The sequence below is a fragment of the Sturnus vulgaris genome, chromosome 2 (genome assembly GCF_052056855.1).
Source record: "Sturnus vulgaris isolate bStuVul1 chromosome 2, bStuVul1.hap1, whole genome shotgun sequence".
NCBI classification, from domain to species: domain Eukaryota; kingdom Metazoa; phylum Chordata; class Aves; order Passeriformes; family Sturnidae; genus Sturnus; species Sturnus vulgaris.
This window is the reverse complement of record NC_142244.1, coordinates 104,469,455-104,613,633: the sequence shown is the minus strand read 5'-3', so window position 1 is coordinate 104,613,633 and position 144,179 is coordinate 104,469,455. Positions and strand designations below refer to the sequence as shown.

Sequence of the window (144,179 nt, the reverse complement as noted above, 5' to 3'; positions counted from 1 at the left end):
TGAATATACACTCCATTTCATGTGACTGGAATTCCAGAAAAATGTGTCATACTAAGGGAATTAAAAGTTGATGATTATATTGACAGGGGCACAGGAAATAGACAAATAGATTATTTTAGTGGGCAGAAAGATTCATTATCTTGCAAATCTAGACAAAGTACATAAAGTAAGTTGACAAGTATTTTCATATAAACAGTGGTAAATAATGCTGTAATGTAGCAGTTGCACAAACTAGTGTGTCTCTGCCGACCTTGAATAGACCAATAGGATAAACTTGTTTGAACAAGCATGTGTTTCATCACAGTCATAAACACTGAGTGTGGATTCTGAGACATGTAGACTGAGATCTTGGAAAGCATGGATGCTGTAAATATTGTGGAGGTCCCAACATGTAGTCAGCTAAATGTGTGTTGCCTTGTATCAGCAAAAAGGAACTTCTTTTGCTATAGCTAAGGCAGTGAGTATTATTATTGTCTGAGATCAAGGGAATTTCAAATGCTTGTATCTGCACATCAAAGAGACATTGACAGATGGGATAGAGCTCAATGAAAGATTCAAGCTGCAGAAGACATATTTTCTTGTCTCTCAGTGTAAGTGATAAGTTCCAGTTTTGCTTGTTGTGAACCGATAGTGTAAGCGAGGAACTGGAGACTGAAGAAAATTGTCACTCCGTAGGATTCCCTGATTTCTTATCACAGGCATTAAAGTACTGTGCATCCTGTAGAAAACAATGATGAAGGACCATAGCCAAGAGAGCAAATCATTTGGAAAGGGTTTCGCTCCCTTTTTGTCAGCATCCAGGCAGTATTTTAGTCAGCTACCATGGAGCTGACACTGGGCTGCACAAGTTATTGCCTCCTTGAATGGAGAAGGCAACAAAAGTACCACAGCTGGGAAGCTCCCAGTAATAAACATCATTAGAGCAGTGGAGAAAAATGAAGATATGAAGTTGTATTTGAAACAGTGTACTTCTCCCATCCCTGCACACTTCCAACAGAGACAAAGGAGTAGGAGATAGAAACAGAGGGAAGACTATGGAGTCATACATCACAAAGGTACATCATAAGGATGCAAAAGGGCAGGAATAAGATGAAAGAAAATAAGAAACACGCTTAAGGATACCTCATATTCTAGAAGAGTTGCACTGTTACAGTGATATTAGCATAGAAAGAAGAGAAACTTAAGCAGTTAGAAATGTGTGACTTTGATGGAGTCCATCAAACTTTCCTGTCTCCCAGCTCTGCCCATTCTTATAGGGGTCAGAAGGGAATGAGGAGCTGAGGATTGGCTACCCTGACACTTCCTCTCCTCTTATGGTCTCAGTTTCTTCTTGCATTTCCTCTGCATGCCTCAGACTTCGACTTGGTGTCTCTTGCAGAGTTACATAAGTCACCCATCTGGAAGCAGTATGTTGTGCAGGCAAAGAAAGGATGCTGCTGCTTTGAAATTTAGAAACAGAAAAAGAAGAGTAACTCAGACACTGTGGCTGTGAAATATTGACTGGTTTAATTATTTTTGACACACGAATTCCCTCCATTTACTGAAGAACTATGGAAAATTTATCTACTCTTACACCTTTACCTTTACTCTGTAGGAGAAGTTTTAGCTCTGTTTTTCAGTATTATGTTTTTCACACTTATCTAATTTTTTCCCACCGTCTCCTTTCACAGTAATGAGGTTCTGTTTGCAATACATATCAACATGTTTACTGTAATTATATGCGTAGTAATACAAGTAAGACATGGATGAGAACACATATTCTGTTTTTGTTTACTGTGTTTTTTCTGTTTATTTCTTCTTGCCCTCAAATGTGATGCTGCAGAATCTTTTCCTATAAGTGAGAGATTATAGAGGCTGAAAGCCTCTTAGCAAAAGAATCTGTTTCTCTCCCCTGGAAGTAATACCCTTAGGCACTCCCTCGTGATAACAGTTACAAAAAGGTTGGTCCCAGCATGCCTCTGTCTTTCATGTAAATTACCTGTACCCCATTGGCCCTTCCCCCTTTGTACCTCCCCTGAGCCCTCAGATAATTTGTTTGCTGCTCTACCCCCACACCCTCGGCTCTCCTGTATCAACCCTGCTCCCTCAGTCCTTTGAGCCTGTTCATCCCTGGAGCCCTTCAAGGAAGAAGAATAAAGCTTTGCCAGGCCGGGCCCTGTTACCTGCACTGCTGCTGAAGAGAAAGAGCTTTTTTCTGGGTTACCACCTTCAAAATGTGTTTTCACGGAGTGAACTAACTTTCTCCAATTGGTTCCTCAGGCTCTCAATAACCAAACCAGTCTTCAATTGGTCCCATCAACTCACAGGGGAAGTTCTCATAGAGAAAAACCTCTTGACTCTGCCCTCCCCTAGGTGTCACCAGGACAGGCTGGGAGAGAGAATTTAATAGATCCTTGCTATCTACATGGAGAGGTTACCTGTGCTCTTCATCCAAGTTCTTTAGGTTCACTTTCTCAAATTATGTTTCCATACCCTAGGAAATATGCTGAGGACTCTGCTGTTATCTGAGTGTCTGCATATTGAGACTTGCATTTCTGGCTTTAAAATTAAATCACAGTATGGTATTTGGAACAGAGCTTGGAGAAACTTTTCCAGACAATAGCTACACAATGCAGCTGCCTGTCAGTGAGAGGATACAATTCCAGGAGAATTTCAAATGTCAACAAGCTGAAAATTCTATTGGCATTCTTCTGGCTTTTTAGTGTGTTCTAAAAGCTGATTTATAGTAAAAAAAAGGATCTGTCTCATTGGCATAAAACATTTGTGGTCTCAAGATAGTAGTCAAGGTAGAATATAGACACTATCATGGCTACAAAATATACAAACATTCATAGGAAAGCTTGGTTTGGGTAACAATGCATTAATGAATAACAGAAATAACTCTTGAGGGGTCACTTATCAACTCAAAGAAAAATCAAAATGTTTGGAATATAGCGTACTTCTTTCATACTTGTCATTAGTACAAATCCCATCAAGAATGCTGCATTTATCCTGAGCTCTGCTGATAACAGATCAGATGATCAGAGTAACAGAATTCTTTCTCATTGTATGGGCAGGCTCTTATAAACTAAATCTTAAGAGTCTGACAACTGATTTCAAGACAATTTCTCTGGAGATTTCCCTTCACTTCAGGAACTCAGTTCCCTGTTGCATGTAGTCAAGGCAAAGTAATGATCCTCCTCTATCCATTTTTCAAAAGCCTTGAGAAAGGTTTTTTGGTTGGACAGAATAGCTCCAGTGTATCCTAGGAGAAACATCTCTTTTTTTTTTGCATCTTTACTAGAGAAGAGAAACTATTCAATAGTCTACATTGTCACATGCAAGATACATGTAAAATTCTGAGCTAGGTTTATCAGAAAATACTGGTACTTTAGTCAGACACTTTGAGCAATGGCTTTTCTACATCAGTCAGAGGAAAATTTTCATTTACAACTTTCAAATATATTTCCAAGGTTAATGTGATTTCATAGACAGAGAAAATTTCTTTCCAGCTCTAATTCTCCATCATTCAAATATCAAAACCAGGCAATAAACTGAGCATGGGTAGTGATGTTCTTATCTGAAAATAATGGCTCACCAAGAGCATTTCCAGAGTGGGCAGTGGTACTTTGCTTCACTTTTTTAAAGGTTTTGCTTAATGAGAAACTGGGCCTTCCATCAGGATGTGATTTCTACCTACATTGCAGACTACAGATTGAGGAAAGCCTGTGCCTCAACTCACACCCATTCCATCCGAACTGCTTTCTTTTCCAGGTCAGTAGTCTTCCTTCTTATGACTCTTTGGTTGATACTTGTCTTCCTCCTTTGAAAAACACATGAAAGTTCCTGTGTTTGAAACCAAATATTAGCTGACAAATATTACCCTACTGCTGAATTGTTTAATATACTTTGGTATTGATTTCTTCTTTATTCCTACTCCAGCATACACAAAGCCAGTTATTATTTACCAAGTCTACATCATCATCATCAAGATTAGGAGGTAATTCTTAGTTTTCTGTATTGGCTGGCAGTTGCTTTCCATGGTCCTTACCAGCCTAATAGAGGCAGAACACCATGCAATCTGACACAGTCAGTGTAGGCAGTAGCAATAATTTTGATGCAGTTGCACTAAAAACTGACATGTGCTATTCTGTAGATGCAAAAATATTCATATATTCTTTATTAAAATTCTGACCTCAGTTTTTGCTTTAGATAACAGATGCAGCATGATCACACTGTGTTTTCGCCAAATACATTCTCTATATGATCTTCATTAATACTAGAGGTCCTTTCAAGTTTCTTCAAGTATGAAATTAAGAAGCACCAGTGAGAAGGAAAATATAAAATAAGCCCCAAAAATTCTCAGGCATGCCAGCAAACAATCTGTTTATCATTTTAAAGTACTTGCTGACCCTTCTTTCAGCCATCACTTTTTTCAAGATGTTCAAAATACAGAAGCAATGAAAGGAAATCACTTGAGACTGAAAATGTGCCATGAAAGAAAGAGTGTAGTAGAGGAAACAGTCCAGGAATACCTGCATATATGATGTGACTGCTGCTGTCTTAAGTGAGATGGGCAGAGGTGAAGTGAAATGGGAAGAAGAATTTAGAAGAATTTTAAAAAGAAGCAGTGTACCTGGAATACAAATGCTCCACTGGAATACCTGAACTGTACAATCACGAATCCATAGCCCAAAGAACTGGTCAGTTTTATAAGGGTACTATTTTGTAAATCATGCATGCCTCACATGCTCTCTCAAATGAAAAGATTACAACTGAAATCAGAGATACACTATGGCAGTTCTCTGATTTCCTGCTTCTGTTTATTTTCTTGTCAATCTACTACACTGAGAATTTAAGAGCTTTCAAGAACATGCTTACCCATAAATTAATTCCAAGGCTAATTAACTCTCTCTTCACTTGATTTATGGTTTTTTGGAAGTGGTAAGAATGCAACAAATAAAAGCAAAATTATAAGAAGCAAGCCACTGTGTCCTTGAGACATAGATGTCTGGTGACAAACATGTTTTGAGTTTTAGGAACCCACATAACAGGATAGTCAGAAAGCATCTTTCAAAACCTATTGCCAAATGTAGGCAATGATAGTGTGAGATGACTGCTTCCAGGAGATGAAATGTCATTTCCAAGTGGTTCATTTGAGCAGAAAAGCTGTAACGTACCTTATGCTCTGTCAGGAGTTTCTAAAGCAACATATATTTAAAATCATGACCTCAGTGAATGCTGAGCAAAGGGGCTTGGAAGCCATGCAAGCTTCTACTGTAATTTTGATTTTCAATCAAAATGTCATTCTGTTCTTTCCAAGTAACTATGTTTTTCTTTAATGACTGATAGTATCTAACTGCAAAGACTTGAGCTATGTTCAGGAATCTTCCCTAGTACTCCCCAGTGTGCTAAGGAATTTCAGTATTGCAACAAACGTTTTTGAGAAGAGTTCTACAGAATTTTTTTGTTTCAATGTACAATTTCTCCCACTGCCAGCCTTTCTTTATAAACTGACACAGATTCAAGTTAAGTTTTGTCTTAAATAAAGACAAGAAATTTCTGCTCATTTTCTTAGTTGTTGTTCATTGACTGAGATCACTTCTGAGTCTATAATCACTATCTTCCCAAATAGTGATGTAACAGTTTAACATGTTTATAGCAAACAGCATTACTTATGCCCTTTTAAAGCAGTGAATTTGTCAGTGAACTTCTCCACGTGAAGTTTCATCTTCAAGCCAGAAAGAATAAAGATATTTGAGCTGCAGTAAGAGGACACTGGGGTTTAAGTTTACAGCCTATGCAGTCACTGTAACTCAGTCATCATTGCTGAGCAAAGAGCAGTGATTGATTTGGAACTGGCTACGAGACTCCTGTGCAAAGTCCCTGGCACCACTTAAGTGTCTTCTGCACTCTATTTAGTGCTATCAAGCATTAAAGAAAATATTGAAACAGGAAGAAATTACCCATACCCTGGTAATGTTGGGAGACAGTTCACTTCCCACCACCAGAGTTCCAGCAGAGCTGCTGCCTGGAGGCAGGTTTCACTCCACGTGCAGCACTGAGCATTAGCTCACGCTTATTGTATGAAGATGTCTGTACCCCAGAGTCCCAAAGAAGATTGCAGGAGTGCAAACCCCACACTAAATGTTATATAAAGACCCCTCAGAGAGACTTCCAGCCTCTTGCACCTGTGTCCTGAAAGGGATGTGTGAGCAAGCAGCCCTGGTGGGATGGAAAACTTCATACCAGGCAGCAGAGATGGAAGATCCCCACAGCTGAGCACTGGCAACTCCCAGGAACAGCCCTGGGGCTCAGGAGGATGCACAGGGAGAGGCCATGGGCCAGTGACATGGATGGTGGCCAAAGACCAGTGTCACCAAGACTGTGGGTGGAAGAGCAGATGCCAATACTGTCAACACCAGAGGTCCCTGGGGTTTGCCAAGGAAAGGGTGTGAGGTGATGCACTGGCATCTCCCTCCAGTTAATTTTGTTCTGTGCACTCAAATACCAACTTTAATACATAGCAAAAAAATCACAATTCAGAGAATTTATTTAATCTGGTTCTCACAGTCGGTTTTGGGTGTTATTCAGTTTTGTTGGTGGTGGTTTGGTTTTGATTTTTTTTTCCAGCAAGATGATTTCACAACAAGAAATTAGAACTCCAGAGTAAGAAGCACAAAAAATGTTACTGAAACCAGATGAAGTATTTGACTTCAGTTCAATTACCCAGATATCTATTACCTCTACTCTTTTTACTGGAGTGTTTAGGAGGTCCACAGAGAATATACAAATTTCAATGAGTCAGAAGATAATTGGAGTATCCAAGTGCTTCATATGTCTTTAGTTACCAGCATAAGCAACTCATATCTTGTTGTCCTACAAAATGTAGTATCCTGCATGAAAAGCCAGCAAGTTTTAAACTTTGATCACCAAGCCATTCAGATAATCCAGAAAATTACTTGGAAGGGTGGTAGGTGCTTGCTATACTGAAATACGGATTGCATCTATGTTCACTGATGCCTGTTTTTTTAAACATTTCCTATAAAACCAAGCCTCTGTCAGTTATTAGTATATGGCCAGCTTAAAATAACAGCAGTCTGAAGACAAAAATTTCTGTATGTAAAGATTGTGCTGTTATTGTAAAGATAATAAGTTCAGCAAATGGCAAATTGGAAGGGGCTGAAGATGAAGAATTAGGGAAAATTGAAGATAAAAATTTTTTTAAAGTCTGATCAATTCTTGTTTAGCAATAATTTTGAGCAAGACAAAATACTCTACTGCAGTGGCTGTTAATTACTGTTAATAGTAACCATAGTGGCAAAGAAAAAAACCCAACATTAAACCCCGAACAAATAAAGCAAACTTCCAAAACTTCCAGAAAATAAGTATTTTGCAGTAAAACAAGGGAGGATGGAAATAAGCAAGCCAAAATCATGTTTTGCTATAATATTTGCTGTATGATATCACTTTTTCAATGTTACAGTGAAGAAATGAGGTTTCCCCCTGGCCCAATCAAGCTCTTTTTGGCCTCCCCTCCCCTCCCTCCCTCCACTGCTATACCCAAGAGTGACACCCAGTGATCCACCCACTTGGAGCTGTAAAACCAGAGCATCATACCTATTTACCAGATGTGTCATCTCCAACGTTTCCAAGTGGACTCAATCCTCCTATGAGCAAGGCTTTTGGAGTCTGTGCTCAGTATGATGCTGCAGTGACTACAGGGAAGCATCTTCAGGGCATATGATGTATTTGTCCCTGGCAACACAGTGCAGAGCAAAAACATTGAAATAATAAAACTTCTGCACTTATGACACCCAGCCCCAGATTTTCCTCTAATTTTGACTAACTGGATATTTAAAACTGCATTTTAAGATTTACTTTCCTGTCCATCAGAAGTTTCTGAGAGACAGACTATGCCATTTTCAAGGCAGGCTGAACATTAGATCTTCCATGCATGTCAGGATTTCTTTGTTACACCTGGTTGTTTTCACTGGTAAGAACCTGAGTTACTGCATGTAATGAAGTTACTTCATGTGTATCAACATTGTGGATTACACAGCACATATTACCAATATTCTTTAACCACCAAGCAATTGAACTAGAGCTGTTGCCACATTTCTGGATAGCCAGTAAGAGCTCCTGGAAGATTTAATTCTGCAGTTCTATAGCAATCATTGACCATAGAAGGTATCAAAGAGGTCAAAGTTGTCAATTAATAATCTATGTATAAAAGTAGAGTTAGTATTCTGGTAAATTGAAATCTCCAGGTTTTTTACATTTATATGTAATAATGTTCCAGTATTAAAGAAACCAAACCAAAACAAAAACCACACCTAACCAATTTGTTACCTTAATGTCATGTTTAAAGTAATAGATAATCCCATGATTATTTTGTAGATCTTTTCTCTTTCCTGGTTCCCTTTGCTCACAGATGTTAGTATAGAAAAGGATATTCCTTCTGCTAATAGTTTCTGTTTGTTTTATGAATTTTGGAGAGATGTCAAGAGTGTCACACAATTTGCTCAAAATTTCCCTGCAATTTTGTATCTTACATAGCACATAATAAGATAGGTCCATGAGGAGAACCTACCCAGAAGATTTTGCATGTACAGTAGGCTTTCCTCTAGAAAGCCCCAATATTTGAAGCAGTTGCAACACCTACAGGTCAGCTACTGATCTTAATTTAACGAGAGCATAGCAAGTCCATCAGAACTCCTAAACTTCTTTTTCCCTCTTTTTCTTGATAATTCTTTTAAAGTTGGCTGAAGATGTAATCCTGTTACGTTGAGGCAGTTCCCTTCTGACACAAGAACAAGAGGATTTATGCCCTGCACTGTAGAAGAAGTGATTGAATAAACGGGAGAAGGCAGGAAATGAAGCTGCTCTCGAGTCACTACACATGTACAAGGAGTGAGTGGCTGTTACTCACACAGGTATGAATAACGCAGTGCGACGCCTGTGCCATCCTGCATTAGCCCAGCATGTTTCACATGCACTCAGGGCTATGGAAATAGAAACAGATTGTGAGTCAGAGAAAAAGTTGAGTCAGAATGAATATGTGAAGTGAGTAGAAAGGAATGATCAGAGACATTAATTTTTCCTGTGAAAGGTAGTAAGGCAAGACCAGTCAAGGAACTGCAACAAATGGAGCACCCAAAGGGCAACTCAGTAAAATTGCCAAGATATGTTGACAGCTGAAATGACAGGTATTTCTATTATCCACAGCAGTTACATCTGCACGTTACAGAAGCTCAGGTGGCAGTTTATGTAAATATTTTGGGTACCTTTTGTTCACATCATTTCCCACTGCCCCTGTTTTCATTACCTAAGACCTGTTTGTACTGTGAATAAATATAAAGGTAAAAATATAAATGCTTCTCCTTGGCAAGGTAAGAAGTCTATAGAAGTACTCTCACAGACTGCATATATGAAGGAGATACAGATACTTGACTTCTTGATATGTGATTTATTTCACAGAGCTTGAAAGAGCTGGAATATTGCAATTTAAAATGCAACAGGGAAAATGTGCCAGAGAAGCTTTATGTGAGAAAATGGGACCAAAGAAAATCAGATTTCCTTCTTAAGATATCCATGATTTTCTGTTTTTTATAATTCACAGATAGCATGAACCTAGTGTATATAAAGTATTTTAGTGTTGCAGCTCTGATTTAATTAAGGTTTTGATCAGGGACAGAGAAATGTTTACAAGATGTTAGTTTTATCATATTGTGCTTCATTCAGTGTCTTGGATTTCAGTCAATAATTCTGTTAACAAAACAGTTGTCTTCTCAAGATGAACTTGAAAATAATTTCTTGAAATAGAAATCAAATTGACCAAAATAATTTACAAGCCCTAAAGTAAGATAAGCTGTACCATGCACACATGCTGCTGAGCTTCAATAAGCCATTATGACAGGGGGAAAAAAGATACCTTGTCATGATAATATAGAATTCACTCTAGATTTTTTTTGTGCTAAAAATATGTAAGTTTGGAAGACATTATAAAACTCAGATCAGTTCAGGTGAATTGGTTAAAGAGGCTCTCTTGTTGAAAACTCCCAGTTTGCAAAGACAGGCAATCTATTAGGCCAATTTACATCACTGAGAAAACAAACAAGCTTTCAGGCACACAAATACTTGTACAGGTCTGAAAAAATAGAAGCATTTTGCAAAGGTAAACAAATATAGAAGAATATAAGTTTAAAGCGAGTTTAAATATTGAGTTTAAATTGACTGCTGAGTAGCAAGACATGACAGAAAAAGTTGCAGGCAGCAAAGGTAGGAAGTGATCATTAAAACAGATTAACTCCTGTGGGTCAGAAAACAAAAAATAATCACAATTGGCTGAATATGTTTAGCTCATCCTGACAATGAGTACTTTACAAGGGAAAGCATTAGCATTCTTTTTTTTCAAATATACCTTTCATAAGGAGGAAAATGCTATCAAGTTTTTACACAAAGCCTGGGTTGATACTGGTTAACTGACCCAGGAAAGATGAGTGAATTTTTTATTAATTTCTGAACCTGACCACTCAAAGTAAAATATTTTCAGCTTACTAGTGAAATCAGCCCCAGTTCCACCTATGTGTTATTCCATAGTTATGACAATATAGAATAAGGTCTTGCAGACATGTACATTTCTAAGCATAAGAACAGTTCTATTGATATCACCGGATGAATTATATGTTTAGCATGTGTTGCAAATTTTGAAGACTATGCAAAAACCGAGAGCATTCTTTTACTTCAGCAAATTCAGAAATGTTTGAGAGTTAATTTTAAATCAAAGTAGCACATTAGAAGCTAAAAGGCCATGATTGTCATCAAAACTGTAATCCAAAATTTTCTGTTGCTATCACAGGCTCTCCCTATCTGAATTGACAATAATTGAAAAGCTTGTTGACAACACCAAAAGAAACCTCATGGTCCACATTGACAAGAATCCTCTGTCTGATCTTAAAACAGCTCTTTGGAGTGATTTATGGAAGGTGAGAATGGTGATGTGTGGACAAATCTGAACACCCTCCAGTCAAGACACAGCAATTTCAGACAGGAATCCTTCTGTGCTCTCTACCACAGGAAATCCAGCAGCCACTCCAAGCCAGGGAGTCTGGCAGGGCTCTGCTGCACAAGGGGTTTGGGTCTGGCTGCTCTGCACTGTTGAGTGTGTCCTGATCCATACAGTAATCAGTCCCAGCTGGCTCCCAGTAGAAGCTCTGCAACAGCTCCCTGGTCAAAAACAACAATAATCAAACCATATTAATTTTTTTCAAATGCCAGCATATTCTACAGTTTTTGGTGTTTGCCATAGCATATGAAGCTCCATATGTTGGTTTTTGTACCATCAACTTTGAATTTGTCACTTCTTTGTGCACCAAGTCCCTTTTCTTCTGTGTTTGGATTTTGTAGTATCAACCACATCTGAGATTTTCTGTCTGCTGCCCTACTTACAAACAATGCTGTGCAACATGAACCTTTGCCCAACACAGTCCAGGGCTCTAACCATCTTCTCTGAGATCCTTTGTTGAGGTACAGTGACTATCACCTGTAATCTTATTCTGAACCAGGTACATTTTCTTAAATGGTAATTTATAACATTTATACACCAAATTTATACACCAGTACCACCTGTAGTCAGAAACAATGCCACTGAAAGCACTTTTGGTCCATTTCTCCATTCAGATTGCTTTTTCTTTTCTGTTTTCTGATCCCAGGTATTCTTCAGACAGTCTAAGCATCCAGTTTTACTTCACCCTTTTTTTTTTCCTTTTTCTAATAGCACAGCTGCTTGTGGCATGCGAATTTAGCTAATACCATATAACTTCTCTGAAAGTATCTTTAAGATAACTCATCCAAAAAACTTACTCTAAAAAACATGCCTTCAGCCTTGTCATAAGTTTGGGGGGGTTTTTTACTCTCTTGGTCTTAAAAAAATCTAGTCATGAAACTGTATTTTCAGACTTACATGAGGTTTTTGTCATATTCTAAAATCCAAGAAAGAAGAAGCCATTAAACAGGAAAGTAAACTTTCCTTTTTCATCAAAAAAGAAAAGAATCTGAGTGTCTTTTGTGTATTATTGTCAGGCAAAATGCAAAGTCTAAAATGAAATTGAACTAAATAGCCTCAAAAAATTACTTAGAAGTGGGATGTTCCTTTGTCATCATCATCTCTAGAATCTTTGTGAGACTATCAGCTAATTCTGCATGTGGTATGCTGTAAATAAAGTATCACACAAATGCTTTTCTTCCTGTAGCAGAACCGAGTGATTAATGCCACTCTTCTGTGCTCTTCAGCCTTCACTTTAATGAGTCATGCAGTCTGGATAATGGTGGACCCTCATCCTTTTTAGTTAGGGATATTTGAATACTTGTTAAGTTTTCAGAGCCACTACAATCAGGATGTTATACATTAAAGGAGGGGTGCAAGATTACAGCTTTTGACACTCTCCCACCTCAAAAATAAATTCAGCAATCATGATAAGATGAAATCATCTCCTGTTTTTCTGAGAAACTGGAGAAGACTTCGTTGTTATTTTTTTTAAAGAACAAAAAAACACCAAACTGGTCTCAAAATTACTCCATTAGGAGTTTTGGGACAGAGTAACCAACAGAAGAATTCTACACGCTCCTTCTCAGCCCAGGAGCCAAATGCTTTGGATGTGGGACAAGGACATGCACTGGCAAGCAGGGAACCATTACTGTGCCCTGAGTGCCAAAGCAGCTCCCCCAGTCTCCCCCCATCCACAATGGAAGCTTTTATAGACAAGTGTCCCTTTCCCTGCATCTGCCTTAGCTGGGCATTTGCAAGGGCAACCTCCCCTCGGACTTGACTCACACAGGTACCTGACTGCACTCAGGACTAAGGGTGAGAGGCCTGATAAAGACATTTGACATTTCACAAGTCTAGAATGAAAAAGAGCCAGAAAACAAAAGCTAATCAGCTACACTGGACCTTTTGCACTGCTGCAAATCCCATCAACTGCTAAACTGAGGTGGCAGCCTGGGGCAAAGCATCTGTAGCCTCATCCCAAACCTTCATTGAAATTCAGACCCTGGAAGCATAAACATCATGCATTGTTTTCTTTTGTAATCTGTGTACTTAATTAATATCTGACACCTTCCAAGCACACACTCCACAGATCTAACCACTAACAACAAACAGATTACACCTTTTCCTATATAGGCTCTCCTTCTGCTTCATGTCTGTACTGAAAACAGAACCGAGCAAAGTCTTACTGTGACTGCTTGCCATGATTGCCAAGGTTGGTACTTATCAAATGCAGATGTCTCTATCTACACAACCTGAAGTGTTTCTAGACCACAATCTCATTTACTCTGATGAATGTGAATAACAAGAGTATCCACTGCTTCTCAAGGGTCTTCCTAAGATGCACTAGTCTGAAATGCAGATATCTAATCTTTGAATCTCACTCTGTCCTCTCCCTACCTCATGGTTTCCACACAGCTCCCTGTCCAAAAAATTAGGCTGCTTAGTCAGCCAGATCAGTGACAGTCAGACATAGCATAGCCATCAACAGGCAAACTTAACAAATTATCCAAATAAACTTAGAGCAGAGCTCCGGTGGGAATTTGATACCCTTTTTTGATACAAATATTTGAGAGGATCAAATGTAAGAGGTCTTACTTGCAAGGAAATTTTTTATAGAGTAAAACACTATTTTATTTCTTACAGAACTTTCCATTGAGAAAGAGAAGTTTTCTTTTCCATGTCTACTGAAATGGTAGTTTATACCACTGTAGAATATGTTTCTGAAATCCATTGCTATTAATTGTTCATTGAGAGCAACTTAGAACTGTTGTTTGTAAAAATACTGCATAGACTTGTAAAATTACCCTTCTCTTGTTTTCTGTTTCATATTCCAGTTTAGAAAGAAAATGGGGCCATGGACTATGTGTTTTGAAGAATTCTCAGAAGAGGCATTTTCCAGTACACAGGTGAGGAGATTTTAGCAAACATTCAATCTAGTTGCAAAGCTGGTCAGCACAGATACACTCTGAACAAATGAAACATCAGCCAGATACTTCAATTTAGTACATGGATTTTGAGAGCCAAGCATTCAAAAACCTGAAAATAAGCCTAGAAAAACTTAAGAGTCTACAGCAGTCCACAGACTGCATGGGATTCTTATCAGAAAATCCCTACCCTGGCTTCCTTTCATCCTCAATTCTGATTTTCATCTAAAATTGAAACTTCTCAATTTTACAAGGAGACAGAAATGGGTGGTTTTAATAAATGTTATCATATATATACACAAAAACTGAAAGCATATGTCTACATGCTGCAATAAGGCATAAGAGATAGATTTAGCTCAAATTAACATAAACAGAATAGCTCTGGTAGATGTAGGTTGCCCCTGTGTTGTGCTTGAGCTGCTCAACCTTGTGGAGAATAGATGTCTTTTCATATGGAGAGAGTAGATGTCTTTTCACATGGAGGCTGTATTTTGGCATGAGCTGGTGTGTCTATATAACACTGTCCTGCATGATTTGGATGTAGCTGCTCACTTCAGTGTTATCCATGTTTCTCAACATGACCCTCACCCATGCAGTGAGGACATGTCATGACCCACCTGCTCCTCTCTTTCCAGCAGTAGAGATATGCATTGAGCAGAGACCTCTCAAGCCACCATGGTGTCACTAGGATCCAGGTGGTCTGACATGTTTTTGCTTTAACTCTTGCTCCTGCCACCAGGAATCTTCAGGTTATTAAGTAACATGCTGGATCTCAGGCAAGAACCTGCAGAAAGGACTGGTCCATCAGAAAAATACAGATTGCAAGGATAAAACACCTCACCTTTTCCCATATAGAGACAAATTAGCCATGGTGCCTCTGAAACTAATGTACACAGCTTTGCATTTTCTAATAACTTCTTAAGGTTTTTTATAATTGGAAACAGAAATCCCAATTTTTAAAATAATCCTCTTGCAAAGCACATTCTGAAAAAGTGCTTCATTATACTACCAAAATCCCCTTCTTTGCTTTTGGATCATGATTTTGCTTTCCTGTCCAAGTGTAGTCATTTCTGCTTCCCAGAAATGGTGGACAAATGGCTACATCTGGTAGACTTAAAACAAATTCAACCTTGCAATTTACTGTCTTCACTGTTTTCAATGGAAAAGCAGCAATATAAATTTTAACAGATCACATTCAGCAGACTCATAGCAGTCCAGATTGTGCTTGCACAATTCCCTCTATCTACTACCATTTCAGAGGAGTGTTTCTTTGCCCCTTCTCTAATTCTTGAGATTTACCTGCATGGGAAGAAGGGACCAGATAAAGCACAGGACATACATTCCTTTAGTCTGCACAGAAGTCCACAGGAAGGTCATGAAGGTGATCTGAGAGCTGGAGCACCTCTCCCGTGAGGACAGGCTGAGAGAGCTGGGGCTGTTCATCCTGGGGAAGGGAAGGCTCCAGGATGACCTCATTGTGGCTTCCAATATAGAAAAGTGGACAAAGGAGAGCTGGACAGGAATGTTTTACCAGGCCTGTAGTGACAGGAGAAGGAGCAATTGTTTAAACTCAAAGAGGGCAGGTTTAGGTAAGATATTAGAAAGAGATTCTTCACTATGAGGGTGGAGAGACACTGACACAGGTTACCCAGAGAAGCTGTGGATGCCCCATCCCTGGAAGTGTTCAAGGCCAAGGTGAATGGGGCTCAGAGCAATCTGGTCCAGTGGAAGATGAGGAGCTGGATTAGGTGATCTGTCAATTCATTTCCAGCCCAAATGAGTTGGATGGCCCAAATATGGTGTTATGACTATGCTTTCACAAGTGACATCACAGTCTCCTTAAGATGTGTTTTTCACTTGAATTAAGGAATAAACAAAAAGTAAACGAACAAAGAAATTACTCTTTTGCCTTCCACCATGATAGAAATAACAATCTTGAGCTGATAAAAAGGGAATTTCTGTCATGGAAGAAATAAGCTTTTTTCTTTTTAAGTAAATTCAACTCTAAAGCCAGCAGTTATCACACATGCTTCCCAACTTCAAAAAAATCACTTTGTGTAACTCAAATTTTCTGTTCATCAAATATAATTTTGAACTGCACTTTATAGAAAAGTAATTGTATTTAGAAGTGAACATTTTTTCACTCTGAAATCTTTTTTTTTAAAGAAGAACTCCCAACAGCAAATCACCAAAATCTGTGTGCATTTAAGAAATACATTTCACTAGTGCACTTCTCCTTCTAAAGAGAGCTGTTCAACAAATGTTTTTTAATAGTTCTCATGAAATCTAGATGGGGAGTTATGAGGAAATAAGTATTGACTTTACAATCAGGACAGTTTAATTGTTAGAAAGCTTGAACTATAACATATACATCCTCTCCATCAAGAGACAGAAATTAAGGTATCCTACCCTCCCTATTTCATATGCTCACTAAAACAACACAAAAGGGGTAAAATTTTATTAGTGGTGGCAGATCTTGTGCAATGCAATAAAGCTTATGCACAGAGCTCTTCTTTCTTTCCCAAATACACTCAGAAACCATACCCTAATCCTTTAAGCACATAGATGTATAGCTATTAAATACAGTAGCAGCCACTTGCAAGGGTAAATCTGATTCTTTAGCCCTTATCTTCCTCTTTTGTGTTAATATGGGAGAGTAAGAGCAGTTTTTTAAGTAAATTTCACTGAGATGTTACAGGGCTAAATATTAGAAGATACTTTAAAATAATAATCATTTTGCAGCTTCTGGTCCTATAGTGCACTCTGAGATCAAAATGCAATGTAAGTAGAAGGATTTCCCACAGTCCTTTCCACCTCAATAAAAGATGCCTTCCTCTCTCTTTTATTTCCTAGCAGTTACCATTTCAGCAGAGTGCCTTTATGAGGTAATCAAAAGTAAACATCCCGGAAATTTCTGACATAACTTCACTTTTTTTTCCCCCCCCCATCTCAAACAAGGGCCAGATGCACACTCTGAGACTGACTCATAGTGAGGGGCTTTTTGGTTATTTAATTACAGTTTTTAATTAATGTGAGAAAGTTTAAGTGATCCTAAATGGTGGTAGTGGTTGACAAATTACAAGAGCACTCCATGCCTGCAGAAGAGCTAATGCTGCAAGGAAAGCACAGGGAATCAACACTAGTTTGTAATCAGTTACATTTCAAAGAAATCGGTTTTTTTCAAGTGCCTTTGTGCATGTGGGTTTGCTATAGTCTTTGAAGTTTAAATCATTTTTAAGATCTGGCTAGGGGCAAATTAGATAAGAAGGTGGCTGTGCAATTAAATTAATATTTTGGAAAGCTCATACACTTACAAGATCCAAATACTTATCCTGATAAAATGCTGCGAACACTTTAAAGAGATGTACTGACTTATTTTTTACCTATAAACTGTTTTGCTGACAGATTTGGTAGGTGCATGATTCAGCACTTAGCACTGTAACATGATTCAGACAGGTTTCTGAGCAGCTGTCCCAGATGAAGGCTGCAGCAAAGATTTAACTTTGCGAATCCATTTCCACAGCACTTGGCCACAGTCACAGCTTGGAGAGACTTTCTGAGCCAGAACTTGGTGCTGTTTCCCAGCTCAGCCTACTGGGGCAGTGGCCAAAAACATCTGCTCGAGGTGGTGCCATGTAGTAATTATGTTGAGACTGACACCATCACCAGTCCTTTATTAAACGCTTCTCATGCCTTCTCTCAGTGGACTTCCCTCAGGCAGTTCCACACAGCACTGACTCCTTCTCTCCTCTCTGCAATTTTCCTTCATCCTCCTGCATGACTGGCTAAACCCCAACCTGTCCCTTTCCTGTCTGTCCTTCACACAGCATCATCTTACCTTGTCTGTCCCTTACACAACCACATGTCCCTTCCTCCTCACAGCACAGCCAGCAGACTCCATCCCAAGCTGCAGCAGACTCCGGCTCTCAAGCTCCAACTCCAATTTACTCCTGACCAGCTGCCCCACTCTTTTATAACCCCCATCCTCAATGGGCAGGCCAGGCTGTCTCCACTGCTCAGCAATCAGTACAGCTGTAATTCATTGAGGAGAATTGCCTTCTGTCTTCCCACAGGGCCAGACTCACTGAGTCCCACACATGATCACAAGATCCATTCCTGTCCTTCCCCTCACACCAACCAGCAGGGCCTCCAAGCAGCTGTGCCTGGTGCCTGGCATCCCTGGGCAGGGGGACAGGCACCACAGCTGGGGCTGGCTCTGGGGACAGGCACTGCTCAGGGACAGATGCTCTGGCAGCAGATTCACGGCCTCTCCCCTGTGCCACCCTCAGCACATTGTCTGGCACGCTCATCACACACCTTCATCACCTGAACAAATGCCAGCCCCATCACTGAGCCCCTGCAGGATCCCTGCACAGGGCTTTGCTAACTCCCAGGTCTGTCATGATGGACTGTCAGATCCTGTCTCTGAATCTCCTTTTAGATTATGTGGCTTTTGGTTGTCAGTCACTCTCACTGACAAAGAAATCAAATCTCTCCACAGAGCCAAGTGGTTTTGTAAAATATGTTCTGAATCATATCAACCAGATGCTTTTGTAAAGCTGCATTTGTGACCAAGACTTGACAAAAGAAAGGGAGTTGCAAATTAATGTATATTTTAATCTTTAGACCCCTTGAAAAGTCAGCTAGTATTACAGAGCAACAGTAGGCAAGTGGGAAAAGGGTGTTATTTGAGCTTGTGCATGTAAGTCTTCATTTCAGTGAAAAACTTGAACAAAAGTCTCATTTTTTAAAAAAACAAAACAAAACAAAAAATCATATTCATGTTTGCAAGAAGAGTCAAAGCTTTGTGCAAACTCCTTTCATATAGCCTTTGGGAGCTGAGCCCCATATGAGTAACAAGTGTTTGAGGTGATTCACTCTGGGAGAAGTTAGATCCCTGTGGTATTTTGAAAACCTTATTGTGTGATAGTTTGCACCTTCAGATGCCTGAATATTTTTAGAAGCCTACCCTGATTTACCTGTCACATGCACAGAGTTAAGGCGAGGCATTATCCCATTTTCTATATCTGGTAGTGAAAGGTGCACAGAAGTTGAATCATTTACCCAAGGAAGCACACAGGAACAGTGTCACTGGGTTAGTGCAAAGAACCATTTACTGCAGGAGACTGTCCTGAATGGTGTCAGCAATGGAGGCTCAGGACAATGCTGTAAGTAATGGGCCTTGAGCTGTGTTTCCCTTCTTTTTCCTTCACAGCTCCTACTGACCATTAGTGTAGAGACTTTTTGAGACAGGGTTACCTCCAGCAGATTGTGTTCAACACCCATCAACAGTGAGCTGTTGGCTGACAGAGGATCAAATCCAAATTTAGCCTCCTGCCTCATGGGTTGTATCCCTGTAAGGTTTTCTGAAGCCTGGAATCAAGTTCACCTTATGACTGAAATCTCCTGAAAATGAAAACATAAAACGACTGTCCCCTGAGAATCTGGACACACAACTCAGCCTGGCTTCAGGCACACAAGTTTTCATGTGGGCTCTCTCATAGAATTTAAATTTCCCATCTGGAACTGGGCTCCACCAAGGTGAACAGAAGTGTTACAAAACCCCATAGAGCCAGTTGTGCATTGCAGTTTGATATCTGTGAGACTGAGCATCGTGAGTCACTTATCACAATCATTGCATTCAAAACGTCCCACAAGGGGAACTGCTGAGAGCTCTCAAGAGCACTTCAAGGTTTGCTGTGCTGCAGTGCCTGTTGAAAAGGACTGCATTTTCCATTGTAATGTGCTGCTTCAAAATGAATCCCAACAAGGAAAAGATGTCGTGCACTATTGTGGTATTATAATTTTAATAAATATTTTCCTTATTTCTCTAGCAAGCAACTGAGAGAATAAATGGATTTACCTGCCAGGCATCACTCACTCATCAGCTCGGCTTTCATTTACTTTAAACACCCACTAATGATTAGCAGCACTTTACATGCCCACTAAAAAGAAAATGTACACTTCTGAGAAATTTACCTCTATTGCATCTTACAGGATACTTGTGGCAGAGGGAGGGGTAGGTTTTGCAACTCCTTCCAAAAAAACCAATGCCTTCACTTAAAGAAAAGAGTCAGAAAAGCACAGGGTGAGAAACAGAGGACAAGTGGGAATGACACGGCAGCAGCACAGATCCTTGGAACCTGGATAAGGTGACAGGAGATAGCCAATCCTGCCAAGTGCTAAAAGTCTCCATTCTTGCTGGAGTTAATGGACACCCAAATTCCTGATGGAGAAGAAATATTTCTAAACTAAAAGCTCTTTTGCTCATCTCTTCTTTTCTGCCGAAGCAAAAAACTATTGAGTTAAAAATCAGTGAAAAGCTGATCAAACAGCTTATGCAAGTGAGTTTCTTGCCAAAGGAAGGAGTGCTGGAACAAATGAATAACTTAAAGAAAAATGTAAAATACTTCAATGATATGTTTGAGCCCATTAAAAATAGTGTATTTCTTACTAGAGTATGGAACTGAAAGAAGTATTTATATTTCAAAACAAAAAGCAAAAGCTAAATGTCATTTTGGCAATTATTAAGCAGTTAAACTTATTTTAATAAATTAAATTAAATTTAAAGGTTATATTTGTATAGTACAATGCAGTATCGTGTAAAAATGCCCTTACACTGAATGATGGAGAAGGGTATTGCCAAGGGAGCAAGGAGACATTTAATGCAAATAAAAAGGAAAATAGTGAACCAAGGCAGAGTCATGCTGTGAGGGCCAGGTCCCTTCTAGAATCAGAATTAGCTTGCAGACAACTGGTGCCAAAATTTCTGGATGACAATGCCCTTTGTAATTCTGAAGCAGGTTACATTCACTTAGACACTGCACATAAACCTCATTCTGGTTTGCAGAGGTTTTCAGTCTTTCCAGACATTGCTTGGTTTCCCCTCTGCCATTATATTCCTCTGTATACAGGATTCAACACTGAAGGAGGAACACGTTCATGAAATGCAACTGATGCTTGCTTAAGCTAAAAAATTTGAAGTACTTCAAAAACAAGCAAATAGAAGGATAAAAGGATCATATTTAGGGTTCTTGTGACAATCCCTGTCTGCAGTCCCTATGGTAGTACTGGCCAGTAAAGTCCATTTAAAGCCAAAGCTGTTTTGTCTGTGCAGACCTTCACATTGACAGATGTCCTTCCACCTCCATCTTCAATGTTAATTCTTTAGGGCTGCTAGCACAAAACTGAAAACAGAGACTGAATGAACTGGCTCCTTCATAAAAATATTAACATCTCGGGCAACACAGCAGACGGGGTTGTTGATTTGAGTGATGACTTTGCAGCCCCCCTTGGAAATGAAGCAACCTGGCCAAGGTCTCCATCCCTTGGGGGCACTGAGCAGGATGTCAGTGCGAGTCACAGTGTACTGAGTTATGCTAGAAATGCTTGGGACTGAAAGAAGAGTTTCACAGAGAAGACAGTTGAAATGAAGATGCTTTACACAAGGGAAAATACAAGAGGTGGGAACATGTGGATGAGCTAAGGGAGAAAAATTAAAAGGTAAAATTGACCTGCATGTACATACTTTTTAATACAATTTTTGTAATATTTCTGTGAAAGACAGCCATCATTTTTCAATGTACTTCGTAGATTGCCCTTGCAAAGAGATTTGCCCTTTCTGGTTCCACCTCCAGTTAGGTGTTGCCTCAGTTATCTTCCTCCTAAGAGCCTGACTTGAGCTAACAAGAAAAAATATTTTTTTCTATAATCTCACCTGTCTCTATTATGCCTCCACTTGCCTCAGCCTCACAAAGTGAAGTCCCAAAATACCCTGTTTGGAGGCTGGAGAAGAAGCAAAGATCATGGTATAGCTTAGGGCTGATTCTCTCAATGACACCATCATATTTCCCCACCTTCTGCCCCTAAGGTCTTCTAAAAGTCACCATGCAAATGTAGAAAACCTCACCAACAACTTCCCTGTGCAATACCTCCTTGTCCCAGGCATAACCACAGGCAAATAGCTAACATCTACCCACAAAGTTTTGCTAGCCTCCAACTTCAAGATATTTGGAAAACAGAGAAAAGCAATTTAGATACATTTACTTCCCACAATAAAGAAAAAAAACCATTTAACTAGAAGTACAGGACTTACCTTCTTTACTCTGACCACATTGTTCACTGTCTCCAAAGCATTAGCTTATATTACCTTTTGGAAGTGCTGTAGAAATACTGCTCAGGCACATCTTCAGCATCTTCCTTTTCTCATTTTACACAGTTAACCTCATTTATAACTGGAAAAACTGGTTTCCTCTTTGGAGATGGCAGCTAATGTAATTGTTGCAAAAAATAAAAACAACTGGAAATAATGGAACTCAGTCCCAACAACACTGGAAGTCACAGACACGACAAAATAAAAGGCAGGTCATGTTTTAGAAGTAGAGTTAAAAAAAAAAAAAAAGTGGGTTTTTATTATTTGTGGAAAACAGATACATATATACCACATGAAGAGACCATATGATACAAATCAATCCCTATCCTCCAACTCTTATTTCCTTTTGCGAACTTTCCTTCTGTTTGTAACATTGAGCAGGCTTTACAGGCTACTTGAACATTTTCTTCTTGCATCTTCCTATTTCCACAAGATCATTTTAGCAGAGGCATTTCCACTCTCAGCAAAAGCAGATTGTTCCTGTTTGTATCAGGCAAAGCAGATGGAGAAAACAAATCATTAATTTATGACTTAGAAGATACATTTGTATGACAGGACTTTGTAACACCCTACACTTCCTTTTTTATTTAATTTTTCATGACATTTATGAACAGATAGGAAAATAAAATTAGAAACAGGAGATTCCTCACAGTGGCAGTATTCTGTCCTCTATCCTCATGCTGCAATTACAGATTCTCTTCTGCCAGGAGCAGGTCCAGGTAAGGCTGTTCCTGCTTCCTGTTACTCCCAACACTCGTGCATAAGGAATCAGGGTTGTCTGGTGGGGTAGAGATGGGATTTTGGGGGCAACACCAGCTTTTCTCAGCTGAGCAGCAGCAGCAGAGCCACATGTCCAGCCATGGCCTTGGCCAGCAGGAATCAGTCTAGTCCAGAGGTACTATCTCCTCTTTGTCTCAGGATGGTGCCCAACAGCATTTGGATACACCTGCCATGTCCTGCACGTGAGTGTTTCACTCCCTTGCTGGCAGGGGCCTGGGAATGAGCATTTGGAATGAGTGCCAAGTTCTCTGGGCTATTGGAGAGATCCAGTTGCCTGTGACAGCTCTACATGAGTAGGGCTGCTCTCTAGCACACAGCCTGGGATCTCCCTCTCTAACAATTGCAAGGTTTCCCAGTGATCAGGGGAGGAGAGGAGTGGTCAGAAACATTGCTCTTCATGCTTAAACAAGGCAGAGTCTCTCCATGTCCACAGCTGAATTATTCCCAGAGCAAAAGAAAGCGTGTGCTTTCTCACTGCTCCCTTAACTCCTCTGATAGCTTCACAAAGCCAATGATCTGTGTGTCTCTGGGTGCTTTGGAGAGCCCTTTGGGCTTTTTCATGGACCTCTGTGCATCACAGCTATCAGTCAACGCTGACAGAGAGACAAGGTTGTGAAAGTATGTACTCTTTGGAGGCTGGATCTGGTTATTGGTTTTCTTTGTAAAACTGTTCCAGTTGTGGGAACTGTGGCAGGCTCTAAGAGGGCAATTTAATTTAAGTTGGATGAAGCAGCTGCTGTTTTTAGTTAATTGCTAACTCTATTTTTCAGTACCAAGCATAAAACAAACTCTATTCTATTTCCCATAATGAGCCAATTCCAATTAGGGTAATTACCACGAGATAATTGTAGACTACCTATGGTTAATTAGGGCTGCACTGTGTGTTTACAACACTCCAGAAGCATAAATATTTAATGATAACCACAGCTTCATACATCATTGCCACTTAATTTAATAGATTACATCATTATTATTGGGAGGAAAAAAGAGGCAAAACCTTGAAACACGATCAGAAAAGCTGCAATGGGCTCTTTCTCCAGTAGTAAATCATCTTGCCTGATAATGTCATCATGCTGAAAGATTATCCTGTTTTAGGCCATCTTGTGTTCACCCAGCAGGAGAAACAAGTGCACCATCACCAGCTCTTGAACTCTGAGCTTAATGACAAGCAGAAAAACAAAGCAAGATGAGATGTGGTGGACCCAGTCTCCCCCATACAGCCCTGTCCTGCTGGGGCACCGTGCTGGTGGGACAGTGGACACTCACTCTGCATTTCCCCACTGCTGAAGAACACTTCATGAAGCACAAGTATTCTTATTAAGATTAAAAAGAGAAGTAAATATATGCAAATTTTACTTGGTGTGAAATGCTGTCTTGTCTCCATGGAAATGTGGGTCTCCTTCATTTAGTCATTATTTCATTGAAAATGTGATGTCATAAGCAAGAAGACAAAGTGAAAGCAAGCATTTGACTTCAGGACATGGAGAAATGCACAGGAAATTCCATCTGCAATTAGAACTAGGATTAGGAATATAAAACTCACAGAAACCCTTCCATTTGCTAACCAGCTCCTTAAATTTGTCATACATGCAGAAATTACCATTTAAGAGAGCAAAGGAAGTTCCCCAAAGTATGTCCATGTGTGAGGTGAGAGCAAGTGCAGTGGGCCAGTTGTGCAGAATAACTCTTAATCTAACCTAAGTCTCCTTTAAACATACAGAAGTTCAAAATCCCCATCCCAGACAACAGGGGAAAAGTTTAAAAATCGGTTCCTTCCTCTTCCTTATAGAAGAAAATACTGATGTCTAATAATGGCTTTGGTGTAAGCATCCATTGTAGTTTCCAGCCTTATCAGCACTTCATGATAATATAGTCTCATTCATCTGTAAAGAAAAGATTTAGTCAAATTTTTAGTTTATAACCTTTTCCAAAACACAGCCCTAAGAGAGGAGCTGAGTTAGTAAGTCCTATTGCCAGTCTCCTTCAGGATAATCTCCCATTCAAGTGACAAACATGACAACTGGTGATGCTTTTTCTCACTTTAAATTCATTTTCTGAATAATACTACAACTGATACAGAAGCATCTTTCTTAAACAAACTTTGTTGCTCTTCAAAATGGGAAACTAGGTTTACAGCACAACAAGTGAAAGCTTCCTTGTATGAATGCCATGTCAATACTAATGGACATTTCTGATTGCCTTCCATTGTTTTCCAGCCAGGACAATAAAGCAGACACATATTGTTATTAAATCCCCGAGTGTAACTCAGCCGTTGTATGAAACTACAGGAGTTACAGACATCCATGGGAATGATACTGTTGTATTCACACTCTGCATCCAACCACTGGGCTGTACAAACTGTGCTTCATCTCCTTCATTTTCTGTGGAAGCAGGAAAAGGATGGGAGGGCTGTCAGCAGTTTGTGTCTCCTCTGGAGCTGGCTGCAATACTTTGTTGACCCATAAGTATGTCAGTGGTTTCAGGTCTGTAGTTTAGACATAGCCTCTGGGTCCATCTCAAACATGAATCACTGTTGGTGAAAAAAGTCCATTTGCATTCCCTGGTTTGTTACCACCCTCTTATCCCTCATGAAGAATTATTTCAGATTTATTTCACAATCACTAAATATAGTATAATCATGCTTACAGTTTTGGTGGCTATCAAGAAATCTTCAAACCCACAGAATATTTTAAAGTCATACTGCAAGAAGCCTGAAGTAGCCTTATTGCCACCTTTGTAGTGCCCAACTCATCTTTGAAACACCAAAATATGACAATTTATATGAAAACTTTTTGTTATATTCTGGTTACTGACGCTAATGAAGTTACAAGTGATTTGGGCTTTTGGTCATTTTCAAAAACTCTCTCACATCAAATATTTTAGATGCTCTCTAGCCAGCTGCCAAAAATTATCAGCCACCTTTGGCACATTTTTCAACTGAGTTATGATGGCCTTTGAGGGAATTTAAGACACACTAAAGATTCAAATTGTGGAGCAGCATTAAAAATCCTTACATTATAGACTATACTGTATTTTTTAACTACCATACATATTCAGAATTCACAGAATCCCAGAATCCCAGAATATGCTGAGTTGGAAGCACCCCACAAGGATCATCAGGTCCAACACTTGACCTGGCACAAGACCATCTCCAAGAGTCACACCATGTTCCTGAGAGCACTGTCTAAAAACTTCTAGAACTCTTCAACGTGACAGAACTATTCACCACAACAGAATATTCACTGTGCAAGTAGCAATATTCTTCTGCTTTGAACCTAAGAAAAAAATGCAGTTAATGTTGTTGCCAGATTTCTGTAGCTCTTGCTCCACAGATCGTGCAGGTAATTACAATCTCATTTGCTTCCAGAACCTGACAGAAGTCCAGCTGAGACACTGGCATTCTTGGGTACTTGGGAAGAGGCAAGGGCAGGAAAATAGCAGTTATTGAAGAAGCTTTGCCAAAGGTGGACAGAAGAGGAGTTTAAGAGTGTGTAAAGAGCTGTCCTTTGTGGAAAAAACCACACTGCAGAAGAAGTGTGTGCAGGAAGGCAGAGGTTGGACAGAGGCACCTCACAAACTGACTGGCAAGGGAGACAGAGCCCTGGAGAGCAGGATCCTGCAATGCCCCCTCTCCCCTGAACAGCCCCAAGCCTGATGCATTACCAGGAACGTGCTGATCTTCAGTGAAGTCCAGCACCTCAGGAACAACCCTGTCCACTTCTTTTCGTTTCTTTGTGGGTTCATGCCATGCACAAAATATGGATCTAAATTTCACATTCTAAAGGCATTTTATTAGCTCATGCAGACTGAGTGAACTCTGTGTTATTTTCAGCGTCAAAGACAATGACTAATTAAATATTTAACATTAAGCATTAAACACAGCTCCATCTTGAATAAAATTCAGCAAAGTTAGCTGACAGTCATGCTTTTAATTTCCACTCCTCCACATTAAAACTTCAACATTAATTGTTCACCAAAAGTAAAGTCTTACTTAAATATGCAAATGATGAGTGATTCATTTCAAAGCTAAAACCAACAATTCTTACAAGAAAGCCGGAAGCTGATAAAGATATAATGCACCTGATCTAATCATACTTCCTTTTCTTGAACTCTTCCTACATTTTAATGGCTTAAATCACCTCTAAAGGAGAAAAATAATCAATCCATACACATCTCTGGAGCAAAGTAGAATTATTTTTAGACTGCACTTTGTGGCTAAAGCTATAATGTATTGTTCTGCTCCAAGAAAGCACTCCATAAATGTGGCACCACACAGGCCTGCTTCAGCAAATTTACCAGCTGTTCATTTCTGAAAGAGCTGGAATAATCAGAAGGAATGAAACTCTTTAAGAGTATATTTCCTTTAAAAATTATGGCTATATCAAAGGTAAAGGTCAGTAAGCAATTGAGAAATTAGTTGAAATCTCAGGAGGATATATACTGTACACAGCCAGTCCTCTTAAAAAATGAGAAAGAGGCAGATAATAGATTTACTGCCATATGGATACACTTTTAATGGCCTTTAAAGAATACAGGAAAATAACTTCATGAAGGGAATCCTTATACATAGTAAATAAATGCTGCATAATAGGTTTGTAAAACAGCCAGCTGACTAAAAAGTTGGTTCATAAGTCTTGGGAAATTACTCTGTAAAAGGGGTTCACAGGGGAACTTATTTGGGAAATACAAAAAGCAAAGGAGATAAGAGAAAAATTATGAGCCTGATTCTGTTTTATTTCATCTCTGTGCTCAGAGCAATACTAGAATATAAATGCAGGGGGCAATATGGCTTTAAGGTAGCTTCTACTTCTATTTAATGTTGACTTTGAAAAGAACAGAAAATTACATATCCTGAGAAAATAGAAATGCAGCAAAATGCCAGCCTCATAATCTGTGCTCTCCTGGGCCATGAAAGCCAAGCAGGCAGTTGTACCAACCCATCAACTAATGATTCACTCATTCCCAAAACCAATCTGCTCAGCCTGCAGTTCCTTTGGATGTGTCCAGGAGCAGCTGGTTCTTATGAGGTGTTTCCATTTCATATCTGACTCTCTTAAGCACTATTTTCAGCCACCCTGACAGCCATTAAACATCTTCCAATCTTTTTCTTAAGGGAAGCCAAGTCTATAAAAAACAGTGGAAGCACAGTACCGAGCTTAGCAAGGCAAGGCAATTACAGATAAAATTGAAACTGTGGCCTGTAGAAGACTCTGTACAAGCTGTGCTGACCCATTTTAACGAGAATGGGAGATAGTTGAAGAATTACATAATCTCTGTACCTCCTACTGCCTGCATGGCTTAACTTGCCAAGCACTTGTAGCTGTTGAGCTATTGTTTTCAGAAGAAAGGGTGTGGGTGAGTTTTATATTCCTTATGCCCGGTGAAACATTCTCTTTACTCTCCCCTTCAAGTCATAATGCACTTTGGTGAAATCATCAGATGGACTTAATAATTTTTGTCTTCCAAGGATCCTCCTATTTCTGTCTTTCTAAACTTTGCAAATGTTCTATTGCACTTCAGAGCACATGCCAATATGGACCTCCACAAGCATCACTTCATTATTTCTCAATTACACAAACCATACTTCTGAAATGGCTTGGTTAGCTTTATTATATCCATGAATTTTTAAAAGGGTTTTTAATTACATCCCCTGCTGTCTTAAGCACCCAGCCTTTGAACAGGAAACAAATTTCTAAAATTAATTTCACAACAGGCTACAGCAGCAGTTATATTTCTCAAAAGCCCAAAAACAATGGGATGTTTTTGTATATACAGTAGGAGAGCTTCAAAAGAGAATTGCTAGACATCAACATTTTAAACAGTGACCATGCTAGTCCTTGCAACCATTCTTTTATTTTAAGAGAAAGAACACTTAAAATAACTTTTTTTTTTAAATCAGTTTATTTTCTTGGTAATTTGATGACTGTTCTATATTATCCAAATACAGAAGAAAAATTCGGCATGTGAACACTACTGTAACTCAAATCAAGAAGTATACTCATATAGTCTGAGAAATTAGTGGAGAAAAGACTTAGAAGATGTATTTTTCAGGAAAAGTGATTGCAGTAAAAAGCTGCAGCAGAGCCATGGTAAATCTTAGAATGAACAATCTCACTAAGACCTTAGAAAAAGAGAAAACAAAATATGTTAAATACCTCTTCTGTTATCAAGATAATTGTCAGTGCGGCAGTAAAAAATACACCTTAAAAGTAGAGGTGATTTCAAATCTATTTTGCATATATGAGCTTTGTTAATTATTTGCCACTGATATACTTTTCTTGGATGAAAGATCCCCTTTTGCTAGTCGTGGTGTAACTGGTAATAACAACAAGCCAGGTAATAAAGAGGGGCCATAATCCATTTGCACAGAGGAAAGTAGCCAGAGGAGTGATTTGTACTTGGGCTGTATTGAAGATCCCTGCCATGGAAAAGAATTACTATAATTTAACATAACCATAGGTCATATGGACTCGTTTATGAAGCCACTAAACTCAAAGTACAAAAGTGGGGAATGTTGTGCAGCTACAGATGCTGGACTGCGTCATGGCAAATGTGTGGACTATTGTCACCCAATTATGCAGCATGACGCAGTCAGGAACCAAAGCATCACACCCTGAGCTCTGCTCCAAGATGATGGAGTCATGCAAACCCATCTGAAAAATATGCAGCATTTGGCAATAAGCTGGAAATATTGCATCTTCAGAGAATCCTCCCAGAATCCATTAAGAATCATGAACATGACAATATGAATATGACAATTCAATTTTTTTACCATGCATATCACATGGATTTCCATTTGCATATCATGTCAGCCTCATAGTCTTGTGCCCTTTTCATTTATTTGAGAGATTTTTGTCCTGATGTTCCTTTCATACATCATCAAGATAATCTTTCTATTACAAAACCTGTACCTCACTTGAATATTATCATTACTTGCTATGAGCAATGCAGTGCCAGAAACCAAATTCTCCGCTCATAGTGATTCAGGAAATCTACTTCTGTTCAGGTGAAATTATACTATTGTTAACTTTAGAGCTGAAGTATCATAGAAAATTGCTGAGTGAATATATTTTTGTGGTCTGTAAGTGGTAGTGCTTCTTTTTTGAGAAGTGCAAATATACAATGACAAAAGTTTAAGTGAAGTCAGCAGAATTAATTTTCTCCTTCCAGAAATAAAGAGAATGTATTCTAGAACACAGGAAGTAAATCAGTACCCAAAGAAAAAAGCCAAGTATTGAAAAGGGAGGTCTGCGAAACTGCATTAGAATCTTGTAGACTTCATTTGTATGTATTCTACAGGGCCTGTCTAGTCTAAAGAATTTATTTGTGTATTAAGAACATTTCATTTACAGCTTCTAATGTAATGCAACAATATTTTCTTTGTGACAGTGATTACTTTTACTCTATGTGCACAGATATGTATGTCTATTTTTATAGACCATTCAATAGTGTATATGACCAACTCAATTCATATAATTTCAATAGTTTGTACATTAAAAAAAAAAAAAGAAACAAAAGATATAAGAGGGAAATCCTGTTCCCGTTAAAGTTACTCAGTACTTTGCTGTTGTTTCCAGCACGGGTGAGATTTCCCCATAAAAGAGAGCACGTACATAAACTCAGTTTGATTGCTTTGCAGAGTCACACAATAGAATCAGCCTAGATACATGATCATAAAAAACATTTCAATGCTAATAATTTGCTACAAATCCTCAGATGGAGTGATGATTCTATTGCCAATATACCCAGGTGATTGATCAACTGACAAACAGCTGACAAATTTGGGTTTCATCCAATGGGGGCATAGAAGGCAAATCATAGGATTAGGCTTAAACTGTTTTTCTGGTGTTCCTATATATGTCAGTATTTGTCCGGTGTATATTTGTGCTGCTGAGAACAGTCACTTAAATTCATCTTCCATAGGTTTATTTTTCTGTATTACAGCAATGACGAGTGCTCTGCTCTGATATAAGCTGTGTCAGTGTCAGTAGTGGGGCATGAGACGGGCAGAAAGCAGCCAGCTCAGCTGCCTGAGCCAGGGCTGGCAGGCAGAACGTGTGTCAGTAATGAGCTGGGCAATCTACCTGAAGGTAATCAGGTGTGGACTTCATATGTGCTGCTTCACCTTTTCTGTAGCTCCTAACTCCTCCCGTGCAAAGCAGCAAGCTAACCTGGAAGGCACAACTAAATTAGATGCATCTCAATCCTATCTGTAGCTGTAGAGAGAAATCGCTGTATCAACTGTGCAGCTTAGAGTGTCCCACCGAGCTCTGCCCTTAAAAACTAAAGTAACATCTGAAATTAAATCCCAACGCTAAAATATAACTGTAATAGAAGTGTCTGCTGTGTGTTAGAAGAAGGGATAAAATGGCTGAGAGTGCAAAACCAGGAAATAGTAAAACAGACAAATATACTCTGCATGTTGTTCTCCAGGTTGGCGATGTCTCCGTGTTGCTCCACAGGTCTCATCAAGTTGTCATGAAAACTGGCATTAAATTTTAGGTACCTTCTTGCACAGGTTATCACCACTAATATGATGAAAAACAGACATATAGACAGGCTGGCAGCGAAACAGGGGAAAAATAAGCATTAAAAATAAACTTGTGGAGACCATGGACAGGAAGACTCCAGACAGGGAATATAAATATGCTAAGTGTACACAGAAATATGCTTAACATGCTAATATGACATGGAAAATAACTTTTAGATTTAATCTAAGTCTAATTTCTAACAGTCAATTCTGTCATTCTTAAAAATCATTGTCCAAAAAGCATATGAAGTAAATTCTTAAAAACTTCTTAAATCCAACATTTTTTGGTAATCCTGAAAAAAGGTTTGGATCAGAGTTTCATTAACATGCAGGTAAAAATGATGACCCGACAGGATCAGTAATTTCTAATTCGTCCAGCTGAACTGTATATTACTGAAGTAGTATAAAACATCTCTTATATTTTCTAGAAGTCTGACATCATGTGATAAATACTACTGGGGAAAAAAAGACAGATCAATTAGCCATCCCTAGCTCCTTATTATCTGTGTGCTTTTTCAGCTTTTTAAAATAACATGAAAGCCATAAAAATGACAAGAGCCATCTTACAGATATTTATGGGTAGATGGTCCCTCAAGAGAAGAAGCTGTTCCCTGCCATTGGGATAATATGTCCTACATTTAGCAAAATCTATAGCTTACATTTTTAATATTCATATAAATGCTATGCACACAGATTGCATCATCAACAGTAGGGATATCTTTATAATTGCAATAAAGAAAGTGTATATCTTTATATATCTTATATACAAAAGAGTGTGACTGTATATGTATATATATGTGGACACCTGTACAGATTTTATTTAATTTCTTCCCAAGAAGGGAACAATTTACAATACCTGAGACAGAATTCAGCTGTCAGACTGTCTCTGTGCTTTCTATAAAATTTATTTCTCAATGTTTATATAAATAAAGTATCCTGTGATCTGGCTGTGTCATTATTTAAACAATACTTCACTGTGGACAGCTGATTTGTTCTCTACCGTTGTGAATTTGATTTATTTGGGATTGTGGGGCAGGGGAAGAGTTAGGGAGCAATAATCATGTGTTGATCCCAATCAAGCTTCGCTAATTTTGGATTCCTCACTCACACTAAGTTGCTGATGCAAGCAAAAGGTAAGTTGTTTCATGTGTATTCTGCAATTTGGGTGACTTTCATAAAAACTAATAGAAGACACAAGCAAGGAAAATCAGCTGTTAAAATACAGAGAGAAAGGGGCTGAGTAGACAAGTCTCCAGACAGATCTCAGTGCAATCCTCAGTGGTTACTGACTCAATCTACAGCAAGAAAATAGGTTTTGGACAGGAAGAACAGTTCTTTTGCCATTTTTCTGCATTTACAGAATAAAAGCACAACTCAAGCATCCAGCCAAGCAGCTTGAGTTCGGTCCATAATGTCTTCCAATTCAATCAAGAATCTATTTATGATTAGTAAAACTTTTCAATTACACTCTCCTATATACATTCTTACTGTACACAAGGCACTGGGGAAAACAGCTAAAGAGCCAGGAGAAAAACCAACTGAAGAAATATCCAAATTAATATTAATAAAATATAAAACTATAGCTGCATCTGCCTCCTTGAACTGTGTCTCATTTTTTGTTGGAGGTGTACCTGAGCAGTCCCAAGGGTTTATATAGGTGGAATTGGCTCCTCTGCCTTCCCTGACAGCTGATTAATTTGCAGTCATTGCAACCATTCATGGTTTTAAAAACTGGCAGGTTGTGTTAAAATAACAGATGGGTATTTTATGCATTCAGTTTTGCTTCCACTACAGTGCAATTCACCATATCATTTTCCAGACTGGAACGATGATTGATTATGGCCAGAGAAAATGAGGAATTGGGAGAAAAGACAATTGCAAAGGGACTTCATCAAGGTCTGTATCTGAAGGGGGAGTTACAAGAGGGTGGATCCAGGCTCTTCTCCGTGGTGCTGAGCAATCAGACCAGAGGCAGAAACTGATGCACAGGAAGTTCCACCTAAACCTGGGGAAGAACTTCCCTGTGCAGGTGACCAAACACTGGAACAGATAGCCCAGAGAGAGTGGGGAGTCTCCCTCACTGGAGATATTCCAGAACTGTCTGGACACAATCCTTGTGCCATGTGCTCTGGGACGGCCCTGCTTGGGCAGGGAGGTTGGACCAGAAGACCCACGGTGGTCCCTTCCAACCTGACCCATTCTGGGATTCTGTGAGAGGTTTTCAGAAGCTCTGTGGGTTCAGCAACAAAAAGTAACAAGCAGTTTAAAAAGATAGTAGACAGAAATGGCCATGAAATATCAGTTGCATGTTTGTAATTTCTCAGAGGAGCCCTGATAAGGAAAATTACTTAGGAAGCACTTTGAAACCCTCCAGTGGCAACACAAACTGTTATTACTATTATGATTCCCCTCCCTCCTGCAGGTTGGATGGGTTAGTCACTGGAGGTTAAAATGACTCATTGAATGGGCACGCACTTGTGCCTGATTGCAGGACAGAGAAACCTCCTCTGAAGAGCCCTGAAGATCCCTGGCTTTAGCAAGAAAACTGAGGAAGAAACTGATGTGTTAGTGCTCCTGTGCCTGCAGCAGCAGCAGGCCCCTGGAGAAAAGTACAGGGGTTCAAAAACTGCTGTGCCAAAGTTCTATTCTTTGTTTCAACAGTTGCATGCCCCCAAGAGTTGAACCAAAGCACCCAGAAAAGAGGAAACCCAGAGAAGAGCCTTTCCCACAACAGGTCCCCAGGCATTTAGGCCAGGGTCAGCCACTCAGGCACAAACAGTCTCAGTTTGGGTGCAGCCATTGGACTCAGCCTAGAGAACCCTCAGAGGATGGCTCAGCCAGCCAGTGACAAATGAACATTAGAAATAGGCTCAAATAATCCTTCCCGTGGTTCTCCCAACCCTCACACTGTAATTTTTCCTGTTTACAGACACCTTGCACTTTTGTGCATGCACTGCCTTCTTATTTCCAGCTTGGACACAATCCTTGTTTCCCACTGGGAAAAGCAGGTTGGGATGTTCTAGCTAAAGGTCAGGTACAGCGGGTGACCTGATGGAGTTAAGTGACTCGGAGATATTTTGGGAGACAATGAGGGACCTCATGCTGAGAGGTAATTCAGGTCCGACATCTGTACCCAGGCAGGCAAATAAAAAACTTTCTTTGGCAAGTGCAGCCCTTGGCAGCTGTTAGATCTGGCCAATACCCTGTGTGGATGCACTAATGAAATATGTTCTGTTATTGCTAGGAACCCTGTCAGCAAGTGATTGTTCTTTAAATGCTGCAATAACATCCAGCATGAGGAGCACAACATTGAGCGGAGATTTCACTCCTGGCCAAATTTATCCTTGCTCTGTCTTCCCTGATAAGAGGAGCTACAGCAGGTGTTAATTGTGCCTGGTATGTCCAAGTGCTTTGGATGTTAATGCAGTTGCTGTCTTTGGCAGGAGGAATGTGACTTACGTAAGAACCAGAGAACATATACCCTCTTGCAAACCAATAAGTACATTTTGTGCCAAGACAAAGGCTGCAGGAAGCAAAGGTGACATAGCTGGGACCTTCAGTGTCCTTGGCCATGCTTCTAACATGTCCTTGACCACTTATTTATGAGCCTCTGTAAGCTAAACACATCCCAAGAAATCTGTCGCTGTGAGGATGAGTGAAGCACATCACCAGAGGAGCAGAGCACAGCCCTGACAGAGGTGTCCTGTGGGCACCTGCAGGGACAGCCTGGGCTGCATCCTGGCTCACTTTATTCACCATCTGGGTGTGTGGACACTCAGGAGTTTGAGCTCACCTTGAGCCGTGCACGGGGTGCACCACGGCAAGCTCTTCTTCCATCCCTGTAAACAGAGAGAGACTGGGAGGGAGAGGAAACACTGAAACTCCTCTGCAGGGTAGGAAGGGAGGATGCATAATTCCATGGGTGCAAGTGGGTTTTTCTGCAGGATTCCCATATTTTCTAGTAAACTCATAAAAGTGACCATCTTCAGCATTTCCTCACGTGGAGAGCATTAATCCCAACAATGGAATAAGCAGAGGACACCTTACTTAGCGTTTTCCAAAGTAAGAGTGACATGCCAAGAATATACTCATGAATAATTATTCAAGAAAAAAAAACAGGAAGCTTTGCCAAATGCTACACATCAGGAAGCACTTTAATCCACACGACCATAAAACCTTGCATTCATCTCTGCTTTCACGATAACAGGCTTTCCTACGCTTTAACAGCTCAAATACATTGTTACATCTAAAAAAGGATTGGTGGCAGTTGTTTTGCACTGCATTTCCTACACTTTGTCTGACAGATCATTTCTCAAAAAAGTGCTTGATCCAGGCATTTACACAGATATGAGATAATAGTAAGTCAATATTGCAAAGTGAAAATTGCTTCCCATTATTACCTCTATCATCTCAAAATTAAATGGATTTGAGGATGATGATTGTAACTCCCACTGTGTTATGGTTTCTCAAACAAAATACTAATGTAAATTTTCATCAGCTTTCCTTCTAGCAACAAAAGAACATAAAGCTGCCACTCAGAAGTACTGCCCTTTTCCTCACTTGACCAGCTAGCTGTTGAATGAAATTTGCCATGTAATTCACTTCTGGGTCACATTTGTACCAACCAAAAGGGTTAACCAAAAGTGTTTTTGTTCTTCAAAGCCACATGTTTGGCACATCAGTGTTCTCAGGAAGAAGAGAGAACTTGTAAGAAGGACTACCTGACAGAAACCTATCCCCAGGTGATTCTCAGGCTTTTCAAGCAGAGAAGTGGAGAGAGAGACAGCAGCTGGGACCACTGCCTTGTATCCACCAGGACACAGGTCCTGTAGCCACCAGGACATGGTCACATCAGCAGGGGTTCACATGTGGTGTCACTGGCTATGCTGTGCCCAGAACTCTGGATGGGATGCACACAGTGCTGTTTACTTTTTGATTATCAGAGGCAGAGAGTCCTCAGAGAGGGTCCATATGCCACTGTGGGGACCCCATGACCTTAGAGTACATTTCTGGCAAATGCCATCACTACCATTGCCAACGTGGTGACACCTGCAGAAGAGGCCTGGGAGACCTTCCCTAGTGAAAGGGAGCCTTGGAAGAGACCTGAGAGATGCAGTTGTCCCTTGTAACTCTTCTGAAATTTCCTTGCCAGGGAATGAAAGTAAAAGAGCTTTGAAATTTCCACCTCAGGACATCAAAAGGTTGCACAAGTGTACATACAATGTTACAGGAAGCACATATATAAGCAACAGTGATTTTGTTCCTTTTTCAGCCATTACCATTACAATGAAACTACAAAAAATACCTGTCCTACTTAACAGTTTCTTAGGGTGATTTAGTGTCATTGCATAAGGCACTGGAGAAGAAATTAGAGCCCAAATGCTGTTATGCAGCTTATATGACCTCTTCAAGGCCATAATTTACCAAATTAAGAAAATCCTGATGTGAGGGGAGGCTTTCCATGTGTCACTGCTGTGACTTTGCAGTGAGTGTGATGGTCTCTAGCTGCAGTTTATTGTCTTCACTGTAGGATGTGATGGGGACAAGGAAGGACTGCCAGCAGTGAATGATGGGAAGCTCTATTTCTGTCACTGGCCATTTTTTCCAAAACTGAATGCCCACGAGGAGCACTGGAACTTGGCTAGCAAGAGAAGAGGCAGAATAGGAGGGCAGCAAGGATTAGTACAATAGGAAGTGAAGTGCCCCATCCCCTCAGGGTGCAGGCAGGGAAGCAGGTCTGCTGAGGGCATGGAGCTGGGGTGAATTTTACCTAGACTTAAGGAGGAGGTCACGCCAGACCTGGACTGGCAGCTCCTTGGGCTGCCCCTGCTCTCCCTGCACCTGGGAGGCTTCACTAGGCACTAGCAAAAAGAGCACTTTTCTGCTGGTTTTGTTCTGCTGAGCAGGAAGAGTGCATGTGTGGTCTCCTAGCTTATGAAAGGCTTGGCATTTTATTGCTCCTCAGCTTTAGTGTAACTGAATTGCAGCAGTTTTTCTGCTGTCTGGGCCAAGCGTGTCTCAACTTGCATAAAAGGAAATTAACACTGAGGTTTTGAGCTAAAACTATTTCTATACTAGGGCAGAACTAAAGCGTTTTGATACATTCGGCTAATTTGTGCTGTAATCTAAACAGTGGGAAAGAACTCCCTCATATTAACCCGTGAGCAGCTAATATCCACTGCAGCTCCAGTTCCTTCCTCCATGTTGGGACTGAGTCCTCTCTCATTAAAATTTTGCCACTGGCACCAAGATGGGAGGAATCCCTGAGGATTTCAGCACACATTCATTCATACTCTTGAAATGTCTATGAAGCAGGGACAGCCCTCAGCTAGGCTGAAACACTCATGAACAGAGAGTCTGGAGGAAACAAGAAGAGCTTCACTTTGTTAAACCTCTGCAGTTGGACTGTCTGAGCTGTGCTGAGCATTAATCATCTTTATTCAATTTATTTCTTTATTTTTGGGTGGGCTAATGATCCTCACCTATGGTAAGAACTGTAGCAGTGAGCTATCTCCACTAAGCATATCCATCAAGCATTCAGAGGGGTTTAAAGGTATGAAACTGTAACATCACTGACAGAACATAACCCAAAGGGCAGGGCACATTTTCATCTTTAAGGTATTGATTGTGGCTGTTACTGTTCCTAGAAAAGCAGTGAGATGCCAGTAACAAGCCAAACCGCGTTACAGTTTTTTGCTACTAAATTATCAACATGATTCTAAAAAAAAATTAATTATTTACAAATAAACCACCAAAAGTTACAAGGCAATGAGCTATTTATTTTGCAACACCACCACAAATGAATTTACATCTACTCATTTCTGGGAACCACATTTGTACAGCAAGGGAAAGATCATGCATTTATACACAGTCTGTTCCTGTGGAAATTTATACTAGCTGGAAAAGAATTGCAATCATGCCTCACTACATGGGATGGGGAAAGAATCTCTCTTCAGCTGCCCTGTGAGGGGAGAATAAGCCTGTGCTTTCTGTAAGCCTTCAAGTTTCATGTTAGGTCCAGTACTAGCAGGAGTGTAAGTTTTCTGTAAAGAATGTCTGCATCTTGTCTTGTGGCTTCTGAGGGTTTCAGTGACAGGCCAGAAGCTCACGTTGCCATCGCTCTTCTGGGAAAGGAGATGTTTAAACGACAGAGTCAAGAGTTAGAGCCCAGATCCTGTGGCCAACCCCTTAAGACAATGAGCTCCTGTATGCAGAGGAGCCTGTCTCTGCTACAGCTACAGAGCCAGAGTTTCCTGAGGGATCCAGCAGCTTTGTCCAGTGATTATTATCTGCTAACAGATCAGTGAGGTCTTTCAGTTAGGCAAGTGTCACATAAACTGTTAGCAGTGCAGTTTGTAGTAAGATCCCCACAGCATTCAGGCAACAATTGAAAACCAGAAATACAGAATGCTCAGAGAAAAGTAATTATTCCTATTATCCAATAGAGATGTCATGGTGGTGAGCTAGGGCCTGCCTGAAGCTGAAAGGTGTCTTTCAAATGCCCACTCTTCGCTGCATTGAAATTCCTTCCCAGCCCAGACCAGCGCTGCTGTTTTGACACATCTCCACTAAACACATCTCTGGGTGGAAGTGCATGCTGGCTAATTTGGCTTTACTGCCTCCATAAAAGGATTACAAACCAAACCCACTGGTTTAACTCTGGACTCACCTCTTTCCAAGTGGCAATAGATGGGGCTATTCTAGAAGAGCCAAAGGTTAATGTCTTTGTCACAAAACTGGAGATGAAGTTCCTGGAGGCAGAGCACAGCAATTCAGCAGGTTCTAGCCTGGCTTAGGCTGCTCACCAACAGACTGCTTAAAGGCTATTTTCATGTCCTTCTTCTATGATTACTAAGTCAGGACTTGGTCAGCTAAAGTGCAACATTCGACTACTCCAGCAGCATCCCAAGAGCTAAATGCCAACCTCTCCTATACTGTTTCAAAACTCCTTCCCCAATACAAATGAGGTACTCAGCCTTCACCTGGAAATTGTTGCTTTTAATACATCAAGGTTGCCTTTGATGTTGATCTTCTTTGAGCTACTGGTTCCTTCTATCAGTTCCCTAACTGAGATGGAAAATTACTTGTGTGTATCATGATCAGCTCCTAGAGACCTGTTCATGTACAGGTGAAGTATTCATGGCTTATCTTGGGTTGAGAGTTATCTCAAGTGTTCAAAGCACTTCCTTGTTATTACAACATTCCCAAGTCTGATCCTGTGTGCTACTAATTATATTTTAGTTGTACATACTCTTACTAACTATGTGTCATAAAACAATCTCTACCATTAATTTGGCTTTTCACAGAGATTGCACATGACACAAAAATGTTATATGTCACAGAGTTTGTTAAAAGGCTTTTAGTCCAAATAACTTTACCCCACCCCACCAAGGCACAGAACACTACAGTGTCATGCTGAATGCTTCAGAGAGGAGGAGATGGTACTCATGAAAGCCACAAGTTTGACATCTGCCCACACTGATGTTCTGTTTTGATAACTGCTCTGCAGTTGCTGAGACTGGTGCTGCCTGGATGAATTAAAACCAGAAAGGAATTACTCCTTCTCCCATATTTAAAAGTTAGGAGAAAACTCAGCTCATCTCAGATTTTTAGCAGAATCTAATGCTAGTCATAGACAGAGACCTGAGTACATGAACCTAATTACTGTGCAGGGCTGTTTCTCCAAGACTGTCAAGTGCAAGAAGAAGTCATGCTGCTTGACTGATTCTAAGCCAAACGAAACTGGCAAATACTGCTTCATGATTCTGAATCTGCTGACATATTTATATTATTTGCTGTGTGATTTCCCATGAACTATTTAAGAAAATTGAGAAAAGAGGCACACACACACAGACCTAGAACTAAAAAGACTTTTAAATTCTACATTTAAAATATGAGGATACCAAGACAAAAAGAAGAGTTTAAGTCTGTGAGATACTTTGCTGTTGGGTTACTTTTAAAAGTTGATCTGTGAAACCTTGGCTTCCTGAAGTGAAACTGTTTGGGGCTACTGGAACAGCACAAGGGAGTCAGAGCCACAAAAAGGGCTGTGCTGCTTGACTGTGCCAGTGCAACCCAAGAGCAGCAAGAACTCTGCACCCCATATTAACCCCAAGGCAAGCATTGGGTCCCTTTGGTTATGCTTGGCCTAAAGGTGTAGCTTGTGTCAGGTCACTTCCTTTGGTATTTTAGGCCACCTCCACTATGGCTGGAGTCCAAGACTGGCTTCAGCACAGGTACAGCCAGCAGATACATCCTAGGGCACCAAAACCACCAGCACCCAATCACCCACTCCACTCCAGGCTCTGCCCCTCACCAGACCATGGGTACAACCTAACACTGAGTTACAACCATTATGCCTTTAATATCAACAGCAATGGCAATATGAGTTATCTTCAGGGTGCAACTGGAGTAAGGAACATCAGTCTTGGTAGGCCATAAGTTGCCTCTAAGATGTCATTTTTTCACTTGCCCTCCTATCTCTATTAGTGTTAACTGTCTTTAACATCTGCAGCTGTGTATAGGTGGTTCTTGAATTCTACTGGTGACCATATATTTTGTGAACTCAATACAAAACGGAACTCTTGCTTTCCTTGGTATTTATTTTTATCATTCTCATTTCCTTTTTCTGGGTATGTGACTATAGCACATCCCTGGGTGTTAAAACTTTCCAAAAGCTCTGGTAGATTCCTCAGGAACTCTGACAAGGGGAACTACACATATTTGGTGTGTATTCAAGAGGTGAAGACAGACTTATTTGGCTCCTGGAGACCCCAGATTTTAGGCATTGCAAGATGTGGTTTTCTCACCCACCAAGCTGGCTGGAAGACAGAGAGGTCAGGCCACTTGCGTGACAGAAGCCAGAACTGTTAGGCAGAACTTCAGTATTTTCAGCAGCATTTCCACAAAAAAGATAATTCCCCCAAGAAAAAGTTAAAAAAACCCACAGGGTTGGGGATTTACTGTCTGCAACTTTATCTACTAGTAACTCTGCAGTGCTATCACATACCTGTTTCCACTTTTAAAATGTTTTAAATAACTTTCACGGTCTGCAAAATGTCCAGACGTTGGGTTGTGCCATGCTCATGCTGATCATCCTAAGATGCTTGCTGAGTCATTGAGGTGGCAGTCTGAAGGGAAGGTGTCATTTTTCTGAGCCAGTGCATTCAATATAAGTGTGTGAATGTGACTCTTTGAGGGCTCTCAGAACGAAAAAAGACGAGGATAATGTTCCAGATATTAAAAAAAAAAAAAAAAAAAAAGTACTTCAAGTACATGGTAAGTCAGAAAGTCAGAATAGACTGTTGAAATCTGGATCAAGAATATCATGGTATTATGATATAAAAAGCAAAATAAACAGAAATAAAATCCAAAAGCCAGAACAAGGAAAGCAAAAAACTGCTTGCTTGCATACATTAAAAAAAGAAAAAGCCCTTCTATGAATCATTAATTGCAAAAGTTGGAAATTATTTTATTTTAAAAATAACCTGCAAACCTTTTTTTTTTTTTAATTCCCCTCTACCTTCCCTTTTGGGACACTTCCTTTTTTCTTTTTTCAACAATAGTGAAACTGCTAAAACCTTCCATACACAGTGACTGGTTTTGATATGTATTATTTACTCTAAAACTATTCTCCTGTCAGCTCATGAATTGTGTGTGTAGTTGCAAGATTAAATTCATTCATGAAATATCTGTGACACTCACTGATCTGGAGTTTCTCAAAGAGGTCTGTGCCAAGTTACTGTTTATTTCCATAGCAACTATGTGCCAAAGAAAAGGCAAATATTGTCAATGTGCAACACTTGTTAAAAGTTAGTCTTCATAAAGGACTTCTGGGAGAGGCATTGCCGAAGTCTCCTAATGAGATATCTCTTACTTTACCTCAGTATTAAAGAGAAGTTTGTGTTTTACTTCAGCTTTTTTGGTTTCTTTTTTTTTTTTTTTTTAATATTCATGAATTTGTTTAATCATTTTTCTAATCAATGTAAACTTTTAGTACTACATATATCCCCATGTCTGGGTTCTACAGCTGAGCTGCTGCTTAGTGACTTCCTTTGGATGCTCCCTTTTATTTTAGAAGAGCAAAATTATCCTTCCTTATTGATCTTCATCCCATACATGATTTTACAGCTCTCATATTTTTCTCTGAGTCAACATTTTCATAGCTAGAGTCCTTCCATGTTTGATTTTTTTTGTATTGAGCCTTTTTACCCACAGTTTCCCTTGTCAATCAACAGTACTCTTTTACAAATAGACACATATATATGTATATATATACACACACACACACTGATATGAAGGCTAAAAAATGTCCACAGCCTTCAAGATATTGTAGTCTAGTATTGTTTTATGGATCGTTCTCCCTCCCTTCCCTAGTAATTTGCTTCATACTGGCTGCCATTCAGGACTGTACTGATGTTCCTGCATAATTTGCTATTATAACTTCAGAATCTCTGCACTAGATGATAATAGCTTCTTCAGAGTCTGCAATCAAATATATTAAATTAGAATTCCTCTTGTGAGCTCCTTACATTTTCCCACGTTCCCTTTCCTAAGCCAGCCATGTTATTCAGTATCACAAGATGTTACAGCAGCTCTTCAAACTTTGCTAGCTTTCGTTTTTAACACAAAGAAGAGTTCAGAACAGTCACTGAACTTTGTCACTTCATATTCCATTCATTTGTGAATGTAATGAAGAAAAGGGCTCAACAGATATGTCCCTATGGGATGACAGTGTTAAATTCCATCTGGTGAGAAAAGTAACTTTTAACTGGTTGCCTATTCATGTCAGCACTGTCCATCTCATCCCAGTCTTAACTTCTTTAAGACCCTTGGTGAATGATCTTGTCAAGTGACTTTCAGGAATCCAAGGAGACCATTTCAGCTGTATCTCCTATATCAGCATGGCTGCTCACTCCTTCAGAGAACTCTGATAAATTTATGAGAAATTCATTACCTTTACAGAACCACAAAAGATCATTCTGAATGTAGCATATTTGCCTACATATCCAGTGATTCTGCTCTTTTATTAATGTCCAAAACCAGTCTGTAATCTTCTAAAATCTCTGAAACTCTGTTCAACTTCAGACAGCATCGTTTGTTACATTTCCTTGCCTCTATTATCCAGGTTACTGGTTGTAGGTGAGAAACAAGTGGCTGTGCACTAAACTAGTAGTTCATTTGCTTCCATTTAGAGCTCTCAGGTGAAAAATATGGTCCTGCTGGTAATTCTCTGTTAACTCTACATGCAGTGGCCATTTAGGGCAATTTGACTTTTCATGGGTTTGCCATTGCCAAGGCTCAGTTCTCCAAAACTGCTTCAGGTCAGGGTATTTTGAAGTCATTCTTTTATTCCTGTAAAATGAACTGAAATGAGAGCTGTGAAAAGACCAAGAGAGGAGAAAAAAAGTCATAACAACTTGTCACTTAAAGACCATGTCAGAATGTTCATTTAAAGGCTGGATGTTTAAAACCTCCTGATTTAACTTCCCATGGCACTTCTTGAAAAGCTTTGAGGATCAGCAGGAGAGAAAAGCAAGAGCCTATGTTCACAAATGCCTCTTTTCCTTTTCAGCTGTGTTTGTTTTCCTGTCTAGATTCAGACCTGTCCAGATTCAAAAGGAATGAACAAAAAGATAGATGCCGCATAGGCATGCTTATCCCAATTAGGATGAAACTTCACAAAATTAAAGTTTCTGTAACAAAGGCTTTTAGACACTGGGGCTTTTTATACATTGCTGACATATAATTTAGCAATGAGTAGTTACTAATGCAGTCAGGCAGTTGTGGACCCAATTATCCAATTACTGCAACTGGCACACAAACAGGGTAATTGTACAGTGAATGCATTCGCGTACTTGGCATTCGTGCTTTTGTGAGCCTGGTGTCACCCTTTCAGTGCTGTGCCAGAGTAGGGATGTTTCATCTTGCTTATTAACACCTCTGTCCTTGGGGAAGTTTTAGCATGTGGTTTGGGGAGAAAACAATCTTGGTTTTCACAGAAGGCAGCTAAGAGTGGAACTACTACAAGATAGCTGGCAATCAGGAACCTTAATTGTCTCAAATTCAGATGACATTGAAGTTAAATTTGCTAGCTTCTCTGAGCTTCCCCTTTTCAAAGTTCTTTCTAGTGATAACATAATTCTATTCCTTATAAATGTTGCAAAGGCATAGCAGCCTCATCAGCCAGAAATTAGCATGTGACTGAAACAAATCCACAGTGAAAACTGAATTTTCTGCTTTGCCTTAGCAGAATATTAGTTTAGTGTATGCCACAAAATACAAAACCAGATCTATCTCAAAACAAATTTCAGCATTCTTCATGTTATTCCTCTTGACACTTGGGTTTAGCATGAGAAGGGAGAGGCGCATCCATCAAGTCTGTGCCTGTGTAACAGCAGTATAAACAATTAGGCAAATTTTTCTTCAAGACACGAGTTCATGTGGAAAGCTAAATAATAAGAGTAGGTTGTTTGGGCAGTTGCAAATAAATCAGATCAGAATTTCATTCCAAGTGGAAGTGGGGTACATATTCTTCCACAAACTGAAGCAATGCATTTCCCTTCACACTTACATTTCTGACTGAATTGCTGTGTGGGAAGTCTAATGACTTGAGACAATTACCGAATAAAATGGCTCTGCAAGAAAGGAGATACTCTTCGTGGGATGCAGAAGAGGTAAAAATCACAGATTGTTCTAAACTTCTTGTATAGAACGTACCTTTATAAGCATAAAATATATGTGTATTTTTGCCTTGATACAATATCATTACAATGTTCATCTTTTCCTCATTAGTCTCCTGGATTCCCACAGTGCGCAGCTCCCTTCCATTGGTCCTTATCCTAAAAAGTAGTTGATCAAAATCCAGACCATGTTTATCTTGCTGGAGGCAATTAGTTGGCACCAGCTGTCAAAGCCACAGCCGGCTCCTAGCACATGTGTGCAGCCTGTCAGCAGGCACAGTAACAGCATATGCCTTCCAGAAGATAATGACACTGATCTTAAACTGAAATCAGGTTTTGTTGGATAGAATAACACATGGAGAACCAGATTACACCATAACCAAATACTATGATATTTCAATAAATGATTCGGCTTCAGGCCTATTTTCTGTTTTGTAGACTGTTAGCACAGCAGCTGCTTGTAATATAAGCTCAGTTTATCTACGCCCTCCCACTATTTAGAGGTTTGAAACTCCTTTTGAATTTACTGCCATCTCTATTTTTAAAAGCTCATTTATCAGATAAGTACAGCTGAAAGACCAAGAAACCTCTAGGCTTTGAATGGACGGATTAAAGTGTTGGGCACAAGAAGTGAAGATTTTTTGCAATTATGCAACTTCCCCTGCACATCAGTGTTTTTCAACACTGTCATATTTAGAAACTGTTTTGCTGCAGTATTATTAGAAACAGTAGTTAAGTGTTACTTATGAAAGAAAAGCAAAATAATGTTACCCATTTGTGAGCCAGAACTGTCTACCTCCTACTGAAAGAGAACTATCAAATAAGAAAAAAAGCTCTTTGAAATCCATAAAAATACTCCTGCGCTAATTATGTTTTGCATCAAACCTTTGTAATTCCCGACCAATTAATGATGTAAAATTGATAAAGAACAAATGAAGATTAAGCTCACAGCGATTAATAAGTAGAAGTAAGGTCAGAGATGGGAATATTCTGTTCCAGGAACAATTATCAGGATTGAGAAACTTTGTATCTGGATTGAGATACATTTCCGGAGGTGAGCTTTATTCCCTTGCATTCTCAAAGATGCTGCCTTCACCTGAGAGGTTGCAACAGCCCCAGAAAGGAACTGCAAAGGTCAGAGGATTTTCTGTAAAAGTGTCTTTAGGAAGAAAAAGTGTTATTAGACCTGACATGACTGAAGCAACTTACTGGGAAACTGAGACAACCATCTGGGAGGGAAGTCCCAACCCAATGCAGTGATCTCTCCTGAAAATGAGAAGTAGAAGAAAAGCAACAACAAATGGCTAAAGCTTTGAGCCACTGGTAACTGCATAACCTTGAAATGAACAGGGATCTAATTAAAAGCAGACAAGGTAATGTCTTGGAAAGAAGCAGCACAAGGACGACTTTCCCCTTTTCTGAATAACTGGTGTCTCAAGCTGGATTTGGACATGTGGATGTTTTCTGCCTGGGCATCATTTTGACTGTTAACTTTGTTTAAACCAATGCAAAACTTGTGAGCAGCAGAAGAGATTAGATTTTGTTATTTGCTTTTGAATTGCTGACTTCTAGACTATGGAGGTGATAGCCTCTTTAATGGAGGCTATCCCTTTCTTTAGAGAAGGGAAATGGAGCTGGAAGCTCACAAGTGGGGTAATTCTGAATTATTCTCCACACTAAATCTTCTACAACTATTGGAGCAGAAGACGCAAGACTATAGCAATTTCTCTCTTTTTTAGATAGCCCTCTGTGAAATATAAGACAGAGAAGAACATAAGCGAGAGAAAAAAATAGGAGATAGGAAAGGAAAATTTTGAACAGATTATGAAAATTATCCAAGTAATTTCTTAAATGAAAGTAATCCTTGACTGTGAGCAGCAGAGGCTGCAAATAGATGAGACTTTTGGGCAGAGAATTCCTCTTCCTAATCAGAAAGAGAAGTTCTATGCAAGCAATCTAAAAGGAGAGTAATAGTATTAGTCACTCCTCATGCTCTGGGATTAACTTCTTTCAGAACACTGATTACAGCTCTAAGTACAGCCCAAAACTGGGATTTATAAATCAGACGAGAAAGTGGCAATTTTAGTAGTTCTGTTCCACATCCCAGCCATTCTCTTTCTGCATAACCAAGATCAGTAAGTAATTTTGTAAGTTTATGAAGTTCTACCATATATAGTTACTTATCCTATATAGTGAATATTCCCTGTAAATCACATTGTACTTCAGCTAATTTCACATCTTATTGCCTAGGACTGGAAGTTGTGTGGGGTATGGCAGCCCAACACCCAGCCCTGCAGACCTCAGTGAAATGTCGTTATTTGGCTATTAAATCACATCAGGCATCTGCATACAGAGGCCAGGCTTGAACAATTTGAGCATGGGTCTCTTTTGCCTCTGTTCCTGTGTTTGCCCTCCCAGCTGACACAGAACCTATGGGAGGACACAAGGCCAGCTCTTGCATGGAGCACAGGGTGAACAGGAACAGTGAAGCCTGACCAGCCACGTCACCTGCCACCCTTGGAAACCCTTGGCTGTTGGCCAGGGCAAACCAGTTTTCAGCTCTGAATACTCAAGGTCAGTGATAACTAAGCAATAAATTATGTCATAAGAAGATGCTGAGCCCCTGACTATTGCACCTGGAGAGAATAACACAGAAGATCCGGTTTTGGAAAAATACAGGAGGAATTGAAAAGCTGAAGCAAGGAGGATTGTCAGTCGTCGGACAACCTTCTGTCAGAAGATGCCTAGTCTGATTTTTTTTTAAATTATAGCCTGCAAATTTAAGCACATTAAACCTGACATAGAAAAATTCCATGGACTCTTATTTAAGAAGCCCATGTTTTCTCTGGCTTCTCAAGGAACTAAGTTGCCAAGTCAGTTTCTGCCTGGTTCATCTCCAGATATGTGGAGGTTGCACATTGCAGGTGTCCAGAGCCGTTTCCAGGGTCTTAGGAAGAGGAGTTTCATCTCAGAAATACTTCTCCCCTTCTCTCTTTGCCTTTTCTCTCTCGTGCTTGAATATGTGTGATGAATCATGGCATCCCTAGGCACAACTCCAAGAAGGGGCATGTTTATCCAGCAGAATTCACCTAACTTCAAGCTCTTGCCCAGATTAAATGTTTAACCACTGCTTAGCTCACACCCTGACAAATAAAGGCATGAGGACTAACAATGGTGCTCAATGGTTATGAAACTGTGTGGTCAGACTAACAAAGCAAGTGCTCACCCTGTGCTGAATCTGAAGAAGCAGGTTGAAAATTTTTTAACATGGATGACGTCGATAGAATAGATCTAAGAAAATTTTAGACTTAAATATTAAGAGACCAAAGCTCTTTAATAATTACATTTCATTACAGTCATTCAGACAGCCGAGGTGAAAGTGAATTTATCTCAGTATATACATAGACACTCTGTCACCCCTATGTTCATTAAAAGCAATACATTCAAAGAACATGTAAATTGTCTAAGCATAGCAAGATGGAAAACAGTAATGTTGAGGTTATGCATTCAATCTTAAATAAGTCCCTTTCACTGTTTCTTAACTGGTAATAAAACATTTCTCTCAATTTCTCTACTTATTCCAGTGTATCAAGTAATTTATTTTATATTGCCACCTAGCTCCAAAGAAGCCATTTTTCCTTTAATTGTTTCTCAAAGCAATTATTAGTGTGTCAGTAGGTACCCAAATATTAATATCAAACAGATTTTTTTTAAAAAAAGGAACAAGAATTATTGCTTCTTTTATATTGTCTCCTCTTTACTCTGTTTAAATTACAACTTTGTTAATTATGACCCAAAATAATATTTTTCTTTGAAATCTGCATTGCTGAATTAGGGTCCAGCTCAGTTCCTATTCAAACCTAATGACACAAATGAAAGGGAAAATGAGACATTTTGGTGTCTTTTACCCCCAGCCTCAGCTTCCTTTTTTCTCTTCCTTCTTAGATTCATTACACATTTATATTGGTTTCTGAAGGAGATGGGGATTATGTGACCACACCGTCTGCCTGCTCACCTTCACTTTCAAACCCTTTGGCTTAATGTACTTTAACTTGAGAGAGCTCCTGATCGCCAAAAGATTATATTTCTATGCATTCTGGGGAAATAGCAGAGAAGAGACAGCCAGATCAGTCATCCCTCTAGGAGAAGGTGGCAGTGTGATGTGGGTTGTTACTCCCCCCCATTTTGCCAGGCTGCAATCCCTCTAGCAAAAGCAGTACTTGGGAAGCACAGATAGCAACATTGATAGCTGGGAATTACAGAACACACAGAAGGATGAGTCAAGATGAGTGTGATAGGAGCCTCAGGCAGATCAGGTGCTGTACTGGAAATCAAGATTTACAAGTGACAACTCACAAACTGGATGTTCTGGGGTTTTTTTTTATTGTTTTTATTTATTTGGGGGGGGGAGGGGGGATCAATTTTATCATTACTTGCTTGTGAATATCTAAGCTCTGAAGACAAATCCATGAGTTGGACAATTTGGCTGAGATAAATATATGGCAAAACTTTGGGACTTGGCCCAGTGGCCATAAGAGCTCACTTCCTCATATCATTTCCTCCCCAGATGGCAAATGAGTATTTCACCAGGGTACCAGCTTATCTCACCTAGGCCAGCTGTGAAAACTTATACCAAGTCCAGCTTCTGAAAGTACCAGTTCAACTGGTGCTGGATTTTTCCCTCTTCCCTCAGTAATAAATTCAGCAAATTTTTTATTTTTGTTTCAGAAATATTAAACATCAAGTCCCAGGTCTTAACCAAAGCTGCTACATGTAATGTCTTATAAACATAAAAGTAGGACAAGAGATATGAGAATCAAGTCCCATGGCCCACTCAGTTGTGGGAATTTCTTTCATTATAATAACCAGCAGCTAACATAACTCAGCTACGTCTAAAATTGCTCACATGCCTGTTCCATTTTCTTCTTCATAGCAGCTTTGCTATTAAAAAAAATGTAAAATGTTTTGTCTATATAGTGATCCCACAATTACATTGGCCAGCTTCTCCAGCAGCTTCAGATAAATCCTAGCTATCCCTACCCCCTGGTATTCAGTACATTCAGCTTCTTTCAAGTCTCTAACTTGTTTGATCTCTCCCCACTGAGGAAGGGCTGTCCCTCTCCATCCTACATCGTGCCAGTTCCAAATCAGTTTTTCCTTGTGAATACAGAGGCAAAAAAAGGTCACTGAATACTTAAGCCTTTTTTGCTCCGTTGTAACTAGCACTTCTTCTCTACCCATCTCCGGGTTCTGAATTTACTTTGAAATTGGCATTGCCAGAGTCTGTGCTCCTCAGTAGTTTCAGCTGCAGCTGGGCTTTGGCCTTCCTAATTTTGACACTAAATTTCTAACACTGCTCCATTTTTACTGCTCGTCCTTCTTTCTACATCTTCTCCACTTCCTTTTTGTGAGCTAGTTCAATGAGAAGCTCTCTACCTAGCCATGCAGACCTTCTCCAGAAAACCAGTCTTCACCCATGGTGGGATTCATTCCTGAGCTCTCAGTAAGTTACCTTTAGAAACCAGCCAGCTTTCCTGGGCACTCTTCCCCTTCACAGCAGCTTCATAAGTGATCATGCTAGGTAAACCTTGAACCAGTCCCTGTTTGCTTCCCCAAAGACCAGAACCCTCTGCTCACCTTCCAGCCTTCATCTCTGCCCCAACCTCCAGCATCTTGTGTTGCTGCACCCTGAGCTGCCCCGTGTGACCAAAACTGCCACCAGCTCGTCCCCGCTTGTGAGGAGCAGGTTGAGGCAATCCGTGGGGTTCTGTCAAGCCATCACCCCGAGCAGGAGACCCTGCCAGCAGGATCGTGCTGCTGCTCTGGAGCTTATGCCTGTTCCCAAGGAGTGATCACCTTTCTGCCACAGGTGAGCGCTGTCTGTCTGTTCTGCCACGCATTGCCAGCCACAGACAGTATTAAACTTCCTAAGACTGTTCCATAACAGTTGCCTCAAAGAGGCAAGCTGGTCCTCTATTTTTAGACAAGTGACAGCTTTTCTATCAATTACAATGATACTTAATACAACGAAAATGATATTTCTTTTAAAATCTGGACTTTTGAACTCCTTTCTGGAAATAACAGGAATATCAGCACAAATTACATCAACTGCTGCTGTAATTGTTTCATGTGAAATACAGCTTTCCAGTTCGTTTTCGTTCTTAATTATTTTCTGGCATGACAACCACAGGTCTTACCATGCTCCAGTCAAAGACTTCTTGGTTTTAAATTTTGATACAGCATCTGAGTCTTAGAACGGGGTTCTGACAGTTAAAAAACCTAAATAGTATTGTACAGAGATTTTTTTTTAGAGTTAATTAAGAAAATGGCCATGTCTGTACTTTAGCACTTTATTAAGCACAACTATACTTTGCTCAATATGTGATTATGAAATCATTGTTTTGTAAAAGTAAATACACATTTGAATGCATTGTGGGTGCAGGAAAATGTTTGCAGCATAGTGGTAAATGGAGTCTTATGTCCCCAACAACAATAGCTTGTCTGAAAAATCTCACTTAGGGATAAAAATGGTATAATTATGGAGGGAAATATATATATTGGTTTAGCACTGGCAGCAGTTTGCCAGGCGGGGTGGTGAAACCAGTACAGTCTGCACCAGTGAGACATGACCTTAATACCATGTTGCACTTCAATAATGTTTTTATAGCATCTGGAATCTTCAGTGTTGAAATTTAGATCCAAAAATGTAAAACGTGATGAAAAAGGGGTTACCTTTAAAACTTTTCTCATCTGAAAGATTTTAAGACTTTTTTTTGTACAGGAGAAAAAGACAACAGCTCTGTCAGAGCTGCTGAGTGTGGTACATGTGTTTTAAGCAAGTTTTAGTCTGCAGGGCCTAAAAATAAAGGTGCAGAGTGTTGGTTTAATTGTTGCCATCTATATTTTTCCTTGGCCATTCTTTTTGATCCTTGAAGTTCACACTGCAGATTTTCATTACCAGAAACTCTGATTTTAATATCAGAGATGCTAAAATGAGATCCTTATTCTGGGGGATGAAGAACACACCGAAGATGAATAGAAATGACAAAAACTCTCAGGAATAACTATGACAAAAATTTACGAACAGACAATTTGGCCCATCTGGTCCAATATTTCTTATTCCAGTCATATGTATCAACAGCAGTAAGGTTGTCTTTCATAGCTCAGAAGTTGTGTGGCTCTTTGTTGTCTTTGTTGCAGTAGAGTGAAACTCTGCAGTCCTTGAGTATTTTGAGTTTTAAAGACCATGTAGAAAACATTTTTTTCCCTAATGTCTTATTCCTTTGATTTCAAGGTTCTAGGCTAATAGTGTTTGCTAGGCCACCTCTGTAATGCAATCTCTGTTCACAAAGCATTATTTCTTATTCCCTATCTTACCCTAGTTGTCTTTCTAATCAGATTTGCATGGTGGCACTCATGTCTAAGTAGCTGAATAGTACCAGCAGGAATTTGCTTCTACTATCTACAGGAGCGTGTTATGTTCTAAATAATCCCTCACTCTTCCACAGAAAGCCACTCGTATTTCAATTTTAGTTTAGCTTTATTTTTTCCTGTTATGGGCACTTGCTATACCTGCCAAAGTATAAAGGTTAGAGACTGACCCAGGAGCAATGAACTGGATGGAATTTCCCAAAGCATCAAGTTCTACCTATTTGGTATTACTGTCAAACAACCTGCATCTTCCTTTTCATAAACTGACCAACTTCTGGTTTAAAACTATGTGGATTTGGTCATCCCTTATTTCAAATAAGTAGCTTCAAAGCAACCTAAATCTTATTGCTCTGATAATTATAAATCATTCCAACTTTCAACCTAGTTTTATTTACAGACGATTTATACTCATTATTTCCTGTGCCAGTATTGTTCTTGAGCACAAGTGGCTCCTTTCATTCCAGGTGTTTCACCTCTTTAACATTCACAGAGAGTAACAGGTCCTCTTTCAGCTTTTGCTTTCCTAAGCTGAGCAAGCTCGCTAGTCTAAAACACTTCCCATTATTGCCATCAATTCTCTGCACCTGTTCCAGTCTAAATTCCCTCTCCCTCAGTCACTGATGCTCAGAAGTGTACACAATACTAAAGATAAGGTTTTGGCAGAGTCACTTACACTGCGTGAATATCTCTTTTTTTCTTTACAATTACTTCAATTGACAAATCCAAGCACTGCGCTTCAAGGCAGCTTCTCATTAGTAGCTCATAGTCTGATTCTGATCAGTTAATACAGCCCAAAGCACTTCTCCTCCTCTCTTTAGTCTCACCTGGCATTCTCACAACACCTTCTCCAAGATTTTTCCACAGGAATAGTTTCATTCATACGATTTTAGCAATTTGAATATTAGTGGTCAGGCTCATCAACTTTAAAGTATCTGTCAAAGGGAATTTACATAGATGTGTCCCAGTGCAATTCATCCCATCTCAAATAGATTTCTAGTACTAACTTGTCTCCACCCAAAGGTCACATAGAGTCTGGGATACATGGGCCATATTCCCAGGTAAATATTCAGCCCTTGCCTAATACATTTGGGCCATTTTGTCACATGCTGGCCCTCTAAGTCTCATTTCCTCCACCATCTTCCCAGTTTTCTCTGAGCTTACGCCATCCCTGGCCAACCCAAACATGTAAAAACCAAAGCTCCTACACTGACAGTCAGGTTCACCCACTCTGTGTAAATACAGAATGCCATGGATGCCTCAGCCATGAATTACCCAACGCCAAAGAGATACATAATGTGTTTTTCACAGAAACCAGTTGGATTGAGAAGGATGAACTGGAAGACAGCAACAGAGCTTGGAAGGGACATTTGCAAGAAGGTAAGGATTGGACTGCTGCTCATCTTCCTGGAACAGTTGTATGGACAGACCAAGACCTGAGACAGCTTTAAAGTTTAGTGAAACAGAGAGAGCACAGACTATAGGATAGCTCCAGCCATGGCTGCAGGAAGAGTAAGGGGAGTTCCTGAGGAAAACATTTTCTCCTAGATATCAAAGAAAGAAACAATTGAAACTCCCTACCATGGCCTTTCTCACTCAGAAACATTAAAGATGAAAATGTTTATTGGCATTTCTTTATGATCTGAGTATAGGTCTTTTTTCCAGGATAATTTCTCAGATGATTACTGAGTATAGCATGGGAAGGCCAATCAAGACCAGAGCAGTGTTTGGGAAACAGCCTTTGACTACACTCGCCAGCTTTTTCTTATTTTTTGAAATGGGCAAAGCCAGAACAGACATGAGATAAGCCCACACTATCTCAATAAAAGCTGTTGTTGCTGTCTAAAAGAAAATAATGGTTAGAAATTAATTTACTACTTCGTGTATGAAAAACCCAGGAGCCCAGCAGTCATGTCTGATTTGATAGGCAGGTCAAAAAGGTAGGACTAGATCCATCTGTTCATTCCAAGGCCAGGGAAGCAGGATTTTCTCTGAAATCTGCTTATCTGAACAATTCCTGGTTGTTGTGGTTTGCTTAGCTGTCCCTCCAAGTTTTGCTCTCAGGCTCACTCTCATCCTTTGCCCTGACCACAACCCTCCTGTTCTTATCACTGCGAGTATCCTGGCACTTGGAAACACTAGGAGTCGGTTTCTCAATTTCTTTGGTTTTGAGGCTGCATTGTTATTGTTTAGCATTTCAGCCTAAGGAGTGAAGGTTGATCAGTGTATTGCTGACCTATTTAGATGCAGTCACTAATCTGCTCCTACCAGTGAGGGTCAGCTCTCACCTGATGCAGTTGGACCCCTCTTGCATCTGTTAGCTTTGAGGCTGCTCTGAAGTCTGTCCAGACATCCAAGGCTATCTTTAAGACATAGTGGGCTGGTAGGCAGATGGGCATCTCCTGCAATGGCATCTGACACGTGGCTGAGAGGAGAAGGGAGAAGCAACTCTTGCATTATGGGTGAGGAGAGTTCAAAATCAGGGGCAGAGCTGTGTAGGACTACGGTAAAGGATTCCCAGCAAGCCCTTATAGTGTCTGGATAATTTTCTTGTAAAACACTGATTTTGTGCAAGGGAGGAGACTTCTGCCAGCTATAGTCTCTCTTTCTCACGTCTGCATTGCCCTAGCCATGATGAATTCAGGGAGGTAAGGTCTGTGTGTGAGTAGCAGCCTGAGACACTGGCCTTGCCAGTGGCTGCCCAGGGGCTTGAAAAGCTTGGGAGAGGCTTGCCTGCAAGAAAAATCATAATTTGTTGCTCCACTTGAGAAAGTACTGTCTGAGTGCAGAAAGCCTCCTCCAGATATAATGCTGAGCTTGATTTCAAGTGACTGAAATCAAGAACTGAACATTTTTCCTCACATTTTCAGGTTTATATTCAGCCACTGACACAATATACAACTACAGGTAAGCTACCTGTACCACCTTTCTATTGCTGGCGTAATTTAAAGACTCTTAGAAGTTACCAGTGCATGTCTCAATATTACAATATTGCCAGTGATAATGCTCACATTCTACTTTACAATTCTCAGACAGCGAAGTTCAGTTGCCTCACCATAAAAATGTGCTACAGATGTGCTAGAAGAGTCAACATTTCTCAACCTTAATGAACCCTGCTCCTCCATCCTAGAGAAGTTTTTTCGAATGTATGTCATCTCAATGCCTCTGAAAAATAGGGCATTAGATATGTTTCCCAAAGCAAAACAAATTCATAAAATTGCGATTGCTCTGTATTTTTTATTCTCTCATAGTCCATGCATCCACCTGGCACTTAATGCATCATAAATGCTATAATAAGCATGTCAATGCACGCATCTATTTAATTTTGGCAAGTTCTTGATTGCAGTCTTTTGTATGGAGGCAGTTGCAGATAGGAATTGTGACAGACACTAAATCTATCTGACTTTGAATTCGCAACAATAGCTGTAATGAAGATTTGCATTTTTAAAGGCGTGTAATTAACACCAGTATTAGCTTCTTCCTCCAGTTAAAAAGTCAAACTGAAGTACCTTTTGCTGAACTTGAGTTGGGTTGTGTATCTCTTTTATTTGCTGACAAGTACAAAGCATGCAGATCAGGTATTGTTCTGAATATTGTTGCTACAAATGGTTAAACTGTGAGAGAGGTTACTCTGTTTTCTATGGCAAAATTACACAACGCATAAGACAAAAAGAGTTTTCCTTCCACAGTTTCTTCACTTTTATTGTATTTCATATGTACATTCACCTAAATGCACACAATATCAAACAAAGAAATAGCTTTGATGTCCTTTATGTCCTTCAGCCTTTAGAGTCTCAGTTTGAACATACCCCTATGAAGGCATGACATTCAATCCTGTTATTTCAATTTTTGTAAACATCACCAAATACATAACAAAATTATATGATGGTAGACAAAGTACTAATGATAATGGTTTTGATCACCTTAAAACCCACATATCAATCAATAAGTCTAAGTTCCCAATTTTTGCAATGCTGTTTACTTATTATTTCTGTAATTTTTTACTTTCCAGATATTGTTTCTTTAGCTGAAATCTCCTTCAGCTCGTTTAACAAGCTCAGTAATTGCCAGTAGTAACAGTAAAGAATTACTCACTTGATCTTTCTCTGGGTCAGAACCTGAGGTTTCTATCTAAAGTTTACTTAGTTCTTTGTCAAACAAAACTTCCATGAGATTTGATTGGTCCTTGCCTTTTGAAAGCTATGAGTATAAGCTGTTTTCCAGGATGCAGAGCAGTTTATGTAGAGAATTCATCAAACTGTGTGGAGAGCTAAAAGCAAGACTAAACATGAACCTTGTAGATGCCACTGTGGGATGTGAGATGAAGTCCCTCCCAGTCTATGACACAGCACGGAAATTGACATTTTGGTTCTGTAAATTAAAGTTCTTCACATGTCCTTTAAATGCATGATGTTATACCAGAAAGCTGGGTTGAAAACTCCTAAGTCAAAGGATGCTATGCAGCAATCCTCTATGAACTGGATGAACTGTCCCATTTTAAAATAAAAGTTTAAGAGTCAGATTGATTTTTGCTCCTGTAGGTATTTATTTGAATTATGCTTATGCTTTCAACAGGAAAATAATTCTATACATTGTTTTACTGTGTTAGTACATTAGAGAATCAGAGAATCACAAAATATTCTCATTTGGAAGAGATTACCTTTCCATGTACCTCATATTTAAATTAAATGTTGCCATTAGTTTGCAGTTTGTTTATAAGAAAGTACATTCTACAATTGAAATTAACGTCTAAGGGGAGACTTCCCAAAGAGTGGATTCACCAAGAGGAAAACACTCTTGACCAATCCAATATCCTTGTATGGCACAACTGGCCAGGTAGACGAGGGAAGAACAGTGGATGTTGTCTACCTTGACTTCTGCTTTGAGGCTGACAAGGCACTGGAATATCTCCTTCTCTGGTGATATTTAAAACTTGCCTGGGCACAATCCTGTGCAGCCAGATCTAGGTGAACTTGCTTTAGCAGGAGGGTTGGACCAGATGACCACACACTGTGGTCCCTTCCAACTCCAACTATTCTGTGATTCTGTAATTCTGGGATTCTGCGAGTATTATTAGTGTTCTTGTGATGTCAATTTCTAGAATTCCTTTAATTTTTTCCTACATAAATGCACACACATGAGTAAAAGTGTGACAAATAAAAAAATTATTCATTGAGTCCGTTAATTTAGAGAACTTAGAAATATGCCATGTTTTTCTTCTGAATCCTAACAAAAGGGTGAAAAACAAGTAAGGAGCAGCTTCCAACCTAAACCTTAGAAGGAGAAACTAAAAGCAAACAAGCTAAAGGCAGAAAATTATATTAGATCTGATATGAAATAACTTCTAAGGCTTACAGAAAAATAAAGTGAAACTAAGGCAATGCTACTTAAACATCCTGAGGAAAAACACACAAATTAAACAATCTCTGTATTTTTGCTTATTCTTACTTCATGTGTGTGTTCTTCCTTGCTCTGAATATATAGAGCCATTCATTGCATTCAAATATACCCTATCTTTTGATTATGGACACAACTCCATTCTGCTTAGGCAAGTCAGTGGCATCCCTGAAAATGCAAAGTGGTCAGAAAAGCAAGAGCTTCTTTCATCTGCTGCCAGCAAAGGATGTGACCCCTGGATAATTACATACAAAAGGAGAGCCAAAAAAAGTATGCTGTCAGGAAAAGCCTGCATTTGCTGCTACTTTGTTCGTCCAAACTAAACTGCAACTTTTTTTCCCCTATAATGTGCATAAAATATGTCATGTAGAAATCAAAAATATTCTTTGTGAGCAAGAGCAATTCTGCTCAATCTCGCAGCTACATGGAAAAAAAAGATCATAAAATGGACAAAAGAGGGTCCATTTGCACACTCACTTTCCACAAGACGTTTTCACTTTAGCTTGCAGAGGTATTTTGAGGCAGGCCAGGAAGGAAAAATAAAAGGATCTGAGCAGTAGATCTGCAGCCAAACCATTGCTTGCTGACACCACTGGCACTGTGTCAGCTGAGGTGAAGGTAGCAATTCAACTATCCCAGACAACCAACAACTAGACCAACACTGTGGCCTGGTATAGAAGGAGAAAACTCTTCAGGACAAGTCTGCAAAAAACTTATTTATTCCTGCTTCTGACAACATCTTCTGTATGATAACAAAGTGCAAAATTATTTCAGTCTTCATTTCCATTTTCTTTCATGAATAGGAGTACCTGTACTGCTACAAAGAAGGGGGATATTTAAAGATCCAAACTCGTGGCCAAAATAGATGAAATAAGCATAACTTCTCACTTCAGACCTAACAAGTGAGTCAGCAGTCAGATTCTATTTCCCTTGTTGAAGTCAGAAAATAAATTAAGCTGACAGCATGCCTCTAATGGTGATGACATCACTGAGAGCAGAGCTATTTTCAGACTCTACAGCACCAGTAAAGGAGAAGCATGTAAGTGAGAAAGGGAAACTTTTTACTCATGCCTACTCCTAATACATTTGCATTGCACGCCTTCCCTCAAGTTAGGTACCTTTTGCTATTGTCATTCTGTGTTTAAAAGTATACATGCATTTTTCAAAAGCTTGTAACCATATAAAACATTTTTCTTTCTTTCCTTAGGAAGCACCAAAACATAAGGTTTAAGGCAATTTTAGGCTTGTATGAAATGGGAACAAGTCCTCCAATACTTTAGAATTGCATCTAAATAAACCAGAGAAGAGTCTAAACCATTTTCCAGAATGTTCAAAAGTGACCTTATATGAAATCTGTCAGTCTTCAGATGCCCAACCTGTGAGCCCTGAGGGGAGTACAGAATGTGGCTCTAAATCTGCAAAAATACCTCTCTCTCTCAACTGCATTGCTTTCTTTTAAAGTGGAGGTGGAAAAGCTTCTGCTTTTCAAGCGCAGTACAAGAACTGTGCTTTGAAGAGTTTTCTAACTTGGAAAAAAAAGATTTTCTGGGACAGCAGCTGAGAGACACTGTTAAGGTGGATACAGGGAGACTCGAGGGGATTTAGGGAAAAGCAGGCCTCTTTCTACAGGAAAAGCCTGAAGCAGAGTGACATAAAAAATGCATGAGGCTGAGGACTAGAAAAGAAGATGCATGAGAATACAGGCCTGTGAACAAAATAAAGGAGAAAATGAAGAAATAAGCCAAGACAGAGTTCTACCAAGCTATGAGGCTGAACCTGAGTAAGAAGCAGAAAGAAGTCGAAGTGTGGAAGTGTCGAGGGAGACGGGAGTAGCCTGGCTGTGTCAGTGAGTGATGAGATGTGAGGTGATGAGAACTTTGCAGCAACAGGACTGCAACTCTTGGCATTGGCAACAGACAGGAAGGAAATGCTGAACTGCCAATATGCAGTTCCTGGAGGTACATGATTTAGTGAAAAGCTGATGACTTGACAAGAAGGATTAGAGAGGTTGGTTTCTTGTGCAGCGAGAAGTTCTTGAGAGAAGGGGAAGCAAAGTTTTGGATGCACCACATAAAATACACAGATAATTAAAAAATAATGATGACTGGGCAGGAAAGAGAAGTCATAGTAAGCGAGGAAATAGATGTACATGAGGTGAGTGGGCACCTCAGATCCACTTAATATAATGCAAAGAGAGCAGGCAATCTTCTGCCTTGTGCCAGCCTTAAGCTGCATGAGAAAGATGAAGAATACCTTGAAAGAAACATGAGAATGAAGTTAAGAAAACCATGTCTGCCTTCAGAAGACAAAATGGAGAAGAAATGAACAGAGGAATAAAAAGACTGAGAAGAGGCAGTCAGAGCTGGCTGGAAGGAAATTAGTGACAGACTTCCTACTTGTCTCCAAGGAAAAAATAAACCCAGTGTGGAATGTCACACTTCAGACAAGAACATTCATGACATGATATGTCATAAATTTAAAAGGTGTTTCTGTAGACTTAAGTGTACAAATTTTGTCATACAGATGAGTAGTGATTTAAGAAGCTAATAAAGAATCTCTTTGTCCTGAAAAACTATTAAACCAAAAAAAAGAAAAAATCTGTAGTAATGAAATTAATAATTAAGGAAGCCTTGCAACAGACCAATTCAGCAGTCTCTGGAGACGGCCATCTTATTGCAATTTACATTCTCTCTTAACCAACGTCATTAGTAGTGGTTCTAGAAAGCAAAAAGGAATGAGGCACTGAAATACTGCAGGAACACTGTCAACACTGATCAAAGCCCTCATCGTAGCTTTTGTTCAACTAGGGCAAGCAGCTTGTTTGTGCACAGCAGAGGAGCACTCATTCTGATGAAGCAGGCAAAATAACGTCATTCCTTTCTGAAAATTGTGATTTTTAAAATAGCTTCTTTGAAGTCAGGAAAAGTTTCAGTTTTGCTGAAAGTGAATCAGAAGAGAAAGAATATAATCCTGACAACTCATTTAATCCTTTCTACTATATGTGGTGATGTAATACCTAAAACTCTATTAACTTATTGGTCCATTCATGAGCTGAAAATTCACTTCTTACTGCAGGCATTAAGCTAAGCCACTGGAGATTTTATCCAGTTGTAACAGTTAATGAGACACTGAATGGTTGTTTGTTTCATTAATCTTGTATCAAGTGACTTTAAAAAAGAAAATACTGACAGATTTCTACAAATGTTTAGAGCATCGCTCTGGCTCATCACTGTTAACACAACAGCCTTTACCATTTCCTGTGATTCACTAAATATTGACTCAAGTATATATAGATTTAACTGGCTATTCACATACAAGACACAACCACTCCTTATGCTCTTTAAAACTGTTCTGCTCTTTTCCCTGTTTAAAAAGCCATCTTCTATTCTCAGCATTCCCTCTCCATTTTATCCTACATCTTATATTACCTTCCTTAGCACTTACTGAAGAATGATGAACAAGCCAAAAATTTTTTCCAATATCCCCTCCTCCAGTATCTTGCCCATCTAGTATAGATCAAGTCCATACCACCCATTAGCTCAAGCCCAGAACCTCCAACAGGTATCAGACAGCACAGACTTTACAGTTTCTGACTCACCTGTCGCATATATACCATTTTGCAACACTAAAGCTCTAAATAAGGAACTACATCTTAACACAGTATTCAGCTGCTCTGCAGTGTAGGATAAATGCTGCTGCCTCCTCATCCTGCTACTCCTTTTGACCAGGTTGTGACTCTGGAACAAGGCCTTGAGCATGTCTTTGCTCCATCAAATAGGACAAAGTGGGTCAACACAACTGGGGCAGAGTGAGATATGGGAAGAACAGGGTTGTTTCATCTAACATATTTCTCTTCACTGCTTCCAGATAATGCTTATAGAGCTGTCTTCCATCACATTCATGCTTCCCTTCAGTAACCGCTGACTTAGGGGGATAGAAATGTGCACTCACTGTGGAACTGTGTCATTGCAATGTGCTGGGGATGTAAAACATCCATACTTAGAGAAGGCACCTTCTCACCAGTAAAATCACTCATGGGACACAAGGAAGGGTGCCAGTATGCTTTGGAGTTTGATAGCTCCCAGCCAATACTGAGTGCTGAAGAAACACTTCAGGGTAAGTCAGTCATTAGTGAAGTTCCTTTTTCATATATAGACAGCACATAGGAGTGTGAATCCATCATTTCACTGAATCACAGAGAGGCCCAGGGCTCATACAGGGAGCTGAGGAAAATATCACCTCTACACAGCCTCTTGTGCAATGTACACAATTACGATCCTTATATTTACATCTGATGATTTAACAAGTTTTATTGATCACAGGAGAACATTTTTTGGACATGCTCATGCTTCATTCTTCACAGGGCAAAAGGCAAGGCACAAAGGTGAGATGCTGATGGAAAAGCAAGTGAACTGTCTTGAGAGAATACATGGATCTTTCAAACCAGTAGAGGTAACAAACTCTATTTTTAGGTATGATCACTTCAACACCACATATTTTAGAAACTATCCCCATACTACTAGGAATGAGCATCAGGTGTTGTCAGGTGGGATAAAGAACAGCTGTTAGCTCAGGCTGGAGAATCCTGTTCAGTATAATTAAGGGCCAGTAAAGAGAAAGTAAAGCTTTCTAGATTTAAAAGGGATTCTTAGCTAAGAGATGTTGGATAATCTGTAAAAGGAAGTGAAGAGTAAGGTTGTCAGAGTCGATTTGGTAAGTAGCTTTTAAAGAGACCAAGGCACTATTTAATTGAGAGGGCATAAAATCAGGAAATTTAGGTAGTAAGGCTAAATAGCAAAAAAGTGAGATAAACTAGGCTTTGCTGGTCAGTAGGCTCTTTAAATCAGACCTAATTTGATAACAATAATAAAATTGTCTGTGACGTTTAAATTCCTAGATATAGGGGAGGTAGGGAGCATAAATAATGCTGTGGCCTCCTCTAGACCTCGTGTGTTTTATAGCAATGATTTGTGAAGCTGATGAGTTTTTTATTGATATATTGCTATATTGTATAATATAACATCATATTCTACCTCTATCACCACTGTTTTTGGTTTTGGGTTTTTGTTTTCATTTTGTTTGGTGGGTTGGTTGGTTTTTGTTGGGGTTTTTTTGTGAACAGCTATCTTGTGTTGCATTTAACTCAAGAGAACCCTGACCCTCAAACACTGATGCTTGTTCATACTCTACCATTTCCTTTTTGTCTCAAAATACCACAGTCTGAAATTCTAATCTGCTTCTCAATGTTCCACTGCAAAGGGGTGACAACTTGCGTTCAGTATTTTACAGCAGGTTTCCATGTAAGATTTCAAAGCTCAGCAAGAGGTTTCTTATACTCTGTGGTGAACAGGATAAATTTTGTCATTCAGAAGATAAATCTGATCTATGTGTATGTACAGAAACACTAAAATGAGAACATATGTTGGAGACAGGTATGCTGTAATGAGACCATATTTTATTGAATTCCAGATTTCCACTCAGGATGTAGAAACCACAGGCACAATTATTTCCTGCTAGCACAGTGACCACAGATAAAACTTGGATAAGTAATTCCATCGAGCCTGATGCATTATGCTTTACCCTTTCAGTGCAATTTTATGTAAACATACTTGCATCCAGAAAAGCTACAGTTTTAAGCAGTGAGTCAGATAGTGTATCTCTAACATACATAGGATTTAGAAGCATTCTTATTGTCATTATCACATCTACTACACTTGCAGGATTTGAACTTCAAAGAAGAGACTGCCAGACGAAAATGCAGGAAATGTTTGCATTCCTGTATGATTCCATCATCCAGGGGCCTGTATTGGTGAAAGCACCCTTCAGCAGATGTTTTTTGAAAGGTCAGGTTAAATCTTAATACACAATACACATTCATTTCAGTTCTCCCCTTTCTAGTTATTGATTATAACTCTGATTTGTACAGAAAATCCTTCTGGTGTCTCTGCTATGACAACTCACACCAGCTGGAAACTTCTTGCAGCACTTTGTCTCTCTTCCCCTGGTCTTTGTCAGCTTTCCAAACATCACTGAAACCATCCTTTCAATATCCCAATGAGGTTAAGAAGATGTTCTTTGTGTCTGCACCTAGAGCACAGAGCAACCAATTCTAACTGGTACTAAGGTCTTCTTAGTTTATTTTGGCAGGATGGATTTATGCTTCTCCAATCAAAGCCTCATCACACTTTGGAAAAGATCATGAAGAAAGACTAAGTCTCCTTAGTTGAATCTCATCTATATGAAGTGACTGACTAAATTACACAATTGTCCTTTGTGCTCTGCTAGGAATTGAATCCAAGTGTCTTGAGAGTAAGAGACTCTGTCTATTAGCTATACAAATAAACAGCATTGTCTTAACTTCTTGGAGGCTTTTTCCCATATAAATTTGGACAGTACCTTCTGCATATTTTCCTGTGCATTAAATTCAAATTATACACCTCAGGTCATAACACTTGAAACCAAATTTCACACTTCTGCACTGTATTTACTGTTTCATATTCTATTCAGTAGATACTGCATCATAATTCCTACCTAATCCAGTACTAGACTTCGTAGGTGAGTGTCAGATTGTGGGGTTTGTTGCCATAGTTTCATTTGGTTTTCCCCCTGCTTTTATGCATATTTTAAAAATGCAAGTTCAAGTTCACAAATATTATTCTGATGGTAATATTAGTAAACTAATTTTGCTTTATACTTACCATTTTGGGGGGCATGACTATGGTGATTTACTAACTCTGCAAATAATTCTGCACTAGTTACAAAGAGTAAGTAGGTACTACTTCAAATCTAAGGAAAGCATTAGATACCACCAAGCATAAGCAAGCTTCACTAATTTCTGCCACATATGTATTAAGAGGCTGCCTGTGGGAAAAGACAGGTAAGTACTATTAAGCTGATGTCTTCCTTGCAATCAAGTGACATTTTAGTGAGGTTTGTTAGAAACAAGAGGAAAAAAATGGTGCAGCATGGTTGGCCCACCTAATTCATATGACAAGTTAATGGAATTTTATACAGCACTGTCATTTCAGTGCCATATGCTACCCTTTTCCTAACAAACGTGATCAAATTTTGCAATGCATATAAAACATCCATGTGGATGCACCACGATTGCAACCACTTATGCAAAGGTGAAATCAACGCCCACAACGGAGTCTGGTGACAGACAGTTATTAGCAGTGACTGCAGTCAAGCAGAGATAGCTGTGCCTAGAGGGAGAGGGTAAAAGGAGAGGTCTGCTGCCACAGGTGAAAGAAATACCTTATTTTGGCCTGAGACAAAAGGAATGAAAAATAGGAGCGACTGTCTTGAGGCAAAATATCTTCAGCATCTTACCTCTTGCTAGGAGGATGATCCAACTCTGAGCTTAGCAGGATTTGAAAGTCAGAATCCCCCGCATCTCCCCGAGATTAACTGATATGTTTGTCTTCCCTATGGAGACACTTTCCAGACGATTTTCTTGCCATGAAGTCTGTTCTTGCATAGTAGCTCCTATTAAAATCTTGATGCAGCTTTCCGTTTTATAAAATTTAAATGTGTGGTGTGATAATACTGAAACCCCTGAACAATAAAATGGCACACTTCTACCTACTCTCTGTATTTCAGTGCCTGAGAAAAGGTCAGATTCCTATTGTTTGCAGCCCTCTTACCTGCTAGTGCAGAAGATCTTTGCCCTTGTTTTATTTTGGATTTGTAAGATGCATACAGGGAAGGACAAAAGAGGATCCATGTAAAAAACTCAGAAATGATAACCAAACTATGACCCCTTTCCCCTTCTAAAAAAAATTTTAAATTCAAACAAGTAATTTAGAATATGTACCTATGGCAAGAAAGGACTAGACAACTATGAAAGGAAAAGAGATAATGAAGTTTTTTTGTTAGAGGAAGGAAGTTTTTTATAAAGAGGGACTTGCTTAACTATGTGAAATGCAAGCTCAGGTTTGGTGTAGTTTTCTTATTGTGATTGTCATATTTTAGTTCTCAGGTTCTTCTGCTTAATGGCACGTCTCAGATGTATGTACCTAACAGTAGTTGATGCAGGTAAAAATGCATGAGCTTTGATAAAGTCAAGTGAAATATCCCTGTGGGGGAATAGAAACTTGTATTTCCAGAGGGATGTGAGGTAAGATTTTTTATAACATCATGAATTTTTACATGAACTCAGGGATTTCTTTAAAGTCCTGATTTTTGTGTCAACCACATAATGTATGACTGCTATAAAAAATGAGTTTTATGTCCAACATTTCAGCATCCAGTCTGAGATTGAAGTGACCTTGTGCTGATCAGACTACGAAAAATTATTCGTTGTATTATGACTAATATAATGCAAACATTATTATACTAAGCATAAAGGCTGCTAAACACTACTGTATTAACTGTTTTCTATCACCTTGTTCCAAATTTCATACCATTAACTAGCCAGAGTTCTGCAAACTGACCACATTGGAAAGAAGCACTCCCAATTCCTCTTCAGTCTTTAATAGAGCAGGTCAGCTGGTGGGTTTTTTTGAGGACAACAGAAGGTTAAAAAGGGTAGGGTAAGTTTTCATGTGGACCTGCTCCCTGGTATAACTCGCCACATGATAGCACAAGCAATTGCATCCCTTCAAAAGAGAGGCCAATGCAAGGGCCAGACTGAACTGCAGTGAACAAGGGGAGGGCACATCTGCTTCTGGCTTCAGGTGATCATTCTACTGTGACCTTTTACTCCAGATATGGAAGTCGCTGTAGGACCAGCTGAAGACGGATTCCTTATGAGCAACTGCCTATCCACTCCTTTGTTCCTCTTTGTAGATAGGTATTTCTGCTTACATGAATATAAAGTGGGATCAAAAATGATACCAAGCAGAAACAGAAGCAGCAGTGTCCGCACGCAGACACATTTTTAATTACTAGCACTGTTGCCATTCCTCCCACTCCACAAAACCTTCCAAATATTTAAAGAATGTTAACTTTTATAAAGGATGGAACAAATCATGTGACCTGTCAAAATCTAGAAATGCTCGGGGCAGTGGGGGCTGTCGAAGTGGCCTTCTCAAACCGTTCTGGAAAGTTTGAAGCAAGAAGCCTGACACCAGAGCTCGCTCACCTTCTGTTGCTGGTCTCATGTTTCAAGGATTCAAGGATTCTTCAGCATCAGCCAAACCATCTAACGTTGCAAAACGATGGGTGTTTATGACAGTGCTTAGCATTTTAGGAGAAACATGTAACACCCCATAGGCTCGAGTGGGTCTCGGGTTACGTGTTTGTGTATTAGCTAGCAGCTGAGAATAAAAAGTAAAATAAGGGCAGTTTTTGGAACCTGTGGGGTTTTTTTTTGACAGCTTTATCTTCATGTCTCTCGGCCTGTGGAAGTATGACTTTCCTGCTTCGAGGCAACTCCTACTCACGCAGTCCAACTACTACTTAAACGGTGTTGCTACAAAAACAAATTCCTTTCCCTCTTTGCCTAATTATATTCTGCACACCACATCTCACCCGCCTCTCGACTTGTCCCTCCGCGCTTGTTTGTGAAACAAACTCCCCGCATCTCCCATTCCCCACAGCCTCTCTCCGTGGGCCCGGGCCCGCCCCGCCGGCGCTGAGGGCTCGGCCCCTCACGGGCACTGGGCGCAGAGCTCGGCGCCGCTCGGGGCCGCCGGGCGCAGGCGCGGTCGGGCCGGGGCCGCCGCCATGTCGTGAGCGGAAGCCGGGCCGGGCCGGGGGAGGGCGGCAGCGCGGCCCCGCCCGGCAGCGGGGAGGGCGCGGGGGAGGGACGGGCGCACCGCGGCGGCGGCAGCGGGCAGCAGTCGCCGCAGGAGCCGCCGCCGGAGCCAGCCGGGTTGTCCCGTGCCCTCCGCAGCGCTCGCTGCCTGCCTGGCCGCCCCCGCCGGGTAGCGGGAACGCGGAGCGCGGAGGCTGCGGGAGCCGGACGGGGAAGATGCCCCTGGCGCAGTTGGCAGACCCTTGGCAGAAGATGGCTGTGGAGAGCACGGCCGAAAGCAGCACCGAGGTACGAGGCGGGCGGGGGGGGTGCTGTGGGGAAAGTTGTGAAGAGAGGATGGGACCGGGAGTCCCGGTGCCGCCGTCGCTCAGGGGATGGGCAGAGTTTCCCGCCGCGGGGTGTCGGGGCGGGCAGCGGCCCGGCGGGGGGGACGCGGCGAGCGCCGGCCCCTGCACGCCGCTGCCTCTCCGGGGCACTGACTCACGGCCGGCACCGGCCGGGACTCCCCCGCCCGCGCTGGGCTCAGGGCGTGTTTCCCGGGACCGGGCTGCTCCCGGCGCGCTCCCTCCCCTTCCGCCCCGTTCCCGGGAGGGAGTAACCTGCCTCCGCTGTGGCCGCCGGCTCGGGCGCTTTTGTTCCAGCGCGGTGTCTGGTTACTGTCACGGCGAGTTTCCTTTCCCAGGGCGGCCCCGCCGCCTCCGCTGGCGCTGCTCGGGGAGGGCAGGAGCGCCAGGCCTGCCCTCGCCTTGCCCGGTGCCCTCGCCTTGCCCGGTGCCCTCGCCTTGCCCGGTGCCCTCGCCTTGCCCGGTGCCCTCGCTTTGCTGCCGCTCCCCGTGTGGGTCCCCGCCGGGTGCCGCTGCCCCCTTACCTCGGCAGGATGGAGTTGCCGACAGTTTCGCAAGCATTTGGGAAACCGCAAGGACGTGAAGGGTGGTGAAGCATGGGTGAAGCTTTGTGCTCGGCGGCGTTGCCGGGAACATCCCCGGGGTGCCGCGCAGTGTGGGTTTCCCGCTGTGGTAGCGGGGAGTGCGTGTTGTGCCTGTTCTTGTTAGGCAGGACGCGTGTCAGCTTTCCTAGGCTGGAATAATGAGAGCGGCTGGAAATTAGAGTCACTTGCAAGCGAGGCCATAGAAGCTTTCAGCTATTTTAATTTTTTTCCTGCTCCTGTTGGTTTGGAGCTATGTAAACACTGCACCTACACAGTCTGTTGTGCTTGCTCCGGGAGTCCCTAGTAGCCCTCCGTGTGTTTGCCACTTTGTGACCAGATTCCATCTGAAAAGAAAAAGCTGCTTCTGACAGTGCAGCTTCGACCTGAATCGGCTCCAGCTGATACGCAGCCAGGCTGCTTCAAGTGATGCTGATGTGGAACGGTGTGGACCCAGGCCAGCTCACAACAATTAGTCGCAAGGTTAGAACTCTCTCCTTAGTGAAAGGAACAAAGAGAGACCAATGCAGAGTTTCTGCAGTATCAGGATTTATCCTTTTGATCTCTGTCTTGTCATCCCTCTGCTGAAAATCACTGTATCTCAGGGAGTCAGAAGAACCTACAGTTCAGATCTGACAGGCACATACATCTTTTAAATTCTTGCCAGGTACTGTAGTTAGTTTTAAATTCGTGCTAGTTATTCACTGGCTTCTGGAATAGTGATCTTAGATGATTTTAAATTGGGAGTAACTACAATAGTAGTGTGATGCTTGAGGGTGGGGCAGAAGGTGGTATGGGAAAACACGTAGATTAATCATTTAGAGAAAAGAACTGTTGCTTTAGTCTTTGATGCTAACTGCATGCGGTCTAACTTCATAGTACATATGCTAGATAGGTAGAAAGATTGTTATTTGCAATGTGTCTATATGCATGATTATACTTTCACTTGTTTTAGTGTATTTGAGACACCATTTGTTTTTAAATTGCTGTCATATCTTCTTGAAAAAAGTGTATTTTATCACTTCCTTAAAAATAATTAAACTTTTATATTGACATGAGTCTACAGTAGTTTATCTCCAAAAAATGCCTAGGACCACTAATAAAACACGAAACAGTGTGAACTGACAGGTTTGCACTCCAAGGCCCTAGTCTAGAATAAACAGTTCTTGAAAAGACCAGGCTGCACCTGCAAAAGCTTCTCAGATGACACTCGAAAGGAAAAACTTACTTAGAAATGTTGCTTACATGAAATGACTAGATGAGAAAAGCTATTTTAATAAAAATAGATAAGATAATTCAAATACATAGACAAGTGACCTAAATACATAACTTAGATTTTTGATTTGCATGAGTTGTGTTTATCTGTAGCATAGCAATATCCTAATTACAGACCCTATTCTGCAAGAGTATCCTTGGGCAAAAATATTCTTCCGTTTGCCTGAAACTTATTGTGATTTCAGTCATAGTTTGATACTAATGATGTCTTTAGCTGTAACTCTGAGTGAAGTGTTTCTGCTAACCTCTCAGATCTGCTGACATAGTTCTTGTAACACTGTATTGTCCGCATATGGAATTACAAATTTTTGAGCTCTAAAACTCAGCTCAGACACTTCTATTGTCTTAACGACTTATGAAGTTTTTATTTGACTTGATTTTTCATTTGTTTCCCAGTACAGTCCTGTGGTTACAGTGGTACCACCAAGGAGGTGATATTCTGTGATGGGTGAACAAATTTAGGAGAAGGATACTGTGTCTAAACAGCTGAATACCTTTAAATAGCTTTAGTTTGGAAGTGTAGTTATCACAAACAGCTGCTGTAACTTAGGTGTGCAGAACAGTAGAATATAGTCTTTCTTAAAAAATAAAGCAGACAACATTTTTTAGATAAAATGTGGCTTTATGATTTTAAAAAATAATTTTCACGACTTCTGTTTCTACAGGTGCAAATAGGTCAATGATCCCACATTGCATCTCTGACAGCTTTTTTCAATGTGTAAAGCTTTATGCTATTTTTAAAATATTTTGTCTGTATAATATGTGTAGTTTCAGTTTCATGTTGTAAATCACAGCGCCTTTAAAGCTTTTGGAATGATGCTGTCTCTTATTGACTCAGTGTCTACTCAGGATTCATAACAAGCATAGGTTTGTTTATCATGGTGAGAATATGTCTGTTATTGCAAGTCATCTGCTTTCGAGCAAATTAAGTATTGATGATTTGAGTTTGCATTAGAAAGCTTGAATAACTAGCCTGATCCTTTCATCTGTACTCCCAGTTATGCATATTAGTATCAACTGGAGGAGAATGAATACAGTTATGGCAGCTAAATTTTGGACATCAGTATGTTGAAAGAGCTGGCATCATAAGGAGATGCCATTTGCTAGGCTTTCTGGGAAGCACTTGTGACAGCTATAGTTATGAGTTTTAATTTAGGTGCTCCAAATTGGCTGTGGAGAAAGTTCTTTTTTTTTTTTTTCCACTGGTCTTGACAGGGTTTATGGTCACTTGTTCAGGCGTCTAAATAGATGGTATGAATCTTCCTTCACAAATTTCTTTGGTTTATATTCTGTGTCCAAGATTATTTGAACTTTGCATGAGACAAGGGGTGCTAGCATTTAATAGTCATGCTGATACTTTAAAGAAACTAGTATAATGTAAATTTTGCTTTGTAATTTCATTCTGATTGTCAGTGTGGCATTCTCTATGTCAATATATATTTCTGGTCTGGAAGCTGAAATTTTTTAGATTGCCACCTGTAGCCTTGAGACTGTGATTGTGACTGTCTCTTCACAGTCTGTACTTTGTAATCAGTGTTGTCTTCCACAGGAACAAAGGCTATATTTACAGTCATTTCTGGTATAGCCAACAGAGATAAATAGTTAAAGCCAAAGTGGAATCACCTAAATGGACTGGTCTGTGGGGATTTTGAAGACTATCCATTGTCTCTCCATTATAGACAAAATTATGTTCACCACAAAAGAAGCTGTCACTTCTCACACATAACTGCTGTCAGCAACAGTGCGTTCTGAAGTCTGAATTTTTCACTGATTTGGGGGTGACGTTTTCTTGTCCTGAGTTAAAAATGGGAATTGGAAATTTAATTCTTATCTAAATAAGTAGTATCCACCATATTCCACAAACAGCTGCGGTACATAACAGATCTTATATATATGTATATACTGTCTTGAGAAACCCATCATCTGCATGAAAAGTGTTGGGGGGGGGTGCATGTTCAGATTTTTTATATCCTTATTAGTACCATTTTACCTGCTTTGTTTTTCAGTGAATCCTACTCCATGACATAGTAATGATGTCCTGTGGTCAGCTGAGTGAGGCAGGAGAAGGCAGGAGCTTTACTTTGTTGAATTCAACAGCATTACTGTATGCTCTCTGCATCTTTTGGTTTCCTTTGTAAAGGTGTTGAGTTTTAACTTCTTTAAATGGTTTTGTTGGTTTTCTTATTACATTAGCAGTTCTTATCTTGTTATTGTTTTGTTTGTTGTAGTGTAGGCAATATTTCTTGCCCCAGCTGGGACATGTAACAGAAAGTAGATGTAAGCAGATTGACACATTTAAAGGCGTGTCTGTTTTCTTTGAATTGGTTGTGGTCTGTCACACTGACTGTAGTTGTTTGTCATTTGAAATGCTTGATTTAAAGTCACAATGATACATAGACTGAGGTGGGCGTTTAATTATTTCTGCACATCAAAAATATTAGCTTTGTGTGTTGACTGATCTTGGCAGTTGGCAGATCAATCAGCTTTAAGAACTTATTCAAGATACTGTTTTGGAGTTGTGGTTTTTTTTCTGTGGCCCTTGGTTGGAGGAAGTGTTTTGTTTTGGGTTTGGGGCTTTTATTTGTTTGGGTTCTTTTTTTCAACAGATATAGCCATAGCCATATTCCAATAGTGAAACTTTTGAGCAGTTTTTCAGGCCAGAGTGGATTTGTAGAATTGATTTTTTTTTTTTATTTTTTTTTCAATCTTGATGACTTTCAATTTAATCAGTAAAACTGGAAAAAGTTAGAATCCCTTCAGGAAACTTTTAAGTTTGGGCAAAATGGGCTGAGTACCACAGTTGCTGTGCTATATGCTTGCATATGTGATACCATTCTGCTTATTCACTTATTCACTGCTTATCTTATTCACTGAAATAAGATGGAATGCCTCACCCATTGGAAATAGAGGGGAGAAAAAAAATCCTATGTAACAGATGGGAAAATGAGTCTCAACAGCTTAGTGACCCCATCTAGCATCATTCATGGAGTCTCTTCTAGAACTACATGAACTCTAATTTCTTGGGACCTACTCCAGTGCCTTGACCACAAAGTTACTGCTAGTTCATTCCTATCAGTAAGATTTACCATATGTTGCCTTTGATGCAAGAAACCTCTGTGGTATGCTTAATGCTCCACTTAACTATTTTTGGAGGAAATCTGCTACCATTTTTTAAAAATAATAATTAATTTATTCAGTGAAGCCATTCAATTGTGTATGAGTATGTATCTTAAAAATAAGTTGTTGTCGTCTAGGTCTGTTTCTTGACAGCTTCTAAGTTTAAATTAAAATAAATGTTAAAAGAAAATTTAAATAATTTAATCCAAGCATTAATTTATTGAAACGTGCTTAGCTATATGTAGATGATGTGAAGAAATAGTATTTTGTGATTTTAAATATCCAACAATACATAGCTTTGAAAAATAAAACTCTCTTTGTCCTGCAAATTCAAAAGGTGGTGGTTTTGGGATGTAAATATTATTTGAATTATTTCTTGCATAATATGTTTTCCAAAATTAGTTACTGTTAGAACTTAGACTTACTTGTGAAACCATGCTTTTAGCTTCATGGGGATTCTTTCTCCTCCTGTCTTCCTGTAGCTGACTTGTGTTATATAGTCACTTCAGAAATCCTGAATTTTAGAAAATAGTGAAGTTGTACCAGAGCTTATTCTCTCTTCTTAGCAGAATGTATCAAAATAGTAAATTTTAAAATAAGTGTAAAGAGTAATGCTTTAGTTGACTGCAGTATTCAATTTCACTCTTTGAATTTATCATGCATTCTGAGAAACCAGCTCTCATCTGAAAACCTGTGTGTGCAGCACAGGGAACGGCAGCGCACAGCCGTGCTGTGCTGCCCCTGCTCATAGGGGAAGGGCCTGGCACGTCCTCCCTGCGTGCCTCCAGTCCTTTGGCAGGAGCCCAGGAAGGCACAGGGCATTTCCTGGGACTGCAGGAGGCAGGGAAGGTCAGGTGCACTTGCCTTCTCATGCAGATGCAGCCTTGGTAATAAGATTTGTACACTCTCAGGTGCCAGAGTCACTCTTAAGATTATGTGTGCAAGCAGAAGGAATTTCTTCTATTTTCAGGTCTGCAGCAGTGGTTGGATATATTGAGGCAGGTGATTTCTAACGTTTATATTTTTTCTTCCTCTTTGGAGCAGATGAACAGAGATTAGATGCTTTGTTTTACTAAGGCTGCTGAATTTCTGTGTTAAGTGTAATAATTTACTGCCCATCCATTTTACAGGTAGGAAGCTAAACGAGACTTTCTCTTCCCTGTCTTTTTCTTATTTTCTTGGGTTGTTCGTTGGTTGGTTTGGGTTTGTTTTTTTTTGTGAACACATGACACACATGATTTGGAGCTTGCTTTAGCTACATAGACTGCCTGTCCAAGACAAAGATTTTATAACAGTATACGTACAGCATCTTGAGTAATGTTATGGCACTTGTTTGACTTCAAGATGAGTTAATTCAGAGAATTAAACTTCCTGAGAGCTGCAAACCTTTTTACTATTCTTTTCTAATGTGATTTGGCACAGTGCTGGACAAATGCCAGCCAAGGAAAGCCTTGCAGTGCAGGAAAGGGGATTGCTTTTCTATATTGTTAAACTATACTCTTGAGTCATACTAGATAGGAAGAAGGTGGCAAAGTAGATAGGGTTTACGAAATCCCATAGTTAAAGTTGCCCAAGTATACTAACTTAAAGAAGTTTGGCTTTGTACTTAAATGATTTGCAAGTTAATGGCTTTTATCTGAGATTGTCTACAGAGAGGCAAGTTTCAACATCCTGTTGTTTCTTTTAATACTCAGCAAAGGAAGAAGTCTGTCACCTTAGACAATAAAATTGAGAATAAATTATGTGAAATTCATGGGACATGACTAAACAAAGCTTTATATAAAAAATACTCGTGGAATTTTTTAATAATGAGTTTTTAATACTTACATGTACTATTTCTAACAGTATATGCAAAATGTTTTGGATAAGTGCTATAAGAGAACAGCCAGAGAAGTCTAAGATCTAGGCTCACTTCTGCTATTTACATCTAGTAAATTTTAATCGGGTCAGGATTTAGGTAAGTGCTTTGGATCTGTGTGGCTTCACAGCTCAGAAGTTAGGGCACAAGTCATTAATTCAGATCCTATTAAAGCCTTATATTTTATTTAAGCACTGGAATAGATTGTGAAAACTCCTGAAGATTTAAGAAGGGCTTAGACATAAATGTCTTGTGAGCAGTATTGTAGGAATAGCTGATCATGCTTTGGTGCATGGAGATAGATCGGATGACCTCTTAAGGTCCTCTTAGTCTATTTTCAAGTATTTTTTTGCAGACCTACAAATTATTTCTCAGGGTAGCTCATTGCTGCTTAGAATAGCAAGTTTCAGTGTGCACAGTTGGAAAGTTTTTTACCGAATGTGGCTCCACACGGTCTTGTGGCAGATTTGTTACAGGTGGTTCAGTGGGAATGCTGCATTCTGTGCTGCTTTGAAACAAGCCAGTATTGTCACAGCTTTACTCTCCCCAAAGACCTCATGGTTCCTGGGCTTTGTCAGTTGAGAGTCCCTTGGAAACACCAGAGAGGAAGAGCTCGGGTCTATATATACACCCAGTGTTTTAATGACTAATTAATAAATAATACTGGAAGTTCTCATGTGTTTAAATCCAATAACTGCAGTTGTTAGGTAAGTCTGGAAGTTTTGGTAGTTGACAACTAGGAGTTACCTGAGAGAAGCTTTACCTGTGTTACTCATTGGCATGTTAAAACTTCCACATAACAATTTGTAAAGGGTCTGATTCAGATGTCTTACCTCTTTTTGCTTACTTGTGTCCTCAAAGCATCATTCTGCACTGATATACAGTTTAATTCTTGATTTAACTCTTGTTAAGTCTTGATTAATTGCTAAGTCTAAGAATATAACATTTTTTTGTCTTTGCTGAGTTTTATGGTTCTGCTACAAGGCACCAATTGCATGGAAAAGCCAATAGTTGTCAAGTCTACTAAGCTCCATTAATAGTATAAGGACTACTTACTAATTTGTATGCTCTATTCCAGTATTGATAATTAGGAAATGTTGAGTTTAATGGCAGAAGAATTATTCAAAAAAATATAATTAATATCAGTTTCATAAGGGTTTTTTAAATAGCTGACAGACATAGTTGAGGAAAAAAGTTAAAATATTTACCAGAAAGAATACTTAAACATCCTGAAATAGTCTAACAATAGTCTAAATGCAAAGGAGAGATATTCTGGGGGTGGAAGAAGGTGTATAATATCAAAGAAGGTTTAAGGGTAAACATAATGCCCTTCAGAAGAAAAATCCTTTTAGACTGTAGAAAAGAACAAAATTTTTAGCAAGGTAGGTTCAAAACAGTGGAACTTTGATTTGCCAACAGAATGTAGGAATGGAGATGCAAAACTAAATCTAGAAACTTCAAGTGTGTATTATCTATCATATTATTGATGAAACTAAGGGGAAAACAGGAAAAATTAGTACAATAGGACACACAATGATTCACTCATTTAATATTTTAATTGATATGGTTGGGATACATGTAAAAAACACTGTAGTGGGAATAATGGTTACCTGGCATTATTATTAAAACAAGATATCCTGCCCCAGATTGCTAAGTCCTAATTGTGTTTATGGATGCTAGGTGCTGTATTGTACATACAAAACTGCCCATCTGGATCCAGTGCTAATCGGAAAGGTAGATGTGAAAAGCATTAAGTTTATTGTGCAGGTGAGTTTTACCAGAGTTCTGAGACGAATTGGATTTCTTGCAGTAAATGTTGGAACCACAATTAGAAAAAAAAAGTGGCATTATGACTTGCAGATCAATGTATAACTGTAGTATGTAAAGTGCAGGATATTCAGTGCTTCAAAGGAAGTGGTTAATTGATTGTAGGGGGATGTGGGCTACATTTCATGGTGTAATACTTTTTTACAAAGGGTTTGGTATGACCGTGTTTTCTTGATGCCAGTACCTTAACATATGACACTACTTATGACCTCATCATCCCTTCAGTGTGGTTTTTTTTATGGATGTGCATTACTGGTCCAGATTTGAAATAATTTGAATTTTAAAAAACTTTTCTTTAAACTGTCCTTCTGCTAGGAAATTCCTAAGAGTTCTTACATCCTGAGAGTTCAGGGGGTTGAAACCTGTAATTTTTGATTGCTAGAAATATTGATGATACATTGACTTTTGTGTCAGATGTTCTGTCAGATCATAAGGAGGACATCCATGTACCAGCTGCCTGATAAAGATTCCCTGGTGTCTGTCTGCTTTATACCTAGTAGAGAGCCTGTAGGCTCTTTGTGTTCCTGTCCGTGTGCCTTCAGGAAAACTGCTGGAACCCAGCTGTGTTTAGGTATTGATTTCTCCTAATTTAGTGAGATATGGCAACAAGTTTAAAAGCTTTAGGTAAACAAATTTTGTACGTTAATTAACATGACTTTTTGCACTGAAAAACAGAATAGGAAATTGAATCAGAGGGGATTGGAAGACCATTTTGTAGGTTGCCTTTATAAGGGATGTGCACCCTCCTTTACCTGGCAGAAATTGATTATTGATGTTCAAGTGTAAGTAGAATTTTTCTCTGGACGTTTTCTCTTATTTTTCTTATTTTTCTTTTGTGTTGCTCTCTGAAATACGTTTTCTTTTTGGAACCAGAGTACTGGGAATAGCCAGATCTTGGATCAATTCTGCTTACTTAGTTGTCCTGCTATGGGAAGAGAGCACCTGAAGAATCATCAAGGTCTAGAGTCTCTCTGTCTTTTGAATTAGACTAATCTGAGAATGTGAAAGATTATTCAGCCTTCTCTTAGTCTGTATTCATCAGCCTGTTATATCTACTCCCAGTCTGTTATGACATCGAGGCATGCCCTTGGTGCTTCTTAAGTACTAGAGGGAGTCTATGCCCAGCAAAACAAAACGTTTCACTTGCTCAAGTCTTAAGCATGCTGCTGGCCTCCTCACTCCACACTGGTTTCAATAGTGCCATTTTCAACAGTAACCTTTGGGCTTTATTTTTTAACTCCTAAGAAAGGCTGTATGCTTTGTAACCTTTCTGAATACACAGCTGCTTTCCATTTAATGGTATATACCAGCAAACCATAAATCATCTATACATATTCTTCTTTACCTTACATGGCTCGGACTGTTCTGAGAAAAACTGGTTCTACCATCCGGTGATTCCCTTAGCATAATCATTGCTTGGGTAGACCTGTTTAAAAAGATCTTGCTAATCCAGTGCTCTGGCTCAGACATGACTGCATGGTGTTCATGCTGATTCCTTGAGTTTGTTCCGAGTTCCAGTGAGCGTGCTTTGAGTGTATTGCTTGAGTTAAGCTGAAAAGTAACTGTAAAGAGTGCAGGATTAAACAGGAAAACCAGATTGTGCAAAACAGTTTATTTGTTTTGCAGAAGTTTGCTGTGGTTTTTCTGGTTGACTGTTGAGAAAGTCAGTGAGGTTGAAGATTAGAACCTTTTTGAAAGCAGAGGTTGGTCTTGCCTTTTTGTCTTTGAAGGGAGGCTTGTCTGAAGTTTCTGAGAATGGTTTTCACTTCCAACTAGTTTCAGTTGTCTTAAAATAGTAAATGTGAAAACTTAAACTTACTGTGTAGTAAATTCTTATTTAATCTGCAGTTAATGTACATTATTACTTTGCAGGATGACTATTGTAGGAGGAATCAGCATTTCTAAAAGTCTGCATGTGGAATGGAGTCAGTGTAGAGCACATGGTTTTGATATACAAATTGCCCTGTTTTAGGCCTCAGAGTTTAGCCATTGTTGTTGTTAGGACATTATAGACTCCTCCCTTCCAGCTAAAGTCAATTATTTTATTTGTTCTACTGATTTTTTTTCTTTTTTTTTTTTTTTTCTCTTGAAGGAAGCTGTCCTATAGCATAAAGAGAGTGTAGAGATGTGTAGCTAAAATACAAATGTGAATTTATGTCATAAATTGGAGAAAAGGGGAAGTATGTGACTTGTGGCCTCGATAGTAATGATATATGTATACTCAATATGTTTCCCTTAAACATCTATTAAAAACACTCATTTCTGTTACTTAGCTAAGCTGGTATTTTTCTGGTCTTCTCTTTGATAATATCAACTTCTTATTTATCTTAAGGCAGGATAGTACAATACAATATTCACTGCCTGTACACTATAAATAAAAGATATTACAATATGGGGAATGTGGGCTTTTTGGAGAATCATCTTACCAAATTACCCTTTGAGGTACAGATCGAAGGTTGTATTGACTGCTCTTAACTGAGACAGCTTTTAAAAATTATATTCACTGCTGTAGTAATGTATAGCACATGCCACTGATTTCTTACTAGTCCTCCATCATGGAAAGATGACTTTTAAAGTAGATCAGAGTCATGCCAGAAATCTCTAGTATATTCCTGAAGCCAGGGAATATGAGGCTACTGTGTGCCAGGTGTCTGCACTAGAAAGACAGAAAGCTCAGCCACCTAAACAAAACCAGAAAATAAACAAACCAACCTAAACAAACACCACCTCAAAAAAACCCAACTCACCTGTGTTGTATTTGGGAAATACATAATTCCTATAATTTAGCTTTTTCCAGCTGCATCTTCCAGGGAAAAAAAAAAGAAAAAAAGCTCAGGAGACAAGTTGAGAGCTGGTAATCATCTGATTGGACATTGTGTGCTTGAAATATTTGAAAATTAAAATTCATAAGTGGTTAGGATTTAGTCTGTTACATATGAAAGACTGTCCTCTAGCCATATGCAAGGCAGAAGATTCTATTAATCAGAAGTTGTTACAGAAGAATGCTAGGAAGGTTCTGAAGAATTCTGCTGAAAAACTGAGTAGTGGGAAGGAAGGTGTGGAATGAAGGTAAAATCTCTGAATTTCTGAGCACCTTTTATTGGCTTTCTGACATCTAAAAGGTAACTATCTATATATGTATGTAACTTTTAAGTAAATTAGAATTTGAAAAAAATTATTAATTAGACTTCAGGTTCTCTAGGGAAAGAATGCACAAATGAACTCGAATTCCATCTCCAATGATGATGGAAAATGCTAACAATTTTAAATAGCTTTTCATTTGTTTCTAAAATGATACTGAGCTGCTGTTAAACTTTAGGAGCAAACTAAGAATTAATGCCTGATGTGATGCCCTACCATTATTACTTAGGAAATACATACTTTTCCTTACAACTTGCTATTGGTCATGTTTGTTGTGTAAGCAAAGTCATTCAAAGTCTTTCAGGGAAAAATATATCTCAAATTCTCCAAGTATAGTATCACTGTCAAGAAAAAGCCTTTGTTGACCAACAAAGTATTTAAGATTTTTTTTTTTTAATCTTTATGGCTAAATTTCAAATTTAAAAGCCTTTTTCTTTATCACTTGTTAGAATAGCCCTTGGGAAAGTGCAGAAAGTGATAAATGCTGTAAAATTGGAATTGAATTCAGTGTTTTTTCTAAGTTTATACTGTAGTCATAAATTTTTCTTAAGGTGGAATAAGAGCTGACTTGCTATGTAAGGTCATGCTCCTAAAGACAACCTGTTTATCTGTTGGTTTTGTGTGGCTTTTTGCCATTCAGTCTTCCTCAGGTTTAACTGTTTGGCAGAAGTTATAGTAAAGTAAGATAATGTCTAGCTGTGTAGTAGTGAGGCTTCAAATGCCAGGTGGTTTTATATATTTCTTACTGTGATTTCATCCAGATTGAGAGTACATGAGGATCAAAGAAATAGTGGCATTACATGCCAGCAATAGGGAGTTTTCCACGTTTCCTTTCAATTACCTGCTTTTGTAGAACATGGAAAAGAGAGTACAGTAACATGCTATGAAAGCCTATCTCCCATATATTTATTTCTGTACTTGGATTCAGTATTTATATTCACTTTCTGTGTCTTTTTTACAGAATGGACAGCAAATTGTGGATGAACCTATGGGAGAAGATGATATCAACCAACAAACTGTAAGTAAAAGATGGCTGTAATAAAAACAGTACAATATTGGAGCACACTGACATCACTTAATTCATGGGCAGTTTGCCAGTGTTTTGTTGTTTGAGTTTACTGGACATGGGATGTACTCTTGGATCTTAACATTTTTGAGAGAGGTTTTCTTTTCCTCACTGGCTCAGGACTAGTTTGGTATCCTACTGTTCTCCAAACTCATTCCTCAACTTTTAATAGTGTCTCAGGGAAGGTCAAGGGTGAGGAACAACTGTGAAAGTGTAGTTTCCATTGTGCTTGTTATTGAAAGGCATTCATCAAAGGAATTCTTAACCAAGGCTTCTTAAAAATAGAGACTGTTACTAAAGAGAGGATCAATGAACCTGCCTGACTGTGATAATTTTTAAGGTTCCTTGTCTTCATGTCAATATTGCAGTTTACAAAATTTCATAATGTGAAGACACAGAGTTCAGTCTTGTTGCAATGCGTGTGAATTTTGTCAGTGACGTTTACCTGTACCTTTGTGTTAGAGAGTACTAGCTGAATGTTAAGTCTGCTGATTAATGGCTTTGCTAGTAAAAACAATTTTTGAAACTCCATGTTTGGTTGGACTTCACGGTTCATATGCTGTTGTTGCATATTATGCAGACTTCAGGTTGTGAGTAGATTGTTAAAGCTGTTTCCATCTATGTAGCATAGATATAATTGCAGCACCATAGCAGTTTCTCTCTCTGCTGAAATTGTGCACAGAGACAGTTGAGATACTGAATTGCTTTTTCCACGTTCATATTCAAATGTACCCATAATAGATGTCGCTCTTAAGCTGACATGAAAACTGGGTGACTGCAAGCCTGCATTGTATAGCTGCTCTTGGTTCCTCCTCATAGCATCAAGGCTCTGCTGTATGTACCACAAGGTGAAGAAATGAGGCAACTGCTGAGGGGTGACTGAAGTAGTGCAGTGTTAAGAGTAAAAAAAGAACAGTAATTTTGTGTTTAGAAGGCGACACTAGGAGATCGTTTGTTCTAATATTGTGCATAATGTAAACTGCAATGCTTACTTGAATTCTTGTGTAAACTAGAACGTATCCTTGGAGAAGCATTCAGTTTTGTTTTGGTTTGTTAATTTATTTTGACTCGTGCCGTTGCTTGATTATTTCCTTTTTTTTGAGTCTGTAACTTAACTATTTTATTTGGTTTACAAGGCAAGGTTTTGGTGAGGAGGGTTGATCTCTGTGAGAAGAGATCAGGGGGTTTGCACCACCATGTAGGAGAGAGTCAGATTCAACCAGCTCCAAAACAGGCCCAGCACTGGCCAAAGCTAGGCACATCAACCATGTGGGTGGACATCTGTGATAGCATGTTTATGGTAAAAATGGCTGTGTTGCATCTGTCAGGGTAAGGGGGGGGAAAAATATGTGGGAGAAACAGCCCTGCAAGACACCAAGATGAGTGAAGAAGGAGGAACAAGGAGGTGCTTCGTGTGCCAGAGCAGAGATTCCCCTGCAGCCCCAGAGAAGGCCATGGTGAGGCAATCTGTCCCCTGCAGCCTGTTGGAGGATTACAGTGGAGAAGATCTCCCCCCTGCAGGCTGTGGACAACTCCACACTGGAGCAGGTAGATGTGCCCTCAAGGGAGCTGCAGCCTGTGGAGAGCCCATTCTGGAGGAGGCAGGTGGGAAGAACTGCAGCCCATGGAGAGAAGCCCACAGAGGAGCAGGTTTTCTCATGGGGGTTTTAGACTGAAGCAGTCTATTCTTGAAGAACTAAACTTTGTGGAAAGGATCTGTGCTGGAGCCGGGGAAAATTAAGGAAGTGGCAGAAACAGTGCAATTCCTATTCCACCTGTGCTGCTTGACAGGGAGGGGGTAGAAGAACGGTATCAGCCTGAGGAGGGTGGAGGAAAAGGTGGTTTTAGTTTCTACTTTGTTTCTCACTTCCTGGCAACAGGTTAAATAAATTTTCCCTAAATTGATACTCTTTGGCCCGTGGTGGTAACTGGTATGTGCTGTCCCTGTTCTTAAGGAAGTGTATGAACTTTTCTTCTACATGTCCTGCTGAGGAGGGAAGATTGAGAAAATGACTGGGTGGGTGTCAGGCAGCCAGCTAAGGTTTATCACTCAAAATTATTGAACTTCTCTTTCAATATTTGATAATTACAGGATGCTTACAAATGTTTCCCAGTACTTCTCTGGAAATTTCCAAATGCTACTTTTTGTAGTGAGCAACTGATTTTAATACAGTATGACCATCATAAAATGATGACCAAAAAGTTAAAACATTTCTTTAGTATTCTTTCTGTCATGCTTGAGTTGCTTGTTTAAGATTGTTTTAGCTTTTTAATGTCTCAGACCAGTATTTTAGGAGTATACTTTGCATTTATTTCTAGGCTGTGGTGAGTAAAAGGTTGCTGATTGTGGTGTAAATTATCTAGGAGTTTTTAAACAAGACATTACTACAGCTGCTCAGTCAATTATAGCTGGAAGTTAATCAATGCTGTCACTCAGGTGATAAAATACTACTTAACCTGGGATATGAGATTCTGTCAGTGCTGCATAATTGTTTTGGTGCTAGATACAGACAATTTTAAATTACCACTGAAGCGCATTTAAGTTGTTCTGTTTAACTTTGCACTTAAATGGACTTTGGGGCACTTAAATAGTTGCTAACAATTGATGAAATTTCTCAGCTGTAACTGAGGACAGTAAAATGCCTAGGGTGTAGTATCATATCAGGTAAGAAGACAAAATACTTCAATAGGTGTGTAAAGTATTCAAGTTCAAGATAGAAAGTTGCCATACTTCTGTGGAGGTAGAAGGTGCAAGCTCGAAATCTGCATCCTTTTGCTATCTTAAGTGGTTGGATAGAATGCTGATAATGCAAATGAGATAGGAAGTTTAAAATAAATATTAAGATTTAATATAGTTCTATGTACATAAGAACTCTGTAGTATTCTGTGTATCAAAAGATAAATTGTTTCATTACATCCGTGTTCTTTTGGTCAAAAGTAAAGTTAATTAACAGGAAAGCCTGAGTTACATGGCTGTGGTTCAAATTTGCTGGTTGTTTTAGGAAAAGCAGGAGCTATAAAGATACCCGTTTCTAAGGAGTCCAAGATGCTGTATGGTTCAAAGTCTTGCTTCTTTTAAAAGGGGACTCATTCAGGACTCTGGTTTTATTGCAACAAGTTTGCTGATTATATCTGACTTTATAGCTTGTTGCCAATATTTTTTTTTTATCTGTATCTCATAAATGACCTGGCACCAGCAGGAAATAAACGTAAGAACAGCTGGCTGAAGCTTAACCTAATGTGAAAACTTAAGTGAACATTACTGAAAGGGGAAGCTATTTAAAGCCTTTTATTTGTTACCTTTCTCACTCTTGCACTGTCTCCCATTGCTTTTTGTACCTCTGTGTCCATAGAAATTGAGTAGATTAACTGAGCAAATTGTTTTGAGCTGTTGCAATCATGTTGCATGCTTTATTGCTAGTTAAAGCTAACCAGAAACTACAGCTAGCCTTGGGTGGCTTCCCATCTTGTGTGTATGTGAAGAGCATTTCATATTTGTGCTGTGTTCTTTGTTTTCTTATCTGGATTCTATGTAGCTGATAAAATGCTTAGTACAACTGATTAGTACCATTGCATTCCACTAGCTTAAGCGTAATTATTAAACATATGAAAAATATTAGGTTCCAAGAATTTGTAAAGAGTTTTCTTTTCACTAGAAGTGAAGTTTTCATTTGTAAGTTGCAGGAATATTTCTTTTTGGTAAGATGCGAGAACTGAAGGTTTTTTTCCAGTACAGGCAAAGTGGAACCTATTCAGGCTCAAGCCTGCAATGAACCTCTCTTCAATGCAGGTGGTGAGGTCATATTACTACCCTTGAGTCCTTGTTTTGACGCTACTTTTAAACATGCACAATTCAAGCATACATAGAATTAAAATTAAAAGAAATCATATTGAAATATGCTGATCAGGGTGATAAAAAAATTAAATCTCAGTAGCTGTCATCCTCTTACTAAAAATATGTAACTAAGGTAACAATAACTAGTTAATGGGTAGTCAAAAGGTAGAGTAAGAAATGCTTTCAAAGAGAAGTCAGTAGTTTAAAAAGTCTTTTTCATTTGTTTTTTCCTGGTAGAATTTAAATAATGCATCTGTTTGCAGTCAGGAGAGATGAAAATTAAGATCATTGTCTTTCCAATCAGTTTTTTTTTTTTTTTTAAAGGGTTTCTAAGAAAAGTCTGATTCGGGATATATTGGAAAAATAATCTGAAGCATGTGGACAATACAGTCTCTGAAGTATTAAATTTGGTCAGTGCTGAGATTCTGTATTTTACATGCATATATACCATACAATTTACACTAAATCTATAAAGTACTGGAGTGGAGATGTCAAGATAAGGAGAGAGGGATCATTCACCAGTTGCAGCCATGGGCAAAACAGCCCCCATCACTCAAGCTGCAATACTAACTCCAGAGTAATCTAGGGTAATCTCATTTGTCATGTCTTCATCTGTGAAAATAACTGGATGAGAACGTTATTCAGGAAAATTCATGGAAAAAAGCATAACTAAACTGACAGATTTTTACATTTTTAAACACTTCAGAGAGGCTTGAACTAATTTTTAGTTTTACCTCAATTTCTAATGTTCTGTACTAGTGAGAACTCAGAAACTTCTGTTTGCTTTTTGGCAAGCCAAACCACCATTTCAGGACTGCTCTTCTCTTGGATATTCCTGCTCAGGTAACAGTTTCCATGTTTAAGAACAGTCATGTTTGTTGTGACACTGAAGGCATTTCTGATTATTATTTTGATATGTTTGTCTTATTTTTGCTGATGCAACCTTCACATTTCAATTTTCTGTGCGTGCATTTTTGTCAGTTTTTTAATTAAAATTCTTGGCTCTGTGGTAGAAGCTTTAAGACATAGCTATAATTTCTTAAACATTAGGGAAATGTTTGTATTCACAAGTGTTCACAGTCCATAGTCCAAGTTTTGGATTTCTCATTATTTACAGACTGATTCTTAATTTTAGCTGAAACAGCTACTTGTGTAGCCACTTGTAACAGCTTGGGTTACAAATACTAAACTTGTACTTTAAAGTATTCTGTAATTCTTACATTCCTTTCAGTGTATTCTAGTAAATGTGCTTAGCTATAGGTACTCATGTATTTAATTCTATTTCACAATCAAATAACTTGATTCTTGAACAAATAAGCTTTTTTTAGGCAAACAATTTACATCTGTAAAAATTAAATCCAGTCATTTCCTTCCTTGTAAAAGGCAGATTTTTTTTTTTTTTTTGCTTAATATGATGAAATTGGAAATTCAATATCATCCAAAGCACTCTATTCTACTGAAATTTGGATGAATTTTTTTGCAACTTACTGACATGGTGCATCTTACCTCTCTGAGAATGACCTTGCAGATCCTTATGTAAGTAGGAAGTTACAGCATCTTTGTAAATAGTGCAGACCATTTGGTCTCAGATATGAAACTAAAATATAAAGAAGACAAGCCCTGGAATACTTTTTTCCTCCAAGGTGTCATCAGGTGTTGAGGAAAGGTTACAGCAAAACTTTCTTTGATGTGTTCTACCTGATTTTCTGAGTGACTTGTTTTGCATTTGGTGTCTTAGGTGCTGGGTGCTTTCTGGATCTTGTTCAGAAAATTTGAGTTATTTGAGAATGTAAGCAATGCTCAAAGTCAAGCTGCTTACTTGTTACAAAGAGAGAAAACAGATGGTAGCTCCACAAAGCCTGTAAACTGACAGATGGAAGCTGCCACACCCCCTGTTTAATAGAATATTGCTGCTTTGGCTATACAAATGTATTTATTATGAAGAAAAGTGTATTATTCAGCTTCTGGAAACTCGAAAAATTAGCTCTCTGTTCCTCAACTGTTGACCTTTGTCAAACAAGGGTTTTTCATTCCATATGTGTGCTGCTTCTTTGTTTTTTGCAAATAATTGAAAGCAATCCATACTACAGACCCTTGCTTTTCTAGCACTGTAAAGGTTTAATTTGCATTGCTACACTTCTCAAACTGAGGGTTAGGGTTTAGGAGATTGTCAGTTTACCTGATGGACTCCACTTAGATTAAATGTTTCAGCATTCAATAAAACTCATGGATTCCTAAATGTTCTGTATTGCTCCGAGAGTTCCTCTGCATTTTTCAGCTCTCCTGCTCTTTGTAGTGTCTGTGAGCTCTGTTCTCTTTAAAGTCTAGACAGCATTTCTCTTAATTTTTGTAAACTCAGATCGTCCAACTTAAACAATGAGGAGGAGAAGATGGGGGATGAATTGACTTTATATTTCTATATTGAAGGAGAAGGAAATGCATTGTGCAAGTGGAGTTCTGCAGTTGACAGAACTGTGACGGACAGGCATACCACATTCCCTTTGTTTTGGAGACAGTTGTGTCTCGTGATAAACAAGTATAATACAAATCCTTATCAAAAATTTTAAGGTAGGGAAGCAACTTGCTGAAGCAATTTGTTCTTTTTATCAGAGACTTCCCTGTTGGGGACTGCTGCCCTCTAACCTGTCTCCTTCGTATATGAAGGAATATTTAAAAGGGCAAGCTCTCTTCGGAGAAATTCTCAAAGTGAATTGTGTAGCTTATATCTTAATGTTTCTGGTTGGCTGCTGGTGTTCTTTGGGAACCATGCAGGCTGTGTTCTCCCAGAACACAAGAAATTTCTTCCACCTGCCAGACTCATGCCAGTTATAGGAGAGCTATTGTTGTGTAGTAACCCCACTGACCTCTGAGCACTGTGCTTTGTACTTCTCTGGGAGGTCACATAAAAGGTTTGGGAGAGCAGTAGTCAGTAATTGTACAAATGTTTCAGTTGAAATGCCTTATTCATGTCACTCTTAGCAGATACAGCAAATCTGCAGCAAAATATGCTCTTACCTTTACAGCCAAAAGATAAGAAAATTATTATTTATCCACAATATCTTTTCATCTTTAAGGAATATTGTAGTTAGAGCAGCTCTTACCATTTACTCTCCATTTCTGCCTTTAGCTCTTTTTGGTACCACAGGGTTTAATTTAGTAACTTGAAGATTCCTGGTCACTCTGCTTTTAGTGTAATTGTATCTATTCTTGATCAGGTAATGGCAGAGAGCCTGAATGGTCTCCCATTTATTTATTTAAATTTCTTTTAAGTTTTCCGAGTGCAAATAAGTATATTGCTGTTAAACTGAAAAATTAAATTCTTGATGTATTTCAGTTTTGAAGGAAGAAATGGCTGCAAGTTTAAAACAATTGAAGAGAAGATAGCTTCAAGTAATTTTATGCTATTTATGAAATATGTGAAATCCATATGTTGCAGTAAGCTCGTTGTGTTCGAGATGCTTTGTTCATCTTGAAACTAATATTTAATAATTCTTCATGCTGTGTTACTGCTCTTGTAGGAAAGATTGCTTCTTCCAAAAACGCTGTACCACACTGGCATTGAGGACTTTTGAGCCCTCATTGAGTCACAAAGTCCTCCTTTGTGTAGTGGTAGTTCCTGAAGGCCTGTGTTTATTATAATAATAATTATGTATATTCAGTACACAGAATTTGAAAGATTGTCCCTGCAGATGTGACACAAATAAAGACCCAGAGGAGTACAAGAGAACACTAAAAGGGGACAATTTTGCTTCTGGGATATGGGTAAAGTCAGGTCTTTATTTCACTTATCCATTTTGACAAGAGGATCTTGGCTCACGCTGGTGTGATGTGTAATCCCAACTTAAAGGAAGAGCTAGAAACTGATACTGTAGGGAGCCAGGATGTGGGGTAGAGATAGCAGCAATGTGTTCTGTCACTTACTGGCTTTGTCTTCTCAAGAGGAATTAAAACAAAAAATGCAGTAATCCAGATATTTGTTAGAACCCAGTCAAGGGAAGCTGTCTGCAGGGTGGGTTTGTTTCCGTGTCTTGTGCAAGCTGGACTACAGTATGTTAATACAGTACAGTATTGCTGTATGTTTCCTTTGATACCTAGTCACTAAACGGAATCACCTGGATATGTTTATAGCTGATATTTGCATATATGCCTTTGACTAAAGGTTTTTTTTAAACTTGCCTTTGTTTATTTATTACTTGAAAAACAGTCTTGTTCCACTAAAGGAGCATGTACTTTGGAATTCATTGTTTTAACAAGTATCAAAATGCTAAAGATAGTGTCAATATTCTGGAAAATAGCTCCCATACTAAATCTAGAGAGACCAAATTAAAAACATCTCTTACTCTCTGATATAACTAGATTGAATTCTAATTTCTAAAACAGTTGAGGTGTTTGGGGCTTTTTAAACATTGAAAGAAAGCTTAGGGATCTTTTTTACTTCAAGAAGTTCACTCTCTACAGAGCAATACAATATTGATGCATAAGTCTGACATTTGAGCTGGGCAATCCAATTCAAATATTTTTGCAGTTTGCCTTGGCCTAAAACATCTGTGTAACATTTTCTATGTGCAGGATTTCAAAGGACTAGGCGCGAGGTCATTTTGGTCCTCTAAACCCTAGTAAAAAAAACGATCTTTAGGCATTCTCTGCACTGAAGTCTATATATGTGAGATTTTAAAATATTTTGTGAAGTTAAATTCATAAAAGTACAATTATTATATATAGGACCTAAAATACTTGCTATTGTGCTTAGTCAGTGAAATGTTGCATAGTAGTGTGATTTCTGAGAGATGCCTGGTCCTTTTGTTCTTTTCTGGGAACCAGGAATCAGTAACATCTGCAGCAGCCTGTTGCTATCAGGCAATCTGCTTAAGTTTCCTGTGCTGATCTCTAGAAGTATCAGCAACATGAGTACCTCTGCTGCCCAGTCTTCCTTTATCACGGCTCTGTGTGTGTGTGTGTGAAAACAGTGCCTTTTTTTGAATGTCTTTTCTTTTTTTTCTGACCTTTTTTCCCCCTTCCCTCTCCCCACCCCCCAGCTGTGTCTGACTTGCCTGACAGGAAATTTTCTAATTGCCGGAACAGCTGGTCACAGCAAAAACGCCAGGGTTGGTCTTCCCTGCTAGACTTGGGATCGCTCAGTCAGAAAATCCAAACATCATGGTTTCTTAGTCATGTTAAAGTTTCTGGCTCTGCGTGTTCGCTCTGTTCGGGTGAGCTTAGTTTCTTGTTTAAGAGCATAAGGGGAAAAGGGGGAAGCTTGACTTTAATTTCATTCTAATTTCAGAGCAATTTTAGTTTTTCACTGCTTATGGATCGGTGTTGTTTGGATACAAAGTGTTTATTTATTTTTAAAAAAAGTATACGGTATGTTCATATGTTGTAGAAGTTTCTAAGATACTTACTGATAATTTAGCCTTAGTAGGAAGTTGTTACCTGTATGTAAATCATGTCAAACTTATTTCAGGGGGAGGTGGGGGTGTTAAATGTGAGCTTAGCTATGTTTTCTCACAGAGAGTCAAGTTTTATTAAAAACATTTTTAATACTTAGTGGTTATTTTGGTGGTTAGATCTTCATATAGTACTTTAAACTATAAAATATGACTCTGTGTGGTGATAGTTAAAATAACTCAGGCTTATTAATATCTTAAATTTACTTCTGAAATGGTATGAAGAGTAGTGGTGCTTGCATAACAGCCTTAGGGCTATTTCAACTTTTAAATTATAATTTAGTCATAGGAAAGGTTTAATTTGTATAATTTGTCTTGTTGGGCATATATTTAAGCATTTAAAAGTTTGGTTTAAGTTGAGAAAAATTACTAGTAGAGTATTGTATCATTCCAAGCACTGTTTCAGACTATTTAGCACTACATGTAAACATGCACTGGAGCAGAACATTTTTATCATTGGAAGTCAAACCAGTTTTCGCATTTGTCCTTCTGTAAGTCTGCAAATACTTTTCAGTGAGGGGGTAGAAAACCCAAAACTTCATGACCTCCTTGTGTAATGACTTAACATCTTAAGTGAAGGTCTATTGACTTGTAAAAGCAGTAGACACCTACTAGCCTGTGTACCAGTTTAAACAATTTATATTAGATTTTGCAATGCACATTAAAAAATTTAATGGAATTTTCTTGCCGTAAGTGAAACACCAGAACAAGACGTGAATGTAAAACACCAGAACATAGGTTGCATTAAAATCAAGGGGGTTTTTGATGTAAACCTTATAAAATAAATATTTATCAACTCATAGTCCTGAATTATAGTTCTTTTCCACAGGCAACATGGAAGGCATTCCTCAGAAATTCGGTCTAAAAATCACATTGTTTTATCTACTTATAGCAGCCTGGTTAGCTTGTCTTCAACATTCTATTGATTTTGAAATGCTAGCTATTACAGACCAGACTAAATTTTTTTAACCCATATAGATTTCAGTATATGCTTAGGTAATTATGGTAATAAAACAGGATTCGTAGCTTTCATAGATTCGTGCTGAATATGCTCAGGGATTATTTTTCCTTCCAAATAGTTTGGGGATTTTTAACTTTAAGTTTTTTTTAACTGCAATTCTCTGAAATGTTAGTGCTTACAAAGTAGGAGAAAAACTTATATCAGAGTTACTGGGAAATGAAAGTTCCACCCAATGAATATTTTTTTCCAATGCTGACGAGCACATTTCAGTTCATGAGATAATTTTGTGCTGTTTGATCAAAAGAGAGCTGCATTACAAAACTGCTTTTGGTGACACTGGGGTTTTAAAATGCCTACAGGAATTCCTCAGCTTACCTGCCAAACAACCTACAGGTCACAGCTCCTTTGGGAAGGAAGGGGTAGTGTCCTGCTTCTGTCCTGTCCTTTTATATTTCCATTTTAAGGAAAGAAAGCAGTTTCAGAATTACACTCCCAGCCTGTGAACCACATTTATCCATAGGACCTTAGCTGTCCTCTGGCTTATTTCTCTGGGACAGGATTCATTCTTCAAACTCCTATCTTGCTTCATCTGTACAACCAAAAGAAAGGAAGGAATTCTGTCTCAGTAACCAGGTCTGCAGTCTTCATTCTGTGAGTTGGATACATGGAACAAATACTGACATAGACATCCTTCTAGATCTCAAAATTGTTGCAGAAAAAAGCCAGAAATGAAAAAGAGTGGAAAGAGAGTAAGGAATAAACACATAAATTCGTAAATACAATTTTTTCTTTGTTATCTCTACAAATTGTTTTTCTCTGAGAGACTTCACAATTTAAGAATTAAAAAAAAAACCCCAGACCCTGAAACTAAACATTTAAAAATAGAGTTTTCTTTTAGGAAATCTTATTTTCTACCAGGTGAAACAATAGATGCTGCAACAAGTGATATGATGCTAGTTGAAATTGTAAGTTTTTCCATCATTTAAAAAGAAGCAAAGATATAAATTGTCAAGGCATGTCTTTCTGATTCAGATGTCCACATTTAGAACTTCTGCTCTACTTTTTCTTTGATAGTGGTGTAAAAGAGACAACATGCACAGAATATCCTTAGATCAGCCTGACTTAATTTTATGCATGGTACTACTTTGCATTTTGTTGGATTGGAATAATTGCTACTTCAGAAGCAGGATTTTTAATCCACTTTTTAGAACAATTGTGTATGAGCATATAAGTAGTGGTTAGTTCTATTGAGTGACTAAAATTGAATATTAGTCACAGTTATAAGGAATGGATTTAGCTCCATGATTTAGCTCACTAACACTGCTTATCAAAATAATGGGAGATTGTGAAGTACTTGTTGGACTGTGAGTTTTATTTTTAAGGTAGTTTTGAATTTGAAGGTATGAATGTATATAAAATGTGTCTAAGATATTTAAAAATACCTAGACTGGTGCACTCTTCAAGTTTTTAACTCCCATTTTTACTTTAATGAAGATTTCTCGAAGTTCTAATAAAAGAGGTAAAAGTAATTGGCTTTCAGTTTGTTGGTTCTTTATTACTTCAAAAAGTATAGCTCAAAAGGAGGGTTTCATTTCTGCAGATAATGCTGAAAATTCATCCTATGTTCATAACAAACTGGGAAAGTAAAAATGCATCTCGGAGACTTCCTGACTCAAGGGAGGGGAGGAAAAGGAAATTGTGTATATGAGCTGGGGAACTGTGCCAACATTGAGTCATCCTTTTAAAATCACTTGATATCCAATAAGCTTACTGTCTTTACAGGACATAACTGCTTTATGTAACTTCAGCACCAAGGTTTAATATCATAGTCAATGCTTCAGAAATGGTTTATTTGATTATGGGAATCAACATTATGATACCTGTGACAGACAAATATTTTGCCAAACACATGTTCAGCAGAGCTCTTAGCAGTATAGTAAGGCTAACAAAGTAGTAAAAGGCAACCTATAACCATTGTTGGAGCAGTGTTAAGTAAATTGCTGGGGAATCCATTTTTCTGTTTTCACCCTTATCTTTGCTTGTACTGAACGTGCATATGCATCAGTCTAAAGGAAGCAAAGCACTCCTAAAAAGGGATTGAGAGGGGTGAAAACAAAGCTGCTACTTTGGTAATGAAACTGGAAAAATCCATGTTGCTACATAATCAATACTAACAAATGAAAAATTATAAAAGAACTATCTTTGCTGCTGCACATTTTGCAAGAGAAAAATAGGATTGCAATTAGCTCTTTATTCATTGGATTTGCTTTTTTGAAAATTCTATGTTCAACAGCATACACTGATTGTAGGACTGATACACTGCTTTAGGTCTTATCTTGAGAAATGGCTGTTGTTTGAGGGAGGTGTTCACCAATATGGGCAATATGTTTTTGACTTAGTTGTTATGATTAAAGCTATCAAAAGGATTTTTTTCCCCTCTTGTTCTGGCTTCTGACTACAGAAGTTGAAGTTCCAGAACTATGATCTTTCCTAATGGTGGTTCTGGCTGTTTCTCATGTGTAAATTATCCCCATATAAAATAAATAAAAAGAATACTATATTATGTGATTTTTAAACAGAAAATACTCACCAAATAGTTCCCTGAAGAGTTTCTGATGGGATCCCACCAACATTTTCAAATGTATTAATAATTTGTTTAAAGTAAGTATTAAAGACCCAATATTGGCACAGATAAATGCTAAATGGTGTATTAAGAAAAAAGTCTTGCACAGTTTGGGGGAGTGACTGGGCTTTGTCAGGCAGTGACTCTTGGAAGGACTCTCAGTACCAGTAAACACAGCCCCACAGTTGCTCCCTCAGCAGCTGTGGCCACTGCAGGTCGAGCAGGAGGATTGTGGCTGGAAGCATGGGGGCTATTACTCTATGTGCAGCATGAATCACTGATGCAGAGGCTTCCATAATAATATGAACAATGAAGTAGTAAAAATAAAAAATTCAGGAAAGACTTTCTAAGAGCAGGAGCTGGGAAATCCCTTTACAGTGAAAAATCTGAAAAAAAATTCTTAAGGAGCAAATTAAGTCAAAACTAAGACTTATGTCTGTAAGTAACTACATGTCAAAGATAGTTCTGTTTTGTACCTTCTTTACTCTGTTAAGACCAGTACAGAATTAACAGGTAAAGGTGAAAGTTGGGTAATGCTGGAACCAGGATTATCAGTATTTAATTTAATTTCTCCAGCAGTTGCTTAAGATGGCTTAGCTATTATAAAGGTTTTAATTATTTACAGAGATGAAAATTTCTTAAACTTTTTATCTAATGTTTACCTTAAGTCAAGTCTTAACCTCCTTTTTACAGTTTATGGTCGGCATGTCAATGATGCTTGATGTCTGGGAAGAACTTTCATGATTACTGGATCCATCCAAAGATTTGTTGCATGTGTCAGATTTTCCTCCCACTGGGTTTTGATGAACTTGAGTATGTTTAGCCACATCTGTCCTAGTCATGTGTGCTTCTTATTGGAAAATGGCAGTTTATTTAAAAGTTCTACTGATAGTCAAGCTTTTTCTCAGTTCTAAAAGCAAAGATACTTACAGGGGTTTCTTTCTCTCCAGAAATTGTGTTGTAAAATTCAGAGGTTTTATTTAAAACAAGTGTGAGGTTATTGTTTTGTCTTTGTTCATTTTTATGTTCTTTATTTCATAACTTCCATCTCTGTTAGATGCAGAAGGGTGGCCTTTTACTTTCTTCAACCATGAAACATTTTATTCTGATGTTACATGTTTGGTGTTGTATTTCTTGCTATATTTTGTGTAGCCAACGAGTGTGCAGAAGGGAAGTTTTTGATCAGTATTTAGTCATCTGCCAGCTGAAGCTCACTGCACTTCTGAGGAGATTTTCACCTTCATCGGGGTAATGTTCATGCCCTGGAAAAGTGAACACGCAGCCAGCCTTGTTTTGCACTCAGTTCTTGTGAGTCCCTTCTTGTAACAAGATGCGGATGTTGTGTGTTATCTTCAATATCCCCTTCCTGATGCAAAGGACTCAGCATAGGGTATGTCTCGTGCAATAACGACTTCAGGGATTTTCTAAATCAACCTTTTATAAAGAGAACTTTCTCAGAAATCTGTTCCTGAATTTGTTCCAGGTGGGACTCGGGTGTGGTGTAGGAGTCATTTATTTTGTTCAGCCTTTAGCTGGTGTTACTTCTTTTTTGTCATCAAGTAAGAACATCCATTTTCCACAATAATGGGTCTCAGAGTAATCCAAGAACTAATGCCAATCCTTTCGAAGTGTTTCAACATGTTAAAAATAAATTGAATGTTCTTTCAAAAAGCCTTCATCTATAGGTGCTGGTGGTATGTACAGCACATATCTATCTTTGCTGTTGATATGATAAAAAAATTAAAACTGCCAAGTTTTTGTTTTTCTCTGCTTAGTTAATCAGAAAGATTTTTTTTTTTTAAATTTGATTAATCCCACACTATTATAATCAAAGTCTTCTTGGACCCTTCCAAACCCAATCTTGTTTGCATGCCTATCTTTGTTAGGAATCTTAGTTTTTGGGTATCTTGCTTTTGGTCAACTTTCTTTATAGTTAATTTCACTGAAGCTGACAGCAGTCAGTCTTTCTGTTCAAGATGGGTCCACTGTACTTTTAGAATCACAGGCTATTGACTTTAATGTTTGAATGTCCTAAGCTGTAAATGTTTCCCTGTACTTTTTTTCCTTACCTTTCCAATTCTATGTCACTTCATGACTTTACACCCCTTAAATGTCATCTGTGTATAGGAGCAATTTAAATACACTGGTTATTATTATTTTTGCACTAAAACTTTGGTTTTTAGGTAGCTGCTGCTTTTTTTCCTTTAGAGTAATTTATGCATATAATAATTTTAATTTATGCTTTCAGTATATTGAAAAGTATATACTCAAGTCTTTGTCACTCATCTTGAAGATGATGAACTAACTATTCTTTTAATAACCGTTACCTAAACTATGCTGTCATGAAGATTTAAGTGTTTAAAATATTTCTATTCATATTTACATAATTTTGAGTATCTGGAAAAGGAGAAATATGTCTGCCAGAAATACCTTTCCTAAGTAAGCATTCCATATGTAACATAGCAGTTTATTCTTTGATGTTCTATGTAAGTTAATTCACATCTAGCTCTTACACCTCTTTAAGAGTAAATTCTTGCTGAATTTCCTATTTCTGTCCTGGTATTTTGAAATTTCTTTGCCAAGCACTTGTCATCATGCATGTTCACACTTGGCTTATACATTTTTTTCAGGAAGCTGAGGCTGAGAATTTCAGGTGCAGTGCAACTCCTGTGGTGTTTTGATGTGCTAATATTCCTTATTCTGAATGGCTTTCCTCTTCCTGCTGAGTAAGAGCACAGATCTGATCCTTTGCTGCCTATTTACATGATTCTGAGTATTTCCTTGTGAATTATTTTGCCAATATTGCAACAAACATTGATATATTTTTCAAATTAATTTAATCTTTAGTTGATTGTTTCTCTGTTCTTTTTACATAAAATTTGTAGACTAAAAATGCTTCCATTTTTGAGGTGCTATTTAAGCACTAACAAAACGAGTGTTGCAATGGTATTGTGGATTTTACTGGTAGTTCTCCTAAATACCACTTCAGAGCCAAGTTTAGTAGTCCTAGACCAGCTTTTCAGCTGTCCCTGGAACAAACTGCTCAGAAAAAGATCTGCAGATAACACACAGCTTGTTCTGCACTGATGAACTTATGCCATCCAGCTCTGCATGGGCCAGTTCTTTACACAGAGCAGTTTCAGGTCTCCTACTGAAAATTCAGAATGCTGAAGGGTAAATTGCAGAAGAGTCTATGTATAGATAAACTCATGTTTTTCTCTTGCTTTTCTGGTCTTTTTCATTACTACTGAGAAATATGTACCTAGTAATACTCTGTTTCTACTTCCTTTAGGGTTCAAAGTCTGGTTTTCTTTTAATGCATTATCTATTAGTTGTTCCTGTAATAAGATCTCAGAAACAAATACAAGTATTTCATGTTGTAGCAGAGTTAATTTACTCTTGAATTAAAAAGTGAAGGTAAAGGAAATTCACGTAAATTCAATTACTAGAAGCAAAATGAGTGTTTAATGTTCATTAAGTACCTAAAATATTGATTTTTTTTTTTCCCCAGCAACATGATTAGGCTATTTTTGTAATAATGATTATTATTATTGTAGCTTATAGAGCTCATAATTATATGATTATTAGCCTGATAATGATTAAGTAGTTTTTCACTGCTTCCCTAGAAGATGTCTGTCCTTTCCTTGTTTTACTGGTGAACATGTTTCCTATTCCAGTTTGCAGCTGATTATTTAAGATAAAGATGAGTTGCCCTCGGTGTTGCAGAATCCCCTTTTTTATCTCTAAAGTTTTTCAGTCAAGTTTTATTTGTGTGTGCCCTATGGTCCATTTGGTGTTCTTTCCTATGTGTATATGTGTGTGTTCTTGTGCATAGACATATATTGTGAGGTATATTATTATGAGCTTACTTATATGTAGATACTGCCCAGAATAGTTCTGACTTGCAGACTATATCTGTACAGGAAATTATTCTGGAAAATGGTATTTTAAAACCATACCTAAACTTCCTTCTCACTCACTTCCCTTCTAGGCCAGTGTTGATTTAACACTATTACATTGTTAAGGAAACTTAGAGTAATGTTACCTTCTGTTTGTTTCCTTGTATTCTGTATTTAGTTTCACTGTAGTGGAAACCAGTAGCAACCACCTAAAAGTTGGCTTACGTGGTTGTTTTGGGCTTTTTTAAAATGGCTTTCTGAGGCAGTGTAACTTTGTAGTGTGAAGAAGGCCTTGAGAGAACTGTGTGCCTAGAAGAGGAAATAGTTTTTCGAGACTTATATTTAGACCTTGCTGCAGTATAATGCTTGAGAAAAGAGAGCTTTCCAAGCTGATAAATAGCAAAATAATAGAAAATGTAGGCAGTAGGATGTAGTTGTAACTAGAAGGAAGACCCCACCATTGCAACTGGTGAGTTGACTGCCTGTACTTGTGTGAAAGTTGTCAAGGGATGGAAGAAAGGAGAGCAGGACCCAAGCATTCCAGCATCTCATTTATTTTCAGTTCATCACATGGGACAAATGTTTTTGCCAAGTACCAGGGAATGATCAAACAGTTTAGTACCAGATGGACTGGCTGGCTGCTCTTCCAGTTTACTGCAAGATGGCATCTATCATCTGATGTAATTAGTGCAATTGGTTGAGAATAGAGATCTCTTTCTACAGTGTGTAAGACTTGTATTTTAATTCAGGTAGATAGTGAGACTTGATTACCTCTGCACAGAATTTGTCTTTCTATAAAAGGCTTAGCTTTTGTATTTTTAACTGCATTTGCAGAACACTGTTTAGGTTAAAATAACAAACATTCAACAGTTATGTCAGAAAAGGAAACTGCAAATTTGTGGGCAACCGCTCATCATAAATCTTGCTCCCAAACAAGTGTTACCAACAAACTAAAGTTGGATATCATTTAAGTTCCTTTTTGTTTAAAACAGAGTTCTATTAGGTCTGCCTTTTATGGACTGAAGAGTAACTGAGCCCTGAGAAAATGCAAAGTCTGGGAATATTCTCTTGGTATCAGGAATGTGAAGTGGTGGTTTGGGGTTTGTTTTGTTTTTTAGAGGGTGCTCAAAATAACCACTGGAAAGTTGGTTGCATAATAATTGCATTGCATTCAAAAATAATAATTTTTGTTTGTGTATAGAGAGCAAGTTATTATATTTTCTTTTTTTCTCGTACTTACTGAGTTTTGTAATGCTTTTAATGCAATATAGAATCATAGAAGGGTTTGGGTTGGAAGGAACCATAAAGGTCAGCTAATTCTAACCCACATGCCCTGGGCAGGGACACCTCTCCCTAGATCAGATTGCTCAAGGCATTATCCAGCCTGGCTTTGAACACTGCCAGGGTTGGGGCCACTGCAACATCCCTGGGCAACCTATTCCAGCACCTCACCATTCTCACAGTAAAGAATTTCTTCATAATACCCAACCTAAATTTCCCTTCTTCCAGTTGGTACACTTTAGTCCCTGTCCCATCACAGTGTCTAATGAGGGATCCCCCTCTGGTTTCCATGTAGGCCCCCTTTAGATACTGGAAGGTTGCTATGGGGTCTCCATGCCAACTTCTCTCCTCTAGGCTGAACAAGCCCAACTTTCTCAGCCTGTCTTCATAGGGAAGGTGCTCCAGTCCTCCTACCAAATTCATGGCCCTCCTCTGGACTTGCTCCAGCAGTAGCATGTCCTTATGTCCACCTGATTACTTTGCATCCCTGAGGGCAGTAGATAAAATTATTTGAGAACGTTCTGTTTCACATATTTTGGACTTTCCCAAGATTGCTAGGGAGCAAATAGATAAAACAGTTAAGCAGAATTGGATCAAAGTATCTGAAGTAATGTGTACTTGGCAGCCTGTTTTGCTGAGCTGTTCTGTTCTTCCCTTGGGATTCTCTAAGATTCAGTGGGTGGTTTAAGTAGTATGTAATCGCACTGATCACATACTAATTTAAAAGATAAAACCGAAAATTTCCACCAGAAATTTATTCCTTTGATGAATAAAAGGAAACAATATTTCTTTCAGACTCTGTAGAGATTCAGCTGGGAGTAAATGATGGTAGTTTTTTTTTCCTGGAAAGACAGAGAAGTTCAGGTTATTAGGTGGAGTACTCAGCATGCCTATGTGCACACACATGGAAAATCTTGGCTGTGTTAAAATGGAAACAGGCACCTAAACTTAGAGGACATCTTGGATTTGCTTTGGATATTTTAAAACTATTCTTAAAACTATATTCTTCACATTGAAATATCTTTTTTCACTCCCTGATTTTAAAAGTTGCCAGCATGTTCTGTGCATTATTCCAAATCATGTGCTGGAGTTTTTAAATATATACAGGCTCTCACACACACTCCTAGGATTTCTTATGTGCAGCTTGTTTCCAACTTGGTAATTTTTTGAAGAAGAATTGGCAGTGTGGGAGAAGCATGTGTGACCTGGGTGGACAGTTGCTTTGCATTACATATACAGTACTGAAGAGCTCAGATGCAAAAGGACACTTTCAGCACTAATTCATGCACATAAATTTTGCTTGGAAAACGTACAAATTAGCACTTCAGAAACACAGTTTTAGAACTCTGCCTCTACTAATCTATCACTTTAACTAATTAGTGAACATTTTGGTGCATATAGATGAAGGGAAGGACTGGAGCAAGGAAGATGTACTCTTAGAGGAAAATCATAGAATATCCTAAGGTGGAAGGGACTCATCAAGGTCGTTGGGATCCAGCTCCTGGTCTTGCACAGCACTGTCACCAAGAATCACACCATGTGCCCAAGAGCATTATCCAATTACCTCTGGAACTCTGTCAGGCTTGGTGCTGTGAACACTTCCCTGGGGAGCTCTTCCAGTGCCCAACCACCCTCTGGATGAAGAACCTTTTCCTAATATTCAACCTAAACCTTCTCTGACACAACTTCAGGCCATTCCCTCAGGTCCTGCCACTGGATAGGTTAGAGAATAGTTAAGCAAGCAGGGTGTACCTAAGTCTGTGGGCCCTGATGGGATGCACGAGTGCTGAAGGACCTGGCAGCTGTTGTTGTGAGGCCACCCTTGATTATTTTCTAATTACTGTGATGACCAGGAGAGGTGACTGAGGACTGAAGGAAAGCAAATGTCTACTCCTATCTTCAAAAAAGGCAAGAAGGAGGATCCAGGGAACTACGGGTTGGTGAGCCAGGCCTTAATCCTCAGGAAAACATACATACATGGAGGACAAAAAGGTAGCTGGGATCATTCAGCATGGATTCACAATGGTGAAATGAGGTTTGACCAGCCTAAATGGAGGGTGCCAAGAGATTTTTTCGGTGCTGCCCAGAGGCAATGTCCAAGAAGGGAAATGCAGGAGTTTTCTGTCTGAACATCAAGAAATACTTTTTCACTGTCAGGCTGGCTGAGCCCTGGCACAGGCTGCACAAGGATGTTGTCACTATCCATGGAGATATTCAGGTCCTGGGCAGCTGGCCCTTGGTGGCACTGCTTGAGCAGAGAGTTTAGGGTTAGACAAGATCATCTCCAGAAGTCCCTTGTAATGTCAACCAGTCTGCAATTCTGTGAAACAGGTCTGAGTTCCTCATTAAATAGATGAAAAGTATTTTCAGATTTATTTTATTCACTATAACACATAGAAGAAATAGAGAATAAACAACAAGTTAAAACTGTAGATAGTATATTGCTTTCTGTATGTTAACTAACAGTCAGTTGTGTGTTGACTTAGAGTAGATTGGATTGCATGTAATACCTAGATAGATGTCATCTTCAGATGACATTGACAAGAATGTAGGTTTTTTACTTACTTGATGCTGATAACTTCTGAAATTCTTTCCTTGTGTGGCAAGGAGTGTCACTTTTCAGGGGATTTTCAAATTCAGTGCAGAAAACACTGACTTAAGTGCAGAGCACGAGAAGATAATATTCACTGCTGCTTCGAGCTTTCTGGTGACCAGTTTCTCACAGAAGGGAAAAGGATGAAGACTGGCAGCTTTTATAGGATAGATTTTCCTTGAGAAGAAAGGCAGAATACTTACATTTTGTCAGTGGCAGGTGGAGTCTGCTGTTGAAGTGGGAGTGGAGAGGGTTGCTTTAGGTGGAAATGTCTTGAGTCTCACACTCTCTTAAAAGGTGAGCATCAGCATTGCTGCAGCATAGTGGTCCCCATTCAAGTGTTAAAAAGGAGGCCTTCCCAAAGACATCTGGTCCATTTGATGCACTCTGGGTGTGCTTTAAGATGACTAAATTCTTAAAAAGATCGGTTTCCATTAATTGGTTGTGAATCCGGAACAGAAATATGAACCCAATAATGAGCCCAAGAGAAAAAGCTTGGGAATTGCTGACTTCTGTCTGCTCTATTATTGTCTGGATCCTGGTGCATCTCAAAGTTTAGGCTACATTGTTACTCAGCTAGTGCTGTCTGTCTTAATTATGCAAACAGCATTGCTAAGAGGTTTTTTGCTTATATTTGGCATCGTCTAGTTCTTTGGTTTCAGTGGCACTGGTATTTTTCAACATATTGTGAATTTGTAAATATTTGTAAACCATTAATCTAAATTTATTCCTCTGTTTTCCTCTGCCAGGAAGAAGGAAGTATCAAAGAAATTGCAATAACTCACCATGTAAAGGAAGGACATGAGAAAGCAGACCCTTCACAGTTTGAACTTCTGAAAGTACTAGGACAAGGATCTTTTGGAAAGGTTGGTAACTGAACTCCTGTGGAGCCAATTATTCAGGAATATAGCATTGACTATTGGTCGTGAAGTATTAGAACAGCCATGGTTTTGCATTAAGGCAATATTGTAAGTGAAAATTGCTTTATAAATTAGTGCTAATAACTAGGCACTGTAATTGTAGAAGATCTTTTTAAAGCAGTAATTTTTTTTTTCATGTTAGCATGATATGTGGATTTTGAAGTTCAATAGAAAAAATGGCATGATATTAAATAATTGGGAATTTACTGTTAAAATGGAACGTCATTCTTCTTTAGCTACTCTTCTCTATTTGAGAGGGTGAGGGTTGAAAGGTTTTTTTTTTTTGCTAAGTCTTCCTTGTTGCTTGCTAATGGTAGGACATTATCAGTACAGAAGCTGTTTTTTTTAGCATGTTACAATTGTAATGAACGAATTTTAGGCAATAATGACTACTGAAGTAAATGTGATACACCCCAGTCACGTTCATTAGCTGTCATAATCTGGTTAAGGTGCAATGTACCATGATATTTATCTGAACATCTGTTAAAGACTCAATGTTTTTAGCATTTTGTGAGTACTGAGATCTCACTAGGTATAAATTTTTTGTACTTTTAGTTGTCCAAATCCAACTTGAAAGCAAAAAATTAAGTTCACATGGCAAGACAGATCATCAAGACTGAATGGAATATAGAAGGCAAGACAGCAGAGTGTTTATATCCATTTGCAGCTGTAATTGCAGTTCTGATTGTGATGTTAAGCTCTAGCTTGTAAAAAATCCATCTTAGGTATGGGGAAAAGTAGACAAATAGGTCCAATTCTCTTTTGGTGGTCGTAAGTTGCTGTTAGTCACATTGTTGTTCCAGTTAAGTTTGGAAATCCAAGTGCTTAGAAACTATAAAATTTTGTACTCATGCAGTAAGAGTTCGCTGGGAAACCTGATTCCAAAGGTTTGATTTAATCCACAATCATAACCAAGTTTTTATTTGGAAATCCTCAGATCACAAGAAGTAAATCATTCAAGGATAAGGAAAAGTAAGCTAATAAATGATCATTTCAGCAATGACTTTTATTGATAATGCTAAATTCAGTACTTTAATTGGAGGGAGAAGGAGGAATGTGAGTTTTTAAAATAGCAAAAATAATAAGCTGTCTAGCTGACTCAAATTTCTGCAGAAATGTCACTCTTGTCTTCAGTCTTGTCTTAGCCTTTATGCAAAAATTAATACTTTAAAAAATCCATAAATAATTTTGTTCTAATAATTTGTGAATATTCCATTTAGTTTAAAAAAGGTAAATCTGCATGCTTTTCCAAGTCTGGTGATGATCTGGTAGTCTCTGGGTAATAGTGCAAGGGATGTTAACATAAGCGAGAATTGGGCACAAAACCAGACACCAAACTGATTTCATATAACATGTTTAACTTCATGTGCCACAACATGTCTCTATGCATGTCCATAGCCAGAAAACCTGTGAGAGTTGGGGGTTTTATTTTTTTTTTTATTTTTTTTTTTCATTTCTAAATCTAAAATTTGTCTCTACTGGAATTAATTTGTATTAAGGGTGTTAAAAACAATACCAGTCAAAAATCCCATGACACTGAAGAAGGAAATGAAACACGCTTTAATTGAGGCTGGTTGTTCTTTATTTGTACATGCAACACTGGGATATTTTTTAAATTTATTTAGTTATACATTGATTTATATAGGTTTATGGATCAAATTTTGTTCACCTATTTATTGTCATATCTGAAAATCATTTTATTAGCGCATTTGCTGTGCCATCCTATGAATTTCAATATGATAAAACTAGAGATTAATTTTAAAAAGCTGATTTTTGTGTTTTAAGTTTGGATGAACTTCTGAGAGAATCTTTTTTTTTTTTTTGTACTCACTGAAATAGTTTAAATTAGCCCGAAATTAATTTGACTGAGTATCCTGAATGAGCCTTTTAGATTACGAAATAAAAGAAGAAAAAAATGAAAGGTGGTTTGGCTTTGCAGAATCTAAAATTGTCAAATAGAGTTTCATTGAAATCATAGTGACTACTTGAATTTCATAGCAAAATGCATTAATCTGACTTGCTTTTATTTTCTTTTAAGAATTCTTTCTAATTTTTAATGCAGGTCTTCCTTGTCAAAAAAATCTCAGGATCAGATGCAAGACAGCTTTATGCAATGAAGGTATTGAAAAAGGCCACCTTGAAAGGTAAGTGTTATTTAGAACAGGGGAAGAGAAATAAAAAAGAGAAGTCAGTAACATTATACCAAAACCTAATCTTTACACAGATGCTGCTCTACAGATTGTGTCTTACAGCTTTCTTCTCTGCAACAGAAAATAGCAGAATACACTGCTTTGTCTTGTAAACCTGGAAGTACTAAGAATTAACAATACCATACTGGTATTAGAGAGGACAGCAGGGTCCTTCCCATGCCAGTTTCCATAGGTGATGGTGGGTTAATGCAGTGGTTGTGTTACATCTGCCATCTGACTTGCTCCTGAGCTGTTATTTGAAACTTAATATCCTTCCGTTTTTCCTTTGCTGTGTGTCACCAAGGATACAGTTAATGCCTTTTGCTCAGTTTATAATTAGGTCATGATATTTAAAAGCACATTATATCTGCTGTTTTATTCTAGAAGTTCTTAAGCACATGACTTAAAGCCTTTTTTTTTTTGAAATAGACATGTGCCCACGAGTTTTGGGCAAATGTACTGTATATGATCTTGTTACAGAATGTATTTTATAAGGTCTTAAGTTAATAATCTAAGTTATTTGAGCAAAAACAAATCGTGAGTTGATCTGGTTCTTGGGTGGTTTTGATATTGAATGCTATCAGTAGCAAAATAAGTCTAAGCCTGAACAATCTCAGTTCTGTCTCAGAGAATTCTGTAAGAAAAAAGGTATTTTTTACCATAGATCAAAATGAAAGTCATCTTTCACACTAATGTCTTAACCAGATTATATGCTTGTTCTTTTATGCCATTTTTTAATACTTTTGTCTATGTGAAGTTCTACTAATTCATGGCTGTACTGAAACTGAAATTATAATTTTGGGATGGCTCCAACAGCTTGTAGTGTTTTACCTATGTTTTTGATTATTACATTGAATTTCAGTTTTAATATATCATTTTATTACAAAATATTTATAGAATGATAAAGGGAACAAAAACATTGGATTATGAACTTCTGCTGAAATGTTGAAAGTTTTTCATTTAAGATTTAGTGCTGAATGTCACAGAGCTTACACTTAAAACTATTACAGAGGGTGCGTATTTTAATAGTTTCCTATATTTTGATTCCTTTGTGTTTTGTGGCACGTGTTGCTCTCATTATTTACTTCCTACTTTTCTGAAATTGATTTCCACTCATTTAAGGTACATTAATATCCTCAACAGCTTTTCAGTCCTGTTAATAGCTCAGGACTGGTCAAAGGTCACTCAGCAGTTGCCTTTTAAAGATGTTTGAGGGCTTGTCTTCATCACCTTTTGATTGCAGTTTAACCTTGTGTAAAAATTCTCAGCACAAGCTGTAGTTCTAGTTTTGCCTACAGGGTGGGAGAGACTGATAAACACTAAAATTGGGAACGTGACTTTTAACTGGGAAAGGAGAGTCTCTGGGCACTGAGAATTCAATGATGCAAAAGGCTTGAGCAGAAAGGTGACACCATCAGGAGGATGCCACAGTTCTCAATAGTTTGTATCTGGATTATCAGATGCTTTTTATGCACTGCTTGCTTGTGATTCATGTTTTAGGAAGAGCAGAGTTGTAAGCAAATTAAGGTTACTGTTAAAACTTTAGTATGAAATTAACTGGAATAAATTTTATCTTCCATAATTGCAACCTTTTAAATATATAAAATACTGTATTTTTAATAAAACAGCATATTACTTGATTTGTCTCTTTAGCTCTTTCAAATCTATTTCATAAAGTTATTTTTGTGCTCTATAATTAAAGATAAAAAGAACACACTTAAAAACAGTGTACCTGATGCACGAATCAAAATTAGAGAGAATATTTTCATAGAAATGAAGGTATATTAGCCAGAACACATTGATGTAACTACACAGTCCAAGTTTTTAATATTTAGAGCAAATCCAATAATACATACATATAATTTTGTTTACTACAGAGGCTAGTTTATTAATACACTCTGATAGAAGGTGTTCAGTGCCCCTTTATGATGCAGAGGAAAAAACAGAGCCAAATATTGCCAGAGCGTCTGGAATCAAATGTATTAAGAAAAATCAGTGCTTCCAGTAGAATACATATGGAAATTACAAACAAAAATCACATGTCAAATCAAATAATGGCTTATGCTAATGTCTGAAATGAGCTCACTTCTTTACAGTTTTTTGCTTGGAGTTTTTTAAGTTCATACTTTCCGTGTAACTGTTGCATAGCTGCAGACACTTGAAAGTCTTTTAAATTTTTTCCTCACCTCCACTTGCCTGAAAAAAAAAATTTCTGAATTTCAATCTTGTAATTCTGATGAACTGCTGAAACAGTTGAACTGCACAACTATCTTGTGATATTTTAATGACTTTAGATGCAAAGGTCAACATTCAGATGTTGATGTTTGCTCTGTATTTGAGCACTTATTTAATGAGCTCTGATTTTTAGGAATGTGTTCTGCAGGCAGGTGGAAACTTCATAGTTGTATTAACTCATGTAAACATATCTATATAACTTTTTCATAAGTATCTGTATTATTGTAAGTTGCTGTTTCTGTGAAAAGACAGATAAATGCCTAAACACCATTTTGCCTCTTGGTGCTTTTTGTTTGGTTTTTTTTTTTTCCTGCCTGCTTATGTATTAATATTGGAGAACTCTGACTTGTTAACTGTACAAGGAATGCTGTCAACTTAAACTTTGAATGAGACTTCATTGCTCTGAGGGAAACTTCAGGAAGATATATTTGCCAAAGGAGCAGTAACAAAATGTAGAATAGAGGGAAAGAGAAAAATGCAACATCTTAAACCACGGAAAGCAAACTTTGATAGCTCTCCCCTGTGTGGAGGACTGAGTTTTGTCTGTGTCTTGGCTGATTCAAAGCTTCAGATGGGAGCCAAGCCCTGGCTGGAGCTGGCAGGAGACTTGTGGAGAACAGCTGAAGCAGGTGCTGTGCTCAGCTGACTGCCCTGCCTGTACTCCTGCACTGCTGGCATGTGATGCTCATTTGGGTTTCATCTCTGGTGGCACAGGAGCACTTGCATGTCCTGTTCAGAGCCACCATGGAGGGACAGCAGAGGCAGCTTGAGCAGCAACTGCTTCTAATATCTGATATATTTCTCCATGCACATTTACTCTCAGTAAATGTCCTTAAAATCAAAAATATAGTCTGAAGTATACACTACATTGAATCAATGTAATTTTTATTTGAAATTCATAATAAAGGAAATGAAAAAAAATTCTATTCCAAATTGCAAAGGACTTAATATTTTATTAGTGTGAGTTATTTAATGAGTTAAACCAATATTAACATCTTTATAATAGTATAATTATATTTATGCTGTGTTTGTTTTGCTACGACTTTAATGCTTTTCACCAGCAGGATGTTTTCTATACATAGCCATGGCACTTTTGCTGTAATGTTTAAAAGGCTAACTAAGTATAGAGCAGACTGAAGGGGGGGCTATGTTTTCTCATGTGCTTTTGTTAAATTTATTTGCCTAGTGTTAGATTTTGTCAATAGCAAAAACTGAAGCAAATAAAAATGCATAGAGATATTTATCAGAAAAAAAGGTAGAATAAATTCTCTCAATTCTCAGCTGTGTACAGTATAGTGGCCAGCAGATAATTATATTATTACAAGGCACAGTGGGAAGTACATCAGGAAAAATATGAGACGTACTGAGTCATAATGTAATTTTTTTTTTAATCCTGCTTGCTTATGTTCTCTTGTAGTTCGAGATCGGGTCCGGACAAAAATGGAGCGCGATATTCTAGTAGAAGTTAATCATCCTTTTATTGTCAAGTTACATTATGGTGAGTTGCAGAAAAATTCATTTTTCTGGTGTAAAAATGTGTGTTTGTCAAGACAGTTCCTCATATTTGCTTTATGACTCAGAAAATCATAGAACTTCAGTGTGTTAAGTCCCAGTTGTGCAAAGACTCACTTTATAATAATTCTCGTGCAAAAGAAGCACGTGCTGGACTTCATGCAGTGTTAAATCTGTATGGGACTATGAGTCTGTAGCCCTTTGTGTTATTAGAAGCACTTACCTATTAATAACTAGCCATTATTTTCCAAAACCTCTAACCTTTTGTATGACATACACTTTTGAAGTTATTTCTTACAGTTGCTTTTGTTTACTCAGGGGAAAACATAAGCAATGGCATTAATTCCACTTGCATCAAAATTGGTGGAAATTAACCTTTTCATTCCAATAGTATGAGCAACTGTAACAGAATACTTATGTGTAAAGGGGGGAGGATATCAGTACTTTTAACACGTAAAGAAAAGATGGAGTTTCTGGTTTGTTTTGATTTGGCTTTTTTTAGTTCATATTTTTCTTTCAGGGTTTGTTTTTTCTTATAGTTAAGCCTCATGTCTCTCTGACTTTCTGATGTGGCTTAAATTATGTACCTTTCACTATTTTATTTGCAATTCTTTTGCAAACTAGATTAAAAGACCTTGTTAAGCTGAGTTTCTAAAGATTTTAAAACGTTCATTAGTTATTAGTTGACCCTTTAAAATCTGGAATAAAATGCTGACTAACCTAAGTAAAGTTTATTTCTAAAGGAATTTTATTGGTAATTTGCTTTACTTTCACATAGCATGGGAATTACTTGGTCCATGGGAGAGGATCAGTTGCCTAATTTATTTCAATAGATTTTTCCACAAGGGAGAAAGAGAAATTAATTTTAATAATGAAAATAAGCATGAATTATTTGGTAAGTTATTTTCCTGATCATGGATAAAGTTAGGTGGTATTTAATTTTTTAATTGATCTTTTCAGCTTTTCAAACAGAAGGGAAGCTGTATCTTATTTTGGATTTTCTCAGGGGAGGAGACTTGTTTACACGTTTATCCAAAGAGGTACACTTTTTAAATTTGAAAAATTGTCTGTTGATATAATTTGACTATAAATTGTCTGTATTAGGAGAGTATACATTTTAAATTCAGTTTTCATTGAATAAAATTTTAATCTGTTTTTAACCTGGTACAATTTTTGTTTGGGGTTTTTTGCATAGTCACTTCATGGAAGGGCTGATGGCAATTTACATTATTTCTGAACAAAATCTTAGATAAGCAGTCTTTCTGTCCTGCTTTTTATACCTGGCAAAATCTTCTCCTGATGCTACCATGTTTAAATATAAGACTTAGAACCTGGATTTATATAAAGTCAATTTATGTCTGGTTTATCCAGAATTCAGGGCAGATAAGATATTGTCTTTTTTTATCCATGAATGCAAAATTCCGTTATGTATGAGTATTTTAAAAGCAAGAATTGTACTCCACTTATTTTAGTAATTTTCAAAAAGTGAATGTTTTGCCTCTGTCATGATAGTAATATGTCTGTTTTGATATAGGAAATAACTTCGAAGAGTTTCATTACCTCAATTTAATTTGATTATAATTTCTAAAATAAATGTTAGCATCCAATATATCACCATATTTTTTAAAGTTTTTGTTATCCATTACTCCTGTTCAAAAACTCACAATAAATATCTGTTAGGACAGAGATTATATCCAATGTGTATCTTGTAGCCTGAACTTGGAGTTGTAGCTGCTTTGCATTTTCCTTTGCCACAGTATCTGGGATAGCTGGGTTACCACTGCAAAGCTGTATTGTTATTAAGAGGAGAATAGAATGGAATTTACTTTGTATATAGATGTACATTACCTCTGTGCTGACCACATAAATTATTACATTTTTTTTTGATGCTGCTATCTGTTTCAAGCTGCCCTTTCTCGTTTGTTTTGCCACGGATAACTAATCAGTTTTTAGTGCTCCTAAATTGAGATAGTCTTAAAGTTTGTAGTTCATTCTTGATTCCCAAAAATGAATGAATATTGGCTTTCTGCTGATGACTTTTTCATCCTGAGCCACTCACAATTTATAAAATTTAATGTGGTTAGATGAGAAATATCTATTATAGGTACCTGAATTTAAGCAAAGTGTGCACAACTGGTGAGTGAAATGGGCATGCTGGATGCTATTAAGGTCATCCTTCATGTGTTGAAATAGATCAGATGAACTAGAAGTTGTTGCTTTTTTCCTATTGACTACAAAGGGAAAGGTGATTAATTCAAAACTAGATATCTACACTGCAGATGTTTAAGGGTAGGAAAGATGAGTCCCATGCAATGGTTTTAAATAATGTAGTGTGGGTGTATTATCCTTCTCATGGAATCTTCTATTATTTGAGCTTTTAAATGTTTCTTATAGAGATTTCCTTTCTTGAATATATCTGCACTAAATATTGGCTCTTTTATAGAAATAACATCAGCAACAACCTATTGTACAAGCTTTAGTGTTGCTTTCTCTCATGAAACTACTAAGGGGAAAAATATTCTCCATTCTTAACTCTTGTTGAAAATAATGTTCAGCTTTGTTCCCTATTGCCATTCTTTTTTATGGGTCTGTATGCTTTATCTTACAGTATTAGTCTTAGATTCTAAAAACAGAGCAAATAAAATGACTGAGTAGTAACTGAAATAGAACCAAATTGTGCAAGTTCTGTTTTTATTTTTATCTTTTTCTGCAGTCTCAGAAGAATTATAATGTATTCTGTCAGGGATCATGACAGTTGATACGTTGGGACAATATGTGCATTTCAATGAACATAAAGATTCGTTTATCTTCCTAATCCAAAAAGTGGGATTACTACCTGAGATCCTTCCTGTGCTCTTATACTAAGCTGTTCACTTAGTTTACTCTTTGATCTGCCTTTTCTGCATCTCAGGCTGCACCTTGGGGCTTTTACCATTGCTGTAGCTTCCTTCTCAAAGTACCTAGAGACAGTCTTTCCAAAACCAAGATACTTATACTTTTCTTCTGTCTTACTTCATAGATAAAATTGAGGCATTTGGACTTCCTTGGTCCATGTGTTGTCTGTAAATGAAATGCTCCCATCCAAGAGGTAGTCATGTTCTTTAAGTGCTTCCAAAATATTTCAGTTTCACTACAACATGTTTGTCTGTTTTCCTGAACAATCAGAAACAGATAATCTCCCAGTTTGCAGAAAGAACAATATATTGCCTTTAAAACTTTTTTCAAGTATGTCCAAGTATTTCAAGTATGAAATAGCGTGGGTTATAAAATCCCTAGTTTTTGTGTAACCAAGAAATTTGTCTTTTCTAATGTTTTGTGTAGAGATTAATTCAAGTATTGTAAGAAACCCTTCTGTAAAGCCACTGTTGTTGTTTAGTTGGTGCTGGTGTAACTTTCTCAGATTTCACATGTGAAATACATTGTATTACTTTTTCAGGTGATGTTCACAGAAGACGATGTTAAATTTTATCTGGCAGAATTAGCACTTGCTTTAGACCATCTACATAGTCTTGGAATAATATACCGGGACCTAAAACCAGAAAAGTAAGGCTCCTCTTATGCAGTGTATTAATCTCATTTCTAGATCTTCTTCTTCCTATGCACTTTTTTCCCAACTGTTAAACTTTGATGATTTACTCTATAAATTGAACAGAGGGATGTGGGGGAGGTTTATGTGCTATTTTCATTTAAAAGGTTGGATTTTACCTGTTTCAAAGAGGAAAAAGGATCTTAGCTCAGGAGTTACAGGGGCTTGTTGAGAGAACTTTAAACTGTTTGAAGGGGAATGGGTACAAAGCCAGAGGTAAGCCTGGGGCTGACAAGCCACTCTTTGAGGCACAGTGCTCTAACAAGGTCCTTTACCTGCTATAGCAGGAGAGTTAAGGGATGGAGGTCCTGGCAGCAGCAAGGATGAAAGGAGTATTGATATGTTCAAAATCCCAGAAGCAGAAGATGACCAGAAAAAATTTGTACAAATCAGCAGCAAAAGGAGGACTAAGGAGAATCTCCATCCTTTGTTGGATATGAAGGGAAACATAATGACAAAGGATGAAGAAAAGGCTGGGGTACTTCATGCCTTTCTTGCTTCAGTCTTTAATAACAAGACCAGTTGTTGTCAAAGTACCCAGCTCTCTGAGCTGGAAGACTGATTGGGAGCAGAATGAAACCTCTTCTAGGAGGAAATGACCAGCTATGCAACTTAGAACTCCAAAAGTCAATGGGACTGGATAGGACTCACCCAAGAGTACTGAGGGAGCTGGTAGAAGAACTCATCAAGGCACTTTCAGTCATTTAACAGTAGGCCAGGTCAACCATGGAGGTCCCAAGTCACTGGAAGTGGGCAAATGTGACACCGAGCTATAAGAAGGGTTGGAAGGAAAACCAAGGAAACTATAGGTATGTCAGCCTGACCTTGTTGTCAGGAAAAGTCATGGAGACATCATGTTGAGTGCCATCATGTAATGTGTACAGGACAACTGGGGTTTCAAGCCAGGCTAGCCTGGGTTTATGCAAGTTCCTGCTTGACCAGCCTGACCACCTTCTACGGTGAGGTCATTTGCTTAGTGGATGAGAGAAAGGCTCTGGATATTGTCTACCTAGACTTTAGTAAAGCCTTTTGTGACATCCAACCCTTAAGGGGAAAGGACTGCCAAGGTATGTAAATGCTTGTGGGGGAAAGGAATAACAAAAGTCAGAGGGTCTGAAAAAAATTACAAGGTTTTATTAGTAAGTTGTATATATGTATATATACTGGCATGGAAATCACTCTATTAGTCCCTGACCTACTATAAAAGCACATGCAATGGGGTTTGGATAAAGGGGTGAGATGAAAAGGAAGAGTGAAAAGGAAAGGTGAATTAAAGAGGGAGAAAGAGGAGGAGAGAAAGCGATCACCAGTCTTGGCTACAGTGTCGACCCAACTGATGGGGATATCCAGTGTCCAGGGGCACTCCTGGGCATGGTGGGGACAAATGAGTTGTTAGGCACAGTCTGTTCTTTCACATCTTTCTGGAAATGTGTTAGGGGTCTTTGGGAATATTGGGTGGTCTTTTCTTCCCATGCAGTCCATGCCTGCTTGTCAACCCCATTCCTGCGCTTGTGCTGTACTGGGTTGTGCTTATCTTCAGGAATTAGAACAAGGATTTGTTCTGGAAAAGTGCTGCCCTATATCTGCATGGCCTCTTCTCTGGGCACATCTTGTTCTTTCTCACGATTACCAGCAATCTTTGCTTATTACTAGCAATTCTTATCTCTCATTAACAACAATTTGTGGTTGACCCCAGAGCCAAATGACTTTCTGTGTTTGAGACATATATATTAGCCCCTTATCTTCTGTGATCCTATGCCTTTGACACAGTTTCCCACAGCATTCTCCTGGAGAAATTGGCTTCCCATGGTGTGGACAGGTGCACTCCTCACTGGGTAAAAAACTGATTGGATGACTGGACCCAGAGAGTGGTGGTGAATAGAATTATATCCAGCCAGAGGCTGGTCACCAGTGTTGTTCCCCAGGGCTGTGTATTGGGACCAGACCTGTTTAGCATCTTCATTGGAGATCTGGATGAGGGGATTGAGTGCACCCTGAGCAATCCCACACACAACCCCAAGTTGGGTGGAAGTGTTGATCTGCTGGTGGGCAGGAAGGCAATGTTTGCATATGGCACTTAAGGACATGGTTTAATGGTTCCTGCCATGGCAACTGCACAGTGCAAGGGGATGGGGTCTGGGTCATGTTTTACCCCCAGGATGAAATGCAGGTGTAGGAAATAAATCCACCGTGTAGGGGGTGTTACAAAATCCAGTTCTTGAATACTTTGCATGCTTTGCAAAGCAGTGATATTCAGTGGTGGTCAAGGACAGTTGGCATCTCGGAGAAGTGTGGCCTTTCTTGTGATTGAAGTGAAAAGGCAGAAGCCTAAGTTCTGCTCCGAGTATAGGGCCTGTGGTCCTGTCCTTTGGTACAACATGAGAATATTTATTACTTCTTGTTACTTGAAGTGGTCAACAACTTTTGAAATGGTAATTACAATATACAAATACCTGTTGTGTATACATATGAAAACATACCTGGTATAAGAGAAATAGAACTATGCCTCTGTTTTTAATAATTACAATAGTGCTGCATGTGGTGCCGATGGCCAAAACTGTTACTACATATTGAATTTAATCAAATAGTTGAATAAAACTCAAATAACCTTTTTCTTAATCTTTAAAAAGAAAGAGTGAGAAGAAAATGTGTAGTTTGAATCTGTCTTCTAATAATTCATTTTCATGCGTGTTTGAGTCTCTGTGTTTGTTTATCCCCTATTGTTTATTCCTAAATGTTGTCAGTATGTTATCTGAAACAACACTTTAAAATATATTTTAATTAGTTTTTTTATATTCTTTTTATTGTTTTTTAGCATCCTGCTTGATGAGGAAGGACATATCAAATTGACAGGTGAATAAAGGAGTTGCAATACTAGGATCATTTCTGTTCATAGTAAAATCTTTGCATTTTCCTTTTGGTAAACCATTATGATAAAATAAGTAATTTTAACTGATCAGTAATTTAGCTGTGGAAGCAAATAATGTAATTAGCTTGAAATAAATGAAATCTGTAAATATTTCAATAAGATATCTGCTTTACAAGTATATCTGATGTTACGGATCTATGATAATGTGGGGAGGGAAGGAGAATCCTGTAATTGCTATATTAGTGTTCAGTTGTATATAGGAATGATAAAAGCATAACACTTCATGTTATGGTAAAAGTATCAACCATTAGTGTTTGGTTTTTTTAATTACATTTGGTATTTTTTTTTCCTTTCAGATTTTGGCTTAAGTAAGGAGTCAATTGATCATGAAAAAAAAGCCTACTCGTTCTGTGGAACAGTGGAATATATGGCACCAGAAGTTGTGAACAGACGAGGCCATACGCAGAGTGCAGACTGGTGGTCTTTTGGTGTTTTAATGGTAGGTTTCTGGTAAATGTAAATCATAGCAAAGTTGTGATTTGCAAGGTCTGGTGAAACAAATTAAACACTAACCCCTAAGGTGAGCTTTACATAAATTTTAACTACAAAGGAAGTCTAAATTGTGTGAAATTAATAACACCTCAGACTTTGATCAGGAACATGGATGAGGTATCATATCAACACCAATAATATGCCATATTTTTATTATCATTTAATTCAAATACTTTATATCTATAGTAGTTTGAGTGTTATGGGGACCAAGAGAAATATAGAAGTATACAGAAAAATGCTGTCTACTTCAAAGTGGGGAAGAAATTAGTATTCAAATTTTAAATTTGAATTTAGATTCAAGAGGAAAAAGGAGATTGGTAGCTTTCTAATTAGAGTATACAGTGTAATTGCAAGTTAGTGGAATAATGGCAACTGTTGTTCTCACACATCAAAATTATCTAAATGACACTGAGCTGATATGGGATATAGTTTCTCAGTTGCTTATCGTGTTTCTGCAAGGGGTAATTACTGTAAAGTTGCAAGGTCAAGGGAAATATGTATATGGAATATGAATTGGAAAAGGATAGTAGGTCATGTTTGGTATTTAAGGAAGGAATGCTGAAAAACTTTTAATATTTAAAATATTTGTGTGCATTTTTGACATGGAAATTAAATAATTGTATAAATGTATTCATTTCTTACTGCTTCTGCTACATAACTGTAACAGTACAACTAATGTGTGTGCTCATAGTACAAGAAGGACTCTTGTCTCTGAAAATAGGTCATCCTATCACTTTATGATGATTAGAATGCTGTTGTGATCTGAAAACTGACTGTAAAAGTAGCACCTGATAACTGAACTCTCTCCAGACAGGCACACACACTCCTCACAACTGCACATTTTATCACTAAGAACAGTCAATTAAAAGATCAGTACAATGTAGTTGCAGAATATTCGTTGTTGATAACACAAACATAATTAAACTTCAGCTTTAATTTATGAAGCTGGAAAACATAATTTGGTGTTTTTCAAGTGGATATGGTATAATTGAAAATTGCTGTAAGATGTTGCTTGCAGTTATAGTTTGTAATTTTCATAACCAATCTATAAGTATCCACTTTTAACTCATTTTTAATTTCTGAGCTGATCAAAAATTCAAGTGATGGTTGGTGTGGTGTAAGTACACAGAAACTAGAGTTAACAGAAGTTATAGAAATGGAGACTTTAAAGATATTTCAACAAATAGTTTGGCTTCTTTTCTTATGCTGCTAAACACGAAGTATGTTTAAGCAATTGTTAAGAACTATATTGTCATTTAAAACAGTGACAGTTTTAAGGAATGCCATACAAGTAAAAACATTTATTTAAAGTTTTCAGAAGCACTGAGGTACTCTTCTCCTAAAATAAAACATAAGTAGGGAAGGCCGGTGTTGGCTTATTCTTTAAGCACTATTGGCCTATTAATGTTGGAACATAGTATTTGGGAGGGTTGACAAAGAATACACATGTTGAGCTGTTAATACAAATATGTGTGCTTGTGACAAATTAGGAGCTTGCTAAAGAAACTGTATTTCATGCAAGTGGAGCACTTCAAATTTACCTTTTTTAAAAGGCTTAATTTTTTAAGTGCACCTTGTGACGATCTTTCTAAACAATTTTGTTTTTTCTTCTTATTCTGGCTTATCCCCCTCACAGCTTCTTGACAATTGTCTTAATCTTAAAGTTAAAAGAAGGCTTTTTTCATGTTTGCATTATTATTAAATTTAATTTTTTTAATATATCTGTAAAAAAATATTATCTGAAGTATAAAGTATCTACCAGTAGTGAAGAGATGGCAGTAAGAAATTCAAATTTTATTTCAATAAAATGGTATTTTAAAGAATACTATTAGTGCAGATTCATGCTCTTATTGTAGATCTACAAATACTACAGTCATACATTATTTATGCAAATTATCTACATATAATTTTTATGTACAGGAGGCTGAATGTTTGTGTCATACCAGAAAAAAGGGAATAGAGGATACCTTGTGTTCAGGATGACTTAAGTTTACATATGCTGTTCAGAGGGTTCCTTTATAATTATTTTAATTTCTATGTTGTTAGCTGTATGCCATGGAATTTCATTGAACTAAATTATTTTGCAATCTTTAAACCAAAAAAATCAGATTTCTGCCTAAGTGTTGGCTGCCATGACTGCTGCCAGACTGCTTTCACTGCCTCACTTAGATCTGATATCCGTGCAGTATACTGCAGTCCAACAGGAGTGCCTTTATATTTACCTATTTTTACTCAGTCACTTTCAGAACAAATCAGTATTTTAGCAGTGTCTGTTGCTTACTGCCCAGGCACTGTAGAATGTGCATGCACGTACTGTGTAGCTCTTCCGTGTTCCTTCAGGCGTTATTTCCACTGTATGCATACAGTAACCACTTTTCATCATGCATGTCTTTGTCAATCAGCTAACCTTTCCCCTTCCCAATGAAGGCTATGTACATGCCAATTTTCAAAATTTTGACCTTTTAAAAAATTTCTGCATGAGGAGAAATCATCACTAACTTTTGAAAGGAAAACCTTTTTCCCTACCCCCCTCCCCTTTGTTTAAAACTAAAAATACAGTTGTACAGATCAAGTCTTCCTAGAACAAACTTTTTAGGCAGAAATGAAACACAGAACATTATAGTCTAAGTTGTTCAGATAAAAGGATGTAAAGCAAGTTATCAATATAGGAAAATATTTTGCAGCTTTAAAAATGGCAAAGGCTGCTCAATGTTCTTAGCAATTGAAATTGTACAATGAAGTTGTTTTGCGCAGACTTGATTGTTAACGTGCATGAATTTTGGAAGGTTAAGATGCTAAGTAGTTTTGTCAAAAATTAGTTTTTGTCCAGGTAATGTAATTGATGAAAGTTTTACTCTATACAGTTTGAAATGCTCACTGGTACTCTACCTTTCCAAGGGAAAGACAGAAAAGAAACCATGACTATGATTCTCAAGTGAGTACACTCTTATTTATATATCTCATCAGGTATTCTACAGGGATGCCCTCCGGGCTGCAATATCTAATTTCTACTCCTCCCTCATTTTCAAAGGTACTGGTAAATCCTCACTCCCTATTCCATATTATTAATTCCCTTTGCTGCCTATCTAATTTGCTTCACTATTCCTCCACCATACCAGGTACAAAGGATTTCATAGCAGCTCTTTAATCTGTAATAATAAGTTCTCCAACCACATGATCTCTCCCATCTTATTTCCATAATATTTTTTAACTTCCTTATCCTTTTTGATAACCTGTGAATTTTTTTCCCTGTTGGTTTTTTTTCTTTTGTTTTAGGTTTTTGGAGTTTTTTTGATCAAGTATTTTCACTCCTTATCCTCCTTTATCTTACCAGCTCCTCACCCTATCCCTTTATATATAATGCTGCAAACAATTTGCCTCCCCAAGACTCTTCCCTTCTGTACTCATTCCTATGAGTTGCCTAAACTCCAATTTTCCCCTTTGCTATTTTCAGCATAGATTTTGCATTAGCTCTATTGTGGGAATCGCTTTCCTTCATGCAGTTAATGTTCTTGTTTTTGCTAATGAAGGTCTGCTTTTTTCCTTGCCAATTCCCCCCATATTCTCTAAATTAATACAACCTATGGCGTAACTGCCCCATTTTGGGACTGTAGCCAAACACTGTGCAAACAAGTCTGTTTCCTCATATCATAGGTTCACTTCTCTGTTTCCATCTATTTTTAAGTGATACCATTTTTTTCCATGGAAGCTCATGAGATTTATCTTAGTTTTCTCATTTGTTTTCTGCTTCATTGTTTATCATTGTTCTCAGTCCTGTTAACCACTTGTCTACCCATATATCAAAGCTGGAATTTCTTTTGCACTAACAGCCTGTTTTGAAAAATAAATATATGGAACTCTTTCATCTTTTCTCTAAGTAATTAGAATGTGAAAACTACTAGGAAATACATTCATTATTTTCTTGGCTTTTGCTTTCATAATGCTTACATGTTATTCTTTGCCCTTGTTTTTTTCTTCATCTTATTTGCAAATATATTTGGTGATGCTAGTTTCTGCTGCCTCAGCACCATGCCAGATCAAATCTTAATGTTATGATTATTCAATGTCTTTTAACTAAAAAGTTCTGTCTATTCACTGCAAGCATATACTCCTTCTGACCACCTCCTATTTACAAGAAGCTAGTCTGAGTTACTTCTGCTGCACTCTCACTTGTTTCAGGAGCCATGCATTTTTTTCTGTGTCTCATGAGTCACATCTTTCTCTTCTCTTTGCCTGCATGTGACTCCGCTCTGTTCCTCAACAGTCTTTTTGCTGTTGCTATAAATATCTTCTGTATTCAGCTGCCATGTAGAATATCCTTGCATTTCTCCAGGTAATTGATGTTCATAGTCATTCATAGCCCAGAGAGTGGTGCTGAGTGGAATGAAATCCAGGTGATGGCCGATCGTAAGTGGTGTTCTGAGGGGCCAGACTTTTTTAACATCTTTATGAACAGCCTGGGCAAGGGGATTGAGTGTCAGTTTGCAGGTGCCCCCAACCTGAATAAGGGGAAAAACAGATCTGCTGGAGGCTGGGAAGGCTCTGCAGAGGGATCTGGACAGGCTGAATCCTTGGGATGAGGTTCAGTGGAGCCAAGTGCCAGGTCCTACACTTGGGTCACAACAACTTAAGGGAACGTGCCAGGCTTAGGGAAGAGTGGCTGCAAAGTTGCCTGACAGAAAAGCACCAGGGAATGTTGGTCCAACAACTGCTGAACATAACCCAGTTGTGCCCAGGTGGCCAAGAAGGCAAATGGCATCCTGGCCTGTATGAGCAATAGTGTGGCCAGCAGGACAGGGCAGGGATTGTCCCCCTGTACTCGGCACTGCTGAGGCCACATCTCAAATCCTGTGTCCAGTTTTGGGCTTCTCGCTATGAGGATATGGAGGTGCTGGAGCATGTCCAGAGATGAGCAATGGAGCCAGTGAAGGGTCTGGAGCACAGATCCTGTGAGGAACAGCTGAGGGATCTGGGTTTGTTTATTCTGGAGAATAAACAGAGGGAGACCTTTTCACTCTACAGCTACCTGAAAGGAGGCTGTAGCCAGGTGGGAGTCAGTCTCTTCTCCATAGTAAGAAACAACAGGATGAGAGGAAATAACCTCAAGTTTCACTATGGGAGGTTTAGATTAGATATTGGGAAAAATTTCTTCGTTGAAAGGGTTGTAAAGCATTGCAACAGGCTGCCCAGGGAAGTGGCTGAGTCACCGTCCTTGGAGGTTTTTCAAAAAGATGTGGCACATAGGGATATGGTTTAGTGGTGGACTGGGTGGCACTGGCTTCATGGTTGGACTTGATAATCTTAAAGGTCTTTTCCAACCTAAGCGATTACAGGTTTCTGTGATTCTGTAATTACTTCAGGTTTCATTTGAGAATGTATCTCTTAATGCCCTTTCCAACTTCTTTCTTTTTTCACCTTCTAGTCTTTGCAATTGTTAATGGTTTCAAATAGCTGCACAGAAAGTGTGCTATGATGTAAAGACATTTTACTCTCTTTTAATGTTTCGTTTGGTTATGAGTATTATCTTGCATAAAAGTGTTTTTCTTTTGGTCATATAAGCAGCTGAAAACCAGAAGATATTTTAAAGTGTTTTCTGATAAATTCACACTTTTCTGGTCTATGTTTTCTTTTTATTTTCCACATACCTAGTATATTTTTCCTTAAATTGTTCATAAAACTTTAAAATAGACAGGTGTGCCTATGAATTCTGGTTTTCATAGTGTATATTTACAATATATTGCTTTTCTTACCTTCTGTTCCTAAAAATCCACAGAAAATGCATTCTCCTTACAATAAAAATTTTTTGGGGTTCTTTATTTCTCACATTATCAAGACAAATTTTTGTTTATTCTCGTGTGTTTTACCTAAAACTGGGAAACCCTGCAGTTTGAAGAAATCGTAGGTTGCAGCAACAAAGTTAAAATTTTAAATTTAACATCTTTCTTTTTTACTTAAGAGGTATGCCTTCATATAAAATTTTGTCATTGTCCATCAGGAATGTCAGAAAAAAATTGCTGTCATTCATGTAGCTGCATAACAGAGGAACTCTGAGGACTGGCAATTGCCTTTCCTTCTCCTCTGTCATGTGCCTTATACAAGATTTTGTGAAAGGTGGTGGTGCATGGCAGTCAGGAAAAATTGGATGGTCCACTGCCCATTCCTCCTCTCCACTGGTGGCCTTGATCTGTCTGTAGTATGTTACTGAAGAGCCTAAAGAAGCCAAAGTTTTTCAGATTTTCCTCCTCCCTGCCCTACCTTTTTTAATGCTGAAAGGAATGGAAAATTTAGTAAGTTCTAGTTTTAAAGTAATGAATTGTGAATCAGTGGCAACATGCATGCACTTACTCAAGTGACACAGAAGTGAATATCTAGAAATCCCTGGAATTCAAGACAAATCAGGTTCTGATTGGAACACAGAGCTTTAGTCATGGACTGTTACAGAAAAATATAAGCTACAGGTTGAATTAGTGATGGAAAGGAAGCAATTATATCCTTCCTTTATCATTATCATGGTTACAAGAAAAAGTAAGCCCTAGTAACAGTGAGAGAATGGAGGTTCAATGTTAAATGGAGATGAAAACAATATGACTACGATTACAAAACAAAATTAAAGTACAAAAACTGAAATCTAAAAATTCAAGACTGACAAGTTGTAAAAGTGTTATTTGAAATAGATTGAGGAGGGGAGAAAAAGGAAAAGGGTTTTTAAATTTTTTTTAATTTTTTTTAATCAGCTAATCCTGCAATATGTGTCCTACCTTAATTCAATTTCTGTATTCTAGTTTGTTTCCTGGGTCATCTTTGTGTATCATAGTGTGGTACTTTTCTTAGTCCTTCTATTATATAACTATCAAAATGCTTTGTTTCATGTCATTTGCTGGTAGCTGGACCCATAAGTGGGTCAAAGCATGTGATGAAAATTTACAAGTTTATAAACTGTTAGCCTCTAGCTATTCTTTTCTACACATTTTTCCAACTTTTACTTAAGTTTCTGAGTCATTGCTGAAAATATTATACTATTAAAAAAAAATTGAAAACCCAAACATGTTTACATGACTGACAGCACTTTTGCTCTGTGTCTGATGTCTGAAGGCAATTTCTCGGTGATGCTACTTCATTTATTATGGACTTGTTGAATGGCAAAGGACAGGGGGAGTGCAGAGTTAATTCTTACCTAGATATGTTTGTATACTGTTAATTATTTTCATTCTCTAGGGCCAAACTTGGAATGCCCCAGTTCTTGAGTCTTGAAGCACAGAGTCTCCTGCGAATGCTCTTCAAAAGAAACCCAGCAAACAGATTAGGTAAAGTTTTTAGCAGAATATTTTAATTTTGATCATAACATATATAACATCAGTGGTCATTAAACTGACTAAAATTTTGTTTCCTGTGTAAAATAGGCTTTAAAATAAGAATGTAGTTTGCCCTTCAAGAGATCACTCAAGTATTATCATTTCTGCTAGTCATACATCTAAAATTATTGCAGAAGGAATAAGAAATATCATTTTGCTAGCCAATCCTTGGACCAAGAAGAAAATAATTCATAGACATTTTTCTTCCTTATAAAAGGAGCAGGTCCAGATGGAGTAGAAGAAATTAAGAGGCATGCATTCTTTTCCAAAATAGATTGGAATGTGAGTATCTAATTAAAAATCAATCCAGTACATTTCTTGGTTAAATCTTTTATGGTATCATATAACTTTTCCATTTACAACGTGTCCCTTCTCTTCAGAAATTGTACCGGAGAGAAATCCATCCTCCTTTTAAACCTGCAACTGGCAGACCTGAAGATACATTTTATTTTGACCCTGAGTTTACAGCAAAAACTCCAAAAGGTAACGATATATGAATGAGAGAAGTTATATATTCAAAAGATAGAATTTGAATTTCAAATATTTTCATTCAAAATTTGATGCAAATTGTTGTCTTTACAAATTCAAGGTGCTACCATGATTTCAGGATTTAGTCTCATATCTGCATGTTAAAGATTCTGCTTGTAAGTAGATGATGTATTTTTCAGATTCGCCTGGTATTCCACCCAGTGCTAATGCACATCAACTTTTTCGGGGATTTAGTTTTGTAGCTATTGCATCAGATGATGAAAGCCAAGCAATGCAGACAGTTGGAGTGCATTCAATTGTCCAGGTGAGTAAATCTAATTTAAAAAATCAGTGCTGACTCTTGGATTGTTTCCTTGTCACAGAATGAAGTATCATGACAAAATCATTGTCATCTTTTATACAAGAAAAGTAAAGATAAGATGATTTTATCCAAACAAAATCTCTGAAGGTACAGGACCTATTTAATTACTGAGCAGCTACAAGTCCAAATAGGCTTCAGCCTTAAATGAGAGCATTCCACCATCTGTACTGTCTTACCTCTTTAATGTCAAGCCATAAAGTGGAGTGGAATAACAGATATATTGATTTATTATTTTTTTCCCCCACACATGAAAATATCAGTTGACTCCTGCAATGCAGTAGTAGGAGGCACTGGAGTACCATTGTGAATTGTATCTGGATGTTCTGGACTGCTGTGTTTCTTGGAATTCATGACCCAGGACATACTCTGTCCCTCTCAAGCCACTTGAAGTTAATTTGCTAATCTGTGCTATTTTGTGACTGATTTCAGTGCATCATACAAGTCAGTGTTACAGTGCAAACTCAAGCTTTGGCTTCCTGTATATATTTGAATGACTCCAGCAGAGCCTCCTTATTAATAATTGTGAGGTTGTCACCTGAAAGAGGAGACCTCTGCAACAATTGTATTTCTACCGCCTCTTGTCTTTTAATAATTCTAATTACTGAGTCATGAAAACCAACTCATGATCTAAATTGTGTTGAAAACTTCTTAAGGTATAGGTAGGAATAAAAAGGTGTGCTGTAGGATCGGGTTTATTTGCAGTTTTCACTGCATCAGTATTTTGCAAATGTCTGAGAATTTTTAAAAACCCACAGTTTATACAGAACATGAATAGCCCTTGTATTTCTTTAACACTCTCATGTCTAGAATTGTTGCAATATGCTTTTCTACACATTACTGTTTCATGTGTAATAACATTTTTTTAAAATATAACTTTAGATCCTTTTTTATTCTCAAGAAGCTTTCTGATTTGATATAGGCATCAGAATTATTTCTGATCCTGGTATCTTGCTAGAAGTTTCTGCAAGCTCTGTGCTGCTTCATTCCCACATCGTTTTTGTAGATGGCATTATTGCTCTTTGTATATAGTTTCCTTCTCTTGTAAAGGTCTGTTTCTCTGCTGCCTTTCCTCTGTGCCCCTCAACAACTTCCTCACTCCTATTTCCTCTTTTCTGTGCTGCAGGATATCCAGATGGTTTCCTGCAAATGCTTTGCATCCTTTGCACAAACTCCATACACTAGAACACCATTTCCTTCCCTTACAAGAGTGAGCACTTGTCCTCCTTTCAGCTTTTTATTTCTGTGAAAGGATTTTTTGACTGCCATTCCATTCAGTTCCAGCCAATCTGAATCTATTCACTATGTCTGAATTTTTCAGCTGGCATTCTGTCTATTTGGATAATTAAAAGAGTGATACTTCTTTACCATTGTTGTATCACTAGCTTGCCTTGAAGTCTTCTGATTTTCTTTGGTTTGGAGTTTCTATCTTTAAATTAGTAAAGCAACAAACAGAAAAATAATGTCAGTGTCTAAAATACAGTGTGCATTTTTTACAATATGTCTAATATATAATCTATTTTATACTAATTTTTAACAGAAGGTAGTTGGGATTTACACCACTTTGACCTAGTAGAGTCATCAGTTTTAAATTTTAAGCAAATCAGCAGGATTTTTTTAAAAGTTATTTTAATTAAAAAATAAGTTAAATATTAAGAATATTCATCGATTGATAATGTTATTTTGGTAGCAGTTGCACAGGAACAGCATTCAGTTTACTGATGGATATGAAGTAAAGGAAGATATTGGAGTTGGCTCTTACTCTGTCTGCAAGAGATGTGTTCATAAAGCTTCAAACATGGAATATGCTGTGAAGGTAATTACTTTGCTATAAACCACACTTTTCAGATGTTAGCATTGGGCATTTCTATTTGTGAGAGAAACAGAGATTAAGATTGATTTTTCTTAATATAAAAATATTTTTTATGCAACTGCAAAAGTAAATTCATAAATTCTCAAATGGCTAAGGGGTTCATAACAGTCTTTAGTCTGGTATAACTTACAGAATAAACTCTGTTTTGGCTTTCTGGTTTTCAGCAAGGTTTTTAATATTGTTTTTATGTTATTCTATAGGTTTTTCTAGCACTTCTTTGAAGGCATTAAATTCTCAGTTGAAATCAGTAGATTCCCCAGAACTTGCAATTATAAGGTTTTCTGTATAATAACCTGGGACCAGATAGTTACTATGAGAGCAAGAGTATGAATTAGCAGACTTTATAAGTGGGAAAAAAAAGAAGCAGTCTTTAAATCCTGTACTATGAGGCAGTTCTCTTTTTTAATTGTTGAACAGCTTACTACTTAATTATGTAAAATACAAAGATGAAATTAAGTATGTAGATTGCTTCTTGGAAACCTTCCAGTTTCAATTTGGTAGTTAAATACTTATTTTTATTCTAGTTCTGGCCAGGAACAGATTTGACTTCTGTGCTTTCAATTTGAAGTAATTTCTTGAAACTGCAAGAAAGTCCTGGCATAGCTGATAATTCCCTCAGCTATAACATTTGCTGTGAAGATTCACTCACTTTTCTATTGCCTCTGTTAGGGCATCTTTTACCTAAAAGAATCTTGAAAAAAAGAATAAGATGATCAATGTCTGATCTGTTAGCAGGGGACGGTAGCAGTATGGGCATAAGGATGAAGGAGTAACACAACAATGGAAAAGACATGATAGGAAATTCTACAGTTCAGGAGAGGAAAAAAGTGAGAAGAACAAGAATACCTTTAAGTAGGGAAAAACAATATTGAACAAGGTGAACTTGAGAGCCAGAGATTCAAATGGGCTTTCATAAGGAATATGTGTTTGAATTAACTCTGAGAAATTTTTACTTTTTCTAATTTTTTGTTCTCTTTCTCTTCTGATTTCTTTTGATACACCAAATATTTGTTTGAGATTAGCATTGTGAAAATCAGTTCATTAGCATCATCCAGCCAGTATTTTGTGTTACATTAGGAACTTCCTATTTTATTAAATAATGGATCACTGAAGTCTGATCTACCAAACAGCCTTGCATTATTTATCACAGCCAAAGAGATCAGATCACTTATCCTCCAAAATTGTTTTCAAAACAGATTTTTCTATTTTTCCCAACATTTTTTGCTTTGCCTTGCTTTTCCAATTTAACAAACTTGGGTTTGGTTATAATCCATGCCTTCTGCAACAATAAATACTGGTTAACTGTAGATGGTAATAAGCATATCAAAGCATTACTCTAGATTCACAAAAAGAATTATGCTTATGTCTGTACATGCTCTTACAGATTATTGACAAGAGTAAAAGAGATCCAACAGAAGAGATTGAAATCCTGCTGCGCTATGGACAGCATCCAAATATTATTACCCTGAAAGATGTAAGTAGTGTTTTAAAGACATCCTTTAGTGTATTATAATTGTGAATCACTTTCTAATTTGAGAGATGACAAGCTATATGTTTTAGATTTATGTTCATGTCTTTCAGTCTTTAAAAATAAAACAATGTCCCAATGCAATTTATTCAGTAATATCTAGTTTTTTACTGGGATGTCTGTGTTTCCTTTAAAGTTGCTTATATTGTGGTACCAGTGTTAATCTAAGGAATCAAATAATTCATCCTTCATAAATCCTAGCACAAGAATAATTTATTTAATGTTGGCTGTATTTTTAAAGAAACAAGGAAGTTTTTTATTGCTTAGTCAACTTTGAATCTGATTTTGCCTACATTATTCAAAAGCAATTTTAATGCACATTATTATATAACAAAGAACTCACTGTTAGCACAGTACCCAAGTAAATTTCATGGACAGTAACAAGTATTACTCAGTAGTAGACAAAATCTTTCCATGTCCATGGTTCTTACTCTTTTTTACCCAGTATCTTTTTCTGGCCTCTGTATGAACACTATCTAGGTATTTTTTCTCCTTGTATTATTTTCTCTGCCCATGGAAACACTTCATCCATAAAAAGCAAGGAATAACATAAGCTGGGAGGTAGAGGGTTTTCATAGTGAACAGTGTATTCTGATGATCTAACTGAAAAAGAAAATTGTCTTTGTCTCTTTGGTTATTCGTTAAAGAGGATTAAAAATTAAAAACGCGTATGCTTAATGACTTGCTTAGACTACAGGGAAATATTCTGGTCCCCCAAACAAAACCTCAGGCAAAACAGCAAACCATTTCCAGGAAGCTCAGCTCAGCTGAAAGGAGATTGTCAGACATTTTGAAGTCATTAAAACAACAGCTCATAAATACTGTGGAGATGAACATTAGAGAACTCTGCTTGAAGTTGGTCTACTATAATCTGTCTCCACTTTATTGGTATCATACTGTTTGGCCCTTTCTTGGACAAGAAAATAAGTTAGATATTCAGGGGAGCCCACCAGGGAGCTTATCTTATTGTAAGCAAGATAACACAATTACAGTCCCACTTTGTGTTCTGCTTCATGTGGTTGGATGGTAAAGCTACTTGAAAGGAGCTGTGCTGAACAGAACCTGCATCAGCATTCACGGTGCTTTTAGTGCTGCACGTGCTCATGTGTTACTTTAATTCATGACAGAGCTTTATGTTATTTAAGCAGGAATACAAACATGAGAATGTGAGCACTTACCTGAACTTCTGCATGATTATTATTTTACATTGAGAACAGAAACCCAGGCAGTCTTAAACAGCTGCAATATATGCTGAATTATTTCACTTTGTAATTAATCTTTTATCATCATCAGTCATCTTCCAGCAGGAACCATCTTTCATGCACAGCAACAGCCATACACAAATAGGAGACTGCAAAAAAAAACCCTTAAGCCCACAAAGGGAGAAAGGCTGTAATTCTCACTCACTTCTTCTTCAGATCAGGTCCCCAAGCAGAAATTATGGAAGGATGTCCAGTGTAAGAAATAATCTTGTATAAATCTATAAAAATTTAACATTAAGTTTTTCTTGTCCTAATACAGACCCACGGGCAGATTGCCTGCATGTCCCACATTATAGTGGTGTGCTATTACAGCTTTCAGAGAAGATAAGGAGTATTTTGCCTTCAGGTCTCAAACTCTAGAGCACCATGTACTATGATAAAAATAAAACTCCTTGTTGATTTGCTCAAATTTTCATTTAGTTCCATATCAAAACTTAAATGTTTATAATCTGAAGTGCCAATATAAAATATTTCAGTATTTAAGTTCCTGCTTTGGAAATTACTCTACAAGAAATAATTTTTCTTTTCTTCTATTTCAAGAAGAAATGCAGTAATATTTGAATTTTGCTTAAGATGGAAGTTTTCATTCTTGTTCAGCCTTTTTATGTAATTTAATTCTGAAGGTGTTTGGATTGAAACAATGGATATTCAAGAGACCAAATTCTTTCTGCAGTGCACAGTCCTCTGGGGGTTTTCCTTCTGATTGTTATCAGTGGTCTTTTTCAGTTACACAGTATATAAACAAAAGGAGCTATATTGTGCTAAATCAGATGTCCTTCTTATCCAATATCCTGCCTCTGACAGAGGCCCTTAGTAGATGCCTAGGAAACAGTATAAGAAGGGAGGAAGCACACAGCTTCCAACAAAACATTACCTAGAAACTTCCTGTGCCAGACCATTATAAGTATTTTACCCTTTTTATGTAATAGTTACTGTTCTGTAACAGAACTTTTGTCCTGGTTTGAGTTATTTAAAGCATTGGCTGAACAATCTTTCCAGAAACATTTTAGAAACCTGAATACAAGATATCCAGTCTCCTTGTCCAAGTGCTTATTTATGATTTCAAAATACCTCATAATATGTCTGTAAAATCTTGCTTCCCTTGGCACGAAACCTTAATTTCTTTCTCCATTGCATTATATTTTTTTCATATGCCCACATCTGTTTCTCACTATAGTTTTTTCCACTTGGCCTTGTAGAAAAGATGTACTGACTGACCTGTGGCTTGTGCTCAGAGTTAATTTTAAAAATTTGTGATCTTAGCATGATAATGTGCACCTGTGAAGGAAACATCATCAGTATTTATTCAAAACCAACTTAAGTTGGAAATACCATTAGAAAAATTGGTGCAAGGGGAATAGTTTGTTTGGGGTGAGTTATCTGTGGGGATTTTTGGCAGGACCAGTAGATAAAATAGTAACCAAATGCAAATTTTGCTTGAATTCTGCAATCCTGAGATGTGTATGCTCTGTCATGTGAAATGAAATGTGCTGATCTCCTCATGTAATACTGGGATTAGAGGAAGCATGCCTAACAAAAAAAATCCAGTTTAGTATCTAGAGTTAGACAACTCTTCTTTTGAATAATATGTACTATTTAAAGTCTTAATACAAACACATTCAGATGGCTCAGTCATTTATATTTCTTGGGGGGAAAATTCCTGTTAAATGACAACACAGAAATCCATTGTGTCTTCATCTCCTTAAGATCATAAGTTTGTAAGGCCCATGGAATTATTTAACATTCTTTTTTTATTATTATTTGGTGAGAAAATAAATCTGATATAAATAACAGTACTAAAAGTATCGTTAGGATAAGAAAAGTTTTGACGCTTAGAACTTTATTAGCATGTTTTTCCCAGGTAGCTTAAGATCAGGGAATTGGGATGAAAACCTGGTTTTTATTCTTATTTTCTGTTACTTAGCTGATATCTATTCCTTTTACTTAAACACAAGTTATTTTTTATTTCACACATTTTATTGAAAAAAAAGCCCTGCAACATCAGCATAAAAGTAGGTTGAAATTATTAAAGGGAACCGTCTGTAAAAGGTTTCACTAAAGCAGGAATTGTTTCTGGATTAAGTTGGAACTCCCAGGCCAGGCTGGATGGGGCTTTGAGCAACCTGATCTAGTGAAACATGCCCCTGCCTATGGAGAAGGTTGGGACTACATGATCTTTAAGGGCTCTTTTAACCTAAATCATTCCATGATTCTGTGAAAGTGCAACTGAAATGAAATGCTGAAGTCTAAGTACCTTAAAATGTGCTTTGGTATTACTCAGTCTGTAGTGCCCTCTGGTGAGAATGTAAAGAATTCTCAAATGCTTCCCTGGATGATAAAGCCATGCAAAAATTAGGTCATTTTCCATAACTAGAAGTAAGGAATAAAATGTGCATATTTTAATACTTTTAGACTTTGATATAGGCTTTCTGTGCAGAGTAATGTATAAGATTTTGGGTTTTATGACAGCAACTTTGTATTCACTGTTCACAGAGGCTATTTGAGATAAAATTGGGGGTTTTTTTCCCTTTCTTTTTGTCTTGACTTGGAATGATCTCTCTTTATATTTTTAATTTGGTGCAATAATTTCTGCTTGACTTAGCTCTGGTTTTGCCTAAATTAGACTAGTTTCCTTTTTTTACTACTTAATTTCTCACATGTCTAGTTGACTTTGTTTCAGTCAAACTGTGGGGAGGGAAACTACCTGTTATTTATCCCTTTCTTATCTCCAAACACTTTCATGGCAGAATTTCTGTGTTATTTTGGTACATTATTGCCTTTTTTGGGAAGGTTTGGTGTTCACTTCTGAAGATGAACAACATTTGGATAGCGTGTGGGTTGTGAAATACAGGGAAAACAATTGAAGAAAACAGCTTGTGGACACACCTGCACTATCTGTGTGTTTCACAGGAAGACAGCAGAGAATAAATATTTTGAAGTTTAAATTTTTATGTACTCTTTGCAGGTATATGATGATGGAAAATATGTGTATGTAGTAACAGAACTTATGAAAGGAGGAGAATTGCTGGACAAAATTCTTAGGCAAAAATTTTTCTCAGAAAGAGAAGCTAGTGCTGTTCTGTTCACAATAACAAAAACGGTTGAATATCTCCACGCACAAGGGGTAAGTTTTCAACTCAGACAAAATGTTTATAGCTGTTGTTATTCTTCTCTTTCAGAAGATAAACTTGTATCTTGATACATTCTTCTGTGTGGTAATTGAGTAGTTTTTGGTAAACAATTACATTGCAGCAGGAATTTGTGTTGAAATCAAAACTTTCCTTATCAGCTCTGTACGTGTTCAGATAACTGAGGTGATGCAACTCGTTCTGTTGTTCTTCATGCAGACTGTCAGCAGTTCTGTAGAATATGCAGATAATTACTAAGAGAGAGGATATGAGGGGAAGAAAGTCCAGGAAGAAGTGCTAGGACCAGTGTCGTTGCATAGCCATGGGACCTAATGTAATTTCAATCTCGTCCTATGATATACCCTGAAAATTTATTTTCCACCTGTCATACTTGTAATTCATTCGACCTCTTAGCTTTGAAGAACATGGTTTATGACTTAACTCCTGTGCCATAGGGTCAGGAACTTTTAGAAGACTGAAGATTAACATTTTGGGAAATTAATTTCAAGACAGAGGAAGTAGTCCAAATATAGGGAAGGACAGTATGATAATTGCATGGCAAGAAAGACAAGTTGTGTTGCGTTTTTAAGTAAACAAGAAAAAGGGAATGGAGAAAAAGCAGAAAAGAAGGGTGCAAGGAAAAAGTCAAGCTGCTAATACATGGTATTGTTACCCAAGAAAAGATGCTTTGGAACATATAGTACTCAAATTATTTTAAGTAGCAAATAGCAATTCAATACACACTGTCATGTCTGGAAGCTGTTATTTCAGAAAACTTATGATCAAAGTTACCTGGTATCTCATTCTGTGATTCATCACTTCAGTCACTTGCTCATTGTGTGTGTTTTTATTTGAGCCTGTGTGCACAGATTATAGTCCTTGGCCAGCAGCACCCATGGGAATTAGGATCAAACCTTGATACCTTCTGTATGGAAATACAGATAATAGAATAACAAATTATAACTTGATTCATTCTTGCCACATGTGGCTAACAAGAGGCCCAGTGACCTTGCATCTAGTAGGAATTTTAGGGGTTATGGTTTCTTTACTGTAGATATCTGTAAATATTGGCATTTTAACTTGTATTAGACCATGTACACTTTGGAATGTTTGCTTTTGGAAATGTTCAAGTCTTATATTAAGTACACCTCCAGAGGAAAGCTGGCCACATATATATATAAATAGTAAGCACTTCAGTAGTCTAATTCTTTTCTGAAAAAGAGTTCCTCGTGTCTTCAGTGGATTTTCCTGCTGAAACTCCTTTGGACACTGGAGGAGCTTATTTGAATATGGTATTAGGTAATATCTGGTTTGACAGTCTCTGCGTCTGTATCAGTCTCCACAATCTTTCCCAGGAAGAGTTTCCTCACGGATATTCATAAGATACTTTTAAACTGAGAAACTAAGCAAGGAATTAAATCCTCAGGGTAAGCAGTGCTACCAACACTCACCTAGAGCATTCTAAAAGTAGTGGGGCCAACATACAGTGATTAAGGATAGGCAGAAGAGACATCATAAAACAGATAAACAAGAAGTGTCGTGTCATATCATCTTGGAGCACCAGACTTGTCAATGCTGGTTGGTAATTGAGACTGCTGGTCAAAAGCACAATGCTAAGAAATAAAGAACTGGAAGTTCCTGCAGGTTATTTTGCTCTCTTCTGTTGCTCTAAAATAAAATGTTATTTCTATACAGAATACCAACATAATCTAAACAATCTAGCAATGTTTTTTAAAGGCATTGTATTTTTAAATATTTTCAAAATTTACCTTTGGGAAAGCTGTTTAACATAGGAAGGTGTTTCACTTATTCTTTGACATAAACATTTTGATTGCTTGGGAGGTAGAGTTTTAATTTGAACTAGACTGCTACACTTACTTTTCCTCCTATTGAGCACTGCTTCCCCTTCTTCCAACAAAAGCATACAACTCAAGCAGACTGTTCTAGAAACTGTCAAATCCCCAGCTCTGTGCTGCTTCCATTGATCAGTTCTTCCTTTCTACCCCTTTTTAGAATCTCTTTCAAAAAAAAACCCACCAAAACATCAACAAGAATAAAACCTAGGGTTTTTTTTATTTGCTTTCTGGAGCACTAAAAGTTGTTTCGCTCATTGTTAGGGTAAAAGATAAAAAACAAGGGCAATCAGGAACTGGTTCTCTTATACACTGACATCTAAATCCAGGATGTTCCCCTTAACACCTACTGTTCCAAGTCAAATTTTTAAAAAACATTTATATGTTTCAGCTTACAGGGTGCTTATTTCCATAATTTTAAGTACTTAGTTTGTTAAATCTGAGAATCCCACAGAATTTGCATGCTGGAAAAGTCTCTACTAAGTAAAGACTAATACTAATAATGCGTTAAATGGCTTTGCAATGTGCCTACCCACTGCACTCTTACTTCTTGGTCTCATTGCTTTCTTAAAACCCTGCTAGGTTTGGATGAGTGTGTTGAGCTGCTGATTTCTGGACATCACTTATTTGCAGAAGTCTGGGAATATCTTCTTGTTCTAATGTGATTACTTTTATGAAATATTTCACAATCTCTTCCATTTAAATTTAACTATGAAAAGCTGTATTTAATATTAATAAAACGCATGGGACAACAAAGAAGATAAAGGCCCTCGTGTTCTACTTCAATATTTAAAGGAGGTCACTTAGATCCACTCTGCTGTCTTACAGTGCTATATACCCTCTTCTTTACAGAGAGCAGTCTCTGGAGGCTGTAGTCTAAGTTGTCTTGTGAAGAAAATATAGCAGGTCATCTGATTTCAAAGACTGTCCTTGTACATTCCAGGTTTTGTTAAGGCTTGTTATAAAATAGATTCAAGTTCTACCAGAACTTTGGTAGTTTCTCCAGTATTGTCAAGCATTTTACATCTTGAGCAAAAGCAGCCACTTGGGAACCAGCACAGGCTTCTTTTATATTTGCAAAGTATCTCTTTAATACTTTGGGGGGTTTTTTATTATTAAAATTCCTTCTTAATCAGGCTTTTAAGTGTTTTTCTGATATTAATTCAGACTGTCTGAATGAAGAGAATGGAATACAGTTACTCCAGCAGTAACTAGTCTGTGGTTATGTAACAAGGTGGTACATCAGCAGCTATGGGCGCCCCTGTCTCCAAAAGATATTAGTAGCTAAAGGTTCTGATTTAAAGAGCCTGGTAGTTATGCATGTTAAAAAGGAAATACATGATTCAACTATCGGAAGAGACGTCTGGAACTGTCTGTACAAATAAATTAGGGAGGCAAGGATGTCTGGAGAGGGTTTTATAGTTAAGAGTTTCCAAGTTAGAATTCTTGTGCTCCAGACACCATGGAGCATCAAAACGCTGCAGCTGATGGAAGCTGGAACTCTGGAAACTGAGTACACTTATGGGAGACTTAATTTTAAGTAGCAGAATTGCTAATTATAATAAAAAGCTTTTAATGTGTTTAGCTTATTGTATTTAATGGTCTCTTTTTTTTTTTTTTTTTTAGGTTGTTCACAGAGACCTGAAGCCTAGCAATATTCTTTATGTTGATGAATCTGGTAATCCAGAATCAATTCGAATTTGTGACTTTGGCTTTGCAAAACAACTGCGAGCAGAAAATGGTCTTCTGATGACTCCATGTTACACAGCAAATTTTGTTGCACCAGAGGTAAAGCCCAGGATGGTTTATATGCCTTGATATATTTTACTGGGATATTTTTGCTAGCTAGATTTTTTTGGTTCTTGTGTAACAAGTAGAATCACTCTGTAAACAGTAAAAATTTGAAAATTTACCATTTTTATAGCATGATCAAAGAATTTCTAAGCATTTTTTTCAGAAAAAAAATATTTGTCTCCCTCAGGTTTTAAAGAGGCAAGGTTATGATGCTGCATGTGACATATGGAGCCTTGGTGTTCTGCTTTATACCATGCTCACTGGGTAAGGGTGATTATTGTTTGCTTCACTGTAGAATACCAAACCAATACAAACAAAACCAGTAATAAATGTAGGCCCATTGTTGCAGATGTTTCTATCAAAGCACTGATTAATCTCAATTTTGGAGTTGAGACTATGCTTTACCTTTAGTAAAATCCAAGTTTGCAGGGACTGATGGGAAAAATTCTTTGCTTCTAACATCACCTCTATTTTAGGTTTTTAACTTCTGCTTAAATGTGATTTTGCACCAAGAATTTATTGTTTCACGTGAAAATTAAAAGATAGATGAAGCAGCGTCTATGTTGAAGGAAATATATGTTGCAAATACAATTGCAATGCATTAAAGCATGTTTGTGTGCAAAATCCAACCACTAAAATGTTAGATGTGATGCAGTTAGAATATAATAAATGCAATAAAAAGGCATTTGTATATGTAATAGAGAAATAAATTGTATAAAAGATAAGGACTTCAACTATAGTACTAGAAATTTAAAATCTACTTAGCAGATGCTATAGCAACTATCTTTTTATGCTAGGCTATTCTTTTATTCTAGGTTATATTATGCCACATCCTCAAAGATTTTTGTATTTTAAAATAAACACGTGACAAACATATTTGGTTTTAAATGAATCTTTTTTGGTTGGGGGCATTCCGATAGCAGCAAGAGTATGTACAGTCAAGGAAGGAAAACTGGTGCACCTTTCTTCCTCTGGCATAAAACCAACATTTATTCTCTCTCAGACAGTTAGATTTACAACAGAATTGATTAGTTGAGTACTTCACTAGAGTATGAAAGTGTAATGAATACCTTCTGTAATTCTGTAAAGGAACCACCAGTATTTGAACTGCAATAGGAAAAATCTGCTTTTCAGACCAAATACAGAGGGAATACATACAATAAGAACAGATCTATAGTCAGTGCCAAGTATTTTCATGTGTTAAGAATAAATTCTTTTTATAACTGTTTGACTATTTGTTGCCTATAATTATGTTGAACTTGTAATCAGATTTATAATACTTACTGAGGCCTAGGCCGTGGAAGTTACTAACATTGAATTTGTTTGGTTAAATAGCTACACTCCTTTTGCAAATGGTCCTGATGACACCCCAGAGGAGATTTTGGCCCGAATAGGAAGTGGAAAGTTCTCCCTCAGCGGTGGTTATTGGAACAGTGTTTCAGACACAGCTAAGGCAAGTGTATTTGCTTTGTCTCTTGGGGATATCAGGGATGGATTTCAATGTATCTGTTATATCACAGATGATTGGGTAAGTTCCACCCATTTTTATATTAAAATGCTCATCTAATCCCTTACATGCCTGGAATTTTGCTTCCTGTTTTTGATCTGTTCATGTTTCAGCAGTCACTTGCATGTAGGAGGAAAGAAGAGGTGTGCCTTACACTGCAGTAGTTAACAGCTGTCCTTAGAAATAGTGTGTTTTATCAGTATTCATATATACAATTATCCGTGGTGAGAAGTGCTTTCATAAAACTTGACGTGGAAGCATGACATTCAAAAATCATACAAGGAGTCTAAATCATGATAATGAAAACCAATGAAACCTTACATTTTTGAGAATTCTTTTTTGACAGCAAATACTCTGAACCTCAGTGTGCAATATCCTTTATGCCCCTTCTATATGGATGCTTAAAATGCTAAAATTTTCCACATTTAATTGGACACCTTCATTTTGTGCTGGTTACATCTGGGGAAGGACAGAGTCAGAGAAGTTTTTCTCTATGAGAACTTCCTCTGAGATTGGATAGGACCAACTAGAGGCTGGTTTGGTTATTGACAGCCTGAGAAACCAACTGGAGAAAGTTAGTTTGCTCCATGAACACACATTTTGAAGGAGGTAACCCGGGAAAAAGCTCTCTTTTATTTCTGGTGGCTGAGCAGATAACACCAGCCTGGCCCAGGCTCCCTCCCATGTGGGGGGCTCCGGGGGCCGCTGGGCCCCGTTTGCAAACCAGGGGACCCGATGGCCGGGGGGAGGCAGCCGGACCCTGTCTGGGAGCAGGGGTGGCCATGGGCAGGGCCGGGCCCTGTCTGGGAGCAGGGGTGGCCATGGGCAGGGCCGGGCCCTGTCTGGGAGCAGGGGTGGCCATGGGCAGGGCCGGGCCCTGTCTGGAAGCAGGGGTGGCCATGGGCAGGGGGTGCTGTAGCTGAGTCCCCTTTAAGCTGATTGAAATCTCAGCCGTCCCCTCACTCAGCACGGCCCGGGCCTGGCCCAGCCCTGCGACTCCTGTGTGAAACTTTAACTCTTTAGTGCTCGGATAAGACCTACAGACCTCCAATCTTCCTTTGAATGAAAGGGAAAAACAGAAAAGATACAAAGTCAGTGAAACAAGAGCTAAGTTTTTTAGATGGGAGGAGAATGAGGAGATGCTGTGAAGACAGCTGAAAATCCTTCTGTGAGCTATAAGGTGGACTGTACTGCACTGAATATTCCTATAAACTGTGGAGAAAGACATGGGGGGTTGGAGATGTTCCATTTGATAGATCATTTCACCACAAAGCACCTGTGTTGAGAATCTTTTGCCCTAAGGAAAGAAGGGGATCTTGGTTTTCTGAGGATGAAGCATGAACAGAGAGAAAAGAGAAGAAGAGAACTTTTGCTTTGGAACATTTCATTCTTAAAAGTAATACCCCATGAGTTTGACTTGGCCCACAAGCACAGCTCTGGGAAGGCTGTGAAGATGGGAGGAGTGCCACGATTGCAGGTTCCTGGGCAACTGCTATTCGTGAAAGTGAAGTCAAAGGAAAACTCTTTCCTTCCTTGGGGAAGAAATCCCTATAGCCAAACAAGAGAAGCTCCTCTCTCTGAAGTGAATTGAATAAGATTATTTAAGTGGGGACTGACTGAAGTGTCTTTGTATGTTGTTGTTAAGAAGGAAGGGAGGAGGGAGTGATCTAAAGATCTTATTCTGAATTTACTGTTTTCTTTTTTCTTTGTGTAGTTAATAAATTTCTTTTTATACCCTTTTAAGTTTTAGGCCTGCCTTGCTTTTGCTCCTGGTTCTGTCTCACAACAGAAAAATTAGTATATTTAAATTGGCAAATCAAAACTATTAACACATAAAGTCACACAATTAAAAGGTACACTGTTAGCATTGCTGGGTGGTTTTTAATTTGTTTAAAACTGACATTATATTTTATATAACTGATATTATATTTTTATACCTCTAGAATCTTATTTTATAGTTTTGAACTATTCATCTTTTTTAAAGTTGAATTTCTGCTCTTATTTCCATTGACATTCATTGACAGGACCTTGTTTCAAAAATGCTTCATGTTGACCCTCATCAAAGATTGACTGCAGCCCAAGTTCTCAGCCACCCATGGATAGTTCACTGTGACCAGTTGCCTCAATATCAGCTGAACAGGCAGGATGCTCCCCATTTAGTGAAGGTAAGTAGATATTTTTTCAGCTTGCTATTTAGCCAAAATTATTGTAAACAAAAGGGGTTTTGTTTTTAAAGTTAGGGGGTAGCATGTGTCTCCTCTAAATACTTGAAATTGAGAAAGTTGTTACAACTGGCTGTTGCACTAAGCCATAAAATGAACTTGTAATATGTAACAGGATTTCATGTAAAACCACTTACAGGTGATAAATCTAATATATTTGAAAAAGACTTTCATTTTCTTGTGTTTGAAATCTATCGGGCTTACTTACAATGGAAGGCTTAAGTGCTTTCAGAAACCAACATAAATCATTCTTCTCACAGTGAAAAATGTCAGGTGACTATAGGAGAAAAAATCGTTTGCTAACGTTATAGTTTCAGAGGAGGGTACTTGCCAGTAATTGAAGGAATACGGAACACTTTGTGATCACAGTAAAAGCTGAAGAGAAGTCAAAAGGGCAGTGTTAATTATTATGGTATCATATTTCTACACTCTGTCTGAAACAACCTGGAACTTTTTTACTTTAAACAAGCAGAGGAAAATCAAAAATAATTGAATTCTACTTCTTTGTGTTCAACATTGTTTTCAGTCCTACTTTCAAGAATCTCTTGTGCAACATAAAAAGGATCTGAAGAATATGATTAACACTCTGAGTCAGCTATTAGAAATTTCTAGCATCCAAAAACACAAGTGGGAAGTGGGGGAGTTCTGATCCCACAGCTCACAACTTTCTGAATTTTTTTAAAATAAATTGTATGTGCTGAATAATGTGGGTGATTTTAAAATATTTTGTTGGAAACTGAAATGGTTATATAAATGATAAGCAGAGACAGTCTACCAATGGGATTTCATTCCCCAACTCTTTCACACAACATAGTGACAGAACTTAATTTGGCAACCTAGTTTCTACCTTCTGGATTTGACTCCTTAAGCAATGTAAAACTATTTATTACCCTAAAACACACTCGCTCCTAGCACTGCTAGGACTTGAGTAATGCAACAGTATGTTGCTGTTTTGTAGATGAAAATAGACTGAAAATTAAAACTTGTTCAGAGTTTCTGGCATTTAGCACTGCTATAGTGTATGCATCAGTCACAACATACTCTTGCTGTTCTTTTCCCCTCTACCCCACAGGGTGCAATGGCAGCCACTTACTCCGCTTTGAATCGTAATCAGTCACCAGTTTTGGAGCCAGTTGGCCGTTCTACTCTTGCTCAGAGGAGAGGTATAAAAAAAATTACCTCAACAGCCCTGTGAAATAACCTCAAGCAGACACTTGGTACCATGGCATAAGATGATAGCACAAATCATGGCGACAGGTAGCACATACCTGACAGATACCTGCAAGCACACTCTGTTCCAGCTGGTACCTATAATGCTGCTGCTCCTGCTGCTGCTACTGCTTTCATCTACTCTCGCTTTAAACTGTTGATGGCAAGTTACTGATCTTACTGGAGCTGCAAATGGAGTGACAAGTGGAAACAAAGAAAATGATCATGTTGGCAACTGACTAAACCAGAAGAATTACAAATGCCACCTCTGTCAAAAATACACTGAATAAAGCACTCTGCACCACATAGCATTATTTTTATAAGGAATATTTTTTTTTGTCCCCTAAAATATTCTTTGTTACAGGTCGAGATGGACAGTTTACGTTAAGCACTTAGCTTAAACAATCTGTTTATATTAGCACTATACATTGTGCCATCCAACATTTTGTATGTTTTTGTAAACAGTTCACAAGCAGTACATTTCTGTGCTGTTTTCTTTAACATATACATGCCTTGTTTTACTTAGATATTATTAATCATTATCACAAGTAAATCTGATTAAACAGTTAGCCTGGATTAATCAGTATTGTTGGACAGCTCTGAAAGAAGCCTGACTGTTAAACAGCTATTGAATGTAATACTATGGATAAGTAGTTTTCCTTGCCTATGTCTTTTCTACATTTCTGTGGTTTTGATGCCACATGTCATGTTACGAAATTTAAACAGTGAATCTCTCACCATACTATATATCCTATAGATGATATATATAAGCCAGAGAAAAGATAACTTGCTCCATATTTCACTGTCATTGTTACCCCTCCCCTCTCTTCTAGTCTCTCCTATCTAATCTCTGGACTCAGGAATTATTTCTAAATACTTTCTGATAGAGGACATTTCTATATGGTTTATTCTTATAATCCATTGTTAATATTTTATCTGTATTCTATGACTTTTGTTTAAGCTGCAAAGGAATTGTTCAGTGAATGAATGTTGGCATTAAAGAAGAAAGGCAACATTTGGAGATAAAGCAAAATAGCAGCCTGCAAAGAGTAGGTTTTAATGCGTTCATTGCAGTTGCAAAACTGATGGATCTAATGTTCTGTCAGTTACTTTCTGCTAATTTTAATTGATTTCAAAAGGAAAATGAGAGGCAAGTCACAAGGATCTGTTTGGTTTGAAAAGGGTCATTCTAATTTACCATGAAAATAGTGTCATCCCAGTCAGGTAAGATGAAGCTATTCAGAGGGAACATCCTCACTTTTCCACAGATGGAAGTGAGTTGGTAATGAGGGTGGAAGACTCACTTTAAATACTGATATAAACTTTTAATACTCTTGGTGTCTAAAGTAATTAAAGGCCCATCTTGACGGCTGGTCTTGAAAAGGTGAAAATGCCCAAATGAGAAGGGGCACTGTAATGTGTTTGAATACAGTGAGTGTTCCATTCCACCAAAATTACAGGCTATGTAAAGTCCTTCCAGACGTGAAAATGACTATTGGGAATTCCAGCTTTAATAAAATATGGATTTGGGTGAATGGCTATTTGTGAAAAATGCAATTTTTTGTTTTGCATAAGAAGGTATTTTCTTGGCTTAGTGGCATTAAATTTCTTTTGTGGTGATTAATTGGCTTATTTCCCTGAAATCATCAGCGGTTCGTTGAAAGGAAGAATCATCTTTATGACACCACAGATTTGTTCTGTATTGGAGTGTTTCTTCTGCCAGAATTTCTGAGTTCCTTGGGGAAGGTTTTATTGCTAGATTTGCAAAGGGTCTCACTTTTATTGCCCTTAAAAATTTGCTAAATATTTAATCCATTATATAATTGTGAAGAAATTGGTTTTATAAACAGGGATTCTTAAATTAGCCTGGCTTCCAGAAATTTGAAAACACAGCTCTTCCCAAACGAACAGTATTTTTCCCTTGGTGCTCTAGCATTGAAATTCTCTTTAGCTGTACAGATGTATCTGCCCTTGCTTCAAGAAACATTTTTAAGTAAAGGCAGAAAAAGGCTATCTTAAATTTTTTTTTACAGTGTCAGCAGTTCCAGAGGAATTTAGTAAAACCTTACATCTCAAAAAAAAAAAGTATTTTTTAGCTCACTGGGCAATTTTAAGTCAGGCTTCTCAAAATCTACAAACTATAGCTTCTGGTGGCTTTTAAGGTGTTAATTAGAAGATTGTCATATCTAGTCAACCAAATTATTTAAATGCTGTTGAAATAAAAGGATGGCAGTACTTGTCAGTGTGTCAGTAATAACATTTCACTTCAGGAAGGAGTTCCTACTATGTTCATTGTATGTATATAGGTACCTGGCAAAGAACAGACCAAAAAGAGGAAGTGTTAAGCTGCCTCACTATTGGCAATATCCACATTAAAATAATATAAAAATACTCTCATTAGTTTTATTGCAGCTGTGTTTTGTGGTCCTCAAGCTCACTGATCATTAGCCAGATAGTGAAGCAAAGTTAACTCCTGCATTCTACATATCTACACGCTCAAGTGAGCCATTAATTTAGTCTCGACTTTACAAATGTTGCTATTAAATTATGTATATATATCAGCAGAGTATGGACATTTTAAATTGTAGCAAAACATGAAAATTTAGCACACCCTAAGCTGAATGTGTTGAAGTCTAGATCCACTATATTTTTAAGTGACTTTCTAAACCAAGGTATAAAAGGCCTGCCTAATCAGGGAGGTGTATTTTACAGGCCAGGTGTGGTTTATGTACCTTACTTCCTGGTTTGTATCCATGTTCATGACTCACTTTTTTTTTATGTTTTTATCACTGCAGTTTTTTATAATCTATAAAGAAATCCACATAATGCTTCTCTGAGTGTCAGCACCTTTCTGTTAGAATGTGAGTTTGTGACACACTGTGTTCATCATTGCTGGACTGCTGCTTGGTCTGCAAAGCATAACAAGTGACTCAGAGTCATAAAGGATAAAAAAAAGAAAATGAAGATACAGGTGAACTTTGTGTTGACCGTGGTTTGTTTTTAATTTTTTTTAGTGTGAAATTACCATTTACTGTGCTTAAGAGCATGAGGGAACGGAGGGAAGAGTGTAGTTGCAATACCCGTTAAATGCCATCTGTGTCCAGTAAGGGCAAAGTTCTGTGTTCATAATCACTATAACATTGAATGAAACTTAAAAGGAGTTTTTCAAGAAAATATTTAAAACTTTTTTTTGGAAGAGACAAGGCCATAAGAAAATAGATTTACATGTCTGGGGTTTTTTTGTGTGTGTGTGTGTTTTCCTTTTGTAAATGTGGTGTTACCAACTAAAGCTATGCTTTTCTATTATTGGAAGGAAAGGATTCAAAGTGTGCTGGCCCTTACTAAGCAGCAGTGGTTAATAGATGCATTTTCACTTATGAAAATGATGTAAATGATTAGCTTTATCTTGATACTCTTGACCTAATCAAAGGGAAGGTGTACTTATGAGGGATGTAATTATTTTGCAACCTAGTTGGGGGGGAAGTCTACTTAAACAATTTTTAAAAAATTACAAAATCACAGATAAAATATTTTTCTACGATTCTATACAATCATACTTTATACTAGTTTTCTCAGCATGGCATGTAAGTGAGTCTAGGGTACTGTTCCAGGAAATCAGTGGTATTGTACCTTGTTCTAGACCATTACAATAGCATCTGTTAGATGCTTGGCACTGCTGTCATAGAACTGAAATGCTAGTTTAAAAAATAATTAATTGTACTGAATACTTTAAATGATTGTTTTATTCAGAGTCTGATCTAAGAGATGTTCCAATCATGCTATTAATGTGTAATTAAAACTGTTCCAGATGTAACTATGAACAGTTTTGGAAAGTTATCATTGCTTGTTTTCCTGTCTAATGGCAGGTTTTGTAGTCTTCAAAAGAAATTGAAATTTCTACTATGAATAAACTTTCAAACGTCTTAAAGGGTTGTTTTGTGTAATCATTTGTTCTAACCAGTTATAAGTCATTGCTTGTTCATCACTAACTCTGAACTACCTTCACAACACACTGCATGTGCTTTGCCAGCCAGAAAGGGTTTGTAAAGAGCAAGTGTCCCAACACTGCAGCATGCTGAGGAAGGTAAACATGGAGATAGAGGAAAAACTCGTGTTCAGCTGGTGCTTACAAACCTGAATAACATACGAGAAGGCTGCAGTGCAAGGATATTGTATTTTAATACCCTGTCACATTCCAGTCGACTCTGAAGTACCACTTAATGGGAGGCTGCTGAATGACATTTGCAATACCTGCGTTGCTCTGAAAACTG

At 38.1% G+C, this 144,179-nt stretch overlaps 1 protein-coding gene and 1 long non-coding RNA gene across 4 annotated transcripts; one reads left to right on the top strand and one right to left on the bottom strand.

Annotated features, from left to right (window-relative positions):
* Positions 1-7,603: 7,603 nt before the first annotated feature.
* On the bottom strand, positions 7,604-15,613 carry LOC148224940 (uncharacterized). The gene is made up of 3 exons (XR_015801999.1): positions 15,253-15,613; positions 14,571-14,737; positions 7,604-7,737 (listed from the first exon to the last, which is right to left on the bottom strand). It is a non-coding gene; the product is annotated as an uncharacterized LOC148224940 (long non-coding RNA).
* Positions 15,614-67,718: 52,105 nt separating this feature from the next.
* On the top strand, positions 67,719-143,836 carry RPS6KA3 (ribosomal protein S6 kinase A3). 3 transcript variants are annotated; one of them, XM_088160264.1, is made up of 22 exons: positions 67,719-67,910; positions 80,727-80,783; positions 102,220-102,336; positions 104,453-104,534; positions 108,232-108,312; positions 109,287-109,366; positions 111,763-111,869; positions 114,728-114,765; positions 115,138-115,280; positions 118,198-118,268; positions 122,549-122,637; positions 122,903-122,967; positions 123,066-123,168; positions 123,354-123,478; positions 125,226-125,348; positions 126,790-126,879; positions 131,161-131,319; positions 134,803-134,964; positions 135,158-135,234; positions 136,306-136,423; positions 138,502-138,642; positions 139,772-143,836. In XM_088160264.1, exons 1-22 carry the CDS (start codon positions 67,839-67,841, stop codon positions 139,892-139,894), a joined length of 2,223 nt encoding a protein of 740 aa, XP_088016390.1. In that variant the 5' UTR covers positions 67,719-67,838; the 3' UTR covers positions 139,895-143,836. The 3 variants fall into 3 exon arrangements, with proteins under 3 accessions (XP_088016390.1, XP_088016389.1, XP_088016388.1); XM_088160263.1 differs by having other exon boundaries at positions 67,721-67,910; positions 125,223-125,348; XM_088160262.1 differs by lacking the exons at positions 67,719-67,910; positions 80,727-80,783 and adding an exon at positions 89,858-89,876 and having other exon boundaries at positions 125,223-125,348.
* The last annotated feature ends 343 nt before the right edge of the window (positions 143,837-144,179 follow it).

Bases quoted from the DNA above. Each gene is read 5' to 3' on its own strand.
- RPS6KA3 (XM_088160263.1), top strand. From the start codon at position 67,839: ATGCCCCTGGCGCAGTTGGCAGACCCTTGGCAGAAGATGGCTGTGGAG. The intron at 109,367-111,762 runs GTACACTTTTTA...TTACTTTTTCAG, and splicing joins TTACACGTTTATCCAAAGAG to GTGATGTTCACAGAAGACGA. The intron at 125,349-126,789 runs GTAATTACTTTG...ATGCTCTTACAG, and splicing joins ACATGGAATATGCTGTGAAG to ATTATTGACAAGAGTAAAAG.